This window comes from Clarias gariepinus, chromosome 22 (assembly GCF_024256425.1).
Source record: "Clarias gariepinus isolate MV-2021 ecotype Netherlands chromosome 22, CGAR_prim_01v2, whole genome shotgun sequence".
In the NCBI taxonomy this organism is placed as follows: Eukaryota; Metazoa; Chordata; class Actinopteri; order Siluriformes; family Clariidae; genus Clarias; species Clarias gariepinus.
In genome coordinates this window covers 4658708-4766144 of record NC_071121.1, presented here as the reverse complement: position 1 = coordinate 4766144, position 107437 = coordinate 4658708, and the positions used below count along the sequence as shown (strand labels likewise).

General features: G+C 38.1%; 6 protein-coding genes across 6 annotated transcripts; 2 read left to right on the top strand and 4 right to left on the bottom strand.

The window, feature by feature from the left end:
- Positions 1-7179: 7179 nt before the first annotated feature.
- rnf41 (ring finger protein 41) lies at positions 7180-29297 on the bottom strand. The gene is made up of 7 exons (XM_053482936.1): positions 29162-29297; positions 23237-23327; positions 17663-17778; positions 14262-14533; positions 12584-12719; positions 12264-12367; positions 7180-9101 (listed from the first exon to the last, which is right to left on the bottom strand). Exons 3-7 carry the CDS (start codon positions 17750-17752, stop codon positions 8747-8749), a joined length of 957 nt encoding a protein of 318 aa, XP_053338911.1. The 5' UTR covers positions 17753-17778; positions 23237-23327; positions 29162-29297; the 3' UTR covers positions 7180-8746.
- A 2816-nt stretch (positions 29298-32113) lies between these two features.
- On the top strand, positions 32114-47434 carry slc39a5 (solute carrier family 39 member 5). Its single transcript, XM_053483088.1, has 12 exons — positions 32114-32197; positions 32499-32661; positions 34987-35240; positions 36656-36830; positions 37068-37245; positions 41933-42102; positions 42575-42694; positions 42789-42846; positions 43495-43647; positions 44193-44273; positions 44802-44992; positions 46925-47434. The coding sequence occupies exons 1-12, from the start codon at positions 32175-32177 to the stop codon at positions 47072-47074; spliced, it is 1716 nt and encodes a 571-aa protein (XP_053339063.1). The 5' UTR covers positions 32114-32174; the 3' UTR covers positions 47075-47434.
- Positions 47435-56883: 9449 nt separating this feature from the next.
- On the bottom strand, positions 56884-83756 carry ankrd52a (ankyrin repeat domain 52a). Its single transcript, XM_053482283.1, has 28 exons — positions 83598-83756; positions 81036-81119; positions 78815-78893; positions 78653-78723; positions 78354-78554; positions 76707-76794; positions 76348-76490; positions 74659-74871; positions 74481-74559; positions 74260-74374; positions 73520-73602; positions 73288-73405; positions 73091-73159; positions 72869-73009; positions 71547-71597; positions 70933-71044; positions 70171-70242; positions 69828-70029; positions 69535-69622; positions 67245-67362; positions 64671-64890; positions 64485-64572; positions 64270-64356; positions 63183-63328; positions 62996-63078; positions 62796-62878; positions 61130-61221; positions 56884-60946 (listed from the first exon to the last, which is right to left on the bottom strand). The coding sequence occupies exons 1-28, from the start codon at positions 83622-83624 to the stop codon at positions 60696-60698; spliced, it is 3204 nt and encodes a 1067-aa protein (XP_053338258.1). The 5' UTR covers positions 83625-83756; the 3' UTR covers positions 56884-60695.
- A 2423-nt stretch (positions 83757-86179) lies between these two features.
- Positions 86180-86631, bottom strand: LOC128510199 (ATP synthase subunit f, mitochondrial-like). The gene has a single exon (XM_053482299.1). It carries the CDS (start codon positions 86579-86581, stop codon positions 86312-86314), a length of 270 nt encoding a protein of 89 aa, XP_053338274.1. The 5' UTR covers positions 86582-86631; the 3' UTR covers positions 86180-86311.
- A 4273-nt stretch (positions 86632-90904) lies between these two features.
- Positions 90905-91896, bottom strand: si:ch211-196c10.15 (uncharacterized). Its single transcript, XM_053482293.1, has 2 exons — positions 91583-91896; positions 90905-91351 (listed from the first exon to the last, which is right to left on the bottom strand). The coding sequence occupies exons 1-2, from the start codon at positions 91776-91778 to the stop codon at positions 90906-90908; spliced, it is 642 nt and encodes a 213-aa protein (XP_053338268.1). The 5' UTR covers positions 91779-91896; the 3' UTR covers position 90905.
- Positions 91897-91971: 75 nt separating this feature from the next.
- Positions 91972-94663, top strand: tmem18 (transmembrane protein 18). Its single transcript, XM_053482298.1, has 5 exons — positions 91972-92156; positions 92278-92395; positions 92481-92535; positions 92643-92736; positions 94213-94663. Exons 1-5 carry the CDS (start codon positions 92064-92066, stop codon positions 94309-94311), a joined length of 459 nt encoding a protein of 152 aa, XP_053338273.1. The 5' UTR covers positions 91972-92063; the 3' UTR covers positions 94312-94663.
- The last annotated feature ends 12774 nt before the right edge of the window (positions 94664-107437 follow it).

The window sequence follows — 107437 nt, the reverse complement described above, 5'->3', positions numbered from 1 at the left end:
ATAGCTAATTAAAACCCCAAATTCAGTATCTCAGAAAATTAGAATATTGTGAAATTTAATATTGGAGATTTGTGGTTAAACTCTAATCAGCTAATTAACTCAAAACACCTGCAAAAGTTTCCTAAGCGTTTAAATGGTCTCTCAGTCTGGTTCGATAGACAGCACAATCATGAAGGGGAAAATGCTGACTAGACAGTTGTCCAGAAGACGATCAGTGACACCCTGCACAAAGTCTTTGCTAAAGAAACTGGCTGTTCACAGAGTCAGCACAGAGAGGCACAGAATCCAAGTCGTTTGTGATTTAGTGTAAAGTTTGTACAGTCAGTAGTGGTTTGGGACCCATGGCATCTGCTGGTTTTGGTCCACTGTGTTTTATCAGGTCCAATTTTAGCACCTGCACCAAGGTTTCTTTTTCCAGCAGGACTTGCCACCTTCCCACACTGCCTAAAGTACATGAACTAATATCTAGTTTAAGAACCATGGTATCCCTGTGCTTAATTGGTTAACAAACTCGCCCGACCAAAACCCTGTAGAGAATCTATGGGGTACCGTGATGAGGAAGATGCGAGACACCAGACTTAACAACGCAGAAGAGCTGAGGGCCACCGTCAGAGCAACCTGGGCTTCCATAACACTCCGGCATTGGGCACAAGGCAGGATACACACTTGGCATGGTTCCAATCCATCGCAGGACACACACACATTTGGGAATGCCAGTTAGTCCAATGTGCATGTCTTTGGACTGTGGGAGGAAACCAGAGTACTCAGAGGAAACCCACCAAGCACGAAGAGAACACTCAAACTGCATGCAGCCTGAGGAGGGAATCCTTGACCCTAGAGGTGCGAGGCCACAGTGCTAACCACTATGCCACCGTGCCACCTCATATCTGTATCTACTATCTCTCTTTTTCTTGTAGTTTTGAAGGTCCTCCTCATATGGTTTTCTTGCATTTGCCCGAAACTCAAGTCACGCTGGATGAAAATATTGTCTGTTGCTTGCTTTTGCTTTAATCATAATTCTGATATAATGATTTGTCCTGGTTGAATTGTACAGTTCATAGCTCCGTCATCTCTGGGTAGTGTAGTTTGAAATTTGCACGCTTGGTCTCATAGTGATGTCTGTCATAACTACTCTTTACAATTACACGGTTTCATTACAGATTAAGCTCATCGGCTTTGCACTTCAGGCAGGGAGAACAAGCGCCTATTTCCTTATTCAGCTTTAAAATTTGTTTTCCACTGTCAACTTTCTTTTTTCTTGATGATAAGCAATTTGACACATTTTAAATGTGATATTAGCTTTCTGTTAAAGATTAGCTAATAGTTAATAGCTAGAGCGATAGAAAACGGTGAGGGGGTAGAAGTTGAGGAAAGGCTCAACATCAGAACAAAAGAATGTGAAAGTGCAAGAGAGAAAGCCAGGAAGTGTGCACATACTGACGTCCACCTTAAGCACATTGTAGTTTCACTATCATGAAAAAATAAATAAAGGCTTCTCCGGTTTCCTCCAACCACTAGTTGGACTGCTGACTCAGTGTGTGTGTGTGTGTTTAGATGGAAATATATATAGGTAGATATGGGGGTGGGGGGTTGAAGTGTGTGAAGTCCCATGTATTACTGTATGTATTCCCACCTCACAATCTGTTTCTACAATACACACCAAAACCACCACCGCACTGACCAGAATAAACCTGAAGATGGAAAAAGTAAATAAAATACATATTTATTTGATTTAAGTATTAAAAATTCATTTACAAATATATTAATGCATATTATTAGAAATAAATTAGAATAAAACTCTTACTAGAGATACTTTTAGTACTACAAGAAATACTACTACATCCTACTGCTTCTACTTCTACTAATACTTTTAATTCTGACATTAACACTATTAAAATTGCTGCTACTGTTACTACTAGCACTTGCTCTAGAAGTACTACTACTATAATTACTTCTAATTCTATAATCACTACTGCTACTACCACGAAAAAATTTTATTACTGCAATTATTACTATTTTTACAAAACTAACACTACTAAAACTACTGTACTATTACTACTTTGACTGTTAATACTTCTACCACTATTACTGGTATACCTACTACTACATCTACCACTAATACCACTACATTACATTAAAAATAGATTTTTAAAGTTTTGTTCTTGTTGTTTTTCAGACTTTTAATTCAAAAGTTGAATAAATTAATATATCCCTATATTCATAACAGGTCAAGTGTAATATGTCAAGCACATTTACATTTTAATTTGAATTATTATGGCTTACGGCTAAAAAAAAAAAAAAAAAAACGAAAAATCACAGTATGTCAAAATATTAGAAGATTTTCTAAGTTTAATCCAAAAGTAATTTACAATACAGAAATCTGAAGAAAAAAAAAACGGAAAACTTTGTTCATTTATGTTCTCAATGCCTGGTCAGAACTTTTTTAGCGTGGAAGCAATCAGCTTATGGCACTAATAAAGCATTATTAATGACCAGGTTGCTTTGATATTATCCGTCAGCTCGTCTGTATAAGTGGGTCAGGTGTTTCTCCTGGTAGATGGCAGTGTTAACTTTGGACTTGATTAAAACGCAGTAGACAAGCAAAAGACACAGAAAAAAAACAGAATACTCACTGATTGTTGAAACTCTACACTGGACTTCATGTAACTTAGATTCTGTGTCTCTCATCTGTTCCGCCAGACTCTGGGACTTTGTCTTACAAATGAAATGCAAAATATACTTTCATCTGGAAAAAAGAGTTTCTACCACTGAGCAACAGCCCAGTCTTTTTCTCTTTAGCTCAGGTCTCTGGTTCAGGAGTGGCTTGATACTAGGAATGCAACAGTTGTAGCCGATTTCCTTAAGACATGGTGGCTCTTGATTCACTGACTCCAGCCTCACTCCAGTTCCTGCATCAGCTTTGCTTGGCAATATTTTAAGGCAGCGTTCATCCCTGTTGCTTGTGCATCTTTACCCTCCAAAATCATTGACAACAAAAAGTCTTAAAATATTTCTCTTTTTGTGTAATTTTGCATTTCATAGGCTTTGTGCATGGATTTTGTAAAATGACAAAAAAGTTTAATCTAATCTAATTCAATCTAATATAATATAATATAACAAATCTGATGTGTGAAATATGTTTTCATCTTTGAATTGTGAATATGAAGAAAAAAAACTTTTTTTCCACGATATTAATAAGCAATAAAGCAACAAACCATAATCCATAATCTTAATTATTAATAAAAAAATAAAATAAAATAAATAAATAAATAAATAAAAAAAAAAAAAATATATATATATATATAATTTTTTTAAATTATTCTTATTATTTTTTTTTAAGAATCAATATTAAGAAAAAAAAGTGTAATAAAATAAATTAGGGGAATTAAAAATAATTATGTATGCAATATATTCAAATCTACAATTTACCTAATAAAATAATTATAAATAAAAGAGAATTAAAGTTTACAAATAAGAAATAAATATAAATAAAAGAATACGATAGAAATTAAATAAAAAAATTAAATTAAACTAGGAAAAAATAGAACTAAAAATAAAAATAGAAATGTGCTAGGAAAAATAGAACTAAAAATAAAAATAGAAATATGATGTGCATAAAAATAGAAATATACTGTACAAATTGAAATATACTATTTCACAACATTTTTGATACTATTTCACAACATTTACGTAATAAAAAAAATTTTATGTAAAAAATGTGAACATCCATTTTATCAGAAAAAAACAGCGGTATAATACTACTGTGCGTGTCTGTGCGTGTGTGTGTGAGTGTGTGTAAAAGACAGGCATTCCACCACACAGTGACCCAATAAAAGGCAGGATTAAAACAACTCACTTCAATAGAGTGCAAGCAAATACCCATCGCAATGGCATTGTGTGTGTGTGTGTGTGTGTGTGTGTGTGTTGAAACAGAATAACAGTGAATAGAAAGCAATCAGAAAAGTGCATGTGTAAGTGCTCCCAGGTCTCTGTTTTCAGTTAACCCTTTCAGAAAATCTAAACTCTTTACTTTTCTACTTTAATTGTAAAATAAAATGTTTTAGGTAAAAAAAAAAAAGTGTTCGGGAAAACGTTGGGCCAGAAAAGTGAAGTGAAATCGTGACAAAACAAGGGAGTTGGTTGTTCCAAATCCGGTCACATACTGTATAATCCACCCTGAAGGGTTTTAACACATGACTATGCAGGTGGGTGTGGTCTCTTCCAGGATGACCCTCCCCCCATCCACAGTGCACAAGGACTGATGGAAATCATACGTTATTACAATCATGAGATCTCAGGCGCACTGAACAAGCATGTGAGATTTTAATGATCACCATCACCATCATTTAAACATCATCTGAAGGAAGATCTTATACAAGAAAGAGCTTCTTCATCACTCCTAGACGCAGAATTGATAGAATTCATGACAGATGACGCACTAAAGTGCTTTTTTTCTTTCTTTTATTTTTTACATAATATTCACGAAAAAGCAATATTCCAAACTTTTAATCTGGACAGATGAAAAAGGATCAAATCTTCTTTGGGAATCAGATCACTTTGTATTTTGAAAAAGAGTTCGAAGGAACAATCAGCTAAAAACAAAACAAAACAAAAAAAACATTAGGTCTGCTATTTAAGTACTTAGTTAATTAGGTATATTTTTTTAAATGTTGAAAATAAAAATGTTATCTGTTATTCAGAAAATTTACAATGTGTAATCCGTGAGCCAGACATCACTCATTCCTGATCTGTTACTGTGTGTGTGAAAGTCGTCCTACAAGCCCCGCCAAGTTAAACTGGGATTTGTGATAATTGCAGTAAAACATTTGAAGGGTGAAAACATTTTATGTTATGTATCACTAAACAAGATGGCTGGTATTTTTTAGCTCATCATCATCAGTGTTATAATTACTTTATTGCTGCAGCTCCTTCATGTTGGTCATCAGTTAAATAGTGAAGCACACCTGCGTCTTTCACATCCTGCGTCCTTTCCCCTTCAGTGAACTGCAGTTTCTTGTAGTTTTTTTTCTCTTTCTTCCATGCTTACCGTATTCTGGGACATTTTTTTTTACATTTTTTTTCAAAGACAGACAGTAAACAGGAAACTTGTATCGTGTTCGGAAATAAATATCTGTTTATTAATATTGTCAACCAAAAAAAAAGAACAAAACAAATCACAACACAAGAAAGCGTAAACAGCGCCACATTCATAAAAAGACACTGCACTGGAAAAAAAAAAGTAACCAAAAACTGAAAGTGTTTTGGCGGTGACAGGACGAGACAGGAACGTCAGCGAGTCTCACATCACATATCACATCACAGCTATACACTCGTGCTTTCCTTCTATTCACCGTCTACACAAACCATGCTTTAGGGGAGAAAACACTCAGGGTGGTACTAAAACACCAACCGTCACACATGGTTATGGCTATGACAGAGGCATAATGGTGGAAATACAGTATGTATAGTAAAGTATGACATACCGTGTTATATGATTACAAATGTGAGATGTGTAAATTCACAGTATGTTGTAGTTGAAACAGAAAACGTGTCAGTAAGGTTGACCTGGTACTGAAACTTTGTAGAAGTTTGTGATCGAATCTGTGTAATAAGCGGGCAGAGTGTGCGCTCTCGGACGAAACAGGTTTACCGAAACAAACAATAGGTTTCGATCACATGACGGTGGTACTGTGTCATAAAACGTAACAGCCAATCCGCTTCCCAGGATGCGAGGCGCTTCTAATTTGCGTGTTAATATATATTGTAGATTACAGGTTAAATGTAAAAAAAAAAAAAAAAAAAAAAAATTGCATTGCAATGCTTTTTTGCTGACTAAACATATGTTTTATTAAAAGTATTATAAAATAAAATGTAAAAAAAAAGCAATTTAAGGAGAAAAAAGGCAATTGGACGGGCTGTAATTAAAGTTTTCAGCACTTAATGTTTTATTCATGCTAGGGTATCACACGTTTGCCTTTGTATATTTTCTGCACTATAAACAGGAAAGAGCGAAAAAAAAAATCTAAATGTTCGAATAAGGCGTTCAGGTCAATCCAGGACTTTTGACCGCACTTAATAACAGAACACGGTTACTGTATGAGAAATAAAAATTCCCTTTATTTCTCTATATAATCCCCTGCTACACCATCCACTCATCCCAGTGTGCACTTTTTACTAGTGCTTGGATCCCATCAAGGTTGAAAAAGTTCTCTCAGTACGCCAGAGCCGTGATCGGACTGCCTGCTTCAACGTCTGAAACCCGGGCCTCCCAGGAACTCCTTTAAATATTAAGAACTGGTTTGAAGCGAGTTCAGGACTGTACTGGGGGGGCGTGGCAATAACTTCCAGACGAGGTTCCAGTAATGTAAAAGTGGTGCTGGTGAATGATCTCTAAGCAAGTTGGTGAAAAATTATGTGTTGATTTTCAACTATCAGGCGGTCCACTGGGTGAATCCTCACAGGATCAACTACAGTCGGTTCTGAGCCACCATGGTAAGGATCATAATTTACTGATGTACAGCTTTATTTAAATGTTTACAAGATTGAAATGTTTTACTTTGGCTAAGTCTCATCAGCGTACTGAGCTTAAAGTCTTCTGTAAATGTCAATGGATTTTACACCTTCATTCATTAGACATTTTATCATAAGTCCCAGTTTGACTTGAACCCCCCTTGTAAAAAGGGGGGGGTGGGAGATGATATAAAATAAAAATCAAGAACAGAATTATGATGAAAATATCTGCAGAAAAAGATTAAAAGTTATAACTTATTTATTTTACGGTTATTTAAAATAATTTTTTTAATTTATTTTTTATTATTTCCCCAGCTCTTGTTTTTATTTAAAAAAATGCATTATTTTCATTTGTTATACTAAAGATTACTGCTGTAATTGTAGTAATAATAAAATTTATTATTGCTGAGATCCCAAATGTGCAGAAGAGCTAAAAATATTTAATTTAACAAACGGTGGCGACATTAAAAACTGATTTCATTTAGCTTTTTACTGTTTACAAGTTAACTGTTAAAGTTTTTTATTTGAAACAGTTTTCTTTAACTTTAGAGTTTTCCATTATCTTTTTTTGTTCCTGACGTAGTGCTGTACACGCAGTTTCACATGTTACTCGCGTCTGTGTAAAATCTCATCCACGATAAATTCTCAAAAAAAAAAAAAAAAAAAAAAAAAATCTTAGACGTGGTCGTTTTGAGACGCTCTGCGAACGACATGCACCAAACGAATAAGAACGAACTAGACAACATACACCATCAGGATATGAGACAGATTTCTTTGTGTTTTCTTTGCAGAATAACAATAACAACAACAACAAAAGCACAATGAGCAAAAGTCGCAAAAAACACTTTGGTGACGAGAACAAAAGCCGACCGTGGCACACGAGAGTTACATCAGAGCTTTGTTTAAAATCAACTATGTACAGCAAAAACCAAGACAAAAAAATATATGCAAAATAAATTCACTTAATTGTGTTTTTTTTTTTTTTAACAGAGTAATCAATTACACAAAACATAAAGAAGCATAAAGAAGCAAAAACACTTGTGTTGAAGTGGCATCGAGGCAAAGAAAGACGAATGAGTGGATAGAACCGAGACTTGCGCACACCTTATGGGGCAGAGTAAGATTAGTTTTCAGTCGTCTCGATTAGAATTATTTATTTATATTTTTGTAAAACAGGAAGAGACGATAGTGCGTCCTCCAACTGCATGACGCGACTATGATTTCCTGATAGAAATCTTTGAGCAGCGGGAAACGCACGCCTCGGAAAAAACAACAAAAACAACGGGATCCGGAACGGATTAGCCTGTGAGACGTGATGTAGTTCTTTTAAAAAACGGATTTAAACTGGAAATAAATCAAAACCCGCAGCCATGAAGTCGAAGCCGCGGTCGAGGTTTGGAGGGAACGAACAATTACAGCCCACACACAGTTCTCCGTGTCCTCCTCCTCCTCCTCATTCCTCTCGCTTAAGTGCCAGCAGTTTAGCAGATGTCAAAGATATTATGTTCCTCTCAGGTCTGTACTCTACAGGCTTATTTTTTTCTGACCCGCGCCGACTCACAGCTTAAATCGAGATCGGCTGAAGCTAGCACAGAAATTGCAGACGCGAAATAAACACACATTAAAAAAAAAAAAAAAAAAAAAAAAAAATCCTCATTATATACGTTTAAGATGCTTAATGTATATAATGTATAAGTTTATGTGTATATATATATATATATATTATAATAATGTCCGATCTAACTCCCGATGGAGAGTCTGTCGGTACATGCCTCTGTACTGGCGCCGTAATCAATCCTTGTAAAAAAAGGGAGTGAAAAAAAAAAGTCTTCGCTATTCTACAATACCAAGAATAGATAGCATATATGTTCATATTTCATTCATAAATTTTCCATATTTACAAAGCACGCATGAGATCAGGTATATTAACAACAAAGTGGTAAAGCGACTTGGATTCGTTTAGTCAGTGGTGATTAACGATAAAGCTCCAGCATTTCTTCGTGGTTTACCTTTTTTAATTTTTATTTTTTTCCCTTTCTCTCCTGGATCTGCTCTTTTAAGGCAACAGGATTCCCGGCTGGAGGTGTGGGTGTTCACACGGTCCGTTCTGTTCCTTCATGAACACATGGTTTCGTCCCCTTCATGAGGTAAAGATCTTCAAACAACAAACAAACAGAAAAAACAAATCTCAAACTTTGCGTCTTTCCCCCCCCCCCAAAATCTGTCCAAGTCCTGACTATAAGATTTCCTCCACGCCGTGAGCGAAGATCATGACTAATCCCGGCTCCAGTATCATGTCCTCGCCCATGTGCTGGTTCTCGCACGCCATCACCACCACGGCCTGTTTGCCCGGGATGCGTTTGGCCACGTAGTTCTCGTAGTAGCGGCGGTTCATTTGGCGCGTCTCCAGCGTGGCCAGGCCCTGAGGCCAGTTGCGCTCGTGGGCGTTCTCGATGAGCTCGTTGACGATGGACAGGGGACATCCGCTGTCGATGAGCGAGCGCTTGATGACGGCCTGCAGGACGGCGTCGGGCGTCGAGATCATGCCGCCCCAGCGCGTCACACGAGCCGGCTGAAGCGAGTTCACCCACCTGGACAAGAAAATTTAAAATATTCAAATGAATCAATAAATCAATCGGTGCAGTAAAAAAATATTTCCTGTTTTTTTGTTGTTGTTGTTCACACTTAAAAGATTAAACACATTTTAATATTACACCAACAGTACCTGAGTAAATATAAAATGCTGTTTTTAAATGAGGATTTCGTTTATTGAGGTAAAAAAATTTATTTTTTTAAATGACCAAACCTATGGTGAAAAAGTAATTGCTCCCCAAACCTAATAACTGGTTGTTCCATCCTAGACGTCAATCCAGCGTCTGTGATAACTGGGAATGAGTCTCTTACATCACTGTGGAGAAATTTTGGCCTGCTCATCTTTGCAGAATTGGTTTAGTTCAGCCACATTGGGGAGTTTTTAAGCATTAACAGCCTGTTTAAGGATCTCAATCGGATTTAAGTGCCAACTTAGGCTAGTTTTTTTGTTTGGTTGTTTTTTTGGAGTGAACTTACTGGTGTGTTTCAGATCAAGTGCATTTAAGTTTAAGGTCACAAACATCTTCAGGATTTTTGGTACAGGGCAAAATTCATAGTTTTATCAATAATGGCAAGTCGTCCGGGTCCTAAAGCTGCGAAGCATCCTCAGACCACCACACTACCTCCACCATGTCTGATGTTCTTTCTTCATGTAATGCTGTGTTAGCTTTACGCCAGATGTGACGGGACGTAATAACTTTTTCACAGCGGGTCAGGCAGGTTTGGACAGCTTTTTTTCTTCTTAATAAATAAAATGATCATTTAAAAACCGCATTTTCTATTTACTTGTGTTATCTTTGTATGTAATATTAAAATTGGTTTGATTACCTGAATCAGTTAAGTGTGACAAATTAAAAAAAAAAAAATCAGAAAGGGGCAAATACTTTTTCAGAGCACTGCATACTGTAGTGTGCCAATTTAATAGAGAAAATAGTTCAGGTAAGGTTGAGTACACACATTTATAATGTAAAAAAAAAAATACAAAAATGAAATCACGTTTACAACAATGTCATGTTAAAAAATTTAACTTAAAAAAATACTATAGTCCATTATATTAAAGAAGCTAAATAAATATTTAAAATATTTACAAATAAAAAACAAATATGATTGCATTAATTTTTATTCATGTTGTTGTTGTGAAACACCTAAATATTCTCTTCTGTAAACGGGCAGATTGGTTACACAGTCAAACGTTTATCTTACTAATTTACAGCCAGTCATCATTAAGGCATTTTATCATTAGCTGGGATCACTGCTCTATGTTGCCCCCTTGTGGAATAAAAAAAAAAACAGTTTTCAATAAGAAATTCAAGTCAAGTGAGTTCAGTCCAAATTAACTGAGTAGTCCTGGATAAGAACCTTCATTTAGCTGCGTACTTGATTTTGAGGGAAGGAAAGAAGAGCCACTCCAAGTCAATACAACGTCTCTGAGAGATCGCCTTAATCCTTTGACGAATCGCTTTCAGACCACCCCAGGAGTTAATACGGTAACATTTTAGCTTAAGCTTCCTCGTGATACGACGTCAGTAGGAACGTTATCATCACAGAATCTGCTATGATGTGAGATACGAGATTATGACTTAATTCACGAGGCCATGATTCAATGCCAACAAATCTGCTACATATACACATTACAATATGACTTATAATGCGACAATTTCATGTTTAATAATTTAACTGATCTTATTAGCTATAATACAATCATGACAGGATGTAATATCAGCTCATAAGAGAATATCAAATCCTAATTTCACCTGGTGTATATATATGTATGTATATATATGCACTTATTTACACTACCTTTTAGTTCATAGTAGTTAGATAATGTGTTTTTTTTATAACATTCTCTTAAAATTCTGTTAAAAATATATCTTATTAATAAATATATCTTAAAATATGTTTTATTTTATTCCTAATGTTCAGTTTTTATTCTTTATGTTGATCTACATGATTAAATGTTGTTCTTAATATTCTGTTTTATGCTTTTTGTTTTAATCCATTCCTTAATTTTGTGTGTCTATTTTTATTGTAACAGATTGTATTGGTTTCATATTTTTCTTTTTCTTCTTTGTTATGTAAAGCACTTGTTGAAGTTGTTAACAAGTCTTATATAAATAAATAATTTTGTTTGATTGATTGTGGCGATACATGATACATGCGATACATGCCAGACTAAAGTATCACGATACATCGGCTGTGTTCCTGTGAGCAGTGACAGGCAGGTCATAACAGAGTTCAGGAGTCCGTTCTTCGTACGTCGCTAACTCAGTTAGCTGGATTTAATTTTTGTGGATTTGTCCTGATCTTGGATTGTTTCGTTCTTCGATGCGCTTTTCGCATTTGTTGTCATAGCAACATGTCTGTAAGCTTGAACCTGCGCGGGAGCAGGTTTATTTCATGTAAACAGGATTTAGGCTGCGCTCCTGGCGGGTTATGATTGGTTGAAATGGCGAGGTCACATCTGATTGGTTAAAGAGCACGACTGACGCAGACTGACTTACGTGGGAACAGAAAAGTATCTTGCATATATATATATATATATATATATATATATATATACACATACATATACACACAGCCGTCAAGACTATTATTACTATTATTATTATTTTATTTTATTGTCTCATGTAATTTGTAATTTGTAAACCATTAACCTATGAATTTATGTTCTAATATAATGTTTACTTTTTTTTTTTGAGGGAGTTTTCCAATTTTCTCCCTAATTTAGTCGTGGCCAATTCCTCCCTGTCACTAGGGGGCTACTACTACCACTCAGTCGGGAGGGCCGAAGACTATCCTGTGTTTCCTCCGAACCGTGTAACGCCAGCCGACCGCATCTTTTCGAACTGCTTGCTCACGCACCGTTAGGCAATCCATGGCAGCGGCTCTTTTTCCATTTAGTCAACCAATCTAGGGCTTGTGATCAGTGTTTTTACTGTCGATGCATATCGCCTTTTAAACCAACGCCGAACTCGCAATAATCCTAGACAACTCAATCCAGCTATACTAATCATCAACAACAGGTGTGCTCAAAGAACCGACTTCGTAATTAGCATGATGATCTCATCTTAGATGCGTCATCTCATCTCGGGTGTGTCAAGCGACGTATGAAGAACGGACCCCAGGACAGAGAAGGGAGGGAAAAGAAAAAATACACTCACTCCAGGATCTCGTTATACTCAATGCTCTCCTCCAGATTCTGCAGGTTGGGGTTTGCGCTCCGGATCGCCCTCATGTACGCCTTAAGGAGCTGGATGTCCCGTTTCTGCGCCCAACAAAACAAACAGCAGAGACGACAGGGGTTCAGGGACATGACCTTAACGTTCCTCAGTGTGGAACAATCGCTTGCATCATGATAGGCATATTGTGTGTGTGTGTGTATATATATATATATATATATATTTATGCGTGATAACAGAGCCTTCAGGGGTTTGTTCCTGTGATTCGGTGATGATAAATATCAGCAGCATTAAGGTCTAACCTGCTCCGCCAGCTGGTGTTTGTGCTCAGCTGCGGTTTTCTCCAGGTCCGCTATCTTGGTCTGCTGCTGCTGCACGACGCTGCGCAGGTGCTTGATGCAGTTGTGGTTCGCCACCTCATCCTTGGGCATCTCCAACCTAGACGACGCAGAATCAAAGAATGAACAAAAACGTCCATTCAAGTGAGCAATAAAACTGGAAAAAAGATCAGCGATGTGGCCTGTTCGCATCCTGAAGCTGATGTTTTTTTTCCAACAGCATTTCATTCTGAAACATTTTCCTCTTCTAATATTACATTCATTTCCTGAAGATTATGAAATTATAAACTCTAAACAAACACATCACAATGAAATTATATTTCATGACATGGAACGTCTGCGAAACAGACCGGTTCCGTTTATCGCTTGTGTTTAAGCAGCTATAAACACCAAGTCTCTCTCATTTCCTCCTGGTCTTAAAGATAAAATAAATGCAGCTAAAAAACTGAAAACTACTTGAACATGGCGTTCAAGTTTAACCTGGACATTTGCTTCTGCAGAATAACCGAACGCAGTTATGAGAGGTCAGGAGTAAGTTTACCTAAAATTAGACGTACGGAATAAAAATTTAAGGTCAGGAAAATTTTCTTCGAGCTCGAGGTCTGAATTTCGTGGTTGCGTTAGGATTCAGATCTCTAGATATGCAGTCATTGTTAGTCTATAAAAAATAAGTAATAAAGAATTTCCATACCACTTTTATAATATATGTGGATTTGTTTTTTTTTAGCCTTTAAAATTTTTTTTAGATTATTCTTTTAATCATCAGTTATTGCCTTGCTTTACTAAACATATCCGGCTAATGTTGATGAGCTCACGTTCTTCACATTTAATCAACTCTAGAGCTGATGTTTGATCCGTCTGATTCAACAGTCTTCCAGTTTCTGCTTCCTAATCGTGCTGAGACGGCAGAGTCGATCGATTTCGTCGGGCCACGCAGGCAAAACTGTTACTGACCGCATACTGCGCGGACTATTTTTTTTTTTTTTTTCTCTTTTGTGTTTGAGTGCGAGTGTGTTTATTTCGCATTTAACTTGATTAGGGTTCGGTTATTGAGACTTAAATTGAGATTAAATACGTGAAGCAACAGAGGTGCCTTATGCGAGTGCAATAAAAACATTTGGTTCCTAATTTGCTCAATACTGAACAAAATCACGGGGTTATTTTATCTGTTATTATGTAGTACAGTGTGATAAAATGTTAAAAATAAACAAATGTAAATTATACTTATTCTACTACCTGTTTAAAATTTCTTTCTTAAGAACTGCTGTAAAAGAAAATTTGTTTTTGGTCATTTTTATTACTTGTAGTTTTAAATTATTATTATTTAAAATAATGTGCTTATTTTAATAGATGTTTTCCATGGACTTTTGAACCGTTGGTGCAGAAAACTACGACATATATGAGGGGTGTTCAAGTCAAACTGGGACTTGTCATCTGCAATTCAGCGAGCAGGAACACATAAAAAGAAATAAACGACAAATAGACAAAAGTCCCGGTTTGACTTGAACACCCTTCCATAATCAATTCCCTACAATTTACTCAAGTAAACAGAGTGCAGTCTAAAAACACACATACTGCTACCCATACAATGTGTGTGTTACCATGTGTGTGAGTATGTTGATGTATGTGCAGGCTCACTGACCCGCAGCCCTCCTCGCAGACGACGGGTCGCTTAGGGTTGTGTTCGCAGTCTTTGAGGTGAGACTGGAGCTGGTCGAGGCGCAGCGTGGCCGTGCAGCCAAAGCCGGCGTTATCGCATGAGATCTGCAGCTTGGACAGCATGTTACGCATGATGCGCGGCACCGGCCGCAGGTGTGCCAGCGTCACCACGGTGCGATCCACGGGGCAGATCTGCTGCTGCGCAAACCACTGCGTGATGCAGGCATTACAGAAGGCATGCTCACAGTGCGGGGCCTGAGAAACACACACGCAGATCAGGACAGGACACACACGCAGATCAGCAAGGTAATCAGTGGTACAGTACAAGCTATACCATAAGAAACATTCTCACTGTTTATCAATGTCTTTTAAACTGTAATAAACTTTCACATTACGTTATAAATCACACTGGAGTATCACCACTTAGGTTCATTGCGCTGATCAAATCCGCTTCTTAGGAATAGTCCTGCGTTCAAAACTAATTTTAACTTTACTCTCTTAATTCTCAACTATGGAAAGATATTTCTTTTTATTTTTTATAAATTTAGTCCTGTCCAGTTCTTTTTTCCCCGATTTTCTCCCCAATCTAGTCGTGGCCAATTACTCCCCGTCACTAGGGGGCTCCCACACACATCAAGGCTACTACAACCACTCAGTCGGGAGGACGAAAGCTATCCCGTGTTTCCTCCGAACCACGTGACGCGAGCCGACCGCATCTTTTCGAACTGCTCGCTCACGCACCGTTAGGGGCGGAGTAAAACAGTAAAGCACTTTCGGAGGAAAGCGCTAGCCGCCCCTTCCATGTGCGCGAGCTCACAGACGCCCCTGATTGGCTGTAGCGCCGTGACTAATGTGGGAGCACAAGTACCTCTCATCCCTCCCCCCTGAGAGAGCTCGGCCAATCAGCTCTCTCTGTGCCTCCGGCTGTGAGAGGAAAACAGCATCACCCGGGGTTCGAACCAGCGATCTCCGGATGATAGGGCGAGCGCTTTACCACTGCGCCACTCGGAGGCCATGGAAAGATATTTCTAACAAATTTATTCACGCAGGATAAAACAAACAAACAAACAAACAAAAAAAGATTTTAAAACAGTGACATTTGTAAATTAGGATAAAAAGCTGCTTGTGTTTAGGATATATATTAAAGGTGTCGGATGCACCAAACATGAGTTCATTTAATTTATTATTGAGCTTTTCTGCTCCGGTCAGATATAAAGTATCTGCACCAATCACGAGAGGACACGCCGACCCACATGGGGACGGCGAGGACGTGAACAGACTGGAATTCTGGGGTTTGCGTGTGTTTTAAGCCATGTTTAGAATGAAGCTGTTTATAAACTCTGTTTATATTCATGTGGAATTTTAGAAATGTAGAGAGGAGGAGAGCGCGTTACTATGACAACCCAGCTGTAAACAGACTCTGACATGGTGGGGCCAAGTAAGGTGATGTAATCTGCTAACTCGTTTATCTTTGAGTCCATTTATCCATCCAGTTACCCACTGACACACTCATCCCTCCATCTACTCATCGAGCCATTCACTAGTTTATCCATCTATACCACCTCACTTGTGCGTTTTAATCCATTTGAATCATCATCATCCCTCAGCCATCCATTACTCTGGGCCAGGGGTACCTCAGTGGTTAAGGCATTGGACTACAGTTCGGAAGATCCCAGGTTCAAACCCCACAACCACCAAGTTGCCACTGTTGGGCCCTTGAGCAAGGCCCTTAACCCTCAATTGCTCAGATGTATAATGAGATAAAAATGTAAGTCGCTCTGGATAAGAGCGTCTGCCAAATGCCTAAATGTAAATGTAAATGTACTCTATTTAGCCAGCAATCTGGGGGCAGTGGTAGCTCAAAGGGTTAAGGCACTGAGTTACTGATCAGAAGATCAGCGGTTCGATCCCCAGCTCCACCAGGTTGCCACTGTTGGGCCCTTAAGCAAGGTCCTTAACCCTAAATGCTCCGGGGACCCCGTATCATGGCTGACCCTGCGCTCTGACCCCAGTTACGCTGGGATATGCAAAGAAACAATTTCCCTCTGGGATTAATAAAGTTCTAATTTTTTATTATCCATCCCTTTATCAATCTATTCACTTATCCCCCATCCTAAATTTCAATAATTTATCCATTTATCCCTCTAACCATCCCTGTAGCTCTCCACCTATACACACATCGACCCTAGGCATCCATTAGGTAATTTATTCACTTAAATCACCATCATCCATTCATCCATCCATCCATGTCACCTACCCACCTGTCCCTCCATCCATTTACTCCTCTACTCATCCATCAATCAGCCTTCTGTTGATCCAGCGATTCATCTATACATCCGCACATTTTCCCATTTATCCATTAATTTATTTATTAAGCCATCCATTAGTTCATTTACCCATCTATACAGATCCAATCCATCTACTCGTCATCCATCCATCAATACATTTCTTTATCCAGCCAGGCATCGATCTCTGTGCATTTATCAATTTGTCCATTTTACTTTTCAATCTATTTTATCATCTGTAAATCTATCCATTTGTTATTTATCCATCTTAGTCCACTTTATCCACCCAACAACCTATCCATCCATGCAAATAACCATTTTTCATTCGATTAATTTACCCATCCATCATTAATATTTAACTAATTAATCATCCACCCCTCCCTACATTTACCCCACTTCTACCCCATCATCTCTATGTCATCTCCCCCTTCACCATACAACCATTTATTCTCCCATCCATTTATTTAACAGTTAAAAACATACTAGCACATAAATGTTGGATATAAACTCCAGTTCATAAAAACATAACTATGATTTACTCCAGTATATTTTCAGCCACAGTAAGAGCTAAATACAGGTTGTCCACGACTTACAAACATGAGTTCCGTTCCAGGAGCACGTTCATAAGTCTGATTTGTCCCCAAGTCAGATAAAGTGAGTCTTATACGCCTTTGACAGGAATATACAATGTAAAGCATACCAATCCACTCAACTAAATTTCCATCCCCTTTTCCCACACTGCCATGATGTGGCCAAAAAACAATTACCGCACAGAGTAAATCTCTTCACTGTGTTTTGCGTCTTTAAGTCGTGAGGGGAATCCTGGATGCCATTTTTGTCTCAGAGCACACACAATATTTATACATTTTATACATTCATTTGCTCACTGAAAATATTGTTTATAATTGTAAATATTGGTATCTGGTTCACTGCAGTGTATTTTTTGTACAATACACGTGAGCTACTTCCGTGATTGAATGTTCCTAAGTTGGGGACTACCTGTATAACAAACTCAACGTGTAGGAATATGACCGTGCAATATTGAGATTACAAGTTCAGAATTGGACAGCAGGACAAACAAACAAGACAAAGTACCAACCTGCACTGGCTCCTCCAGCACTCCGCTGCAAATGGGGCAAAGCAGATCCTCATCCACTTCCCCCTGGAACCTGGTGACGTCGTACCCCATGGCACATTACTGGACCTCTCTCATACCTGTAACGGCAAAACAAAGAAGCCACGTGAGGATGGGGTTTAAATAAATAAAAGCCTCATACAGATGCAAGAACACATTTATTTCATTAATTAATTGACGTGGGTAAAAAACTCAGGCATCATAAGTAGAAACTATAAACAAGTTCAAATTAGCAAATGAGACGAGTACAAAAAAAAAAAAAAAAAAAAAAAAAACAGCTGAAGCTTTCTCAGCATATCTGATGCAGACCTTTTAGAAATGCCCCCCGGGTGGCATTGTGAGGTGGCAGAATCACTCCAGTGTCCTCGTATACACACACCGGTAACGTGATCGGGCTCATGTATAAAGGTGACCTTTTCTCTGCTCCCAGTCGAGGCCCTGCACCGGAGTCACACTGCCTGCCTCTTGCCACTATAGTATGTTGTGTTTTGTGTGTGTGTGTGTGTGTGTGTGTACAGTCGATCTGCTGAGTATGAGATTACTGATGTTCTGCACTACTGACGTGTGACCATTGTTCTGCACAATGATGTACACAATAAGGCAGCGTCGATCTAAGTGGCATGGAGCCGAATGCATTTCAAAGCCCATCGATATCCGTGTTAAGCTGAATTTCGTTCTTTAATATTTTCTTGAATATGAATGCAATTAAAAAATATTTCTGAAATAAATAATCCCATCCTCACATCAGGACCTAATACAAGGAAAACGTCGGTGGAAATCCGTCACAATGAAGAAGCTTCATAAGCCCAGTTTTATCCCTAATAAAAAAAAATAAATTTTATTGCCTCTGATCATTTTATTTGACCTGAGAAACAAGACTGGAAGAACGAAGCCACTACATAAAATGTACCGCTGCTGGTTCCCCAGCGGGTCGTTGACTAGAAGTTTACTGTCCCAGACAACCCACCATGCGAGAAAACCATGTAAAAACCAAAGTAACCCCTCTGTCCCACCCATCGGTAGCTGGATAGATTAAAATAAAATAAAACAACAAAAATAATGGATAGAGGGGTGTATTGGTATATAAAATGGGGTTGGTGTATTAAAAGATGGATAACTGGATTGTTATTAGTGCTGCACAGTTTACTGCATTAGAAAAATATTTATTGCAATATGAACTTGTGCAATTATTTTATCGAAAATTTATTTTTATTGCAATTTATTACAGGCAACGCAAACCAATGTTTGGGAATTTACAGTATGACAAGTTTGTCCATTATTTATTATATTTTTTTTTTAGTTGATATTGCGATATAAGTCTAAATAATTGCGATGTGATTTTTTTTTTTAATCAAATCGTACAGCTCTAATTTGTACATGGATAAAAAAAATAAATGGCAAGATGAACGTATGGATTGGTCGTTATATGAATGTATAAATGGCTGGTTAGGGAGTTAAGACAGATAAATAGATCACTAAGTGGACGGACAGATCTAGACAGACATACTGTAAGTATGTAAGATGGAGATGCTTCACTTTTTACCTTTACATTTATAGTTTAATCCGCTTCGTATTCGATAGGTGTTTTTTTTATCCGTTTCTTCTCTTTTTCTTCCCCTCCTCCCCTTTTTTTCCTTTCCCTCTCACTTTTTTTTTTTGCACACACCCCAGACTTCCAGCTCCATGTTTTTGTTTTTTTCCTTTTCCTTCTATAAATATTCCTGGTGTCTAGCTTCTCTTAAGACATGTAAACCTGGTAATGGGAGGGGTGTTGTGGGGTAGGCACTTATAATGGGTTTATAAATCAAATTAGAAAACTATCAATAAAAATATTGTTAAAGAGACAATTCAATGGATGGATCTAGACAGACATAACTCGATGGACAGATGGATGGATCTAGATAGACATAACTCGATGGATGGATGAATCTAGATAGACATAGGTCGATGGATGGATCTAGATAGACATAACTCGATGGATGGATGAATCTAGATAGACATAAGTCGATGGATGGATGAATGGATGGATGGATGGATGGATCTAGATAGGCATAAGTTAATGGATGGATGGATCTAGATAGGAATAAGTCAATAAATGGATGGATGGATGGATAGATGGATGGATGGAGCTATATGGACATAAGTCGATGGATGGATGGATGGGTCTAGATAGACATACGTGGAAGGATGGATGGATGGATGGATAGATGGATGGATAAATGACAAGCTGGACATGATGGTGGATAAACAAGTGAATAGATGGATAGATAGAAAAAATGGGTGATGGGTGGATAAATAAATGGATAGATGTCAATTTATTCATCAAACCACCAATTCATTGATTAATTTATCTTGCCATTTATGCATAAGTTTATCCACAGACAAAAGAAATGGATGGATGAATGAATGAATGGACAAATGGGTGGCGGGATAGACGAACAAGTGGAAAGAGAAACAGCCAAACAGATGACTGGATGGATGGGTAGAAGGTTAGATGGATAAAGGGACAACAGACTGGCTGGATAGAAACTATCAACTCGATGTATGGATAGATCAAATGACGGACAATTTAAAGCACTTTGTTTGTCGATCTGGATAAAACCATCTGCCAAAAACCTAAATGTAAATGTGGATAGTTAGACAGATAGACAGGTAGGAGAAAGCGTGGGAGGATAAACAGATAGATGGCTAGATAAAAGATACGAGGTTTAGGGAATAACTTGACAGACGAATAAACAAACAAATCAGCGGTGGCTCTACTATGTACTATGTAGCGCCTTACACAACCATGATATTGATTATTTTCCAATAACATCATGCCACACGGGCCAACAAAGCTCGTTCTGAAAGTTAACAGAGATCAGGACTCAGTTTCTCTGGTTGATGGACGAGCCGCGTCGAGACGTCTACTGCGCGGATCTAAATATGAAACCCACGGCTCATCATATACACGTCCTGGGTGCCAGGTGGTCGTTATCTCATTCCGCCCCTCGTGTTTTGCTGTTCTTCCTCCGATCGCGTCAACATCGGCTTCATTTCTGACTCGCCTGTAAATCAGATCTGCCAAACAAACAAGCGAGCATGAATAATGCAAATGAATACACCGTGTCATTATTTCCTCCCCAAAGTTAGCTCATGTTTTTCTCTCAGAACTTCACTCAGGAGCGCATGAGCTCTCGTTAAACTGCACGTTGTCATCGGTGCTCCACTCCTACTCCTCATGAAGTGTCAATTCACAGCTGTGTTGTGCGAGAAAAACATTGAAAAAGTGCCTCATTCATCTGGAAATTCTCGCCCCCTTTGTTTTTGCGACGATTGAAATAGCTTCGTGCCGGGGGCGTTCAGACAGGACAGATCCAGCCGTTATCTGTGTAAAATCAGTGATGTCAGCACGGAGCGAGACAGGCATGTGAACTGGCATAGCGCCATGAGCTTTTACAGCGGCTTAACAGAAAGGAGTCTAAACGACGGCATCGTGCTTGCTTTTCCCATCGGATCTTTACAGATGTCAAAAACGCGACGGTGTCAGCAGTACGATCAGATCGTCAGAGTGCTCTAATTTAACCCGACAGGCTTTTATTGAATTACGGGATTCCCGGAAGACACGTGTTGCCGGGAGCTCATTTAGCGCTTTAGAAAAGACACAGCATCCAGCAATACACCCCCCCCCCCACCCCCCACCGCGCCATTTACAGGAAACGTTAAAATCTTAAAAACAACCCAAGTGCGCAAGTTCAATCTGCAGTGCGATGCAGGGGGTGTAAGCCGGCCCATGAAGCGACCCACATGTACACTATACAGCCAGAACACATGACTACAGTGGCTTAGTAAACAAACAACCCACATTCTTTTTTTGAGGGTGAGTCAAATATTATCCGCACTCTGACTGGAGAATTTATTTTAACTTTTAGAACTGAGAAATACAGCATAATCTCATTGCCTTTCGATACACTTTGTCTGTCTGTCAATGAGTTTTCGGATTCCTTCACTCGTCAGAAGTGAATCTTTGTCATCTTAGTCCTGCTTTCAGGGGACCAAACAGGTAAAAATCTGATAGAGTGAGATCAGGACTATAGGGAGGACGCTTTAACACTTCAAAACAAAGTTGTTAACAGTGTGTGGGCAGAAGTGTGCGGATGTGCATCTTTATGCTAAATCACGACACCACTGAAGTTTAGGCTTCGGCTCTTCGATAACCTTTTTCCAATACTGGCGCTTGAGAATCCGATTCTGCAAATGGTCAACTTTTGAACTTTTTCTCGGAGAACGTTCCTGTACTCTGCCGTTTACTCTCAGGCTCGTAGTGATAAATCCGTGTCTTGTCACCAGTCAAGAAACTATCACCTTTCTTAGAGGATCTGTTCAAAATATGTTTGCAGATATCCAAACGCTTCTGTTTATGCTCTTTCCTGAGTTGTTTGAGCACCAGGTACACCCTCAGACCAAAAAAACAAACAAACAAAAAATCACTGCCCGCTGCTCTTCTTCAGTGCCAATCACAAGCAGGACATCCATTTTTTGCTCACATCACAGTTACAAATAAACTGATGTAACATAAGCTGGTATGTGATGAAACATAAAAAAAGCATGCATCTGTTCCTCAGTATACAGAGGTGGGAGGTAATTGAGTATGTTTACTTCGTTACTGTCCTTAGGTACATATTTCATAGATCTGTGCTTTACTTAGTAGTTTTATTAGACGATAAGATATTAGAAGACTTCTTACTTTTGTGTAAATAGCCTAATATCTGTGCTGTGAAGCTGACTGCAGACCTCCAGAGATTTTTACTATGAAAAAGTCGACTTTAAGCTCTAATAAAAGCCTTGTGCTTTTAAGTATGGATACTTCTACTCAAGTGCACAAGTAAATAGACGACTTTTACTTGAGTAATTGTTGCCCTCAGGGAATCTCTACTTTTACTGTATATGAGGCATCCAATAATCTGTTTTGCCTCCAGAGAGCGCCATGATGTAATCATGCTCTAAAGGGGTGTATACACTTTGTATATAATGAATGTATTTATTTATTATTTTTTTAAATAATTGAGATTGACGCGAATTAGGATTTAAACTGCGATATTTAACTATTAAAATTTACCATGATGGGTTCAAATGTATTTATCGAAACTAAAAACAAATAATTGAACAAAATCACATTAAAAGATTGTTTGCAAATATTAATTCATTAAATCAATTATTTAAAAAAAAATACATTTAAAAAAGCTTAAATTCCTGTCTATACACCCGTTATAAATTGCAGTCTTTTGCGAGTAAATTATTCTCAGGTCCGTATCACGATTTAAATTTTCATGTCCTGTGCAGCTCTAGTATTTCACGAATAAAAAAAAAAAAAAAACCTGCACCCTTACATACACAATGTTTGGGGGGGTTTTTATAGCTCGTTCTACAAAACAAGCACGAACACGAACAGGAGAAGGCTTTCAGCGGTAGGTGAGTCACATCTCAAACCGCACGGAACGCTCAGACCACGCGGCTGACTCAAACTCGCGCCACACCGAGGGGGAATAACAGTCCTACCTGACTCAAGCCTCATGTTTTTCTGCTGCTCGATCTTCCTCAGGGGTCAGATGGAGTGGGTGTCCTCCTACGGAAACCTCATCACGCTTCGCTGAGGACAAACACAAAACATCCATTAACAAGAAGGACAAAAAAAAAAGAAAAAACATGTTCTGTCAGATAGAGCATTAACACAACTCGGGAACAAAAGAAAAAAGTTTGTATATTTGATTAAATGTTTTAAAGCCATTACATTCCATCAGGTTGGGCTTATTTAAAATTATTATTCAGGTCTGCCTGTTTTTGTCAATTCAAGTCCTATTTACTGTCAGCAAATTTCATAACCAATGTAACACTAATCACACTACAGTTACTTTTGGCCAGAGTTGGGTAAAACACGTTATTGTAATCTAATTACTTTTCCTGATAACGCAGTAATAGTAGTAGTAGAAGTACTAGTACAAGTAGTGTAGTAGTAGTTGTACAGGTAGTAGTTGTTGTTTTTGGAGCATATCTTAACTTGTGGAATGCTGAATTATTTAAAAAAAGTTTAACAACCATGATAATATAAAATATACTGTAGTAGTAGTAACATACTGTAGTTACATTTTAAATGCATGTAATTTGATTACAGTTACCAATGTCATTAACATTACGTTTCTAGCGTAACAGTTTGGTAATTGTTTAAAAATTAATCAAAATGTATTTAAAAATCACGTTATGTGCGGTGAAGTCAGTTAATGAGCATGCCCTTTAATCAATCGTCTGAGAGCTTTGTAGTTTTACATTTGATGTTGTAACGGGTTTGCTCTTTTTGCACAGGTGGCAGCACAGACATATACGGACACGAGACGAGGTCTTACGGGTAAAGGGGTCATTTTATTTAGAAAAAATTTAAAAACCGGGAAGGAGACGGGTTAAAAGAGGGAGGAAGGGAAAAAAGCTGAGGATTTTTAACGCGGAGAAAGCCCGAGATCCGTCAACATTAATTATCGACAACCGGCCTCGACCTGGCGCCCGCGCCCCTTCATGCTCCTACAGAAGGGAGCCTATGTAGAAAGCCTATAGAGTGAGCGAGGAGCGACAACATCACAGGCACACGCCATGACAGATGTTTTCAAAGTAACATGAAAGTAACGTAATTAGTCATCTGATTAGGTTTTACATGTAATAATCAGTAACAATCAAATTACAGATTTAAAGTAGTAATTTGTGATTTGTTTAAGACACGAGCTATAAATCTAACCAGCTTCTACCGCAAACCCTGATCAAGATCACTACTTATAGTGTGGAACAAGGGACTGTACACCCTACATAGTGCACTACAGTAGCTTTCCATTTAACTCTATTTGTGATTCAACCCCGGAATCCCAGAAGTTAACGGCGCGGATATTCTAAAGCCGAACAAGTGGAAATAAAAAGTAAATCGTATAAGTTTCTCAGGACTGTGCTTATTAAGGTGTTTATGGAGGACCATGTTAGAGCTGTGCTGATATTCAGTACAACAGCACTCCAACAACCTTTCGTATATATGCCATCATTACTAAAACATCATCTATTTATATAAAATATTTATTAAAATAATCTTTTTAAATATTATTAGAATTACTGTTACACTATATTTTATATTATCATGGTTATTAAACTTTTTTTTAATCCACAAGTTGTAAGATTAGCTACAAAAACAACAACTACTATTACTACCACACTACTTGTACTAGGACCAAACTACTTGTATTAGTACTTCTACTACTACTACTACTACTTCTTGTAGTACTATTACTAATAAAATAATATTATTGTTAAGAAGAAGAAGAATCTTTTAAAAGACTGTTTAAATGTATTTCTACATTTATCTTATTCACATTTATCTTTTATGATCATTGAAACAAAAAAAGCTTCCAAATTTATGCTGCATTTAAAAAGATCTTAAATCGTAACATCAAACCTCCAACAACAAGTAAAAATAAATAAATAAATAAATAAATACATGAATAAAATAAAACTGCGCCTCAACTCGGAAACCCGAGTTCATCCAGCTTGAATGCAAAAGACTGACACTGACGTAATTTTGAGTTCCATGTTAATGCAGCATTAGTGCCTTCGTACATTTATTATGTCTAAAATAATGTCACTTACAGACAGTTTATAAATCTGACGGTTTTCTTCCCGACTAACAGAACCCATAAGGCAGACGTTTTTATGCTTTTGAAATCGCTTGATGTTATTTGCTTCATGTCAAGCCTGTTTAATGTCGTCATCACCATAATCATCGTCATCATGACTAAGTAGGACTAACCTGATTAAGACCTTAATTAAGAACGGGAGTGGCCTGTGAGATACATAATGCTACTTTCCCATTGTCACGATTTCGCTCGCATGCGGTCATTACTGCTATTTATACAGCAATACAGATCGCAATCACTCAGGCAGAGCGGATGGAGTAAAAGAGCAATTTTAAAAGAAACAGTACTAATGGGCTCCTGTCAGTCAGTAGAGGGGTGGAACTGCAGTGTAAACAGGAACTACACAGAGTCGGGTGTTCAGGGAGACTTCTAACGGATGCTTTGTCCCCTGTACCTTACAGTACCATGCCCCGGCCCCCTCAGCATATCCTCGTTATATCTGGGTCGGAGAACAGTGTCAGCCGTGAGACATGCATTTTAGAAATACAATCAATATAATAAATACATTTAAATAATAATTTTAAGAAATAATTTAAATATTAATTCTTTTAATTTAGTAAATCATTCTGAAAGAGATGTTTGAAAGAAACTGTTTTAGAAGAACGCCCCACTGCTACTGTACCTTCGCTGCAAGATATGTGAGTGTGTGAGAGCCTGGGAGACATCATGCATGCGTGAACACACACACACACAAACACACACACACACACACTACACCTAACCCCAACTAATCATAATTTAACATCATTACTGTTCAAATAGTCACCTTATAGTTTTTCTTTTGTTATTGTTTACTTACTATGTCATTGTTTTTCCATCTTTAATATATTTATGGTGTTTAAATGCAAATAAATCGTCCTTATTATTTTTTATGTAATCAAACTTGTCAAGCTCAACTGCACTAAGAGACAGAGACAAAGAATGAGACATACTGTACTGTACAGATTGATGAACAGATAAACAGACAACTACAAAAAGACAGACAGGAAGATATATAAACAAATTGACTGACTGATGTATAAACAAATAAGCAGATAGACACCTAGACAGATATATAAACACAAGAAACAGACAAAAAAATAAATAGACAGACAGACAGATGGAGAGACAGACAAAAATGTGTGTGTAATCATTTAAAATACTAATTACCTTATTTCTTAAATGAATGTGCAACTACGATTTTTGCAGCGTTTTTTTTTTTAAAGAAATCTCCACACCAGCTTTTTTTTTTTATATATATATATATATATATAGAATAATACACTATAATATCATCATCATAATCCCAGGAATCCTGCAGCAAACTCTAACAGTATTGATTAAACAGCTGAGGACCGGATCTGAGCATTCAGAAAACCGTTCAGCTCTAAAAGATTTCCTGCGAGGCGTGCTCGAATCACGCCGTTCTCTACACGATATGTTTTAATTTTAACGCCGTTTCGTCTTTAGGCCCTGCGTCGCGCAACGTGCTGTCCTGCCAGCGGTACCAATGACAGATTGCAGCAGTCCTAACCCGGCGGAGCACTACACACTCTTACTGCTTGGAGATAAATTACCGATCCACAACCTTAGGCTTTTGAAAGGACGGAGCAATTATCGTTTCACTTTTACACCATCAGCAGACTGACAACGAAAAACTCAGAGACAGCTTTCTGCTGTGATAAACAGGGTTTTCTAATGAATGATTAATTCAAGTTGGAGAAATACCGAAGAGCGTACAGAGCTTTAAACTGCACTAACTTGGACTTTAAGAAATTAGAAACGAACCACCAAAGTGAAATGGAACGTCAATGTAATGCATAATGGTGTGCTTTAAGGGGAAAATAAAATAACATGATGACGTGATGCAACCTGACATGAAGCAGACTTTTACATCAGTTGCCCTGGGAGCTTTTCCCAGAACACTTGAACCCGAGGTCTGGTTCATTTTTGACCAGTGTGAACACAATAGCGGTTGGGAACCGCTCCTGAGGTGGTGTCGGGTATAGTAATGTGTACTCTGGCACGAATCGAATAAGAAAAGGAAGCCAGTCGCACCTGAGAACGGCGGTAGATGGCCATCACACAACATCATCAGTGCTCCTCTGAAATCTGTGTGTGTACCTAGCATATAATATTAGCATAGGACGAATATTATAATCTCGCAAACCCTCCAGGGGCATACTGCCACTTGCTGTATCAGAGGGCGTAAATACGCAAGTGTACACGAATGAAAAAAGGGGGGGGATAAATGATCAGCCACCAGAGAACAATCATGACTAATAGGGAAACGCCCTTAGTGTCAATGGGAAGCTGATTATTTCGACTTCTATCAGCAGCTGTACACAGTCTCTTTTTGGTGGCACAGTGGTTAGCCCCATGGCCTTGCACCTCCGGGTCCTGAGGAGTTCGACCACCCCCGCGAGGCCTGTGTGCATGGAGTTTACATGTTCTCTCCACGTGCTTGGTGGGTTTTCTCCCACAGTCCAAAGACAAATAGATAAGGCTAATTGGAGTTCCCAAATTGCCCGTAGTGTGTAAATGCACATGTAAATGTTAGCTGGTGGTCCCACCACGGGCATAAAAATAGGAATAAATACAATGCTAATCAATATTGGCTTTCACGATCCCTAGGTGGATTACAGACATTCATCCTTTTTTATGCTGTCATTTTGAACTAAATTAGACAGAGACCCAGCTCATCCTGAAGATGTTCCTCTGTCAGGAAACCACTGGAAACTCCACGTTTCTATAGAACGAACAAGGTGTTAAAAACCACACACACACACACACAACACATTGAATAGTCTACTCGATTCTAATCAATTTCACAAGAACTTTAGCAACATCCATAATTACGCCAGTAATGATTGAAGAGGATGTGAGGGTGTGGATTGAAAAAGAAACAAGCACCACAGACTGGAATTCAGGATTTCAAGCTAAGTGTTTATAAAATTATAAATATAAATACACACACACGTACATATACACACACATACAAACAGACACACAATTTCTCACATTATTAGTTTTGCGATAGTATTACTGACTATTGCACCTTTAAAGCATTTTAAATTACTTGAAATAGACAGCTGAACATTTAATCAAATAGATATTTATAGAAAATAATGTTTTTGTTTCAAATCTATTAAACTCGATTTACTACTAATTTTACTCTTTCTGATCACGTGACTCAATCATGCTAGCTGGTTATCTAGCCATCTACAGAAACTAACATATACATCTACAATATTTGTTAAATGTAATTATTGCGTTCAGAAAAAAAATAAGAAACTGCGTAAATTAATAATTCCATAACAGCATTCTTTCTAATACGGATTATTATGAGATATTGTGTAGACTTTAGCAAACGTTAGCTAGTTTGCGTCAGCCGTTCTATTTTTTTTCTCTCTATCCGTACTCCGACAAATCCCGCCTCCCGAGCGATGATTGGCGAGCTGGTCCTGAATCACTCAGCCAATTGGACGACTGAGAAGCATGACGCATTAACTGGCAAACCAAATCACAGGATTGCGAGGATTGCCGAAATACGGGTGTACCTGCTCGTCTGGGTATCACGTTAGAACAGCTAGGACAGCCAATGGTTTAAAGGAATATAAAATATCAACTCGTTTTAATTTTACTGTATAGTAACGGAATAAGGAAAAATTATCAGCTTGCTAATACATCCCATCACTGGAGACGTCTTCACAGCTGACCTGCGCGCGCGCTAGCTGTCTGGATTAAAAACAAAATATGAAGCGCAAAATGTCTCCAGTACCTCTCCGTATCTCTCAGTACCGGTCCCAGTCCCCGTGTCCTCTCTGAATTCGATGAGTTTACTGCGATTTCCCCCAATATTTCTACAGCGTCTGTAAAACAACACCTTCCTCTTCCTTAGCCGAAAGCGATGCGTGTGTCAGTATTAAGCCCCGCCCACCGGCTCCGTCCCAAACCGCTTCCTATTGGCTCGCGCTCAACAGCACATGCAGGAGTGAGGGTTAATAGGTAGTGTAGTGCACTTATGTAAGGAAGTAAAGAGGAGTTTGGGACCGAACCACAGAGGACCTTGAGAAGTGTGGAAGTGTAGTGGGGTTTTAACATTCCAGAAGAAATGAAACGTCACACCAGAGAATAATTAGCACAGATATTTAACTGTACAAATGTACTGATGACTAATAATTAAATTACTTTTCTCTAATAATCAAATTACTTCTCTCTTATAATTTCCCCCACTCCTTAGTAAGTCATGGCCACAACATACTATCTCATTCCCACACCTTAAATCGTAGCCACAACATACTATCTCATTTATGCTGTAGCCACAACATACTATCTCTATCCTACACCTTACGTTGTAGCCACAACATACTATCTCATTCCCACACCTTATGCTGTAGCCACAACATACTATCTCATTCCCACACCTTAATTCGTAGCCACAACTTACTATCTCATTCCCACACCTAAAGTCGTAGCCACAACTATCTCATTCCCACAATTTAAGTCATAGCCACAACATATTATCTCATTTATGCTGTAGCCACAACATACTATCTCCAGCCTACACTTTATGCTGTAGCCACAACATACTATCTCATTCCCACACCTTATGCTGTAGCCACAACATACTATCTCATTCCCACACCTTATGCTGTAGCCACAACTTACTATCTCATTCCCACACCTTAAGTCATAGCCACAACTATCTCATTCCCACAATTTAAGTCATAGCCACAACATACTATCTCATTTATGCTGTAGCCACAACATACTATCTCCAGCCTACACTTTATGTTGTAGCCACAACATACTATCATATTCCCACACCTTATGCTGTAGCCACAACATACTATCTCATTCCCACACTTTATGCTGTAGCCATATCATACTATCTCATTCCCACACTTTATGCTGTAGCCACATCATACTATCTCCAGCCTACACTTTACGTTGTAGCCACAACATACTATCTCATTCCCACACCTTAATTTGTAGCTACAACTTACTATCTCATTCCTACACCTTAATTCGTAGCCACAACATACTATCTCATTCTCACATCATAGAAAGTCATAGCCACAACATACTCTCTCGTTCCTATTGCCATAGTAAGTCGAAGCCCCAATACTATCGCATTCCCTCACCTTAGTAAGTCGTGGCCAAAACATACTATCTTATTCCCTCACCTTAATAAGTTGTGACCACAACATACTATCTTGTTCTGATCATCACACTCATACGAGGTGGTAGCAAAACGTTTCAAGACTAGATTTTTAATACGGCAACAGATACAGTGGATGGGGTGCCAATTCATAGCAGGGCATACACACACTCACAAGCTCAGGTGTCATGATGAAACTGACCCTCATGAAGGCAGATCCTTACAACGCAGTGCAGATGGAATGTTTGTGATACCTTTTGCAATTTGGGGGAACCAGGTACCATTGGGTTTGCAGCATGGACTTTTCTTATCTTGTTTAGCCAATGATGCAGATAAGTTGCACATGTAATGCATGTGATGTAATGTAAACAATAATGAGGGGCCCAACTCTTTTACATCCAAAATATAAGTGGTATGTTTTTTTTGTAGGTCTGACCAGGACAAAAGTGCAATAAAAGACCAATAATTTACAGGTAATAATTTTTAGTCTAATAATGAAGATAAATTTATAAACGTCCATGGGGTACCATTTTCATTGTTCTGCAGTAGTTTCTCGAGAAGTTACAAGGCATCAGGTTCATCAGACTCATCCCTCCTTCGTAGGCAAATATACTTGCCTGTGTATAAATATTTATTATGAAATAACAATGAGCATCTTTCTCACCTGTTTTCTAATTCATACTTCATATTTTAGAATTAGCATTAGCACGCACAAGGCGAGGTACACCCTGGAAACACTTGACATCACACTCGTACACCTATTTATAGACTATTGCCAATTAACCTACAACCTTAGACTGTTGGGGTAAACCGGGGTACCTAAAGCAAACCTACAAAGAATGGGAAGAACATGTAAAAAGCATGTAAAAAATAAAGAAACATGTGAGATTTAAACCCCAACCCTGGAGGTTACAACATATATGCATTTTTTTGTGTTGTATTAATATAAAGTATATTATATCAGTAAATGCCATGTATACACAGACACTATAGGCAATTTGGAACTTCCAGTCTACCTTTAATGTCTTCTCCGGTCTGTGTGTGGATGAAGTTTCCATGTTCTCTCCATGCTTGATGGGTTTCCTCTGGGTATTTTGGTTTCTTTTCATAGTTCAAGGACATGTGAGCTGACATTGTATGATGATTGGCATTTTCAAATTGCCCATAGCGTATAATTGTGTTTGTGCGTTTTTTTTGTTTTTTTTTGGCTCCCCATCCAGGGTGTCTCTTGCCCTGTGCCCTAAGTTCCCTGATATAGGCTTCAGGTTTCCCATGACAGTTCAGAGCATAAGCGCTATGTAAAATGTGTAAATGGATAGATTACAACAGACCTGCAATATTATACAGACACCAAATCAAAAAAATTCCTTATTTCATGTGAAAAGTTTGTTCTTGCAAGTTCACTGATTCAAGACAGGCTTTTCTCTCTTTCTCCTCCCCCTGAAAACATTCTCACCCTCCTACTGATTACTTTAGAGGATCGACAGACCTAATCAATAGACTACAGTTGCTTTAAACTGAGCAGTGACGTTTTAAAAGTGTGTAAACATTAACCAGAGCGTCGTCGCTGCCACCGAGAGCTCAGGCTTGGAGGAAGCTCAGTGTGAAATGTGAACGACGGAAATCGTTAATGGTGAAGGAGCAGAACTTCAGGTAAGATTTATTTATTTTTAAAAAATGCATATAAAATATGGAAATGCATATTTTTAAATATGCGCAGAAAAAGATCATTAGTCTGCATTTCCATAATCAACCATTTAATTGTGTATTTCACCAATTCTTATAAGAATCAAAGATCTTCTCCAAAACTGCCTTGGAATCTTGAGCCTTCATATTTAGTCATACTTTTCTTCATCCTCCTGAATTGACTCATGCGTTTCAATTTTGCATGTTCAGATGCCACGTTACTATACAGTATGTTACTTTTCTCTTTCCTTGCTGTTCTTATTTTCAGGATGCCTCTGGACTTCCAGCGTCGCGTTTACTTCTGTTTTGTGATCATGTCATCCATACGAACGTCAATCGCTCATTCGCATTACAATACCCCTGAACTGATGAAAGATGACAATCAGGTTCCACCGACACTGGAGCACTTAGAGGAGGCTTTTGAAGAGCAAGTAAGAACATGGAGCTCTCACAAAACCACCTTTTTGTTGATCAGAAAGCAACAATCTGACACACGCTGACCTTATCTAGAGTAGGGTGATGCAATTACTCCAGATCCATAAAGTGGAGTTTTAGAAATCAGTCTTAAAGCTACAACTAGGGCTAGAGTTAGATGCCAATAAGCTTCTATAAGCTTCTATAAGTCTAACTGGCTTATAGAACTGGCTTCTAATTAAGAATAAATTAGAAACTGTTACCCTGACCAAGTAGTTACTAAGGATGGACAAATGGATGAATAAATGCACATACGCATGGAACCAAACTTATCGATCTGGGGAAAAGAGCCTTTGGTCAGGGAGGTGACCAAGAACCCAATGGTCACTCTGAAAAAAACTCCAGCATTTTTCTGTGAAGAAAGAATAACCTTCAAGAAGAACAACCATCTTGTGCCAAAGGGGCTTCCGTCAACCAAAAAAAAAAATGTTTCTCATGGTCCGAGAGTCCTTTAGGTGCCTGTCATGTGTCTTTTACTAAGGAGTGTCTTCGGTCTGGCCACTATTCCATACAGGCCTGATTAGTGGAGTGCTGCAGAGATGGTTGTTCTTTTGGAAGGTTCTCCTTTCTCCTCTATATATATAAGGCTATAAGGCTGTAACATAAAAAAAATAAGCATTGTGAATACTGTAACGAATGTTGTGAAGCTTTACGAATACACTCATTATTTAAGTACACATATAAATAGGTTAAGGGCCTTGCTGAAGGGCCCAACAATGGGAACTTAGAGGTGCTGGGATTTGAACCAAGAATCAAGAAATCACTTAAGTAGAACCTGTCTGACAAATATAAATACTTTTTCACAGCACTGTATAGAGTACACCATATAATTTTTCTTTTTGACAAAATCTATAGTTTAATATATGATCGAGAGTCTGATGCCGTAACCACAGAGCTAATTTTAGGTTCTTTAGTAAAATCTGTTCTACCAAAAAATATAACATTTAGCAAAATGTAAAATATTTTATAAAACATTCACTACATGACTGCCACAGAGTTGTCTTCTACTTATGATATACTTTATAACAGTATAGTACATTCATTGTCAAAGGGATTCTACAAGGCTATCTGAAAACAACAACAACAACAATATAATAATTCAAAATGTTTAAACAATTATTGGAAGATTTGTGGCCCTTCAGCAAGAATCCTATTAAGCCAAATGATTCATTTAAACGTGAGCATGTGATCATTTATTATAGAATAACCTTCAGAATAACTTATTCTGAATAATTATTTCAAAATAAAAACATTTATTCTATAGTGTATTCTATACAGTGCTGTGAAAAAAGTATTTATTTGTCAGAAAGGTTCTATTTATGTGATTTCTTGATTCAACAGGTCTGGTAGTAATTAGGCCTGGGTGTGAAAAGTGAAATGTAACTCGGCTTCCTGAAAAATGTGGTTAGTCACAATTCATTCAATGAAATAATGAGCAAGGGATTTAGCAAGGGAGAGGGAAGGCAATAGTTTTTTTTCACATAGGGCCAGGCAGGTTTGGACTATTAAGGTTTTATTTCCCTTAATAAATGAAATCATCATTTAAAAACTGCATCTTGTATTTACCCATATTTCTATCTTTGAGTAATATTCAAATTTGTTTGATGATTTCAATCATTTATGTGTCTAAAAAATTAAGCAAATACTTTTTCACAGCACCGTATCATTCCTGCCACTCAGTGGTGTAGTGTTCAGCACTGTGGTCCCGATTCCCTCCTCGGGGTCTGTGTGTGTGTGTGTGTGTGTGCGGAGTTTGCATGTTCTCCCTGTGCTTGGTGGGTTTCCTCCAGTTATTCCAGTTTTCTCCAACAGTCCAAGTGCCCAGAGTAACCAGGGACAGGCTCCACACTTCCCAGTAAAGTATAAGCGGTATAGAGAATGAATGAGTAACTGATATACAGTATCATCCACCAAATAATTAAATAATTTTAAATGGGATATCTAAAATTAAATTTTTAGTCATGTTTAGATATTCAGATGGGTCTCCAGCATGCATGTACAAAAAAAAAACCCATACATTTTTTAATCTGCTGGGGTAAAAACAAACCAATTAGATTTTCCACCTTTCTTTGGAGGAGTAAAACAGAAGTAAAATTCGAGAGATATGTCAGTTGGAGCACTAATAGACACGCTTTGACTGGTTTTTGAGTTCTTTGTTAGCTTGTTAAAGAAATAGTAAAATATGGGATCTTTAAATCAGCAAAACAAATCATTATATAATATGGCTCATATACCGTACTACAACATCAGCATTAAGGTTTAACTATTCTGTCTTCTGTAAGGGCTACTATCTGCAGCGTCTTTTCCTGGAGTACGGCAGCAACGGCACTCTGACCTATGAAGGCCTGCAGAAGTTACTGGGCAGCCTGGGACTAGGTGAGGTCAGCGTCCTGGAGATTAGACATGGCGTGGTGAAACATTCCCCACTCAGCATGGCTCATGTTCACCAGCACTTGAAAGAAGATCATCATCATCATGATCCCGATGACTATCATCATCCTCATCCTCAGCCCTTGAGCACCGTACAATCAAACAAGTACGAGTCCAGAGTTTAGTCACTGGGATTTATTTAATGCTCTTCCACTGTAGTACTGTTTTAACTGATTTAAGTTGGAATTGTTCAGACAGTGAAACATATTGTGGTCCGTGTCATCTGCTAAAAAACAAGGGTTGGGGAAAACAGCAGGTCTACACGAGTCAATACTCAGATTTTAGTAATGCTGTGGGAATTGAGTCTCGAAATGTTGTCTGTACTGAATTGGACCTGTCTAAGAATTACTGGCATTTGTACTTAGACTTATCTCTTTCTTGAGCATAAAGCCCACCGAATTTGGCCTTGGTCTCGACTCAGAGTGCCAAAATAATGTGCATGCCATCTTTTTTTTTTGCATGGGCAAGATTTAAAAAGAAGTAATTTCTTCTTCAAGAAAACAACCTGAAGTAAAGCCTTGCCCTTTGACTTGATCTCAGCTAGTTCTGTTCTTGAACCTGACCATGGTGGACTTCCATGATGCTTTACATCAAGGTTTTCTTAACCAGCATTAATGCTAACATTAGGCTTAACTACTGCTGCAGAATTGCAGTATGAACCAGTGCAATTATCTAACCGCAAAAAAGTGCAATTAATTACAAGTAATTCATATGGAGTTTTGCTGGAGGTATCCTGAACATAATTTATAGACTCAGAGACTCATGCTTAAACTATCTAATCAAAAGCCTCACTCATCAGTACATTAATTGTTTTTGTGACCAGGAAAGGCTGATTTATTAATTAAAAAAATATATGAATGTAAGTAATTAATATGAAGCACTTGGAGGCATGATATCAACTGAGAAAACTTAAAAGAGACAAGTTTCCTCCGAGACATGACAGTACATTTATTGGCTTAGATATTCTAAATTGTCCCGAGGAAGGAATGATCTCAGGGTTACCTGGTGCCCTGCTGTGGACTTCCATGTATTTCGGGGTGCTTGTTGGATAAGCCATAGATGAGCTTAGCGATGAATACTGAAGGACATCATGTATGAATACATTAGACTATAGCATGGTGATTAACATCAAAGTATGTTATTTGCATGATGACTTTAATGCTCTGGATATTTTTAAATATAATGTATCAATCAGATGATTGTTTCATCTTTAAGGTACGATATTTGTAGTCTCAGGTCGACAATACAGTATAAAAGATTTTTTTGGAAAATGTCTTGGATCAGGATGTCTAAGTGCTTTAATTGGATTAATAAGGTACTATATGATTAGTAAACTGTAGATGGCTTCATAATTAGATAGAAGGTTGTTTGATGGCTGATAAGTTTATTTTTATTTTTTAAAGTGTATTTAATTTTTAATTGACTAGCAAATACTTAATTTTGACTAAATTAGCTGATATTTGCTTTCATATGGCAGTGAGTTTTTAAGTTTGCCAACATCCTTTGTTTCATTTCACACAGTGTCTATGAGCCTGAGACTTTTCATGAAAAAGCAGAAACATCCACAAACGAAGTCAAAGTTGCGGAGCGTGGATCTTCAGGACGGAGAGACGATTTGCGACCCACAGCGTCACTTGTCTCTGAAAAATCATTATTGTTCTCTGATCATCCGACAAAGAACCATCTCCATGAGAATGTGAGTGCTAACTGATAAACTGTGTGGGGTCAAAGTGCAAGTCTGATAGCTGGCTGATATCATGTGATCAAAGGTAATCATAAGGAGAAATGCAGATTAAGATCAGTCGTCATTTAGTCAGGACTTTTAGAATCGAAGTTTGCCATGAAAATGTTTCAAGCTTAAACATTACAGAAAAGGAAAAATTATGAGCTCGTAAAAATACAAATCCTTCATGTGTGTCTTTCCTCTGTTCAGTGTTTAAATGTCACACAGCTGCTGTGGAACTTTGGCTTGGATCATGCGTCTCACATCACCCCGGCTCACTTCACCTTCCTGTGTCCCGCTCTGCTGTATCAGATAGACAGCGGCGTGTGTCTTCGCCACACAGATCCCGAAACGCAGGGAGCCGAGAATAGAGTGGCCTTTCTCAGAGGTGATTTGCCCCTGCATGTAGATGTTCTAAATGATCATGTAATGTTACCTAGAGGAGTCTGATGTTAAAATACTCTTACAAGAAAAATTTACATATGGGATCAATTTTACACATGACAGGGTGCCAAGAGAGGAGCTGTGGTATTGTATGAGAAGGTCTGGAGTGGCAGAGAAGTATGTTAGAGTGGTGCAGGACATGTATGAGAGCTGTAAGACAGTGGTAAGATGTGCTGTAGGTGTGACAGAAGAGTTTAAGGTGGAGGTGGGTCTGCATCAAGGATCGGCTCTAAGCCCCTTTTTATTTGCTCTGGTGATGGACAGGATGACAGAAGAGGTAAGACAGGAGTCTCCATGGACTATGATGTTTGCAGATGACATTGTGCTTTGTAGAGAGAGCAGGTAACAGGTGGAGGAAAATTTGGAGAGGTGGAGGTATGCTCTGGAAAGCAGAGGAATGAAGGTTAGCCGCAGCAAGACAGAATACATGTGTGTAAATGAGAGGGACCCAAGAGGATCGGTGAGGCTACAGGGAGCAGAGGTAAAGAAGGTGCAGGATTTTAAGTACTTTGGGTCAACGGTCCAGAGCAACGGAGAGAGTTCAAAGGAGGTGAAGAGGTGGGTACAGGCAGGTTGGAATGGGTGGAGAAAAGTGTCAGGTGTGTTGTGCGATAAAAGAGTATTAGCGAGAATGAAAAGAAAGGTGTACAGGACAGTGGTGAGACCAGCGATGCTCTACGGCTTAGAGACAGTGGCGCTGAAGAAAAGAGGGAGGCAGAGTTGGAGGTAGCAGAGCTGAAGATGTTGAGGTTCTCTTTGGGAGTAACAAGGATGGATAGGATCAAGAATGAGTTTATCAGAGGGACAACCCACGTTAGATGTTTTGGAGATAAAGTCAGAGAGGCCAGATTGAGGTGGTTTGGACATGTTCAGAGGAGAGATGGTGAATATACCGTATCGGTAGAAGGATGCTGAGGTTGGAACTGCCAGGCAGGAGGTCTAGAGGAAGACCAAAGAGGAGATTTATGGATGCAGTGAGAGAGGACATGAAGTTAGTTGGTGTGAGAGAAGAGGATGCAGAGGATAGGGTTAGATGGAGGCAAATGATTCGCTGTGGCGACCCCTGAAAGGGAACAGCCGAAAGACAAAGAAGAAGAAGAAGAAGGGATCAATTTTACACATTAAACTGATTACTCTATAACCATAAAGAATATCACTTCACTAACGTAAAGGTCATCTCGTTTGGAACCCACATGTTTAATCGAGTAAAATTGCAACAATTTTTGGTGGTTGAGGTGTTGGACTGCTCATCAGAAGGGCCCCGGATCTAGTCCCGGGGACCTTCTGGACCTTCTCCAGTACCACCTTGACCGAGGTCCTGAGCTATCACTGCCCCTATGTGTCATAGAGCACATCGGCTGATGAATACTCCCTTCCCCGCAAATACATCCATCCTCAGTGGTTAAATGTTTTAAGCTTTCATGGGTAAAAATATAACTTTCAAGCTTGACATAATTAAATATGTCTTGATATTTGTAAAATAAAAAAAAAATCAACAGAGCCAAAATTAATTTGCTCCAATTAAACCATACTGAATTATTGTTACTTGTTAGAATAATAATAATTACTATTATTAATGATGTATTTATTTATATTTACTTTTTTTAGTGAAGAAAGAAAGAAATTTAAAATAGTTAACTAGTTAAAGTGAACTTAAGTAATTTGAGTTATATGGGTTAAGTAAATAACTAAGTTAAGGTGAAAACTAAATATATAAACTACGTTAAAAAGCATGGTGGAGAAAAGTAGGTAAAGTGAAGTGGAACATGTAAAGCAGGTCAAGTTAAGTCAACTTAATTTATATAGCATGTCTACAGATAATAAATGTCGGCCAAAGTGCTGAACAATAAGTGTCAGGCAAAACATCAATAAGATTAAATAAATCAATAAAACAATAAAAGGCATTAAAACACAAATGACAGGAAATTAAAATAGATAAACAGGATCAAACAAAAACTTTATACTAAAAACACCAAAGTGGCTTTTAAAATGTCCTCAGTGGGCAATAATTTATAAATAAAAAATATAAGCTGTTTCATCCGAGTCTGTTAAAAAGTTAAGAGTATCTAATTAGAGGATCTTAAAACTAATGTGTACAGATATTTCACATCAAATAATACATTTCTCCATGTTATCTACTTTTCACTAAGTCAGTAAAGTCAGTAGAGTGAAGTAATGTGTAACCAGGAGAGTATTGTAGCTAGAGTAGGAAAAGGAAATTAAATAAAAGTAAAGTAACTAGCAGGTGAAGTAAAGTAAAGTAAGAACAGAAAGCAAAAAAAGAAGTAAGTAAGCAAGGTAAAATAATGAATGGAGGTTCAGTAAGCTAAGTAAACTAAGTATGCAAAATAAGCTAGAGTAATTAGAATTGTTTAAGTAGGTAAAATTAGGTAAATTAATTGAAGTATAGTAAGAAATAATGTAGGGTAGAAAAACAAGCAAATAAAGTAAGAAGGTCAGTAATGTCAGGTACATAGATGTGTGATTTAAATTATAGTACATAATATTAATCAAGTAACTACTTGAGTGACTACGTAGATCAAATGAGGTTAAATCAACTGAAGTGTATTAACTAATTAAATAACTAGTTAAGTGACTAAGTGACAGGTAAATAAAACAGGGAGGAAAAGTATCAAGTAATGACAAGTTAGGTAAAGTCAGGTATACAGATGTGATTAAAATTCTAGTTTGTAATCGTAAGTAATAGTAAGTGATTAAAGTTTTACTTCAATCACTTTAAGTGACTAATTTATTATGTATTTGTATTTATAATAAGTTAAGTTAATTAATAAGTAGCTAGATAAGGTAAAGTAAATAAGCTACTGTAAGTAAGGAATAGTATAAGCAATGATATAACCAAAGTATAAGCAATGGTAAGTGGTTTAGTATCTAATTAAGCAACTAAGTAATGTTAAATAAACTAAGTAGGGAACACATGTAAGTAATGTGTAAAACTATTTAACTAACGAAAAACATAAGGTAAAATAAAGTGAGTAGGAGGTATAAAGTGGTGTTTGTAAGTAAAGTGTATGTAATATGTGGGTAAAGTAGGTAAAGTTTAATGAAGTTAAGTATGTACGGTAAAGTAAGTTGTTAAAGTAGTGTAAAGTAACATAAGTAAGTAACAAACAAAATTACATAGGGTTTCAATTATAAATAATAATTAATAAGTAATAATTCATAATGATGGCAATTTTATAACTAATGTAAAGTCCAAATGTACAAAGGTCCAAACATTTTATTGTAATCACATGATCTAGTTTTGTATATGGTACCAAATACAGTGCATCCGGAAAGTATTCACAGCACTTAACTTTTCCCACATTTTGTTATGTTACAGCCTTATTCCAAAATTGATTCATTTCATTATTTTTCTCAAAACAAGACCCAATAATTACACTATGAAATAAGTTAAGTATTCACGAAATTTGCCATGACACTCAAAATAGCGCTCAAGTGCATCCTGTTTCCACTGATGAATCAAGTTCTAGAAACATGTCAAGGATGGAGTCCACCTGTAATAAATTAAGTTGATTGGACATGATTTGGAATGGCACACACCTGTCTCTGTAAGGGCTCACAGGTAACAGTGTATGTCAGGGCGGCCCGGCCAAACTGAGCAATTGGGGAGGTCAAGGAGGTGACCAAGAACCCGATGGTCACCTTTAAAAGAGGTCCAGCATTTCTCTGTGGAGAGAGAGAGAGAGTAGCATCGTACTTAAAAATACTTTGGTTAATTTAAGGCTGTATTTCCCGAAGGGGCTTCAACAACAAAAGTGTTTTTCATGGTCTGAGAGTCCTTCAAGTAGCTTTTGGCAAACTTCAGGTGGCTGTTATGTGCCTTTTACTGAGAAGTGGCTTCCATCTGGCCACTCTACCATACAGGCCTGATTGGTGGAGTGCTGCAGAGATGGTTGTTCTTTTGGAAGGTTCTCCTCTCTCTGCAAAGAAATGCTGGACCTCTTTTGAACATCAAAGTGAACATCGGGTTCTCGTCACCTCCCTGACTAAGGCCCTTCTCCCCTGGTAGGACTAGAAGTTCCAAACTTTCTCCATTTACAGATGATGGAGGCCACTGTGTCCATCTGGACCTTCAATGCTGCAGAAATTTTTCTGTATCCTTCCTTAGATCTGTGCCTCGATACAATCCTGTCTCGGAGGTCTACAATCAATTCCTTGGACTTCATGGCTTGAGCTCTGACATGCGTTGTTAACTGTGAGACCTTATATAGACAGGTGTGTGCCTTTCCAAGTCATGTCCAATCAACTGAATTTGCCACTAATGGACTCCAATCAAGTTGGAGAAACATCTCAAGGATGATCAGGGGAAACAGGATGCACCTAAGCTCAATTTTGAGTGTCATGGAAAAGACTGTGAATACTTACTGTATGCACATGTAATTTTTAAATTGGTTTTACATTTTTAAAAATTGGCAAAGATTTCAAACAAACTTCATTTAGATTGACATTATGGGGTGTTTTTTTATTTTTGAGGAAAATAATGAATTAACATTACAAAATGCGGAAAAAGTGAAGTGCTCTGAATACTTTCCGAATGCACTGTAATTGTATCTTCATGTTATTCTATAAACACTACGAACAGACTGTGTATAGCGTGTACTTCCTCTCAGCTCTAGGTTGGGCCTCCGTGGCACTGCTAGCAATCAGTCTGCCATCCCTCGTTGCCCTCGGACTGACTCCCCTGATCCCTCCCACTGCCCTCCGGACCTTTCTGTGCCCCATGGCGGCCATGGCGGTGGGCACTCTATGTGGAGACGCCCTTCTGCATCTACTGCCTCATGTAAGTGTCCAGGATAACAGTGAGTGAGGTGAAAGCTTGAAGGATGGTTAGAATCTCAGATTATTGTGACATATTATCGCATATATATATTTAGTTTGGGCTTATATGTAGAGGGGGAAAAAACATAATATATTAAAATAAATAAATCCCTGTTCTGGGATATAAAGCTGTGTAGTGTTTAATATTTTACTTTGGAGGACTGTTTAATCTCTTGTTACTGTACATACTACATATAGTTATGTGTATTTAAAGTGTGTGTGTGTGTGTGTGTGTGTGTCTAATAGTGAACATTATTATTACACGAGCTTAAGAGCTTAAAAGGTTCAAATATAGGACTTTTAAATGTCAAACATTAACATTTCTTTAATCCTTTTTTATGTGTTACATGGGTCTGATAAGTGGTGCATTAGCATTTCTGAAGTATGAATATGTAAATATAGTTCGTTTCGTGCTCATGTGTTTGTGTGTTTAGGCGAACTCTGGGCCACACAGCCATCACCTGGATGCGGTGCTAAAGGGCTTAAGTGTGCTCGGTGGGCTTTACCTGCTCTTCGTGTTTGAGAGTTTGCTTGGTCTCAGGCAGAGCTATAAGGTGAGCTACTGTCGAGCATTACACAGAGGAACAGACACACACATGTACACAATAAACTCATTTTAGTGTTTGGAATGTTTTTTTTCTCACTCAGAAATCAAAGAAAAGAAAGGAGAATGCAGCAGAGGCCGGGGAGATGACGACATTGCAGGGTAAGTTTAAAACTATAAGAACACCCTAAAAGCTATATCCAGTCTTATCGTCTAAGACTAAAGCAGAATCTGACTTCATAATAGCAAAATGAGTGAGTCTGATGTCTGAAACAGTTTTCACATCAAATCTTTTGAAGTAAGCACTTTTACATTTAGCTTTCTTTAACTTCACCTACATGCATTATCTACTTATTTAGTCTCACATTTTTGTATTTTTAGTTCTTTGTAATGTTGGTGGTAAACTAAAGATGATAAATGAAAATTTGAAATTAATACCATGTAAAAAAACAAAAACAAAAAAAACCAATCTAGATTTAGTTGTTCTGCATTAAAAATTTGCAAGCCTGATCATTTTCACCTGACCCTTAAACTAGTTGTTTTTAAAAGCTACTGCATCTGATGTTAAATTGGGGTTTTGTAAATAATTTATATTTTGATCAATGCAAGAAATTGTTATTTTCAAAGAATGTTAATGTCACAGTCAAGTTTACAAAAATGCCTTTGTTCATATTTCAATTAAATAATACTGTGTTGTAATGCGATGACAGCAGTTACAAACAGAAATCAGAATTTTTGCCATCACAATGCATTGATACTTCCCTAGTAATTTGTAAATTCACCTGTAAAACCTGTGGTTCTCCTCTTTAGGTTGCGCTGCTCCTGAGCACTCTGTGAACCCTGAGTCGGGTCACGGTCATTCACACGCACCACCAAATCAAAGCTCCTCCAGCCTCAGCACCATCGCCTGGATGGTCATCATGGGAGACGGAATCCACAACCTTACTGACGGATTAGCGATCGGTGTGTATGTCTGAGCAGGTGAAAGGGAAAAAGACAAAAAAGTCCTCCCTTTTCCATGTTTGGAACATATTAATATGAAACAAAAATGCTAGAAAGTGCTGACACTGGAGACTCCTTACAAAAATAATAAATCAATCTCTTTTTAACCAAAAATTGACCATGTCAACCTTTAAATCCATGTCAGGAGCGTTTGAATAAACAAGTCCCCGTGTCATCTGTTACTGTAGAAACGATAATTAGTATTGGAATGAATGCATTAAAAGAAATCCTGAAGCCTAGGGTCTTGCTGTTCAAGAACAATATAAAAAGACATCTGACTAACCTGATGTGACAGTTCTACAGCACTGTGTTATCAATCACGTTAAATCCTTCTGCTGTCTTGTTCTTTGATCTCCTGTTTTACGGGGCCAATATACCAATAATAAGAGAGAGAGATTTTCATCACTGTGTTACTCTTCATTAATCATTAAACAGCACCTTGTTTTGGCTTTGCTGAGTGCATGCTCACATGTCTCACGTTACTTTTTTTCTTCTTTGGTCTGTAGGTGTGGCATTTTCTCAGAGCCTGACTGGAGGACTTAGTACAACTATTGCTGTCTTCTGCCATGAGCTTCCTCATGAGCTGGGTATAACACTCTGCTCGGGTGTCTGCTCAGCAACTGAAATATGCTCTAATTAATTAATGAATAATTGTTCAAACTTACAATCGTTTAGATAAAAGATGTTCTGTCCTAATGTCAAGACTGTCATGATGGATGACGAATTAAGGGAAGAATAACCAGTAGCTTTGTTACAGTATGCTGCAGGGGACGTTTAATTTTATTACTGGGAAGATTTGGCTCAAACTCAAATCAATCAATTCTTCTGGCACTTCATATCTTGATAGGTGTGGTCTTTTCCAGGATGAACGTGCTCACTGAATGTTTGATGATAAATGAAAAATGAATTTACAATGACCTTAGCAGCTTAGCATCAACTAAAGGAAAAACGTGTTCCAGTAGAGTTCCAGTAGAATCTGTAGCTGTTCTGGTGGCTTGTAGTGCCAACACTTTAATAACACTATTTATTGCTGGTATTTCATTTCACTCGTAAAATATTACAATCATGACAGTCCTAGAATCAACAGTACTAATTGTTTCTGCATGTGTGTTCAGGTGATCTGGCCGTGTTGCTGGCTGCAGCTTGGCCTGTACGCAGACTGGCACTCTTCAGCTTGCTCTCAGCCTTGCTGGGGTACGTGGGAGTGCTGATTGGCACAGTACTGGGGCACCAGTGGGCACAGCATTCACCCTGGATCCTCACACTCACCGCTGGAGTCTTTCTCTATGTCGCACTGACTGACATGGTGAGAACAGTAGCTTTGGATCATATTAAGGCAATGTTTGACTTGACTTGTTGTATGGGTGCTTGTACGCATGATAACAAACCTTTTTTGGACAATATCATTGGCTTATTTGAAGTTCAAGGGGCATTCATGTCAAACCGGGACTTGTGTTGGGACGGTGTTGTTATTTCTCACAAATTAAGGCATAAAACCCAATTGACATTTACTGAAGACATTTGAATGGTGTAAACATTTTAAAGATGGCTGCGAATAATAATCCTGGGCAAGGTGACTCAAAGCCCACTGTGGTCGTTCTCACTTGAATGTAAGCAAGTGGAACACCCAATCTTTGAAAATCGACAGACAACTTGTCACCAACTTGCGGAAGAGATGCATCTGTCCAGGGGAACTATACACGCAATTAATCACCAACGCCACTTGCACATTATAGGAAATAAGCAGGGAGTTGACACACCGCCAATACAGTCCTGACCTTGCTTCAAGCCATTTCCACATGTTTCATCGATTAAAGGAATAATAAAGAAATAAGGGCAGATGGAAATAAGTGCATTAGTGAAGCGGAGGATGATATCGAGAAATAAACTGAAGGTTTTAATCCAGTAACTGTGCTGTTATCCTACCCTCTCAAAAGTCCCAGTTTGACTTTAACTTTCTTCGTATTATCAAAAGTGTCATTAATAATGTTAAAGGGATTTCAAAACCAGTTATAAACATATCAAATGAAAATATGGAGAATTTCCATGCCATACATCAGATTCTTTTATTTCAGGACCAAAAACTAATTATAAGTTTTCAACAAAAGAAAAGTATTTTGTCAGTAAACCAGCACTAAATTTGCACTTTCTATTTCTAAAACAGTCTCTGTTTTTTCATTCAAACACTGCTACATACATGTCTATAAGTTAGAAGTACTTAAGTACACAAATGCCAATAAGATTATAATTATATCATTTTTATATAATTATAACTCAGGACTTTTAGCTACATTTTGTTGTGGTGTGGTAGCTGGTTTGTAAGTTTATTTTGTTGAGTTTATTTGTTTTTGTTAGTAACAAATAAACTCAACTTGTGCTCTTTATTGTAAAAATATCTCAATATAAATTATAAAAATTAAGGATCTAATACAAACATCAGGTGCTTTTAATGATCACATTTGTGTGTATTTATTTCTTGTTATTTTTTTAATATGAGACAGATGAACCAGTAGAAATGCTTGCTCTTAGGTGACAAAAAGTTTTTAGTGGGCATTTAAAAAAATGTTTTGGTGTACGTACGAGAGTGCAAGAGTTCGTATCGCATTTAAATCTTAAAATACAAGGGGGGCAGAGGGGGGAATTAGTTTATTTAGCAAGTTATAGAAAAGAATGAAAAAAGCAGCTACTTGGAGGACGATGCTTTGGGAGTTTTGGGGAATTTTATAATAAAAAAAATTACTTTTACAGCGGAACATCTGCATAAGAATTTGTTCTGGAGGCGAGTTATTAACGTGATAAAGAATTTTATATAGAAATAATGTAAATGTAGATAATCTGTTCCAGCCACCTTAAACTATTACCAATATTACCAATTCCCAACACATAATTATCATTCTGCATATAAAAACAATATAGTTCAGTTTGGTTCGTTCAACCTTAAACCAAAAATTACTCGTATCCCAATGCTGAATTTTTCAAAATTTCAATTCTTAAATTGAAAATTCATAAGGATGGGCATTCGTATGCTGAGGTTTTACTGTACATAATTAAAAAAATATATTGTTTTATCTGTGTGTTATGATAAATGACAGTAAAGGAACATGTGTGGTTTGTTGGTTTAAAAGAAATGTTTCCCTATAATTTGTCTTAAGGGTGCACTTTTATCTGTTTAATCCTTTAACATCACGCACTACAGTGCTAACAATTCTTGGCACCCTCTTGTTCCTTGTGCTTCCAGATGCCCGAAATGCTGCACGGAGATCGAGGTTCATTGAGTCCTCTCAGCTCTTTCCTCCTACAGAGCGTCGGCTTGCTCACTGGAGGCGCCATCATGCTGTGCATCGCTCTCTTTGAGGAGAACATCAGCATTAGTTTAGGTGATGGGTGAGAGTCAGAAAATAGTGTATGTGAAACCATAGAGCAGCACCGAACCTTGCTAAAATGGACAGACGTTTTGGAACATGGGATTGTGCCTGAAAGGACGGTACAGGAAAAAGGAATGCTGCTTCAACCAGACTCAACAATCTTTTTACTGATTTGACTACATGCAGCTTCAGGGAATTTTTTTAAAAGCTAATTCTGGTGTAGCATTCTTTTGATATCAATGAGAAAGGTTGTTCTGTCACTCCGAGTTTCTGAGTTTTATATAACTTATAAAACTTTTATAATATAGATTTGAATTGTGAAGTTTTAATGAATTTGTAATTTATTTGTAAGTTATCACTGATTAAAACTGTCTTGTGTGTGAGTATCTTTAGCTCATTTATCAGATTTAGTTTGTACTCTATTCAATTAAAGCTAGTCAGCTAGATAAGCCGACAGGATTTATAAACAGTTATAAATCCTGTCTGCTTAGCTAGCTAACTACAGTTCAATGCTAAATAGACAAATAGACAACAAGCTAACCCGACAGGATTTCTAAAAAGTAACATTTAAAAATGTAATACTCAATACGCAAGGTTTCTTCCTATTGCCATCTCAGGGAGTTTTTCCTTGCCACTGTCGCCGTCACAATCTTTATTATTATTATTATTTTTTTTTTCATTTTTGTGAATTTAACAATGACCATTTCTGTCAGTACTTGAAGTCAGATTTCTTTTACACTTAGCATAAGCTAACTTGACAGGATATCTAAGAGAGGGTTAAGTTATTAATAAATATATCACATAATTTCTAAGAAAATCTTAAGTGATATTTCTAAACCTGTTTATGGATAAAGATAAATGTATGGCTAAATAAATCGATTTTTTTTTTGTTTAAATAAACATTAATCCTAAACTAAACCTGAGCAGAAATCACAACTAATCCTAAATACACTAAGACTAGCATATGCTAACTTGACAAGATATTAGTAAAGATTAAGTTATTTCTAAACAAGTTTGATATTTAGACAGGACCGAACCTGACAGGATTTTATTCTTATTAATAACAATATACAGTATCATCAATAATATTAATGCTAGCTAACTAGAAAACAAAGACTTTTAGTCATATATAAGCAATGCTTTTCTTTATAGCTAATTCTAAATAAATATCTAATATAAGCTAACCTGACAGGAATTTAAATCATATTTAAAAATGTTTATAATTATTACAGCTATAATTAAATAGATGGCTATCATGCTGGATTTCTGAGATAATTTAATTCTTATTTATAACCATTTCTATCTATACTGCCAATACTAATGTTAGCCAAGTAGCTATTATGAAATAACTTGACAGGATTTTAAAAGCATATTCCTTATTTTACTGACAGTGTTAGCCAACTAGCTAGCATGAGCTACCCTGACAGGATTGTTTAACATTTAATACTAGATATGCAGCTAATATAAGCCGACTCGGCAGTATTTTAAGTCATACTTAACTATGTTTGTGATATTTTTAATTTAAATTAAATAGATGGCTATCATGCTGGATTTCTGAGAGGATTCTATTTATAACCATTTTTCATCTAAACTGCTAATAGTAGCCAAGTAGCTAATACCGGAGTTTGACTGAAAGGATTTGGACAGGATTTTAAAACCATGTTCCTTATCTTACTAATAATGCTAGCCCACTAGCTAGCATGAGCTACCCTAACAGGATTTCTAAAAGGATTTTGATGTCATTTTTAACATCTTACTTTTAATGCTAGATAAACAGCTAATATGAGCTGACCTGACAGGATTTTAAATTGTACTTAAATATGTGTATAATTTTTTTTAGCTTAAATTAAATAAATGGCTATCATGCTGGATTTTTGAAAGGATTTTAATTCCTTTTAAAACCATTTTTCATCTATACAGCTAATGCTAGCCAACTAGCTAATATGAAATAACCTGACAGGATTTTAAAACCATATTCCTTATATTACTTATAATGCTAGCCAACTAGCTAGCACAAGCTTACCTCACAGGATTTTTGATAGGGCTTACGTCATGTTTGTTTACTATTATCATCTTTTGTACTAATGTGAAATAAAATAATGTCATAAACTAACCTGACAAGATTATAGGATTGAAGTATTGTAGGTCTAAAAATACTAGCCAACTAGTTAACATGAGAATTTCTGTAATTGGAGTCATACATTAACAATTCTATTCACCTTTACAAGCATTTACTTTACTGAAAATCGTAGATAGCTAGTCAAAATTTATCTGCACTCTGGCTGCAGAATTTACTTTAATTAACTTTTTAAAAAACATTTAATACACTTTATCCATCTTTTAACAAGGTTTCATGTTTCCTCACTTAAAAAAATATTTTAGGCTGGGCTGCGAGCAAATGCAGCGCTCTCTTCACAGCACTCAGCTGATGTTTGACTTTAAGTTGCTGATTAATAAAGTGCTGTTTAGGCTAAGGCTCATAGTGACAAATCCATATCTCGTCCCCAATAATAACTTCTCTTTAAGAAACTTTCACCTTCCTTAGAGTATCAGTCCAAATTATGTTTGGTATATGCTCTTCCTGGAGTTGTTTTGGCACCAAGGACACCCTCAGACCACACACACAAAAAAAAACAAACGCTAATCACTGCACTCTGCTCTTCTTCCATGCAAATCTCAAGTGGGGTATTCATTTTTTGTTCGCACCACAGTTCAAATGAACAGATGTATTGTTCATGTTCACACCTACACAGCAGTGACTGGGGTGTCCGTAGCCTTGAACAAAAAAACACTGATGAGACCGTGCAGCCAACAGAAGTTCTAGATAACATGGGCTTAAATGCATGTCTAAGCCTTTACATAAAAAAAATAATAACTGAATAATAAAGCGAACGTGACATCGTCACAAGAGTTTATATGATATAAATATAAAGGCAAATTCTAGCAGAAGTCGTCTCCAGAAGAAAATCACACCACTACTTGTTTTATTTAGCAATAGCACTTTATTTCAAACATAACCAATCCTAAGCCACAATACTGAATGACAAGACCTACTGGCTGCAGCATATTATGAAACTGGCAAACGCAAAATGTACAGGATTATCATTTTTTTCTGTATTTTAAAGTCAGAGAGACCGAGTTCATATAATACCAAATTCAAAACAATGATAAATGTTCCTTCTTAGTTAAATACATGTTACAGATGTTCACATCTGTTAGTAACAATTAACCATTTACAAGCTCCTACTAGGAATTAACAAGGCAAAGTGCTTTCAGGATTGCATCGTCACACAAAGAAATAAATGGCTTAAGTTTTTTTTTTTCCTTTATTGGGTGGGGGCACAGCTAGGGGGTGTGTGTGAAAGGGTGTGATGGGGGGAAATGGGGATTGTGGGGGAAATGGGGATTGGGGGGGGGGGGGGGTGAGTGCTTTTCCTTAACGACTCATGCTTTTAGGACACTACAATGAACTCGGGGTCGCTACAAAAGGTCCAAAGGCTGAATGGTTAATTTAATTTTGGAACGGTGTAAGGCTCGGGGGAACTGGACATACCCCCCTCGTTAGTAACGCTGACCTATTCCCCTCCCCCTTTCAAACCCCCTAACCTCCAGTAGAAAATTAAAATTGTTGCTTAGGTACCAAAGTCATGCACCCACCCGCACAATGCCCGAAACTCACCCGGAATCTCGCACACACTCCATGAAGAGTTGTAAACTTGAATTGAGGGCTCACAGTGAACATTGAGAGGTGATTAAGGGAAGGAAAAACAGGGATTAAAAGAAAAGGAAAGAAAAACAATACAATGAAGAAAAGATACAGCAGGTATAATATAAATCAGACTATACAAGCTGCAATAGGCTGATAGGCTTCCCTGTTTTTAGCAAACATGTGACATCATCAGAACGATGGGGGGAAAGCATGAGAGGTGGGTTAAAAAAAAAGAGAGAAAAAAAAAGCTTTTTTCTAATACAGTCTGGCTTCACATTCCAGTGGTTCTCTGCTGTGTATACACTTTCTCATGTTACACTGACAGACACACAATCAAGCACTTTTTTTTTGTTTTAAATATTACCGCTTGTTGACGATAAATTACACACACGCACATCTGTTCCATATACATATTTTTCAACATTTCATCACCGCGGCAAGATTCAGATATACATCAAGCTGCAATACGCAGAGGTAGGAATAATGCTACTACTCCTCAGAACGCTGATAAAAGTAAATGAACAGTTTAAACAAAAACAAAACAAAACTCAGGTTTGGGTCATGCTTTAAGCGAAGGCAGTAAATGTGAGCGTGATCTGTTTTGGCTGACGCAGGGGTTCGAGTGATGGTAAACGTCCCCGCTGTGGTCCCAGGCTTTGAGCACATGCTGGTGATGGCGTCTTTTCCTAACGTTATAAGGAGGAAGAGAAAAAAAAAGGAGAAAAAAAAAAAAAAACCACGACGACAGTATTTGCAGATATGCTGATGAGGTATACAAGGTTTGATATGACCCCATACTATATTCTCACACACAGACACACACACAGACACACACACGTGCACACTAATGCATACACACTGGGTGCTGCCTGACACGATCAGAGCATAGTATTTTTGCGTCTCTATTGTAACAGCAATTTATCATTATTACATTTTTTATTTATTTTTTTTTTGGAAAGAACAGGGAAAAAAAAAAAGTCTCATAGACTTCGGGTCGTTTGTGAAACCGGATTCAGGTACGAAACCCGAGCGGAATGCAGCCAGTCCATTTAAAATGGCCTGAAATCCTGTACACAGCAAATTCACATTCAGTCTGACTGAAGTAAGGCTCTCTCAGTGCTGAAATTTAACATTTCCAACACAAGGAGAGGGTGTTTACCTAAGGTGCCACAAAAACAAAAAAAACAAAAATTAAGGAAAAAAAAGAAAAGGGAAAAAACAGAGCCAAAGTGACCCAGCAACTCAAAACCTTTCAAAATATACAATTGTCTCTTGATTATATTGCTTGTTTTAGGACAAAAAAAAAAATTGCGTCACTGGCCATCTCTACAGAACCGCAGATTGGTCCTTGGCCGTAAAATACTCGACTTTGTTAAGCAAAAATAGATATATTGTCGTCATTGTTAAAGCAATGTGCTCGCTGTGGTTTAATTCTGAACACTTCACTACTTTAAGATAAAAACTTTAAAGTGGATGTGCGTGAAGTAATATTAGGGGTGGACAAATCAGCAGCCTGTATGCGCCAAGCTTTGAAAATTTTATTTAAAATAGACAGCAGCGTTTGTCTTTTTGTCTCGCTCGGGGGAAAAGAAAAAAAAAAAAAACTCTAGAATTCTTTATTTGGTATCGAAAAAAAAAATGTGCTTTGCCGAGTTGTAACTATAACAACACCTCTGAATTTTACCACACACACATCAGCAGAGACATGACCTAGCTGATGGGTAGGTAGTACTGGATGTTAAATATGTTTTAACCTAACAGTGTGAATGAATTTTCATATAATCTAGCAAACATTTCAGGTCATGAGACTTCAGGGTTAGAAAAAATAAAAATAAAAAAGTGTTAGCTAGCATAACGCAATAGTCAATTAAGTTTCCAAATATCTAAAATAAGCAAGCAGAGAGGTTAATTTATTATTTTTTTTAATGGAGTTGTCCACCACTGAATATATGAATTTTGGTCTAGAACGAGTGGACGATATGGGAAAGGAAAAAAAATATCCTTGACTTCAAAATATGCTTTAGATTTTTTTATCTTGCTTTAAAAGTGCCAACACATCGATGAAGCCATATTATAAAAGTTTTACTGGGGGAAGTAATGCAGAAAAAAAACAAAAGGTTGTAACACCCAATCAGTGAGTAACAACGGAGCTATAAAAGCACCAACACCTGACGATAAACACGATACACAGAAAAAGCATATCATGATTGCAATATCGATGAGATTTCACCATATCGCCCAGCCCTGGTTTATTAATCTTTCAGTCTTTGTTGCTGAAAGCTAAAGTGAAATTTCCTGGTGCAGATTGCTTTAAACACACGGAATGTTAAACGGTTTCAATTTCAGATATGCTCTTATTTTATTTCTTTTTTTCTTCTCTTAAAAAAAAAATATGGAGATTTAACCATCAAGGTTTAATCTGTTAGACAACCAGAGAAGAGTGTTTGTAATAACATGCTTTTCAAAATTTGCTCAGTAAATCTCTCGGGTCCAGTCATTACACACACATGGACCAGAAGAGAAATGTATAATTCACTAGTTCTTAGTCCAGACCTATCGACTCATTCGTACCACAACAGGCCAAATCAGTAAGCAAACTCTTAGGCATTTTTTGGTTAAAAAAAAAAACAAACACACACACACACACAAAAGATCAGAGACATGAAAAGCTTTAAAAAACTCGCACATAAAGAGGCTGAACAGTCCCGAGTCAAACTTGTGAGTCACAGATGCTAATTTAACGGCAAACTGCTTTGGAAAAAAAAAGGAAATGGAAGATCTACACTAGCGCACCCACATGTGTGAACCGATCACAAAAAAAAAAAAACTCTCTTTTCTGAATGCTAGTAGTATTGACGTGGTCTGATGCCCATCACAGTCGCCAGCAAGTCTTTATACATTCCACAAGAAAGTGCCACAATTTTTTGTCTTTTTAATGAAGGCAAAGCCAGATGGTATTAAAACACACGTACAGACACACACACAAAAAAAAAAGTGGTCGATTTTACGAGGACATGTTCCTCCAGTCAGAATGCTATGGTGCACGTCAGAATTATTGCACTTCAACCTAATCCGTTTCGGGGGAAACTACGACGCTATTTCATCACGAGATAGAAGACGGTTCATGCTGGACGTTCTACGAGACACGGTTATAACCAACTTTAAAATGCACAGCCACACAAAACACGGCACACGTCTAAAAGTTTACTAAAGAATTCACACTTCAGGAAATTAAATAGCGTTTGTTTATTTTTTGTTAGTTTTTTTTTGTCCCCGCCCCTCCCTCCCCTCCCAAGTTCAGAATTCGAATACGTCACTAGCTAGCACGGATACAATGTTAAATTTGTTATACAAAGATTATTTGGTCCTTTGTGATGTCACAAAGCGACTCTGGGCTTCTTTTTTTTTTCCCCTTCTTCTTTGAGGCTCCTGATTGTTCACGACACAATACTCATGTAGAAACTAGCCGTTGATCGACGGATTTCAATTTACAACCGATTTTTGATCATTTGTAAGGCTCACTTAAAAAAAAAAAAAAAAAAAGGTATCAATGGAAGACCGTACCCTGTGGCATGTACTTAGGAACAAAAGGCACAATCTCACATATTTACCACATGGTGGAGGAATTTTTCAAAAGACAGTATAGATGCTTACAGACTTGTACAGGATAGCAGCATGCCACATACAGCACTAACATGGACTGAGAAAAAACTGCTTGGTCAGTTTTAGGTTGGATACGAAATCGGCTTCATAGCTTTGTTATTGGACTTTTTTTGTATTATTATTAGTTTTTTTTTGTTTTTAAACAATTCACGTTGGAAAGAAAGAAAGAAAAAAAAAAAAGATTCCTGCATAGCTTTCGTCACATATGATCGGATGGAGTTTAAAGGGATCCCCATACGCCTCGTATAAAGACTAGTCTAGTCAGGCAATGCGTCTTTAAGGGTGTTAATCGATTAAACGAGCTGCCGATGAGAGAAAGCAGCTTTGTGTTTGTTTTTAAACATTCATTCATTCGCATATTAAACAGCACTGAAATTTGAATCGGATCTCAAGGACAAAGCGATGACAGTGTAGTTGATTGGATTTCACCCTTCGTTAAGGGAAAGGACATCAATTTTAGGTCAGAAGCACCTACAGACTAAAAATCGTTACTTTACAGAAGGCCTCGGAGCGCCAACTTAAACAAAGTGAACGGAACCTTAGTGTATACACGTGCAACACAAACACAAGCACAGTTTTTTTTTATATATGTGTATATATTTATATATTTATAGAGATTTTTTTTTTATGTTTGAGTTTTGAGGTAAGATCACAAGTTAAACACAACTCAAATCCTTCCAGCATGTTTCAGTGCATGGCCGCCTTCCATTTAACCCATCGCTCGTTTCTAAACTACAGAACATTTACGCTGAAGGAAAAACAAACTATAAATAAAGTGATGTTTATTTCTGAAAAGCTTCCTGCATTGATTAATTGATAAGCAAGGACACACAGCAGTGTGTTTTTTTAAAATCCATTTCTAATATCTACTGTACATGAAGGAAATAATAAAGGATGAGTTATCCTAACACGATTTGACGCTTATCAGTAAAGATGGGGACATTTTTTTTTTTATGTATATTGCGAGATACACAAACAGTGATTTTTAGGAATCACCAAAACAGATTTTTCTTTAAAGTTTTTTCTTTTAACAAGTTTGGATTTAAGGTATTACAAAGTTGCAATTTCTCCATTATCCAGACAGTGGTGCACTCAACTATTCACACAGCACTGAACTGCACCTAAATCTAAAACTGGGGAGAATTGTAAAATCATGACACTTAACAGAATCATAATTTAAATCGAATCGGCACCTAGGTATCGCGATATCCTATCATGTGGTCGTTGGTGATTTCTGTCTCTACTGTTCAGGTTAAAAAACCATCTCCCTTTGTAAAATGTTGTTTTTCCTAGTATTGAGGTTTCCTTTATTTAAAAAAAAAAAAAAAAAAAAAAAAGGTGCCAGCATTAGCGATTAAATATATTAGCAGACGAAAAACACATGCACCAAACAGACCAGATATTTGCGATCTTGTCGCGGTCTGCAGAGGTGTGTGCTAACATGGCACGAACAAAAATTACTTCTCGTCTTTAAAATCCTTGCCTCTTTTTAATCCTACCAAATTTTATACGGTTTTTTCTTCCTCTTATCTGACTGCCGTGTCGCTGTAGTCGTGTTATACGTCTCCTTTAAGCTATAAATGCCACGCTGTACATGTTGGCACCTCTGTTCACATTGTAAACTATTCGATAACGATGAAGGGTTTTAAAGGGTTAACGTCAGACTGTACTTAAGGAAAAACCCAATTCTTAATACACCTACAGGAACAGCTAAAGCCTATCACCTTATTCATTATCTTACCTCCTACACACTTTTTTTTTCTTCCAAAGAAACATGCTGCAGATACTTACAACTAAAAGCTAAAATCTAAAAACACACACCATTAAAACACACACTGTTTTCTAATTAGTCCTTGAATTAAAAAAAAAAACAACTAAACAAAATAAAAACCTGACAAACACCTACTACGCTTAACCTCTCTGGCATTATGATGCAGATATGTGTGCTTCTTGACACAATCTCGCCATCAGAGCAACGAGACCCCGTGTGTGTGTGTGTCTACACGTAATATATATATATATATTTCTTTTTTTTTTTTTTTTATGAAATCTTCTCTCAAGTGCTGCAACTGCTTGCCCGGTATACCGTTTCCTCTTAAGGCAAATCGCTAGAGATAAATAGGACGAAGCAGGAATCAAATAGGTATTTAAATATTGCCTTAAACGGATGTGTCTTCAAGTAGTAGGGACGTTAAGTCCACTGAGGTAAATTAGACATTCCATCAGTCGACACCACCTTCGAGAGCATCAACTAGACATTAAAACACAGACACGAACGGATTATTATTAAGACGCACTTTGAAGTAGCTACAAGTTCTCCTCTTTTTTTTCCTGCTAATTGGATGCAAGTTACAGGAAAATCCCTCCCACCCCCCAAAAAATTTGAAGCGTTAAATAATTCCAAGCTTGACGCATGTTGATCGTTAAGCGTTATTTTGTTGTATAAAAAAAAAAAAAGGCAAAAAAAAAACTTTATTTCTACCCTTCTGACACAGTTAAGGCATTTCATTTGACAAATATTGGAGAAATTACCCTTAAAAACAACCACTAAAATTTTTCCATAAATGCCTTTTGAGCTTGTATGTACTAAAACCTGTAAGTCATATCTTTTAAGCCGTTAACATGATCCAACACGAGGCTAAGGAATGGCTTTTTAATTTGAAATCCTCCTCCTCCTCACACTTTTGCTTTCTTATAGCTTAATTTGAACTATCATCATCATTATTATTATTATTTAGTGTTATAATCTCAAATAAATATGGTTTTGGTTTTATTGTAGATCATGCAACATGTATAACTTTTGGAATTCATTTACGTTACTCTATAAAATAGTTCATATGAAGTGCAGAGAAGAAAATTATGGCACCAGTTATAAAGGAGGACCTTTTTTTTTAAATAATTAATTAATTTATTTATTTTGCACATGGTCGTTCAGATAAAATGCCCTCCTCTAACTCCAAGAGCTTTACACAACCTTCAGCTACAAGATATTTAGGACAAGCTCTCCTCCACCTCCGGAAGCTGCCTGTTTATTCGCTGCGCGCACACAGACACATGCGCGCGATGAGAAGTGTTTCCGTGTACGGGTTGCGGATAAAGGCTGCGATTACAAGTTTTCTCCGATTACTTAATGGCACCTAATGAGAACAGAAAGTACTCTTCAAATGAAGAGATGTGCACTTTTTTTTTTAGACTACAAAAATTTAACCTCGACTTCATCGTACTTAGAATCAGTCAGTCAATACAAGTGGCAGTGCAAACGGATTTTAATGCCTTGCTGAACCCCCGTGCATTCACATTTCTCATTTTGTTTCCTCCCCCTCGGTGGCCCTTCTGCAATCGGGGAAAGAAAAGTAAAAAAATAATAATAATTGCTTTTCCCGACTAATGTAACATCATAAATATGATGCACCCTTACTCGGGTTTGTGAGAACTGGGCGCACACGTGTAAACACATATGTAGCTGCACGTGAACAAACCAAACCAAAAAAAAAAAAAGGAAAAACTAAAATAAAGAGTGCATTTGTTTTTTGAAAGGACAGTCAGAGGTGGACATATCAGTATCAAGGACGAACAGATTTCATGTTCTGATATTCAAACAAAGACTGACTTTCCAAATACTTCGTAAAGTTAACGCACTTCGAGTAAGTATGATAAACCTACAAAGGTGATTAATAAGCGTTAATCTACCAAATCACTCATCATTTGACATCAAATTCATAAGAAGCAAAAAAAAAAAAAAAAAAAAAAACTTGCTGACATTTTGTCCAGGCTGCAAACATGATATGCTACATCAAAAACTTTCTTTGTAATCATCAAGTTCTCGTTTACTTCTCTTACACTTAACGCACTTTCCATTTAGTTACCTCAATTCTTTAGGCTTGCCAGGTGATACAGCTCATAGAAGTATGATGTGTCCACCTCTGACAAGAACGAATCGTGATCATCTTTTGTGCCCTGCATCATTGGTCATTTTAGATATTTTTTCTCCCCAAGGCCATGGTTTATGACAATTTTATTGCGAAACTGCGATAGGCAAATTCTCCAGAATTATTTCAGAATCAGCACACGCCCATGATCACCCAACACCCGCTAAATTACTTCAGTAAAAATTCATGTAAGGGGAAAAAACAAACAAACAAAAAAAAAAGTTTACTGCTGCTTCAGTTTATACGTTTAACAGTTCCAATGGCTTCAGAGACTCGGGTTAACGCAATGCAAGATAGCAGCTCATACCATCTTGTTCCGATTCCCAGTGGTCTCAAATATATCGGAAAACGCACCAACCCAACAACAATAATAATAATAATAATAATAATAATAATAATAATAATAGGGGAAATTAAAAGCCCTTTCGACTGATTGTCTCTTTACTAATTGCGCAAATATTGCATGTCTCGATATATATATATTTTTCTTTCTTTTTCCGAATAATATTCCGACCCTAATATTTTTCTGAAACGTTGTGGCTTGGATGTAAAATGAAAAGGAAGCACATTTGTACACTGAACAATTAATCAACCTTTGGCAATAAGGAAACATTCGGTGAATAAACTGAACTGAGCTAAACTAAACTAAACGAGGGGAGAAGGGGCAATAGATTTCCACCACCAAGCAGGTGGTTATTTTTTCGCCAAATTAGGAACGCTACAAAATTAACGCAACTTTGGTCATAATAATAGTAATATCATAATCATCATAACCCAAATCAACCCTAGGTGAAAATCAGCAATATCATGAAAAGTTGCTGATTTTCAGTTTGAGCTTGTGAATAGCAGAAGTTAAAGCCATACACCCTGACGAGAAAAGCTGCTCGAATTAATCATTTAAAAAAAAAAAGGAAAAACAAAAATTCCAAGCGATCCTTCAGCAAAAGGCTCGACTAATGATTCATATGGCTAAAGTTAATAGTCTGTAGAGGAAGCACCACTTAAGCTGTGAACGGTGACGAGTCGGACTGAACGGACATTTTGGAAAGAAAAACCTGTTATTAAAAAAAAGGCACTGCGAGAGCAGCTCAACGCAACGCGAGACATTTCGATATGGTCGGCTGGGAAAGCACTACACCCAGATTCCAAGCCTAACAGCCTCCGAGTTTCTCAGCCAATCCCCAATCTTTCCCAGGTAGAAGGTGGTCCCTAGGAGTAAGGATCAGTTTTCGAAAGGCCTACGTCCGATCTGATGCTTGTGCTTTCGGTTTTCTGTTCAGTTCACCGTCGTCTGCGTGTCGTGTCGGATGACCGATGGTACCCTGGTGCTACTACTACTTTATAAGCTGGAAACGACGAACGCGCCTTCTGTGTAAACCCATTGCAATGTTCCCAAGTTATTCCTTCTTTAAATAAAAAAAAAAAAAAAGCCTACAGTAAACATGCACCATTTTTGACCTTTCGAACCCAGAGGTCATTGGTCATTTGGCTTAAGGTCGTATGGTTTCCCTTGTCTCAAAAATAAAAACACAAGAAAAAAAAAAAAACTAAAGAAAAAAAATAAGCTTTTTTTTTCTGCTTAGTTTGTGCTAAATTTGATTGCACCTGACATACAATGCATGAGCTTAAAAAGCAAGAATCAAGTATGGGATGGAAATCTGGTTGGACTGCTAAACACACACACAACTATATTTTCTCTCTCTCACACACACACTTATTTGAGACCATCTAATACATGGCCCACACCTTCATGCTTAGTTTACAGTAACCCGTTTTAACTGTTCCTCAGGGCAGGCTGGAAATTCCTCTGCAAGGCCACAGCTTCTCAAAGGAAATCCACAAACACACACACACACTTGTATCTGTGACCGAAAGAGAGAAAGAAAGAAAGAAAAAAAAAGAAAAAAAAAAGCAGCTGCATAATACTAACCTTAGCCAAGTAAACCGGGCTTAAATGAACATTAGTCTATTAAACAACTAGCTAGCGCTCATGGAAACTCGCGCGCACGAGATGGCTTGGTATCGTAGACTTCTCGAAGCGAGAACTAGCAAGCATTTAAAATAAATAAACACGTTTGTTCCTAGTCATCCTCTAACAGTAGTAAAGAAAAGCGGTGTTGATGGGGGCAGGAGGGTCGTGAGGCTGGAATTGCATATTGTTTTTTGACTAGGTGTCTTAAAAATAAAAATAAATAAAAGACAGAGAGAAAGACAGAGAGAGAGAGAGAGAGAGATAGAGAGAGAGAGAAGACCAAACTGAGCATCCATACACACAGACTGTTATTGTGTGTGCGCGTGTGTGTGTGTGTGGTTTGTCATAACGGCTCTAGGATGCAGATCGGCTCACTCGGTCAGACAGCCGTCCAACCCGAAGGCGGTGCCATGCCGATCTTTGCCGTAGGTGTGGCGAAGGCCTCCGTTGGGCAAAGGAGGGCAAGCGGCTGTGATGCCACAATGCTTGAGTAGGTTGAGCCTCGGAGAGGAGGGGGAGGAAGAGGGTGCGCTGGAGGGAGAAGGCTTCATGGTCGAGAGGATGAGAGCGAGGCAGTCGGCCACGGCTTTGTTGGGAGCGCATGCCAAGGCAGGGGTATGACCTGAAACATATAAATAGAGAGTAAAACACACCATCAAACTTAACCCTAAAACATCTTTCTCTACTGCGTCTGTGATTTGATTTAAAGAACACTTACACCAGAGATCAACTTAATTAAGAAAAGCACGATTAGGATTGTGTAAAGGAAAAAAAAAAAAGAAAAAGAAAGAACTAAGTGGCATACCCTCTTCATCCACTGCCAGTACTGTGGCTCCACGATTGAGCAAAGCCTGAACCACGGTGGCCAGACCGTTCCTGGCTGCGATGTGAAGAGGCCTAGAGGAAAGACAAACAAGAGTTTACAAAAAAGAAAGAAAAAAAAAAAAAGTCAAGCCATCACCTGTACACAAATGGAAAACATGTATTACTCTAATTCCAATTTCCATAACATAAACTGAGATTAGATTAAATGGAATTACAATCCTGCAGCAAGAACTACAACAAGTTCTAAACACTCACGCTCGTGCCAAAAATAATAATCACACACGTACAGGTAGTCCCCGACAAGGTTTGTTCCAGGAGCACATTAATTAGTCCGATTTGTTGTGAGTCTTGTACGTCTTTGACACGAAATACAATATAATGCATACCAACCCATTGGACTAAATATGTCTCCTTTACCCACACTGCCATCATGTGGTCAAAAACCATAACTACGCCTAAGAAAATGAAATTTTCCACCGTATTTGACTGTTAAAATCTGTTTTGTTGAGGATTTTACGAAATTAGGATTATTCACCATCAGGACAGCCATTTTTTAAACATCGTGCTCCTGGACTGATTCACTGAACCGAGGGCAACTCATTTCTCCTGCACCGCCCAACGCTCACACACAATATACCGGACTTTAGACATTTCCCATGTTGAAAATATTGCATATAATTGTAAATATTGGTATCTGGTATACTGCAGTGTCTATTTTAATATACGTGAGCTACTTCCGAGATTTGTGCGCATCTGGTCCGTTCGTATCTGCAGAAATTCGTAACTTGAATGTTCTTAATTCAGGGACTACCTGTATTACGATAAAGTAAAGCCATGTTATATACAAAAAAAAAAAAAAGAAAATCATACGGCATAAAGATTTATGCAATCCTAAGAGTCAAACAAAAGCACTGTACAAGTTAAACTGGGAAATGTTTACTTTAAATACAAGAGTGAGCTAAAAAGTATCTTATCGGTGATTTCCATTTAAAGCTACTGTCTTGCCAGTCACTGGTGGGCAGGTGGTAACCTGTTACACGCAGTTACAATTCGTAACTGCAGTGAAAATAATTTTTAAAAAAAAGATGCCGCACTCGTGATTTGCATGAAAGAACAGCATGCAGTGATATATTTTTTTTTTTTGTGGTCTGAGGCTGTACAGGTGCCAGATAGAGCAGGTAAACAGAAGCGTTTGAATATCTGCAAAAAAAAAATTGGACCGACACTCTAAGGAAGGTTAATGTTTCTTAGACAGAATCATTACTGGTGACGAGACACGGATTCATCACTACGGGTCTGAGCGTAAACGGCAGAGTACGGAACGGAAACAACCAGAAATAGTTTAAAAATCAACCATCATCTGGAAAGTTTTCTGGGATTCTCAAGGGCCAGTATTGGAACATTATCAGGAAAAAAGGTTCAACATTGCTCGTTACAGTGAGACGCTTATTGAACTGAAGCCTAAATTTCAGATTAAACACGGGAGACTGCTAACCAAGAGTGTCATGATCTTGCATGACGATGCCAGTCCGCACACTTCTTCACACTGTCGACACTCTGCAAGAAACTTTGGTTTGAGGCGTTAAAGCATCCTCCCTACAGTCCTGATCTCGCTCCATAAGACTTTCAGGGGTAAAAAAACTCACATTTGAAGCATGCTGTTTGTTGCATTGATGAGAATCGGGTTGTGGATCTCCTTCAGGATCAGCATGGCACACATCTCGTGAGCCTATAAGGTGCGGGCACACAGACACAGATTTTAATAAGGACGATGAGACGATGAGAAACTAGACTGCACATCACCCCTCCTGTCTGTAAATAACACCATGCTGAGGGTAGACGGTACCTTGCTGCAGGCCAGATGCAGGGCAGTGTTTCTGTTCACATCCAGAAGAGACAGGTCAGCTTTGGCTCGATGCAGCAGAAGGGCTGGACAACAACAATCGATCACTCCATCAGTGTGAGTGCTTTAATGCTGAAGTTAATGAATTTGAAAGCAAAACCCAGCAGAGTGATACGTTCTTAATCCTTACCCACAGCGCCGCTTTTGCCCTTGTCAGCAGCCACCATGAGCGCCGAGCGTCCCGAGTGGTCAACCGCGTTGATGTCGGCTCCCATGCGCAGAATCAGGAGCAGCCCGGAGACGTCCTCGGCTACGGAAGCAGCGTGAAGCGGAGTTCTGCACGCAAGATGTTAATATAAAAACTTTATTAATATTTTTATGTTAAAAAAAAGACAGATTGCTGCAATCTCAACAAAAACTGTATTTGTGCTATTCGCGCAGGATTGGTAATACCTTGTGCGATTTAGAAATGACCCCGATCACATCCGAGTTTCGTGTGATGCATTCGTATGCTATAAATGAAGCCTGCGATTTTACTCAAACTTATCTCCCGGATATGATCTTTTTCATACAAATAAAAATGTAAAATTTGTTATATTACACATATTACATTTCAAACAAATAAAACCCTATTCACGATCTGCACATTGCATGGTGTACATCGATATGACCCAAAATACTTTCACTTTAACGCAGCCTCTATTCTACGCTAAAGATGGATAAAGGCGCACAGGAAACAATTACCCTGGCGAAAAAAAATGTATATACAACCCCACCAAATCTCAAGAATACAATGTTCGGCAAAATATGGTAATTTCACTCGTTGGGTAATTTTTAATTTACAAATTACAGGTAGTCCCCAACTTACAAACGAGTTCCGTTCTGGGAGCACGTTCCCAAGTTGTTCTCAACTCCGGCAAAGTGAGTTAGGTGGCCAAAATCCGGAAACACGCATAAGGAAATGAATCTTACAGAGAAATTTTGCACGGGATTAAGATCACAGACAACCGCCACGATTATTACAAATCACATGATCACAGATCCCCAGGTAATACTAACCCTTTGCGAATAGGACAAATGAGACACTTTATCATGACTGATGTTTTATCATCACATTCACCAACCCAATTTTAAATAAATTAAAAAAAAGTTAATTACACAAAGGCCCCTGATTTACAGGAGTCTGTTCTTCAGAACAGCAGTAAATAAATAAATAAAGAATCTGCAGATACACCATCCATTAACATCATTATGTTATTATACATGCTTTTACAGACCTTCCCTTTGCATCCCTGGCGTGGACCAGTGATGAGCCAAAACTGGAGTTCAAGAGAATTTCCGCAGAACCGCTATGGCCATTAATTCTAAAATAGGAAGGAAAAAAAAAACAAACAAACAAAAAAAAACACAAGACTGTTAACTATAACGTCTCTTCTGAAAACTGATACACACTAAGAATATAAAACCTGTGCTTTGAATGTGTTGAACTCACAGAGCACAGTGCAGTGGGGTGAAGGGGTTTCCCTCCTCGATACTACATGGTTTAATTTCAAGTAAAACTTCCAAACAGTCTTCATGACCTGCACAAAACACACACAAAAAAGGTGTTGCAATAAAGAGTTCATCTAAATGTTTTATTGCATTCCAACTAGTTAGGACGCGGGAGTTAGAGCCTCACCGTGATAGGCTGCCCAGTGTGCGGGGGTGAAGCCGTGGCAGTCAGCGATCGGGTGGTGCGAGTTGGTGTGGTCAGCAGCAGACAACATTCTGGCCAGAATCTCAGCATGGCCGCAGGAAGCAGCCAGGTGGAGTGCAGTGCGGCCCTGGACGTCTTTAGTCAGGACCGCGGCGTTGTGGGACAACAGTGCGGTCACGCAGTCCTCCCAGGCGAGCAGAGCCTAGAAAATAGAAAGTGGTCTGGTTAGAAGAACTGCATTAACTGCGACATAAGCATCACTGCTCACACCCTTACTACAAGTGCACACCCATAAACATGTTTTCTAAAAACAGGAAGTACAGTAGTAGTGGTAGATTTGTGTGTGTATGAATGCGCAAACATGTACTGTCCTTATTGTGGTTTCAAATATGGCGTTCTTACGGTGGCCCTGAAGTCAGGCTTTTTTTTTTTTTTTTTGCACTTCACGGCCACTGTAGTTTAAAGTGAAGTAGAACACACAAGAAACAAAGATAGAGAAGCAAGTTCCTAATTCCTGTATATCTTGAGTGACAGATGTCTCGTCCAATCAGCGGTAAAAATTTCATTCGAAAACTATACCTACCTTTTCCGGTTTGTATCTGACTGGCCGAGAAGTGCAATACAAATTAACAAAACAGAAAAAATTAATTCAAAAACAAATTAACAAATCCAAAAATAAAATAAAACCAAAAACAAAATAAATTAGTTTTGGGTTTTATTTTGTTTTAGGTTTTGATACTTTGTTTTTGAATTAATTATTTTGTTCTCCGTTTTGTTAATTTTGTTTTGGGTTTTGTTTTTGTTTTTTTAAATTTATTTGGTTTTCAGTTTTGTTAATTTGTTTTGCACTTCACGGCCACCGTACACGTCCCATCTTTAACGTACAGACACGCCTTTAAGCTGTACAGGTTTATTCTTCAGGTTATTATATGCAATAGAAGATATGCATCTGGAGAAATTAAATCTACATCCACTAGATGGCACAACAGAGCCAAAACAGTTCTGCACAACACTAAATGTGATGTACATGCAGTAAGTGACAACCACTGGATATGTGGGGACAAATAATTAAAAGCAAATATAACTGAGCCTTAATAGAAGTAATACACAAATAGAAACACTGAGAAGAACAGCAATCTGGAGTACATCCTGATGTCTCAAAAAGGTGGACATTTTATAAACAACTTTTGCCATGAGCATGTTAGTAACCGGTTTAACAAACAACACTATGTTAAGGCGTCTAACACTTTGCTAGTGAAACATGACTTTGATAACGCATCATTAATTCAGTTTTAGATTCTGGGTGTTAAATCTTGCTCCTGAAGACGAATAAAAAAAAAAATTTCAGTTTGGAAAAGTCTACCAAAGATTTTATTGATTAATCGAGTAAACTTTTAAGTAGTACTTTTGCTTAATTAAACAGCAATGCAAAATAGAAAAACTAGGTTTAATTTTTAAAAAAACTACTTTTATTTTTTAAATGCATGCAGCATTTTATTAAAAATAAACATTGTCATTATTCACAATACAAGGAATAGCTTAAAGTTGACAGATAAATTAAGTGCATAACAGTGCGATATATTCTTATTTCAAAGCTTTTTCTCAGATGCTAAAACTAAAAAAAGGTATTTCAAATGACTAAGTATCAAAAAAACAGGCACACCTTAAAATAAATAATTATAAAAAAAACACCAAGTTGTGCAACTTTACTTTCAAAACTAAAAGTTTCTAAATTTACAGCTCAGGCATAACGTAAGCCTTTACTGACAATTTCTGTTGTTTTCTCTTGCTGGTTTCTTCTTCTCTTGACTCGTTAATATTTTTATCGCCTCTTTCCATTTTGCAGCCCGCAACAGAACGCTTCATCAAATTAATACAACTGCTAACTGTTTGCGTGTTTTTCCGCTTTGTGGGTGACATAAGAGCTTCTTTTTTGTCTGTGTTTAGCGACGGCTTGCATCCGGAAGCGTGCTGTTTCACGCCAAACAAATAATCGCGCAAAAATATTAATTAAAAGAAGCTTTGAGGCTTTGGCGAAGATTTTGCCTTGATTATTTTTTTGTAATGGAATTTCTCGAGGAATCGTTTCAGCCCTAGTATATAGTATCCACTGGCTGTGACACAGCAGGTTGCATTTAAGGTGAATACTGCCACCTAGTGCTCAAATGTCGGACATATTTCCTGTTCCACCATTTTAATATACTCAGATTTACTTGCATTATAAATGCGTAATGTTGAAATGAAGAAATCAACGACTTGGTTAAAGGAAATACATTAGGCATTTTTAGAATATCTCAAACATTAACTTCTTGCGATAGTATTCTGAGCTATGTATGTTCGTTTAGTCGTAACCTATAGTCGAGTGTTTTTAACACTCCCAGAGTGAACGGATGCAGTAGCTGTTTGTCAGAGATTAGGTGATGTGTTACACCGAGGACGAGGTTTTGGTTACTTGCTGATGTCAAATGGTCTCTAGTATGTGCAATGGTACACTACCAGTATAACAATAAGAAGAATTAATTAGTGTGATCAACACGGCATATAACTAAGACTGACCGCTCTGTGAAGTGCCGTTCTTCCCTTCCTGTCTCTTGGATCGGGACACGCCCCTCGCTCCAGCAGCAAGAGGACGCAGTCAGTGTGACCTCCCAGTACGGCTAACATCAGAGGAGTCCTGCAGAGGAGAGAGTCAGAGAAGTCAGTCCTGCTGATAAGGTCATACAAATGAAATTATATAAATATATAAATATATATATATATATATATATATATATATATATATATATATATATATATATTAGGGATGCACTGAAATGAAAATTCTGGGCCGAAAACGAAACCGAAATTTTTGGATGCACTTGACCGAAAACCGATACCGAAACTGAAAATGGCTTCATTAAAAAACATGTTTAAAATATTTTCTTTTTGTTTGTATTAAAAAAAACTACAAATTAATTAAGCAATCAAACTTTTATTGATAATAAATAACAGTAATAAGGATGTTTAACAATAACAAAACTAAATAAAATTTCTTTCTGTAACAAAATTGTGCAAAAAAATGCTAGCTGTTTTTTTACTTCAATTTTAAATTACTGTACCAAACAACAGTGCACAAACAGAAGAATAAATAAATAAATCCAACCTCTTACTGTAAACAACATAACTATACACACTAAATTGGTCTGCTTTTAATTTAAGCAAAAGAAGCAGGTTTATCTTTATGAACAAAAGTTTTTCAGTTTTCTGGCTGAAGACACAGTTCCTCTTCTCATGAAGAACATACTGCACTGAATAAAATCACGCGGCTCAATGTGGTGTATTAGCCTACGAAATCCGATGTCCTCCACGACTGAAAACGGCTGGTCATCTAAAGCAATGAATTCCATTACTTTCTCTGTTATGTCACGTGCTTTAGCACGTGACCCCCTCTTGAAACTTTTGCAGAGCAAATGTTGCATATTGCAACTTTGCTGTCCTCATCTGAAACTTTGAAGTGCTTCCAAACCGCCGACATACTCCGTGTTTGATGCGTACTGACAGCGCGAACGAGACGGGAGGATGGGAGAGGCGTGGCGACAATTTCGGCTTTTATTTTCGGCGCTTTCTTACGTTTCGGCTGAAACCGATAACGCTATTTCGGCCGAAAATTTTCGGCGGCCGAAATTTCGGTGCATCCTTAATATATATATTAAAATACAGCACGCATTTATTACAGTATGGACTTCTTTTAGTTCAAATCTCAATATTAATGAATAAAATGCAAAAGCACGCAAAAAACGGAGTTTGAGTCTGTTCACATGTTGCACCTTAAGCCCTATTCGGACGGGACTAGTTTTCCAAACGACGTTCACGTTTTTATTTTTTATTTTTTTTTTCAGACAATGTCTGTCATTTTATGTATGCATTCGGACGGGACTAACATCTCCATGTTTATTACCGAGGTAGGAGTGTTGCACAAGACATTATTGGTGCGCAAACGGTTCAATAGCGCTAGAGATACGGTACGGTAGTTTACAATAACCAAAACACAAAAGAAAACGGCAATCAGACATTTGCATTCGGATGGGATTAGATTTCTCAAAGGACTGCCGAGTTTGCTGAAAAACAGTAAGTCATTTGCTCTGGAATTTTTAAATAAGTCGTGTGAGAGAAAGACAGACATGGCAGATTCGGACAGGATTAAAATCACAAAAGTACGTCTGTGAAACAGAAATTTCTCTAAAGACACCCTGTAAAACTAGTTCCGTCCGAATAGGGCTTTTAACAGCGTCTTCTTGTGTTGTCCTTTAAGGTCAGTGTGTCCGTTTAAGCATCAAAACAAATGGACTTCGATGTTTTTTTTAAGGCCTAAGAAAACTATAGATAAGCAAAGAAGATTTTACTACTGTAGGTCTTTCTTAAAAAAAAAAAAAAAAAAGGAAAAAAATAAACAGTAAAAGTTAAAAGTTGGTGCTGCTCAGGTTCACAAGCAACATTAAAAAAAAAATTTTCATTAATGAATCATTCCAGATCATTATCAATCATTCCAGACTATTGATCTTAATTAGAAATCAGATCTAAACCTTTTAGAACTTGAGTCTAATCTCTGAACCAAAACTCTTGGTACGTTACACACACAACCGTCACTGATGTCAGTGTTGTGCTTAGGCAGACAGATTCCCCTTAGCTAAATTAAATAAAAAACTGTGTGATAAAAGTATGAATTCTTTTAAAATGCTGGTGTGATCTACAAAACCTTTTTATTTTTTTTATTAGTACCAGTATACTGTGAAAGAATCCACGGTCATGATGGGTCTGATGTGTTAGTGCTGCTGTGAAAGTGTGTGATTATTAGATGTTCACTCACTGTCCCTCAGTGTCAGAGACATTTGGGAGGTCAGGCTCCTCCTTGCTGGACAGCAGCATCTGCAGACAGTCTGTATGGCCGCTCGCTGCTGGAGCACACAAAACACACACGTACATCACCTTTGTGCAAGTAAAAATTATTTATGATAAATAAATGAGTAAAGTAGCCCTAAATTACAGCTTTCACGTTTTAATTATATATGAAAAAATTTGTTTTGTTTTTTACTTCTTACCTATTTCCCTTGCGCCCAGAACGACTGAACGTCACAAAATAAATCTTTAAAGGCAGTTTACCTGCGACATGGAGAGGAGTCCACTTATTGCAGTGCTCAGTGAGCAGGCAGGATGCTGACTGGCTGAGGAGAAGCTCCACACAGCGAGCGTGTCCTCTCTGAGAGGCCACGTAGAGCGCCGAGCGTCCCACAGAGTCCAGCACGTCCACACGCGTGCCTGACTCGACCAAGACACTCACACACTCCCAGTGTCCTGCCTCGGCCTGCCAGAGACAAGCAAATGATTAAACTTCCAACAAATTCATACTGCAATATTACTTTTAATACTTTAAAGCTGGATGTGGGAACGTTGCTCATAAACACTGAATAACAAGTTACGTTAAAGACAAAACCAAAAGACTTACTGCTAAGTGTAAGGGACTGACAGGTCCAGTGCTTTCTGCATCGCCTAATGTGTTGTAGGACATCAACAAAAGCTAGAAAGGAAAAATATTAAAAGGTTGAAAAAAACAAACACAAATGAAGCATTTCCAAATATATCAAGTACACATAACTATATTTCCAAACATTTGGAAAAAAAAAATCCATGTTAAAAAAAATTACAAAGCAGTTTATGAGTTCTGCTTTTAGTCACAATCAGTCTAACTTGTACGTGTTTATTAAGCTTTCTAGAGCTTGACTTGACTTTTACACAGGACAGGGGACATCAGCTTGTAAATCACCCCTTGATGTAGATCAAGGGGTGTTATGGGCTAAAACTTGTCATGTAAGTCGCTTGGTCAGTCCTCCGTGAGCAAGCAATTTTTATGCAGCTACAACTTTATTAATAATAATAATCTAAATAAAAAAAAAAAATTGAAGGTCTTTTCTCCTTGCTGCTATTAGACTGTACAATCAGAGCTGTTCCCAGTGGACCAGTCTCCATATTTATATACTGTTGTAATAAATAATAAAGTTAAAAAAATAATTACAATATCTTAAAGTAATATCTTACAATATAGTTACAATATCTTAAATTTGGATGCAATAGCAACATTTTTCTTTGATGCTGTAACAAATTTCCCCAGTGGGACGAATAAAGGCGTCTCTTAATTCATTACTATGCTAACGCAAAACTAAGCAAGAAACCAATTGAAAACCGCGTGTGTGCACGTGTGCAGTCTCACCAGCTCGAGGCTCTGCTTGTTTCCGTGGGCAGCTGCGTAGTGGACAGCATTGTATCCTTTAGAGTTGCACAAGCATGGGTCTGCTCCGTTGTCCAGCAAGTACTCCACACACCTTCACACGCGTACACACAAGTGCATAGTTATACACAAAACAGAAAAGGAAACTACACAACAATGTTTTTTTTTTTTTTTATCTGAAGTACAACAAATGACTCCTCAAGTCATTCCAGAGCGAGTTTATTCTCGGTGTGTACGCAGCAAGAATAAGAAACAGACTAATTTTCCCCTGAGTCAAATCCTCAAGGCTCGAGACATCACATGGCAAATTAAAAAACATCTACAGTGCTCTGAGCTTTGTACAGCACGTCGCTTCAAACACACCATCTGTTAGCAAACAGGATTAAAACTGCAGCTGTTGCAAATTGTATTTTAAATATATACATCTTTTAAACCCTCACACTGTTCGTGACTAATTCTATACCAGTCATGAAACTAACTTCAGCTACCTCATTCATTGCAATGTTAACAGCGAGCTAAAAAGACATCATACATGCAAACAAAAAAAAATATTTACACAAAAGCTTATAATCAGTGTATTGACATGAAAGGCGTACATGAATGACTCCTTCTCTCCGTCCTCTGGACTCTGCTGCCCTCGATCCACCCTGAGACGAGAGAGAGAGAGATGTTTAGTATAATCTAAATCATCTGTTATTTAGCATAATCTAAATGCGTCTATTTGATAACTGCTCCCGTTTTATTTTGTGGGAATACTGTATATATATTACTGCCATGCCGATAAAGCTTGTTAAACGTAAAAGATCAATTAAAACGGAGGGGGGGAAAAAACTAAAATCGTCAAAAAGGAGACAGTGTGTGAAAAGAGAATGACAGAAGGCGCCAAAGAGAGAGAGAATGCAAAATGGTTGTTGGAGAGAGAGAAAATGTGATTGCAAAACAGTGACAGAGAGAAAGAGGCACAATAGACAAACAGATAAAAGGGAAAAAAAAGTGACAAAAGCAAAGAATGCATGGGGTAGGAGAAAGAAAAAATACAACAGAGAGAGGGAGACAGAAAATGAAAGGGTGCACTAAACAGTAACAGACAGAGAGAGGACAAAAGGGAGACAAAAAGAAAGGAGAGTGACAGAAAAGAGGACTAAAGAGAAAAAGAGATTATTATTAATTCAATATGATTTGTATAGGGATTAACAATTGACATTGTCGCAAAACAGCTTTACACAATCAAAAATTTTTGAAGTTTGTATAAAGTGCATTATGATGTATGATTTCCTTTATCTCCATGTACACGAGAGTCACTTTATCTCGGACTTTAAATGTGTATACTCATACATTTACTCATCATTACTTTCTATATGTTTTTCCCCAAATTTATCTACTATTGTTATTTTTTTGTGACTAAACTTTGGAGATACAAATTTAAATATATGTCATGCCATAAAAAAAAAGCTACTTTTAATCTTGAACCTTGAAAAAAGAAAAATGGCGGACAAGAGAGGAAGGGAGAGAAACAGATATATAAAAAGAGTGAAATGGGGTTATGGGAGAGAGAGCATGCAAGAACACAAAGACGGAGAGAGACAAAGAATGAGAGTGCAAATCAGTGACAAGAAAAAAAAAGAGAAAAAGCAAAGAGTGCAAGAGATGGAGGAAAAAGAGAATGAAAAAGTGCAAAAGAGAGAGACACAAAATAGCACAAGAGGGAGGGGAGAGAGAATGCACTTAAACAGTGACAGACAGAAAGACAAGGAGAGACAAAAGAAAAGAGAGTACCAGTGAAGGGGGAATGTTTGGGGAAGGAGAGAGAGAGAGAGAGAGAGAGAGAGAATAAGAAAGGGACAGACAAAAAAAAAAAAAAAAAAGACTGTGACAGAGAGAAAAAAAAAAGAGAGAGAAAAGTGCGTGTGTGTGTTACCTGCAGAAAGCAGTGGAAGCAGCGGAATAGTGTAAAGGTGTGCAGCCGGTTCGGTCAGGCTCGTTGACCTCGGCTCCTGCTCCTACTAGAATCACCACACACTGATACCTCCTGTTAGCAGCCGCATAGTGCAAAGGGGTCCTGCGCAGATCAAACACACATTAAACACACACAAATTTCCTGCATCTTGTATTATAACCAGAGAAGGATTTTAACTCTTACCTCCCAAACCTGTCTTTCTTATTCATGTCTGCGCCACTGCTCAACAGCAGGTTCAGACATTCAGTGTTTCTGCAGAGAAAGACAGAGAAGAAAAAAAACTCATCACATAACCAACTCCTATTTTTATGGAAGGGAATTGAAAAGCGTGTGTGTATATGTGAAAAAGAGAGAGAAAGTGCATGGAGTTGCTCGCTGACCCTCCAGAGGCAGCAGCGTGTAGGCAGGTTCTCCCGAACTCGTCCGGAGTGTTGATGTCGAAGCCAGCTGAGAGCACGTGCTCTTTGCTCATCGACAGCACAATGCTGTACAGCTGACCTGCACAGGGGGTGGGAGAGGGGAGGGGAGAAAAATAACAAAAAAAAAACATTAATGATCCCCTTAGATCGAGAGTGTAGAGGTGTAGTTCGGTGATTGACGATTATGACATACCTGAGGAGAGCAGCTTGCGACAACAGTCAGAGAACCCGTAGAGCACGGCTAAGTGCAGTGGGAACATCCCGTGAACTCCTTGCCTACGAGAAAGGTGGTTACTCTTTACGGTAATACATGCTTCACACTCTAGATCACACTCTACATTACAGATTATCCTCGACTTGTCCGCGAGTTATGAATTTCCGCAGATACGAACAGACCACGGTTCTAATCACGGAAGTAGGTCACGTGTATTGTACATGAAAAAATGTTCACAATTATATACAATATTTTTTGTGCGGGAGAAATGTGTCGGCCTCATCGGTTTCAATTAATCAGTCCGGGAGCACGATGATAAAACAATGTCTGTCCTGTAAAGCTGCCCTGATGGGGAATAATCCTAAATTCGTAAAATCCTTAGCAAAACAGAGATACAGTGGGAAAACAGCTCTGAGACAAAAATGCCGCCCGGGATTCCCCTCATGATTTAACGGTGCAGAGACAATACTGTTACATTTAAGGTGTAAGATTACTCTCCTTACGAACGGTTATGGTTTTTGGCCACATGATGGCAAGGTGGGGAAAGGGGACAGAGATTTTTGTCAAGTGGATTGATGCGCTTAACGTCACATTGTATATTCATGTCAAAGGCGAGCAAAATTTTGTTGGCCTTAAGAACAAATCCGACTTACGAACACGCTCTTGGAACGGAACTCATTTGTAAGTCGTGGACAGCCTGTAAATAAACACACACGCACCTGGCTGTATCAGCGCCATTTGTCATTAAGGTGCTGATGAGCAGCTCATGGCCATACATAGCAGCAACATGAAGAGGAGTATTGCCATATCTGTCCACACAGTCTATCTCCCCACCTGTGAGGAAAAAAGAAAAAGGAAGTGTAAGCACAAGAATAAAAAAATAAAAAAGTGTGTGTGTGTGTGTGGGGGGGGGTGGGGGGGTGGGGGAAGGCTTCTTTACCGTTCTGAATGAGGATCTGGGAGCGAGTAAAGCGTCCGTGGATGGCTGCCATGTGAAGGGGGCTCTTGCCTTCTTTGCTCTTTATAACAAAGGAATAGATGTTCTTAAAAAGAGAGGAGGGAAAAAAAACCAAAACAAAAATAAAACACATTTCTAGGGTGTTGTGACTGCAGCTTACCTGCATGTTGACGTCAGCCCCGTTGTTGACCAGCAGCTCCAGACAGAGGGCGCCATTGGTGGACACGGCAGCCAGGTGCAGGGGGCTGAAGCCTCGCTGGTTGGGCTGGTTAACGTTCGCGCCGCGGTTAACCAGCTCATTAGCGACTGCTTCCTGCCCCATGTAGCAGGCTACATGCAGAGCGGTGTTTCCGAAAGCGTTTGGCTCATCAATCTGGGTACACACACAATGACATCACTCTTTGAAAATCCCTGTCTGACCACAGAGACAGCATAACGTACATGAATATTTTCACAAGATCTAATACATATTTTTACAGCCATCCTGTGTGGTGGGAGTGAATTATGTCTCAAGTGAAAAATAATAAATGACAGATACTTGCTGCTCAGTGAAAAAAAAATATTTTTTTTGGTTTTAAAAAAAAATATATACTTGCTGCTCAGTAAAAAATAATAATAATTAAAATTATATATATAAATATATATATATATATATATATATATATATATATATATATATATATAATTGCTGCTCAGTAAAAAATAATAATAATATATATATATATATATATATATATATATATATTTTTTTTTTTTTTTTTTTTTTTTTTTACTGAGCAGCAAGTATATATTTTTTACCACTGGGGTGGTGACTGATGATTCCTCTCCCTAATGTCTACACGTCATTGTACTTAGAAACCAAATACAAAAATCTGACAAAAATAAATCCCTACTACTCAAACTCCTACTCATCCGTTTACATTCATGAAACCAGTCTAAGATGGTTAATTTATGACCATGAAGGGATGTAGGTGGTCAGGAACAATACTCAAATAAGAAGCATCATTGAAGCAGTAATTGTTTGGTATTAAAATGTTCCCAAAGTGTGCCAAGTAAACATTCCCCACAGCAATCTATCAACTACACTGTTCACACAAGGTAGGGTGGGACTGTTGATTCATACATACTGTTGGTGCCAAATTTTAACCCTACAACCTGTTTAAGCAAAAACTTCAAGCAGAAGTTGTCCAGTTTTGACCCGCTGTGCAGCCTCGGCTTTGTGTTTTTGTCCGAGAGAAGCAGAACCTGATGTGGTGTAGGCCGTCCACCTAATCGCCTGGTGTACTAGGATGCTTTTCTCCTCACCACAATTGTACAGAGTGCTTATCTGTAGAGAGTCCCTGTAGCTGTTTTGGCGGCTTAAACCAGTCTCTGTCGAGTCTCTCTACTCACCGACGGGTGTTTCTCCACCTTACTGGATATTTTTCTTGATTGCACCATTCGTGTAAACTCCAGAGACTGTAGTGTGCAGCAATCCCAAAGGATCAGCAAATACAGACATACCCAAGCCGTGGTTATGAAGCCCAAGCGCCCGAGTGTTTGTGTGAGTTATCTGAAGCTGCTGGTTTATATCTGAGTGATTTCTTGTGACCGGCTGATTAGATTACCTAAAAACAATTCCTGTTTTTCACCCTAAAAGGTTATCTTTGTCGTATCTTTTGTGACCATGCCGATTTCTGTAATCTCATAAAACAAACCAAAAAAAAGGCGCCATTCTCGCTTAACCACACATCTTGCTTTTTTGCTTCAATAAAAAAATTAATAAATAAAATTATGAACGCGCAGCGACAGTTTACATGAGCACTAAAGGCACGTTAATCTTTTATATCATTTAGTTCGGTTTGCTGACCTCTGCTCCGTTCCGTAACAAGTACTTGACCACGTCGACGTGCCCGCTGGCAGCGGCGGCGTGCAGAGGAGTGTAGCCTCGCTTGTCCTTACAGCTCTTATCTGATCCTTGAGACATCAGCAACTTTACCACCTCCAGATGACCTGGAACGGAAAAATAAATAACGTGTTTGCGTATTATATATATATTAGAGAGAGGGAGGGGGAGAGAAGGTGCCATGTCGTGCGTTTATATACGGATCACAGAGTTACACCAGCGTTCGAGTGAGACTGCTGCAATCCTACAGTTTGACTCAAAACTACAGGACGGGTCATGTAAACCAAAATAAATAAATAAATCTTTTTAGAGAAATGACTCACCGAGGTAAGCGGCCCAGTGGATGGGCTGTCTCTCTTTCTTATCGCTGGCACTGAGATTGGCCCCTCTGTTCAGCAGCAATTTAACCATCTATTATCAAGATAAACAAAAAGATAAAAAATAAGATATTTAGGATATTGTGGCTTCCCCACCTGCAGCTGTTCATGGCTCACGTCAGGGGTTTTGGGTCACAGATCTTTTTTTGATCAGTACAAGAAGTGAGACAATTTTGTAGAACTTGGAAGACTTAAGTAAAGGAACTTTTGGTGTATGGCCTTCGATGAAAACAACATTGAAAATGTCCCAATGTGAACGTCGATTTTAAATAAAATATTCATAACTAAATTGTTAAATTAAGATGCAAAGTGAGGCATGGGCTTTTTTTTTGATAATCTTTTATTCTGCATTGTCATTTAAAAATATATATTATATATAAGATCATCTTGGCCTGGAAAATGTGTCTTGGGCAAGTACTGAACAATAAGATTGATTTTAGTAAACTAAAGTGCCAGTTCAGTGATGATTTAATAGCGACCATCCTAAGAACTGTCTTTGTTTTTTTTTGACAGAGACCTGTCATTACATCACTGTATACCTTAGTGTATGTCTCCACTTTCCTTAGCAGCAAAACAATGCTACTAGCAAGCACAACAATAACAGCGGAATAGTTCTGGCTTTATCATTACTAGAAAGCATTTGAGCTTCACATTGCATATTGAGTCCATTTTTAAAAATAGCTTTGTTCTAGCCCAGCAAAGTGTTGGACCCGCCAGCGAGCCGGTTTTTCTGTCTTTTGCTTTGGCTGTCTGAAAACTGCTGGTTCGCAATTGGGCACCTGCTGCTTTGTTGGAAAAGGGGTACAAGCAGCCACTGTTACCCTCAACTGCTCAGATGTAAAATCTGCCAAATCCCATGAATTTAAATTCAATACTTATGCAAAAACCAAGGACGGGATTTTGTCAGTGTGATCTGGCAACCCGAAACATAAAAAATGTAGATAAATATGATTGGTGCGTACGCAGTAATGATGCCTAAATATAGCGGTTTACGCTGGCATGATGATGTTTGCAGGTAATGTATTATATACATGCCTGCCCGAGCATAAGGAGAAATCCATACACATACGGTCAAAGGTTACACCACTACGTTTTACTATTACTATATATGACAAAAATAAATAAATCTAATTCGAGACCAGTAACATCTAGAAGTCAGTACGGCCTTAGCATTGCGATCCTACCCACATTATGCACTGTGCTGAACGTAGGACATATAAAAAATAAAAACTTGAATTCTGCCAGAATAAACAGTTTGTTTGTTAGTTGTCCTAAAAATCTGATTCCTTGCAAATCCAGTCATTAAAATAAAAAAAAAAATGCTGATTATTATAGCACAGGTGACAGTACTGTAGACTGTTATGTCACTAGAGGTGGAGACTAGCCAATGTGCGGATGTACCTTTAGGTAGAGAAAGTGCCTCACACTACCGCACTAAACAGCATCCCTGTGTTATGACTCATTAAGCATTCTTCTTTAGTGCGCGTTATGCGGTTTGGGACGCAGCCATGACTTCGCTCGACACGCGTTCGGGCTTGGCAGCTATGTGGACATCGCAGAGACTGTTGGAAGTGACTGATAAGTAATTCTGACCTCGTGGCAGCCGCTCTGGGCGGCGTGGTGGAGGGCGGATCGGCCTGTGCGGTCGGCCATGTTCACGCTGCTGATTTGGGCCAGCAGAGCTTCAGTGCAGCGCATGGCTCGGTTTGCCGAAGCGATGTGCAGTGCCGTCTGCCAGAACTTATCCCTCGCCGTCACGTCAGCTCCTTTTCTCAACAGCAGCCCCACCGCCCTCTGTGTCATAAATAAAATGAAGATATCAAACTCACACACACCTTTTTAGACTGTAATGCGTAAAAAAAAAAAATAATAAAAAAAACCCGCTGACTCACCTCGTTTCTGGAGGCTGCTGCTCGGTGTAACGGCGTCAGCCACATGTGGTCCTTCGCATTAACGTTCGCTCCTGAAGAAGAAGAAAACGAACACGACAGTGATGGAGTGATGTGTGAGCAGATAGGTGGAGGGGTGTTTAGAAATACTAAATGAATACTCACCTGCTGTGATGAGGAGGTCCATGATATGGACGTCTCCCAACCAAGCAGCAGCGTGCAGAGGTGTGCGTCGCTCCTGGTCCTTAAAAGCAACAATTACAAAAATAATAATGAATCTCTTATCTTTTACATAACACAGCAGCTTCTGCATCCTGTTTAACCTTCTTTATTTCACCCTGAAAAGACTGACTGGTGGTGTTGGGCGAATCCTGTGTTTAGGCAAGTGCAGCAGATTACTAAAGGAGCAAGGAGTGGTTTAACATTTAAATACATTAAATCAGGGGTACTAAAATAAAATTTAAGAAGGTCTGGTCTGTGTTAGATTCAGATTTTTATATACAATCATCTGTCTATTAAAAGCAAGTTAAAAAAAAAAAGGAATTTCAAATTTCCATGATATTTATTGTAAATCTTCAGTAACTACATTAAACATGTGGACAGTTCGTTCATTGATAGCAACAATCCAAGTACTACAACATCAGCACGATGATGTCATAGCTATTATGTCATCGCTATGAAAGTCCTGATGTTAGTGTGTGAAAGGCCCTCTTGTTCTTCTAAGGATCATATAGTTGCAAGCAACGATGAGCAGGCCCAAGCACATCGCCTCCTGGGTCTACCACCCAATATGATTTTTTTGTACATGTTAAGAGTATGTTTGAGGCATGACATCATCGCTCTGCTGTTGTACTTTTAATAATTTTTTTCCCCTTTAACATGGGGAGGTTAACATGTTTGAGTCGTTTGCAAAACATACCCACTGGAATTTGATATAATCCTCCTAGGGATTAACCTGACTGCCACTAAACGGGGCATATGTGATCAAGACATTGAGGATGCAAAAGTCGCTGAGACATTTTTAATAATCTCAAAACTAATTTATATGTCCTTGTATTTGTATGGAATCAATGTTTCATGAATCTTCATTTGTAAGGGCTGGGCTGTAAATAAACGTAGAAGGACTGACTCCTCTTGCTCTGGTCCATCAAGTATTTTACTTGCAACAAATATGTTTGCCCCAACGACCCATGTTTAGTCTCACAGCGGCAAACTGCTTTTTATGATTATCGCGGTTTCGGAACGTATGAGACAAACGGGTTTTAAACGTCCCACAGGAAGAATAAAAGTATATTGATCCATCTATTCATCATTAAAGGTTCAAAATTTATAATAAAAATTTTTCTGAGTAAGCTGTGCGTCATGCATTCAGGTTATCTTTCTTCTGCACACACTGTCTGCACACCATATATTATCGTGCTGATTGGCTCTGTTAAATGGCACATAAAGCCACGCCCCCATCGATGGGAAAAAAGGTTAGATTACTTGTATATTAATTCTCATCCTCAGAAAAGCATCAGCGTCCAAATAAAACTGTCATTCGGTCCGAGAAACGGTCTGCCCTTTAAGTGATGCCTGCGTTAAAGGCATGAGACTTTGTGTGTAAACATCAGGATTAAAGTCTAAATCCAAAGCATGACCAAATTAAGCATTATTTATGGCAACGTGTCATAAAAATACCAGGATGTAACTCATTTAGAAGCTCTGAAAAGGTCAGAATGTTCACAGGACGAAAACCAAAACCTATATTTGCATATTGCAGGTACTCCAGAGTGAAAATAATAAACAGCACTCTCCACACTGGCCTGATATCAACCGAGGCTTTGACATATTCTCATCGACTCCTATTTTGAGAATGAATGAATGTGAGCAATGTTTACATAGCACATTTGCACACACTTGCACACATGTTGCACATTTGCACAAACAATGCTCAATTGCACACTTCATACATTCCACATATTTGCATTTAATTCATTTTTGTCTGTACAGAGGTTTATATTTCTTATATCTTGAAAACTTGTATATTTTGTTCAACTTTCTTATAGTTAAGATATTTATTTATTGCCTCTTTTCTATTTTTATATTTATCGTTATTATTTCCTGTTAAATATATATTTTTTTTTTTAGGTCACGGGCGGTCGTGTAAGCATTTCACTGCATATCGTACGGTGTATGTGACAAATAAAATTTTAATTTGTTCCACAGAAATCTCTTTTTACACCAAATCATTTCAATCATTCTTTCTATGTGAGGTTGTGAATTAAAAACAGGCCCGTAAAGATAAACACTACATAAGTCAAACACATCAGTTTTAAATCTGTAATCTGTGTGTGCTGTACTGCAAATGGAAACACTGTGGAAAAAAAAGAAAAGAAAAACCTACCAGTGCATTGACTTCATCTTTCTTGTGCAAATATAACTGAACTTCATCTGTGTTCCGATTAAACACGGCCTGGACCAGAGGTGGCTGAGAAACAGAAAGAAGAAAACGGGTAGGAATATCAACATTTTTTTCAAGAAGAGCATGTGCCTGATTGGGTCCCCCCCTTCCTCATATCACTGCAGTCTGTCAATGATTACAAATGTCTGTTAAAGAAAGAACACCACGTCACACTTTCCTCTATATATAGTTACCGTTAAAGCCATAGAAAGTCTGTGGAAAGTACTTCCTGTTACTATTTCTGTTGTAGGTGTTAGAGCTGTAACGGCTGTACCGAGTGATGTAGTTCACAGAATATTAAGGTGCTGAGTGGTGTTGTACTGAAAAGTAAACTACCGAGTAGCACAGTACCAGGTAGTGCATTATGTAACAGTAAAATACAGAATAGTGTAACACCGAGTAGCGCAGTACCCGAATACTAAAGTACAGAGTAGTATTTGGTAGGGAGGTACAGAATATTCAAGGACCAAGTAATGCAGTACCGAAATGTGTAGTACAGACTACGAAAATACTGAGTTATGTAGTACCAGGCATTGCAGTATAGATATTAAAGTATAGGTAGTGTAGTAATAAGTAGCATAGTACCAAATGAAAAAGTTCTGGTTGGTGTCGTACACAAAATATCAAGTGGTGTAATACACAACATTAAAGTAGTTTAGTACTGACGAGTGCACTGCGGTATTTAATGAAGCAGCACACCAGCAGCACTGCCACCTCACATCTCCAGTGTTCATTCAATGCTAAGCTTGTTTTACTGTCTGTTTATAGTTTGGTGTGCTCTAGACAATTTCCTCTTTGTTCTCCGGTTTCCTTCACCTTTTAAAAAGACTTGCCGGTTTGTTTTGCCTGGACCCTAGAAACTGTGTTTGTGTGTGTGTGTGTGGGGGGGGATAAGTGGAAGAAAAAAAGAAGTCTGCTCATGTTGTACGATGACCGAACAAGCCCCGGCACACAGCACATACACAAAACAGATGCAAATTTAGAACTGCCATAATATGCTCAAAAACCATGAGGGAAAGGGTTTAAACCAATAAAAGAATTATTTCCAGTGGGGTTCATGGTGGAAATAACCAGACGAGGTTTAAAACATTTAACTGAATTTTTCTCTTCTTTTGATAGTGTGGAGGCTCAGGCAGCTAAGGTGCAAGGTTGTTGATTTGGAAATCTGAGAATCCCTGTTTGAGTCCGGCTGTCAGTAGGTTGCCACACCCCATGATAACCAGCCACTGCCTTCTAGGCCCGGATAAAATAGGAGGGCTGTTTCAGGAAGAGCATCCGGTGTAAAACCTGTAACAAACTGTGTGTGGGTCGAATGGTCCACTGTGGCGCCTTCTTGACAGGAGTAGCCGTAAGAAAAGTGTATCTAAAGAAGAAATGAGTATGTCGATCTCGGTTTCATCGCGTAAGTTTTAAGCAGTTAAACAGTTAAATCAGATAAATAACCCAAGTAAATCTGTAATCTATCACTCGGAAATATTTCAATTCATATGTTTTTACATTTTTGCAGGCAATGGCACAAAATTGATACGCCTAAGTGTGTGTTGCCCGTTTACTAGTGGTATGCATCCGTTTTCTCAAACCACACATTGCCTTCTTGTGTGACAAGCATACCACGACACCCTGTGACTGGCATTCCAGCCAGGGTGTACGCCCACCTCACGCCTGGCACTCTCAGGACCGGCGCCAGATTCAGCACACAACCCTAACCAGTACGAAGATGAATGAACGCTTTAGGTTATGTAAGGTTTTGCAGCTCGTCCTGCATCCAGGTCCCTGTGAATGATGAATTACTATAGAAACATAACATAACGTGTTATAACCTGTGCATTAAAATAAACCAGGATTACTGAAATTCTTTATATATATATATATATATATATATTTTTTTTTTTTTTTTTTTTTAATCAGACCTAAAAATGAAATGCCACTAGGTGAAAAAACCTTTAAATTAGTAAAGTTAGATTATGAAACAGGAATATTATATTTTATTCCATTATACACACACGCCCATTTAATAAACAACATACTATATATACACACCTTCTCATCTATAAAAAATTTATACACATTTAAAATATGTACAACGTTCATTATAAGCCCATCAAACGTATAAAGGTATTCCTGTGATCCATAGTTTATCTTTTTGTGCCGAAATAATTCCACGCAGTCAGAAAGTGAAAGGAAAAAACAAGCAATGTCCAATATGTCGGACTGAGTTAGCAAAGCTAGCAAACCGGCTAACGATCGCTCTCAGCCATCAAACCACCCTTATTTAAAATCGTTATATATCCCATAAAAACCGTGCGCAAATATCACATCCCGTCTGAAATTACAAAAACGAAAGAAATAAATCGACCCCACATAAAGCACCATGTTTGCACCACAAGAGCAAACCGTAAACAAGCAAAGCGCATCTTGCTAGCGATGCTGTGCTATACTATGCTAAGCTAAGCTAAGCTAGGTGTACGCGATGCTTTGCAGGTTACTAGCGCATTTTTCGCCTACCTGCTCAGAAATGTTTAACACCACCATCTCCCAGTGCCAGTGAGGGACCAAACTCCCTCATTAGGATAGACGCCGCTTTCGCAAAAACAAATACGAGACAGTCTGAGATTAAACGAGAGAAAAACAGAAAACGAAAACAGACAGCGACACCGGAGAGAAAAAAACTCGTAATGGCTACCGAAGTTCTTCTTCTTCTGCTTCTTGTCTTTATACCGAGATGCTGAGCGCTTATACGTAGTGTACGTGTCACAGCGCCATCTAACAATCCGGATGGTTTGAACATTGACATTCATACCCCTGCTCCATATGAACAAAAATGTGTGCTCCTTTGAGCATCACATTTCCATGTAATTCTTCCCCAAACTGATCCTGATTCTGATACGTAGTAGCAAATCAGTATTAATGAACTATTCTGTAGCGTACCATCCATCCATCCATCCATCCATCCGTGAAGATAACAGAAAGGCGATGGTGGCGATGGTGACAGAAAGGGCGATGGTTTGCACACAAAGGAAGGGGAAGACATGCTTTGCTACATTTGGCGTGAAAGAACTTGAGGGTTCAGCACAGAGCCATGACCCCCACCCTAATGAAGAACTTGGGAAACCGACTGCATCCGTCCCTGTGCTTGGTGCCTCCGGGTACTCCGGTTTCCCACCACAGTCTACCAAAGACAGGGGACAAAAGCTTATCCCAGGAGATGAGGCAGGGTACACCCATCACAGTGTATACACACACACTACGGCAATTTAGAAACATCCAATTAACCTAATCTGCATGTCTTTGGATTGTAAGAGAAAACTGGAGTACCCAGAGACAACCCAACAAGCACACAAAGCCAAGGCGGGCATCAAACCCCAACCCTGGAGTCAATTTTTATTTTATGACACAAAAGTCAGCCTTTTTAGAACAGTGCTTGCAAGAACAGTATTGTCAAGTGGATTTACAAAACCCACCAAGCACCATTATGAAACTGCCTTTTATGAAGACCATCCCAGGAAAGCAAGACCAAAACCTACCTCTGCTGCAGAGGAGAAGTTCATTAAGAGCCTCAGAAATCACCAATTGACAAACAGCACCTCAGATTAGAGCTGTTTTGAAGGATTTACAGAGCATAAGTAGCAGATACATCTCAATATTAACTGTTTGAAGGAGATTATCGCATATTTCAGATGCATGCTGCATTGTTTTAAAGTGTGGTACCAATACTGTACATATGTCTTTCTTTATTCTGCTAAATATTGACAACTGTGTAACAGATTGTCAAGGAAAAAAAATAACGTGATTATTAAGATTATCATTATTATAACAACATAAATAAATGAACGTAGAACTAAACAAACCAACAAATAAACTAATGAATTTGTTATTTGCTTGAAGTTGTCTAAAATAATATGTATATACACTGTTTCATCATTTCATCCATCAATCTAGAAAACTCTGTACTCCAACGGTGACCACTGTATTTATTAAATCATGTGGTGACCACTTTGGTAGGACCTCAGGTCAATGTTCACACGCTATGGGCCTTTGGAAACTGGAGTACCAGAAGAAACCCCCCCCAAGGTGGAAATCAAAGCTGGTCCCTGGAAATGCAAGGCGACAGTGTTAACCACTAAGCCACCATGCCACCTAGTTTAATCACTGCTATGTGTTTTTTTCACACATTATATTGCCAAAAGTATTCGCTCGCCTGCTTTCACATGCATATGGACTTGAGTAATATCCAATTCTTAATCCATAAAGTTTAACAAATGTTGGCCCACTCTTTTCAGCTATAACAGCTTCAACTCTTCTGGAAAGGGTTTTCAAGAGGTTTACGAGTGCGCTTCTAAGAATTATTGGTATAATAACTAATTATTAGCTGAACCAGAAGATCTGGCTCGCGGCCTCCGCTCTAATCCATTCCAAAGGTGTTCTATCGGGGGGAGGTCAGGACTCTGTGCAGGCAAGTCAAGTTGTTTTACACCAAACTCGCACATCCATGACATGGACATTGCTTTGTGCACAGTCGCGCAGTCATGCTGGAACTGGAAGTGGTTGTCCCCAAACTGTCCCCACAAGGTTGGAAGCATAAAATGGTCCAAAATGTCTTGGTATGCTAAAGCATTAAGAGTTTTGAGCGGTGCACAAAGCAACGTTTAAAAGTTTTATTCCACATATGGCAGGGTTTGTTTTTTCTAGGGCCCATGAAAAAATATTTCGGGTTTTAAATTAAAGCCAGCAGAAAACTAAAACAAGAAATGTCCAAAAAAACAACTTAAAGCTTTTAATTCAGATTAAATGTTTCGAACAGTAAAGCCGTTTCTCGTTACTTTATGATGTTTCATTAAATTGCATCAGCACCGTCTAATGGGCGGGGCAAAGAGTTGTGACGAAGGCGGAAGTACCCATCGCGAGATCTCAAATCGCACAAAAACAATATAAAATAAACACGCTGTAAAATTTTATTTGTTTACACGCTGGTACTGTTTTGTTTTATTTTATTAATTGTCTTGTCAAATAAGATATAATAAAAAAAACTATTTTATATTTTGCCAGGACAAAGTTGCCATAGTTTTTTTTTTTTTTTTTTTTTTCACTTTATTTTACTTTATTTCTTGGTCACAAATACATTTATTTATACACAACAACCATTGAGAGAAAGGTGTGCTGATCACACTCGCAGGGACAGCCCAAAAGTCTCGGTGGTCCATGATGCCTAAAAAAAAGCTTCAGTGGTACTTTCTCCAGCGGTCGTGCTTAATATGATCATATTCCCAAACATAGCTCAGTACAACATAACCGGCGAGGATCATGGCTATGCCACCGAATCCTCCTTTCTTCACGTTGATGTACTTGTTGTAATATCTTTCATAGCCTCTTCGGACAGATCCGATGAGGCCGTTAGGGGTGAAGTCCCTGGTTCCAAGCCAGGATGGCACCTGACCGAGCTTCACATCCATGAGCCGCTTCTCAGCTAGGGGCACTGGTCTGTCCGCCATCTTGCTTTGAGCTCGAGCCTGCCGCGATGGATGTTGGGAATAAAATGGAGTGGAAGCGCACGAGGAGGCGGGGCGTCGAAGCTCACGGATATGACGTAATTCTTCTTCTTCTGCTGTGAATGTTTTTTTTTTTTTTTTCCTTTTTATTATTTTTTACAAATCAAACAGGCTTTAAATGAACCAAAATAAAGTAGTACCAGTACATAAGGCAGACACAACTGTAAGATATATACATAGTAGTTACCGAATTGGGTTACAAAATCAAGATAAAAAAAAAAATAAATAAATAAATAAAATAAAAAAATAATAATAAATAAATAAATAAAAAAGAGAAAATAAATAAATAAAATCATTTACATGACTTTGCAAAGGGGTTGTAAAATATTATAAATCATTAAACTCAGTAAAAAAATTAGCTAGTGTATTAGCCTTATTACTCGAAAGGGTACACAAAGATGAGGTAATAATTTTAAGATCATTTATGAAATGAGGAAAGGAAGGTGGAGTTTTCAAAAACCTACATTTGTGAATAAAAAATTTACCATAACAAAGAAGGTTGTTAACCAAAAAGTGTTGTGTACAATCTTTTTTAAACACTCCAAACTTAATTTGTTTATAATTTATAAGGTTAATCTGAATATTGACACAGGACATTCTATTTTCTAAATGAGACCAAAACAGCTTTGAATGAATACAGTTGAAGAAAATGTGCTCAGTAGTTTCAATATCACTTTCACAAAATTGACAAGAATTTTCTTCAATATTAAATAATGACCTAAGAAATTCTTTTGATGGATATATATCATTCATTATTTTAAATTGAAGCTCTTTTACTTTTGGGAAAATTGGAAAAGAGAGGTAACTTATTCTTATCTCTTTTAAATCTTTTGAATCAAATTCCTTAAAAATATGGTGACGTCTAAGTCGATTTGGGGAAAGTCTATTAATAAAAACACTTCTTAACAACAAGTTGGTACATTTTTGATCTCTAATAGAATAAGAACCCAAACACAGAGATGGAAAAGAGAATGTCACAGAATAGTGAGACAGAATTCCTTTGAGAAATAATACCATACTTTTAGGGATGGCATTTACAACTGTATAAAACTCTTTAGGATGACATACAAATCCATGTTTCAGACAGAAGTCATTATAGCTGAGAATGTCACCATGGTTATCCATCATATCCAGTAAAGAAATAATATTATATTTAAACCAATTTTCATAAAATAAAGACTTATTGCGGTGTAAAATAAAACGGTTATTCCAAATACAAGTCTTGTGAGGACTGAAATTGTGAGAAAATCCTAGTTTGCAACACAGCAAAACCTGTTGATGAAAAAGAGACAATTTGAGAGGTAACTTGGACAATTCAAAATCACATTTGATTAAAAAATTGAGACCACCTACTTTCCCAAACACTGAAGATGATATTGTAAACCATATACTGTTTGTGTTGTTAAGAAATGATCTTAGCCACTGAGTTTTTAAAACATTGTTCAATATTTCTAAGTCAATAACATTCAGACCTCCTTCTTCATAACTACGAACCAAGTCATTTTTGTTTATATAGTGATGCTTATTCTTCCAGATAAAATTAAAGATTGTACTGTTATATTCCTTAAGTAAATGAAGAGGGATAGCTAGTGATGAGGCTGGGTAAACAAATCTAGAAAGGAATTCCATTTTAGTTAACAAAATTCTTCCAAAAATTGAGATATCTCTTTGTAACCAACTATTAAGAATTAATTTTGCTTTTAGAAATTTGTTTACAAAATTTTCCTGAATGTTATGATTATTATCTTTAGTAATAGTGATACCCAAGTATTTTACAGAGGTTTTAACTGGGATATTGCATAGGACATCTAATTCGCTGTTATGAATTGCAATTAATTCACATTTGTTTATGTTTAAATGCAAACCAGAGGCATTGGAGAAGAGATTAACTAGTTTAATAGCTCTATCAACTTGATATTTATCCTTTAAAAAAAGAGTTGTATCGTCCGCCAATTGACTAATAGAGATCTGTCTTCCAAATACCGTGAGTTTATCAAAACTATTGTCATTAATAGTCAAAATAGTGAGCATCTCTACAGCCAAGATGAATAAGAAAGGGGAAATGGGACAGCCTTGCCTAATTCCTCGTGTAATATTAAATCTCTGAGAAGTCCCATGCGATAGTGATATAGAGCTATTTATGTCTTTATATAGCATTTTAATTAAAGATATGAAATTGTTACCAAAGCCGTATTTACTAAGAGAATCAAATATGAATTTGTGTTCAATTGTGTCAAACGCTTTTTTAAAATCCAAAAACAAAATGTAACCATCATCCTCAATCCATTCGTGATAGTCTAAAATATCTAAAACTAATCTGATATTATTATGTATTGATCTACCTTTCATAAATCCAGATTGTGATTCACTTATTATTTGGTCTAATCCTTCCTTTAGTCTATTGGCAAATATGTGAGCTAAAACCTTATAATCGCAGTTAAGAAGAGTGATGGGTCGAAGATTATCTATTTGTCGAGCATCCTTTCCTGGCTTGGGTATAAGAGTAATCAGTCCTTGCTTCATAGTTGAAGCAAGTATATTATTATGAAAACACTCAAGAAAAACATCAAACAATAGATCCCTCAAGTCTTCCCTAAAGAATTTATAAAATTCAGGTGTAAGCCCATCAGGGCCTGGAGATTTTCCTGAGGATAATTTGTCAATAGCTTTGTCAAGTTCTTCAATTTTAATGTCCGCCTCACACAAATCTCTAAAATGTTTGTCAATCTGTGGTATATTAGTATATATTCTGTCAAAAAAATTATTACAATCTGTTTCAGAGAAGGCTGAGCTGTATAAAGTGCTATAAAATTTAAAGATCTCAGAAGAAATTATTTTTGGGCAGTTATTAACATTTCCATTAACAAAAAGAGACTTTATAGCATTTTTTTCCTGTCGCCTTTTTTCGAGTCTGCAAAAATAACTATTACTTTTTTCACCTTTCTCTATCCATCTTGCTCTGGATCTCACATAAGCTCCTTTGGCTTTTTGAATATACAAATTATCAATTTTGGATTGTAAAGATAAAATTTTAAGTCTGGTTTCATCATCCATGTCACTTTTGTTACATAGATTATTTAGTTCTCTAGATAATTCTTCCTCCAATTGCGCTCTAGCTTTACTTAAATTTTTGCTGAAATGTATAGAAAATTCCCGAATCTTGTGTTTTAGGTACTCCCATTTACTTGTAAATGAAAGGTGTTCTTTATCTAATTTTGCTCTATTTATCATTGCTCTAATTTGCGAACAATACTTACTATGCTCTAATAAGTCAGAACTAAGTTTCCAGTAACCCTTGTTTCGTGATTCTCTTTTATTTGAGCAGAAAGACAAGGAGATACAGCAATGATCGGTTAAGGGTGCTGAAGAAATTGAGATGTCTTTGATAAATTCAGTCAAACCAGGGGAGGTTAACCAGTAGTCAATCCTAGATTTGGAAATCCCATTTGGTTTGAACCAAGAGAATTGCCTTAGATTTGGATTCCCAGCCCTCCAAACATCCATTACGTTGTTATCTAAACAGAAGTTTAGAAAATGAAGGTTCGGGTGGGAATCACTAAATTTAGGTGGGCAACGGTCTAATGTCTCATCCATTACCATATTGAAATCTCCTCCCATAATAACATTGTCAGTTGGGTATAAACGTTTCAATTCAAATAAAAGATTAGAGATTTCAGCTAATAATTTGTTGTTAAGTTGAATACTGTTGTAGCCATACACATTAAATAAAATAAACAAAACATCACCAATGTTTAAAACAACTGAAATCCAATGACCGTTCGGGTCACTTTTTGACTTTAGTATTTTCCCAGGGAGGTTATTAAATAAAATAGCAACCCCTGCTGACTGTGCAGAGGCATGGCTGAAAACTACTTTGTCACCCCATTGGCTTGTCCAGAATTTAACATCATCAGGCTTTGAATGCGTTTCTTGTAATAATACACAGTGTGCACCTTTGTTTTTACAAAATAGAAAAAAGGCTTTTCTTTTGACAGAGTTACGGAGACCCCTTGCGTTTAAAGACATACAAGATAAAGATGTCTTCACCGAGAACATCAACTTACTAAACTAAATAAAATAACGTATTATAATAAATGATCAAAAAATTTAAGTAAAAATGTCTAAAGAACACGTTAACAACGTCTGCCTTAAACAAAGCACTGTAACGAAATCCCGCTCAACAGCAAAACATGAAAGAACATCCCAATTACATCTCTCCGTCAAGGAAAGTAGATACAATTAAAGTTATCAGTAAACATTATTGGAGTCAGCTATTTTTGACGATCCGAGTGCCCTCAATATAGCCGTAAGGGCCGCGGTAGTACGCTTTCTTCCCCGCAGCTCTGGCCTCGCTGATCACCGGCCACAGCGCCGCACGAGCCTCTCGATCTCCCTTGGATAAGTCCTCAGTAAACTTTATCCCCTTGGTTTTACAGATGTCCGAAAATTTCGTGGAGCGCCAGAACTCATCTCTGTATTTCCTCATACAAAACTGAATGATCACCTGTCTGGATTTATCCTTTTGCCGTGGTCCAACGCGGTGGACTGTATCCACGATGTCATCAAGCTTGTGCCGCAGGTGAGGAGCTATTTCAGCTAACAGTGAAATGACGTCTTCACGGATGGCTTCATCTGCAGCCTCCTTCATTCCAATCACTCGGAGGTTCCATCTTCTTTTGTAGCGTTCAAGCTCTGATGTACGAGTGGTCAGGTCTGCGTGTGATGCGAGAGTAGAGGTGAGTTGTTTATCAAACAGATTCATTTTGACTTTACAGTCCTTAATTTCCGCCGCGTTGAATTCCACTGCCTTGGATAAGTTTACAATCATCAAACTATTCTCTGTGATCTTACTTTCAATACGACTCAGCTTCCCATCTTGCAAATCAAACCTGGCGACTAAAGCTTCCAGGAGAGCTGCATTGGAAATCTCAAGATCCTCATTACCTTTCAGTTTCTTAGTGGACATCTTAGTTGGAGTGTTTTGTATAGATGAGGGCTCTTTGCGTTTATCCTTGTGGTCGTCACGACCAATTTTCATGGCATATTCGTGTTCGGAATTAGTAGTCGAGGTTGTCATAGCTGTTGCCTTATTTCCTGGAATAACTATATTTGGGTGGCTTGAAACTTTTTTTGATGACATAATATTGATCCTCTCCGACGAATCAATAGTAAAAGTAACAGTTGGGATGATAACAAATAAAATATAAAGGAAAAATTCAGAAATTGCTGAAGAGCCGAGAAAACTACATGTGCTTAGCTCGCCATCTTGTTGCCCTCCCAAAGTTGCCATAGTTACCCTTTCCTGGCGCACTATTTTGTCGTCACTCCTGAACCCGGAAGTGCGCGGTTCTGTCCGGAGGTTTTTCCTGGTTCCTTAGTTTGACGGACCTGTTTATTTTTATCTTGTTTATTATTAGTCTGTAAAATGAACACGGATAAAGCAAAGAATATCAGCACTATCCCGATAGACGGATTTAGCAAAATCCGTATTACATCAACGTGGACTTTTCTACAATCCGTAAGATTACTGTAGTTTAATTAGAGTTTAAACCTGTATATCTATCAGTCTGGAAGCTCAGGTGTGTTATAGGTGATGTTTGGTTTTTATTCAATAAATAATTCTCTTTTTCTCTCTACAGATCCAGTGGTCTGAGCCATGGCTGATCTGCCTGATTTCTTTTCACATCATGTGCTTTGCCTTCACCATCCTGACCTGCAGGTTCTACAGACTCCAGATCTTCCAGTTCCTCCTGATGGGTAAATAAATGTTACATCACTGTGATTTAAAAGCAAAAGAAAGAAAGTATACCAAGAAAATAATCTATCCTGTTGTCATCCACAGTTGTGATGGTGTACAGTGCAGAATATTTGAACGAGATTGCAGCCAAGAACTGGAGGTAAGACAGTCAAGTTTGATTGTCCGTCAGATTTTTTTTGTTTGTTTTTAACTGGTTTATCTGGATTATAATTTCTTTCTTGTTTTTTTTTTTTTTATTACCCCCAGATCATTTTCCAACTTCCAGTACTTTGACTCCAAGGGAATGTTTATATCGTTGGTGTATTCTGTGCCCCTTCTGTTCAACACTATGATCATCGTGGTAAGATTATTGTTTCACATTAATGCTAAATCATGTACAATTATAGCTGTGAAAGAAGAGACTGAGTATCAAACAGGTGAAAGTCCGATGGCGTGATAGCAAGATTATAGGAAGGACGCTTTAACACCTCAAAATAAAGGTTTTGCAAGGTATCGACACTGTGTGCAGAAGTGTATAGACGTGCATCGTCGTGCAAGATCATGACGCCCTCGGATATCAGTCCTCTGCCTTTTATCCAAAGTTTAGGCTTCAACTCTTCAATAAACGTCTCACTGTAACAAGCACTGTTGATTGTTGAACTTTTGTTTTGATAATGTTCCAATACTGGCCCTTGAGAATCCCAGAAAACTTTAAGCTGATGAATTTTCCAGTTGATTGTTGACTTTCAACCTTTTTCTTGGTGGAATTTTAGTGGAGGTTGTTTCCATTCCGTACTCTGTCGTTTACTCTCAGACTCGTAGTGATGAATCCATGTCGCGTCACCAGTAATGATTCTCTTTAAGAAATTTTTTTCACCGGGTACACTCTCAGACCGCAAAAAAAAAATAATAATAATCACAGCATGCTGCTCTTCTTTTATGCAAATCGCAAGTGGGGCATCTTTTGCTCACATCACAGTTACAAATGAACTGACGTAAGATGTTCACACCTGCACAGCAGTGACTAGGGAGACAGTAGCCTTTTAAACAGAAGTTTTAATATAACCAGGCTGCGGATAATTTTTTGACTCATCTTTGTATAATCAGTATATTTAATTTAATTGATGTGAAATTAACCCAGTGTACACAGGTATTTGAGGTAATAACGTTACCAGGGTAACACACATCTGCGCTGGCGATGTTGCAGGGTGTTCTGAATGGTGGGATTCGTCAACGGACGTTCCCTCAACTGGTATTCTCTGTACAGGGAGCTGGGAGTCAGAAGCACACTTTAAATGTGAAATGAAACGCAGCTATAGGCATAGAGGCCACATTTCCACTAGGGCTAGACCACACCTTTTTCAATGAGTTCAATGATTTTTTCAATGACTGACACATAAAGACCACGCCTCTTTCAGTGAGACTGACCCACACATACAAGCGAAACCTGTTTCACTGGGACTGACACATAGGCCACGCCCATTCAGGTCTGTAACAGAGAGATCACACACCTACTTTATGCATTTGATTTAACTTAGAGTTAAGCTGGAAGTTTGGCAGTTGATGTCACTTACTAAACTTTGGGTCAAGGAGAACTTCCATCTAAGTAAGAATTTCAGGTTGAATGCGTAACAAGTTGCTCGAACACAGAACCATAAACCACAAGCAGAAATGCGGCTCCTGTTTCCCTGGCAGGCACTAAACCAATGTCCAAACCAAAATAATAAATTTCAGGATATCGGGACAGATTTGATTTTTGTTAAAGGATTTATCTTCACACCGAGTTACACTTGTACAGAAACCTGACGTGACCCCGAGTTTGCTGTATGTCTTTCAGGCCGTGTGGGTGAGGAGGACATTTGTGACCATGACAGAGCTGAAGACGCTGCAGCTGAAGAGGAAAGCTGCCAGAGAAAAAGCCAAGAAAGCCCAGTAGAGAGAGAGAGAGAGAGAGATTATTAAACTGACTGATCCAAATTCAAGACTTTAAAGCAGGCTACTTTAATACGAAAACTCGGCAGATGACGTCCTTCTGAGAAGTCATCAGATCATGGCTAAAGAAATCTGATGAATCTTCACATTTCCCGTGGTGTAATGTCTGTCTGTATAACCCTCCACACCCCTGGAGCTGAAGACTGGAGCTACCCTACAAGTAGGACTGCTGGAAACAGAAAAGCTCAGCATAACTATTGAAAATCCCATAAGACTTCGATAATATTTTTTTTAACAGTTTTGTCATATATGCATGGTGTAATCTAATGATCAATAAAACGATCTTGTTTTTATGATGGCTGTGTTAAGGTCCATGTGTCTAGACAGTTCCTTCCTGAAGAGGGCGATACTGCATCAATGTTTCAGCCTGATGGTCACCCTGTTGCGTGGACTTCAAAATGTGATTTTCACAATAACTTCCATTAAAAGTGGTCTGAGAGTAGATTGACATTTGCGATAGAAGTAAAATACCTGGATATACAGTGCATCCAGAAAGTATTCACAGCGCATCACTTTTTCCACATTTCGTTATGTCACAGCCTTATTCTAAAATGGAATTTTCAGAATTCTACAGACAACACCCCCTAATGACAACATGAAAAAAAGTTTGAGATTGCACTGTAAACAAGATGCATTGTATGTTTAGTGTTTAAATTTAAACTTTTTTAATACAACTTAATTGCAGTATGACTGCAGATCAGGTCAATTTTATTTATATAGAACCTTTTTAACAAAGGTCATTGTCACAAAAACCTTTGCAGAATAAAAAAAAATAGAAACCAGTGTGGAAATGTGTATAAATTATAATTATCAGATGTGAATCAGAGGAACAATTTCATGTTAGATGTTTTGGAGATAAAGTCAGAGAGGCCTCGTAGAAGGATTGAGGTGGTTTGGACATGTTCAGAGGAGAGATTGTGAGCATCGTAAAAGGATGCTGAGGTTGGTACTGCCAGGCAAGAGGTCTAGTGGAAGGCCAAAGAGGAAATTTATGTATGCATTGAGAGAGGACATGTCGTTAGGTGGTGTGAAAGAAGAGGATGCACAGGATAGGGTTAGATGGAGGCAGGTGATTTGTCGTGGCGTCTCCTAAAAGGGTAAAGTCGAAAGATGAAGAAGGAGATAATTATCAGATTGTCCTTGATGAACAAGCCGAGACTGAGGGCGGTCAAGGGAAGAAAAACCAGACTCTACAGGGAACCCATCCTCATTTGGGTGAACTCATTTGGGTCAGGTATACAAGGAGTGTTTGAGTTATATGGAGTCCACTTTCATTATCGGAGGCCCAGGTACTTGGTACAGGAATTTCAGTCCTGACTATTGAGTGATTGCAGTCACAAGCCATCAGAGAACATCTGTCTGCATTAGTTGATTTCAAGGCCATCTTCATGGTAAAGTGGATCCGTCCCCAGTCACCACATGCATTCCGAGCAGACCAGACGAGGCCTCCATGTGTCGAGATCTCCAACCAGGAGCGGAGCAGAAGCGGAAGATTAAAGCTGATAATAAGCGTCATTTGTTTTATACAGAGACCCTAAAGTCCCAAAAGTTATGTTTTTTTTTTTATTTATCTGCAAACATTTAAAGACATGCTAGGTTTTTGCATGAACATTAGCTTCCATACAGTTATTGCCCCTAGTGTTCAAAAACAGGAACTGCAACTAAAGCTAATTAAGGCTCAGTGAGGAGGGAAGGAACATCAGACAGGACATTTAATTACAGGGTCATCACATTTAAAAACACTCCATAATTTTCAGCTTTTCATATCGGCAATTGAATCTAAGGAAGGCAAAAAGTGTGCTTATATAGTCAATAAAGTCCATAAATCTTTAAAAGGGTGTGCACCATGGGGACTTTACTTCCCATGCCAAGTCTAAGGGAAAGAAGGAAGAACAATTATTTTTTTTCCCAGAAACTAATTTTTTGGTTTTGTTTTAGGTTTTTTATTTTACTTATTTTTTTCTCAAAAGAAATCCAGTATTTAGGCTGGGATTTTTGCTGAACCTGTCAGCCCTGGTTAGGGGTAATAACTCTTTAGGAATCACGCCTGCTGTATCAAACACACTTTAACGTAGTTATGTCTGAACCCTCTCGCTGTTTAGACAAAACAAGCTGGCAGATGGTCAAAGTCATTTTATTTAAAGCTGTTTTATTCAGCTTTTCCTTTCTGTAGAGTCCATCCAGCTTCATAAGCCATTGGCATATCTGCTTGCCGTATTACATGTACTGCACATTTCCACACATCTAACATGTGCAACATGTAATGATACAGGATATAATAAGTTCCCGACCTGTTAATGCTATCAGGTTAAAAAAAATTTTCCTAAAAGTCAGGAGACTCTCATGAAGTTTGGGTGTTCAATGTTTCCTATGATCTGGCTGCTGGGGTTGATGCCACAGGGACCAGGGGTTAAAGCAAGTATGCTAAGGAGGTGATGAGATTTTTCAGGTATCCCTGAACACAAAAGATTTAGGATCCGGTTCAAGGGTCTGGTGCCCAAAGTCTCCAGGGATCTTTTCGTAGTTTGCTTACACTTAGTCTGCTTTGCGACAATGCCAACTGTTAAAAGCGCTATAGAGATCAAATTTAATTGAAATGGAATTACACAAGGCCTTAAACTCAGCCTTAATTCTCAAAATTAAAAAAGAACATGTCCCAATATGTCATATTTACATTTGGCAGATACCTTTATCCAGAGCGACTTACATTTGTATTTTATTATATATGTGAGCAGTTGAGGGTTAAAGGCCTTGCTTATGGGCCCAACAGGGACAACTTGGCAGTTGTGGAATTCGAACCTGGGACCTTCCGGATCAAAGTCTAATGCCTTAACCACTGAGGTACCCCTGACCATTACAGTTTATTAGTTAAACACAGAATATTGGGATGTAATTGCTGATTATAGTCTATCTGTGGTGCTCATGACATACCATCAGAGTTTTTTTTTTTTTTTTTTTTCACCCTATCAGTGGAAAGAGACCACCATATAACCACCAGATACCATCCACTTGGCCAGTAACATTGCTGCCTCAATCCTGCTCTCTGTTTTCTGGGTTCCTCCGCTGGGTTATGGATGAGTGTGTGTAATGCTCCATGATGGACTTTCAGGGTTTTTGTGAGAGTCTCCCGCTCCTCAGTGACCCTAACCAGGATAAAGGGTTTTTTTGTTTTTTTAAGACAAATGAATAAACATCATCGACACTGACATGGGGGATCATATGTTAAGGCTTTCATTCCTCTTCAGTAACTGTTTTGTCCTGGTCAGGATCATTTACAATCAAGAAAGAAGGTGAAAATAAACAAAATATGCATTTTAACTTAAAGTGGGTTTCTTGGATTGAGGATTAAACAGCTATCGTGTTTTTTGGGGGGAAAAAAGTGGTTTACTTTGGTCACATGCTCAGATCAGATAAAAAGCAAATAAAGTACTGTTGCACATTCATGATTGGAAAAAAATCTGCCACTCGTGTGTATTAACGATGCAGATCATGCAGATACGGGTCTTAATTTTCAACTCAAACATTACAAAGTGGACAAAATGTTACTCCGCATGAGTGCGGCCTGGTTGGTGGTGCCAGACAGGCTGGTTTGAGTATTTCAGAACATGCTGAGCTGATCCCTGGGGGGGTTTCATGCATAACTGTTTCTGGAGGTTTTACAGAATAGTGTAAAAAGAAAAACGTTCAGCGAGTACTGTAGACGGAGAATAGACTGAGCTGAGAGGGAAGATAACTCACATAAGCACTCTTTACAAGTGTAGTGAGCAGAAAAGCATCTCAGAAGGAACATCAGTTTGAACTCTGATGTGGATGGGCTACGACCCTGAAACGGCCAAGGAGAGGAATCTGAGGCTATCATGGGCACCCAAAGCAGAGAGCTGAAAATTAGAAAATGTTTTTTTTTGTTTTTTTTTTGTTGCAGCAAGTGTTCCTAATAAAATGGCCAGAAAGGGAGTGTGTATTTACCTAATGTGATTAATATTTGAATAGCCGCATAACAAGTATGTCACATTGCAGGGTGTCCTTGACGACAAAATGTTTGACAACCCCTGTCATGGTGTATATGTGAGACCTAATCACATTAATAAACAGAATTTAGCAAACAAAAAGTCTCTTTCTCTCTTTCTCTCTCTCTTTTTCTCTCTGTCTTGCTCTGAATAATTCGCAGCTCTCCGCAGCTGCAGTTCGGTCTGTTTTGAAAGCTTCGGACTGGAGCTAATCCGTCATCTGCAAGCCGTCCTCCTCGCAAACTTCTGGCAGCTTCTCAGCCTAAAGATCTTATAAAAACAACCCGACACTCTGTCCGTCTCTGCCTTCTTTCTCACTCCAGTCCCCAAAGGGATTCATGTGGTTGATTCACACGGCTCAGTCTAATTATAATAGCTAAACTGCTGTTAAATGTCTTACTCCGTCCGGCCTGCGCCTTGCGCCTTCCTCCTGATGGTGCGGAGACCACCAAGGCTTAATGCTAGGCCAAAAGAGAATTCGATAAACGTCGATAACAACTTCACCGTCTTCGGCGTTATTTGTTTGCAGGAAAATCCTGCAAGTAGGAAATCTTCTCAGACTTGCAGGTAGGAAAAATATTTACAGAAACGGGACAAACAGGGAAATCTACGATAAATCTGGAACGCTTGTATAATTTTTCTGTCTTTCTCTGGCACTCTTTCATAAATGCTTTTACATCAGGAAGTCACCCGGGCCAATTCCTCCATCTGTAGTATCCTCGACACAGCGCAGTTCCAAATGATTCAGAATCTCTTCATCTTTCCATGTGTGTTCCAGCTAACATGCTTTTCCGTAAGTGCATATAGTTATCGATCGTATCGTCTGCAGGGCCGAGGAGAATGGAAGCTGCCCAGGAACAACCGGCTCTCTGATTTCCCAGCAGCCCAGGCGGTGACTGCATTCGCTGAGACACTCAGCAAAGGAGCAGAGTGTACTAATCTAATCCCGTGAGAGTAACCAGAGATGCATGCCCCCCACCCTGCCCCCCAACCCTACCCCCTCAACACACTGGAAAAGCGAAAAAGACTTCCATTAGTGATTCTTCGAAAGCCAAATACGATGATTGTTCTGCCAAACACCCTTGTAGTTCAGCTCTCAGGGTCTGTCTGCCTATAGAAATAAGTCACTAGAGCACGGGTTATGTAAGCCTTCGCGAGAAAGTGCATCGCCGTCTCGGTCTCAGCCGGTATCTCACGCCATGATGTAAGAGAGATTTATTAGGAATCGCAGAACGCGGCTTGGGGTTTATCGGAACGTAAGGAATACGATCGTTTTAAAGGAAATGCACTCACCTGTCAGAACCTTTTTACTCTCTAAAGCTGAGAGCATTGAATGTAAATTCTGATATCATAGCGTATGAGTCACGACATCACCAGGCACCCATCCAGAACTGTTTCAGCAAGTAAACAGACCCTGGACTCTAAAGAGAGAGAAGCAACAACAACAACAACAAAAATCAGTTCTTGGTTTGTGTTTTACTCGACTGTACTGCACAACTGTAACTATTAGTTAAAATAACATAAGAGGCACAAACTCTGCAATTGATATGACATTTTTAAAAAATCGTTAATTCATTTTTACTGGATGCTGGTCAGGGTTGATTTGGATCCTGGGAAAACTAAATGCAAGGAGATGCTTGAGGCCTATCCCAGGAGTTTCATGACTCGTCGGACACAAAAAAAAGGCAGTTTGGGAATGAAAATATACATGCAAACTTTACACACACAGACCCAAGGTGAGAATCGAACCCTCATCCCTGTGATTACGAGGTCACAATGTAAACCACTGTACCGACTGGCTTGATTACTCACTCATCGTCTATACCACTTTATCCTGTATTCAGGGTCACAGGGGGCTTGGAGCCATCCCAGGAGGCTTAGGGCACAAGGCAGGGTACTCCTGGTTAGGGTGCCAATTCATCATAGGGCGCACACACACTCATTCACATACAACAAGCAATTTGTGAATGGCAATTAGCATAATCTGCAGGAGGAAACCCATCAAGCACAGGGAGAACATGCAAACAGAGACTGGAATCGAGCTTGGCTGGGAATCGAACCCAGACCCTGGAGGTGCAAGGCGACAATGCTAACCACTACACCACCGTGCCGCAGCTGGCTTGATTACATTTCTTTTAAATAACAATGAATAAAACCCATTGCTTATTTTCTAGTCATGTTTTATGAATCAGCGGCACGGTGGCTGAATCTGCTCTAATTCTTGAGAACTGAATCGAAACACAACAGATTTTCCTCTGAAATATTGAACTCTGACTAATATGTGAAAAAAGCACTCAGCTGTAAGCCGGTAATCCATTAAAGAGGGCCTTTTATGCAAAATTCACTTATTAGTCATTTTTAGACATTGAGCTGGGTCTCTGGTTTGTGTGTGTGTGTGTGTGTGTGAGAGTGTGTGTAAAAACAAAAAAAGTGAGAAAAATTCCTGTTTTTGTCCTTTTGCCTTTTTTTTTGCCCTGTTGCTTCACCTAACATGCTTAAAGGTATTTATTTATATTAATATCTGATTTACTAATATTTTACTGATAGGCTCATCACGCCTTATCTCAGCTGATCCTTGGGATGATCCTCCTGTTAACCTGGACACTTCCTGGTTTCCTGGTTCCTGGATATTTCCAAAGGATTACTTCTGAGTACAACTGAGATGCACACTATCCTTTGTGGTTATGGTGCCATCCAAAGGAAGACAACACCTCAGTATTGTTAGCAGCTTCTTGTTCTGTTATGCATTTTGTTCCACTTCTGGGTCAAAGCCCAGGGCTAGTACAGTGGAGCATGCACAGAGCGCCTAGGCCGTTTTCTATGCGCGATCGAGGTATATGACAAAGTGGCTCAACTCTTAACCGCATTATCCGGTTGTGCTACTTGAACTTTGAGATGTTTGATTTAGTATGATTTCAATCTGATTTGTTTGATGTATGGAAAAGTTTAGTACACACAGTTTAGACACTTTGGGCCATCTCTAAGACCTGTCCTCATTATAAATGAAATAATAAACTTAAAGAAATAGTAGGGCCTTTAATTCTAAGGACCGATCAAACTCACTTGCCTAAAGTTCTGATAGATAGATAAGATGACATCAGTGCCATTACTCGAACCCCGAGCTCTGAAACAACCGACCTCAGGAAAACAAAGTCATGCAGTGGAGTTATATTCCTCCATCCTCTGTTTTATCATGCTGACTCACTTACGAGGAAAATCTAACCCTCAATGTCAGACACTCCATCTTCATCGAGTCAGGCTTTAGCGCAGAAAATCTCCCCTGGGACTTTCAGACCATGTGGTGGATTCTAAACAGTACTAAGGTTTCACTTTGTCATCAGGTGATCGTGTGTTTATAGCAGTGATGATGCCATAGCTACCATAGTGCTGTATACAGTTTACTGCCTCGAGAGCATCGATCCTGCTGTAATCACCAGCATCTCTGCACTCCAATGCATATGGATAAGAGCAATCTGCTGTTCTTCAAAAGTTCCCAGCTGTTTTATTATAAAGCTTGGAACCTAAGAAACAGAATCGATGGATAGGATTTTTGTTATACTTGTATTATACCAACTCAGTTTGGCTTCATATGAGCCAAACTTTGGAATGCGTTTTTCCACAAGGGTGGTGGAATTTGGCCCTGATTACTTACATTGTACTTGCATATAGGCTGACAAACTTTACAGTCAGTGTTCAGAGCAGGAATATTTATAACAACCAAGATCTACAGTAATGTCCTTATATGCACCTCAATAATGTTGAAAAAAACTCTTGAAAAAAAACTCTAAGCAACACCTTACCCAGGGGCCCACTCTCATAGCAATAATATTTAATGAATATTTAATATTCAAGGATTATGAAAGTATAATAGTGCCAAAATTCCTCAAAACAAAAAAGCATGTTGAATTAAATGAAACAAAAACTTGTTGCAACAAAAATGTTTGAAGTTTCTGCATTGCAATTTGAACTAAATTGAACCAAATCCTTACGGCATTTACACTAATCAGCCATAGCATTATGACCACTTGCCTAATGTTGAGTAGCCCCTCCAAGCCCTTCCAATAGAAAGGAGTCAGAACAACACACAGTGCATCACTTTTACGGTGACAAAGGGGGATCTACTCGATATTAGGCGGGTGGTCATAATGTTATGGCTGATCAGTGTACAATGCAATTTAATGTGGTGATATATTTCAAATAAAAATGTATATAATGTACAGTTTTTGCATCTTTATGATATTGTAAGTATTTTCACGTTACTTCCCTAACTTAGTCACATGAATTGGCATTTCTATTTTTTTCACACCGCAAGATATAAAAAAAGTTTTTTACAAAATAAAAAAGCTGGAATTTATTTAATACATTTTTTATGGTTTTATTTGATATAAATGTAAAAGGTATCCTATGACATTTGGTAGCTGCCATGCTATAATGCATAACTAGCTACTAAATAGGAACTACAGTATCAATAACTAGATGGTTAGAACTGTGATCCAGTGGTGGTCTCACATCTGCACCTAGCTCAAATCTCGACCCTGATCATTCAGTGCTAAAAGAACTCATATCTCGTATCTTGACGCTGCAGGAGATTCTACGCTCCTTCAAACAGGAAAAAGACAAACCATTTGAAAAATTCCTCTTTCGCCCCTCCAATTTCTTCATCTGCATTCTTTCTTCGGATTAACGATGTAGAAGATTGTAAGATTGTTGTTTATTGTTGAACAAATGTTGCTCTTATGCAGCATCCCAAGAGAAGCAAAAGTTTGTGAACCCTTTGAAGTTAGGTGCATTTCTGCATCGACGACTCCTAAAACTATTTGATCGTTATCTAATCTATTTTCTCTTCATCATTTTCTTACAGCAGGGCAAGTATGCAGGTCAACGATAAAGTGTTTGATCTGAATCCAGCTGATGATTAGATTTTAGGCGCTCATGTACTGTACATTTTTTTTCATCAGTGACCTTGGATTTTTCAATCATCAGTGCAATAAGGTGTGACAATGTTAGAGAGTAAATTGCGTTGTGAATTAAATGGGCCTCTTTTGTTAATAAACAAGATAACGGTTAAAGTAAAGAAATCTGAATTTTTCTTTTGCAGTTATAAGTGTAATGAAAAGAGCTGCTGCTGAGTAAAGCAGGATGCTGATACCTGGCTTGTATTGTGTCCTGCTCTCCATGTTTGATCTATTAATCGCCCTGTCATCTCAGACCTTCATCATCTCAGACCTTCATCATCTCTTTGTAATGCTCATACTGAATGGTGATGAGTAACTGAGGATTCCCTGCTCTAGGCCTGAGTGCTGTCTGATAGATGACGTGTGCCATATAACAAGGTGTTCAATAAATGTCTTGGACGAGGGGGTTTTCCTCTAGGTGTCAGACCACCAAACAGCCATTTTATAGAGATAATAACAATATCGTTATGTACGATACATTTTTTAAAGTTTCATCAAAATTTACAGGTTTTCATATTGTTCTGTGCTCAGCATCTCAGAAACAAGGAATAAAACACAACAGAGCTAAGTTCATGTTAGAATCCCAAAGCTAATTATTTCCAGTAGCAGCATGCCATCAGATAGTTTTGGAAATGGATGCAAATGCAGTCTTTTATTTTATGCCAAACAAACCTAACAAAGTCAAAGATTCAGAAAATAAAGACCAAAACAAGAACTTGGAAAATAAAGCATGGAGAGTGCAATCAAAAGGGCAATAATGTATGAGAAGGTCATGCAAACTGCATGGCTGCAGCATAGACTGAACAAGATCTGGAAAAACCCTCTGTGACATCATCTATAGGTTTCAGAAGAGTGGTTTTAAAGCTCAACTCTGAGAGCTCTGGTTGTCGCCATCTTGGCAGGAGCTGACAGCCTAAACACAGATTAATCTATAAATGAGCAGATGGGCGAATCAAGCTGACCCTGGCTGCTAGCAAGCTTAGCTAAAAAGCTAAAGTGGCTAACGTTAATTTGTATGCTAACGTTACTTTGCATTTGATTGATCTCAGTCTTTCACACTCTACGTCAACTCCTACATTTCTTCTGGTAAGTTAAACTACAGCGATTCTATTGACCTGGTTAGGTAAAAGTGATGCATTGCAGCTGTCACTCAAAATCGGCCACACTCCTAAATTATGCGTAATCGTATGACTTAAAGCTACTTTATCTGATGAGGTACATAAAAAATTCACTATGGAAATTTATATTCACTATTCGCTATGGAGACCAAAACTGTTTTTGTAATTATGTTTATTTCTGTTTTAAAGCTGGATATTTTAAAATGGGGCCCTGTGGGAATTAAATCTCTTTTTGATCCATCATTCGAGTTACTGCACATTTTGGCATTTCCATATTGTGTTAATTTTTCAGAACTGGCGGCACATGTTCAAATCACACGTGGATTGTTCGCTGATGATTATCATGCACAAGTTGCAGAATGGTTTCCACATTCTCAGGGGTTGAGTTTGTTGAAGGTCTTCCTGATCTTTTGCTGTTCTCCAGTGATGTTCCTCCACTCTTGAAGCACACATGCCTCTCAAAACCCCTCGAATGATTGCAGCATTGGCATAAACTTGCTGTGTCATGTCAAACATCTCTGGGGCAGATTTTTTGACATAGATTTTAAAGTTTGCTCTAACTTGCTTTCCTGAATGAATTAGCAGACGTGGTAATGCAGATGGTCAGAATAGCACCAGTTGCAAAGCTTCCGTTGTACACAGGACGATGTCTTTTGGCACGCTGACTTATGAAAGCCGGTGCTCCCTGTGACTGAGCATACAGCCTTGTACTGCCATCTGTTGGCATGTTACAAAACTAGTCTTGAACCTTTTTAATACTCCATTGTATTACAATTTAGTATTTGGTAAAGAACAACACATTTAATGCTGTGAAATGTTTTTAATTAGGAGGATTATTTGGTGCATCAATGGTACAAGTCCCTGTGTGCTTGCCAGACATAGCATCCCAAGTGGTTTGGCTTTCTGTATTGACATCTTATTATCGTAAAATTTAGCGGTGCACAAAATCCAAAGGGGAAAAAATACAAAAATACCCAACAACTAAAAAATAATTGCCATAAGGACAAAAGAAAATAATCGACTGACGTGTAACTAGCAGTGATGAATGAAACAAAAGTCTGAGGAAGTGGAATAAACTCTAATTGTAAGGAGTAAATTAATAATGCATTTGGACACAAATGAAAAATGCATGTGTGTTCGGCAGAAAAACAGTTTCCTCTCACCCACAGAGTGGTCTATACACTGCAGATGAGTACACAACATGAATTACCAAGAAAATAATTCCACATTTGACCCGGCCTTTATCTCAGACAGATCAGCTTTCATCTGTAGTGTTCATCATGTCAGAGAAAAAAAATAATAATCACAAAATCACACCTAACGGAAAATGTTCAGTATGTACCATATATACCAACACCATCTGATGGAAAAACAAGAGAATTTGCTGATGGTTGCTCTCTCACTGAACAAGAACCGTTAGCATTTCCCTGGTTCTAAGCCCCATTAGTCATGTTTAAACATTTTCTCTAATTACGCCTTACTGTGACCTGAACAACCTCGTGATAGCAATGTTGGTATATTATTTGTTATATTATTCGGATACAGTGAGAAAAGGGCATTGGTTGTTGGCCCTGCAGAAGGCCTGGGTTTGCTTCCACACACACAGTCTTAGGTCCCTCAGTACCAGTCGCAAGCCCGGATAAAAATTGGTGGGGTTGTGTCAGGAAGGGCACCTTAGGTTAAAACCAGTACCAAAATATCAGATAATCTACACACAAACTGTATTAGTTTAAAGTAGTGCTGGGAATTTTAGTGAATTTGTGAATGCAAGGAGGCTTGATTTATATCCTCTTTATTGCATCTCAGTAATAATAATAAAAAAAAAAAAAAAATTAACTGTCAAAGATAACTGTAAGAATGTGTTAATATGATAACAAATAGTATACAAAAGTACACCATGGTGTCCACTTTTATGCTTTATAAATACACAATATGGCCAAAAGAATAAGTCTTTACTTATGTTTCATCGTGATGATGCCTCTGTGCACAAAGCGAGTTGCATGAAGACATGGTTTGCCAGGGTTGGAATGGAAGAACTGGAGTATCTTGCACAGAGCCCAGAATTCAACAACACTGATCACCTTTGGACCTAGGGACTTGAACAAAGACATCACCCCAAGCCTTCTTCCATCTCTCTAGCATATGGAACTTACCCAATTTTTAACTGTCTCACTTTTTTAAAATAGAAAAAATCTTGGTTAATGAAAGTTTGAGAACCGTAGGCTACAGCCACACTTCAAAATCCAGTGGAAAACCTTTCTAGATGAGTGGAGGGTATTATAACAGCAAAGTGGGGACTAAATCTGAAATGGAATGTTTAACTAGCACATGTGGGTAAGGATCAGGAGTCAAGATACTTTAAACGCTATCATGTCAGCAATTTAAACAAAATGATGAATTTCACCAATAAAGCAAGATAATCAACATTAACTTCGAGCTAGCTGCTCTTTAGCCAAAATGAAGTTAAGTTAAAGTAAAATTATTCAATGAATTAGCCTACAGTTCTCAAACTTTCATTAACCAAGATTTTTTCTATTTTAAAAAAAGTGAGACAGTTAAAAATTGGATAAGTTTCATATGCTAGAGAGATGGGACATCCCATCTACAATGCTACACCAATCTTGCATTTGGACACAATGGTGTAGACTGGCATTCAGAAGATTCCAAATAAAACCATTTCAGAATGACAAGAACTATCCAAAACCATGCATGTTGTGAGGCTTTTATTTTTGGGACTGTTAGAAGAAGAGCCCTGGTGAAAACCAAAAAAAAAGCTACAGTAGAATCCATAACCATCCAAACAACTATAAAGAACCAGGTTGCACTCTTAAATAAGGGTTTCACCAGCACCTTCTTCAAATTGTCCAGTTTGTCCTTAAGAGGAAACACAGGGTACAGCTTTTAACAAAAGCTTTTCAGTAGAACATTTTGTAAAATCTTAGTACATTTGAGGAACTTTTTTTTTTTACAAGAATGAAATTTTGAAAGAG

What these genes read in the sequence shown, in the direction of transcription:
- rnf41 (XM_053482936.1), bottom strand. Translation starts at nt 17,752, where the DNA reads ATGGGGTACGACGTCACCAGGTTCCAGGGGGAAGTGGATGAGGATCTG. An exon ending in GTCTGCGAGGAGGGCTGCGG is followed by an intron (nt 12,720 to 14,261) that starts GTCAGTGAGCCT and finishes TGCGTCGTCTAG; the next exon opens with GTTGGAGATGCCCAAGGATG. An exon ending in AACACCAGCTGGCGGAGCAG is followed by an intron (nt 12,368 to 12,583) that starts GTTAGACCTTAA and finishes TGTTGGGCGCAG; the next exon opens with AAACGGGACATCCAGCTCCT.
- slc39a5 (XM_053483088.1), top strand. Translation starts at nt 32,175, where the DNA reads ATGGTGAAGGAGCAGAACTTCAG. An exon ending in AGCACCGTACAATCAAACAA is followed by an intron (nt 35,241 to 36,655) that starts GTACGAGTCCAG and finishes CATTTCACACAG; the next exon opens with TGTCTATGAGCCTGAGACTT. An exon ending in TACTGACGGATTAGCGATCG is followed by an intron (nt 43,648 to 44,192) that starts GTGTGTATGTCT and finishes TTTGGTCTGTAG; the next exon opens with GTGTGGCATTTTCTCAGAGC.
- ankrd52a (XM_053482283.1), bottom strand. Translation starts at nt 83,624, where the DNA reads ATGGTGGTGTTAAACATTTCTGAGCAG. An exon ending in TGTTAAACATTTCTGAGCAG is followed by an intron (nt 81,120 to 83,597) that starts GTAGGCGAAAAA and finishes TCTGTTTCTCAG; the next exon opens with CCACCTCTGGTCCAGGCCGT. An exon ending in GAACGGCACTTCACAGAGCG is followed by an intron (nt 64,891 to 67,244) that starts GTCAGTCTTAGT and finishes TCTATTTTCTAG; the next exon opens with GCTCTGCTCGCCTGGGAGGA.
- LOC128510199 (XM_053482299.1), bottom strand. Translation starts at nt 86,581, where the DNA reads ATGGCGGACAGACCAGTGCCCCTAGCTGAGAAGCGGCTCATGGATGTG.
- si:ch211-196c10.15 (XM_053482293.1), bottom strand. Translation starts at nt 91,778, where the DNA reads ATGTCATCAAAAAAAGTTTCAAGCCACCCAAATATAGTTATTCCAGGA. An exon ending in GTCCACTAAGAAACTGAAAG is followed by an intron (nt 91,352 to 91,582) that starts GTAATGAGGATC and finishes CATCACACGCAG; the next exon opens with ACCTGACCACTCGTACATCA.
- tmem18 (XM_053482298.1), top strand. Translation starts at nt 92,064, where the DNA reads ATGAACACGGATAAAGCAAAGAATATCAGCACTATCCCGATAGACGGA. An exon ending in CGTGGACTTTTCTACAATCC is followed by an intron (nt 92,157 to 92,277) that starts GTAAGATTACTG and finishes TTCTCTCTACAG; the next exon opens with ATCCAGTGGTCTGAGCCATG. An exon ending in CTTCCAGTTCCTCCTGATGG is followed by an intron (nt 92,396 to 92,480) that starts GTAAATAAATGT and finishes TGTCATCCACAG; the next exon opens with TTGTGATGGTGTACAGTGCA.